The 144,179-nt window shown below is 37.1% G+C and overlaps 1 protein-coding gene and 1 long non-coding RNA gene across 2 annotated transcripts; both read right to left on the reverse strand.

Moving 5' to 3' along the window:
- Nucleotides 1–24,632: 24,632 nt before the first annotated feature.
- LOC115917877 lies at nucleotides 24,633–98,049 on the reverse strand. Its single transcript, XM_030992623.1, has 46 exons — nucleotides 97,871–98,049; nucleotides 90,419–90,500; nucleotides 89,383–89,560; nucleotides 86,992–87,156; nucleotides 85,461–85,607; nucleotides 84,805–84,870; nucleotides 84,413–84,527; nucleotides 83,807–83,938; nucleotides 83,266–83,363; nucleotides 80,580–80,606; nucleotides 78,929–79,091; nucleotides 77,636–77,761; nucleotides 76,834–77,009; nucleotides 76,116–76,258; nucleotides 69,137–69,199; nucleotides 65,626–65,877; nucleotides 64,827–64,943; nucleotides 60,886–60,985; nucleotides 59,921–60,067; nucleotides 59,057–59,241; nucleotides 58,080–58,165; nucleotides 57,421–57,532; nucleotides 56,634–56,708; nucleotides 55,720–55,887; nucleotides 55,203–55,286; nucleotides 54,399–54,475; nucleotides 53,903–53,964; nucleotides 53,740–53,795; nucleotides 53,132–53,316; nucleotides 52,701–52,804; nucleotides 51,186–51,329; nucleotides 50,186–50,347; nucleotides 49,584–49,700; nucleotides 48,905–49,038; nucleotides 48,340–48,493; nucleotides 47,610–47,991; nucleotides 47,052–47,281; nucleotides 46,440–46,511; nucleotides 45,955–46,217; nucleotides 44,715–44,845; nucleotides 31,861–31,980; nucleotides 31,140–31,267; nucleotides 30,779–30,861; nucleotides 30,312–30,402; nucleotides 29,739–29,879; nucleotides 24,633–29,110 (listed from the first exon to the last, which is right to left on the reverse strand). The coding sequence occupies exons 1-46, from the start codon at nucleotides 97,980–97,982 to the stop codon at nucleotides 28,823–28,825; spliced, it is 6,243 nt and encodes a 2,080-aa protein (XP_030848483.1). The 5' UTR covers nucleotides 97,983–98,049; the 3' UTR covers nucleotides 24,633–28,822.
- Nucleotides 37,057–38,519, reverse strand: LOC105438059. The gene is made up of 2 exons (XR_004065459.1): nucleotides 38,120–38,519; nucleotides 37,057–37,760 (listed from the first exon to the last, which is right to left on the reverse strand). It is a non-coding gene; the product is annotated as an uncharacterized LOC105438059 (long non-coding RNA).
- Nucleotides 98,050–144,179: the final 46,130 nt, after the last annotated feature.

Here is a 144,179-nt window from a genome sequence, read left to right on the forward strand (position 1 = left end):
ATTTACATCATGAAGAACACATTTTGACGATTTTATCTTATTCAAAGAAATGAAAATGTAATTGATAAATGATTATCATCATTATGATAATGATGATCATGATAATCATGATGAAGATCATGATCATGAGCGGGATCCTGACATCTTATTGAAAAAATGAGGGGTGATTTAGATAGCATACTCAAAAATCAACAAAATCCAAGCCGAAATAACGGCGATATTGCTCGCAAAAGACAGGAATGTAGAATCCAGATTTGAGAAAAAATTATCTCCCACAGGGATTACACGCAAAAAGTAATGGATTAAGTGAAAATAGGGAAACACTAAAGTAAATAGGGTTGTTTATTACATTATTTGCGATTCTACGTGTTTAAATAATCAAAGGAGATGGTACAGTGAAGGTCAAAAGGAAAAAAAAGTGAAAAAAAAATTGTTGGAGATACCCGGACTCGAACCCGGGATCTCAAGGTCGGAAGTCAAGTGCGTTACCGATATACCAAAACATCTCCCATAGCGATTACACGTAAACGAAAATGGAATTCTAAAATCCCACTTTGCAAGTAAAATATGAGCATGATCCCGGCATATGATCGAAAAATAAAGTACACATTGGAGATAGCTCATTGTCTCAGCTACAACATATCCGAAGCTCACGGAAAACAAAGTAAAAAAAACGGAGATGTTGCTCGCGAAAGACGGAATTGTAGAATGCAGTTTTGAGAAATAGTCATGTCCCATAGACAATACACGCAAAATGTGAAAAATTTACATGCCTCCTTTAATCGCAAAAATACGCCATGATACCTTTGTCAAACTGGACAATTATGTAAACTGCATTTGTAGAAAATTGTCTCAGCTAAAACATATCAAAATTTGGAAGAAAAAAAATCAATATTTACAGAGATACAATCAATTTTCCAAAAATATGCATCCGTCATAATATGCAAATTTAAATTTCGAGTTCGGAGGCCATTATGATGACATTATGAGTTAATTGAGAGTCAAATGAGACATGAAATCATATTTCCATTTCATAATCTATCCACATATGAAAGAATATTGGGAGTTTCTATCTATTCTGAAGAGTTACAAAGAATTTTGTATAGGCATGTTTTTGCTCATGTATTGTGGATAAAGATAACGCAGGTCCGCGCGCGCTGTCAACTTTGACGGACGCTCATTGCGTTATTAAAAGGTGAACAAATTATCAAAATGCTTGGAAAAATGTACAAAATACGATGACGGAGAAAATACGGCGATTCTATGTTGCAAAATGCTAGTACGCGCAAAAAACGCGCGCGCATGCGCGTGAGCGCGATTTTTTGTCAAATTCTCTATATGGCCTGAAACGTATGCAAAAAAATTTTGGGATGATTTGGAGCATTTTTAATTTTTGAGCGCGCGTAAACGCGCGCACCTACGCGTACGCGCATTTTTACGCGCATATATTGACCTCAAATTGACCGGACGGATATTGACCTTGATCATGACATATATGAATGAGAAATGGCTTTCCGTTATGAAGATATGATCATAAGTTGATTTTAACAAAATGGCGTCTAGATGACGTCACGATAATTTTGAGTCTTTGAAAAGTCACGCAGTTCTAAGTTAGACTAAGATCTATCATCATTGAAAGTTTCATGACAATGGCTTTATTCAGTCTTGAGATATCCTGCGAACAAAATCGAGGAAGAATAATAATAAATAAATAAATAAATAATAATAAAAATCTTGACGAAATCAAAAGGTGATACGTAGACTTCGTTACGTATCACCTAACTAGACTTTAATTCGTCACTTAGACGAATTAGGTGATACGTATGATATTGGTTTACCTAACAAAGAATGCATTACACGATATCATATTATTTTATGGAATGCTCTTCCCATAATGATCTATCCATATGTCAAGTTTAAATTGTGTCGATCCCTTGATCATTATGGATATAGGGAAGATAGATTGAGACAATATATGACCATTGACTCTGTGCAGTAACCAGTTACACCTTTGACTCTAATTTACATCATGAAGAACGCATTTTGACGATTTTTATCTTATTCAAAGAAATGAAAATATAATTGATAAATAAGAGCTTATGCCTGAATAATTAAAAATGTATAGTGTATGACGTCACGATGTCCCGGCGTAAATGAAAAGTGTGAGAATACATTAGCGATCATTTTGAGTTGTCGACGTGAGATTCACTAGTTGCTTGAAAATAAAATCTTTAAATATCGGATGGATATATACTGTCACTGTATAAGGAATGTGGATTAGAGGGATATTGATCCGTCAGTCTTTCTTGAAGGCTTGTCAATTAAAGGAATACAAAGATTTGAATGTATTTCGCTCAAGAAATTACATACAGCATTGCCAGTAAATTTCACGGGATCAATGTTAAAATCTCCCATTATATAAACCTGTTTATGTTCAGTATGTGTTTTTTGTAAAACATTTTCAAAGACAGGGATGAAATCATTGATATTTGATTGGGGTTTCCTATATATGACACCTACAATAATATTCTTATGTCTCGGCAAATTGCTTTCAATAAACAGTGATTCATAGTTGTATGATGGGTATAATATAAATATATCATTGCGTATTTCATATTCAAAATTGTCAGCGACCAATAGACCAACACCTCCACTCTTTTGTACTTGGCGATTAAATTGTATAAATGAATGACCGGATACATTGAATAATAGTGGCGTACTATCATTAACCCAAGTTTCTATACATAAGTACAGATGAAATTGGATAAAGCATTACAATGTATGTTTAAACTACGCGAATTAAAATGTAAAATACTAAAAATGATAGTTAATGTTACTGAATTCAGTCGTAAAATCCTCATCAATATAATATTTACAGTTCAGAAACCTACTGAAATGAAACTCATATTCTTTTTCGGATAAATAGTTTAAATCATTGATATCAGTATAAGTATCTGTAGTATTACTACCAAATATTGAATGAAGTTCGTCATTATTCAAGTCTTGAATAGGAAATGAACAATGAGAACAGAGTGGGTTATTAATGTAGCCGAATGCTCATGTTCTCTATAACGCTCATTTTATGTATTTTATTACCAGAGAAAAAAAGATGTCAGTCAGTCACTCAATAGTGTCTGAGAGTAAAGTCTAGAAAGTAAAAGGGTTTCCTTACATAATTTCAATACGAGGACACTGCTAACGTTTAAGTTTCACAAATAGGACATACGTGACATATTCATCATTTCAACATTCAACTGAAAATTGTGATATGATCTCATCATCTGATCAAAAAACTAAAAAGCACCGTTTTTATAGCCCATGGTCTCAGCTATAACATACCCCAATTTGGGAGAAAACAGAGCACACATAAGATAGATAGTGCTCATAGATGAATGCCATGTAGATTCACGATGTGAACGAAATTCACCTTCCATAGACATAACACGCAAATGACGAAAATTCTGACATGTGGCCTTTAATTGAATTTTGTACTATGATGACCTCATTAAAATGAAATTTAGTGAAAATTGACCTTGTAGAGAATTGCCTTATCTACAACATATCGACATTTCAAAGAGAATCGATGAATATTGAGAGAAATACACTACATTTTCCACAAATACAATGACGTCATAATATGCAATTTTGTATTTTTGACTTCCAAGGCCATTATGATGCCGTTAACATGTACTTAATGGCCAAATGAGATATGAAATCATACCTCCGACTCATACTCTATCTAAATATGAAAAAAAAAATTGGCAATCCCTATTCATCCCAATGGACTTTTTATAGGCATGTTTTTGCCCATATATGCAATGTATTACAAAAATCGCGCGTACGGACGGTTATCTTGAACGGACGCTCATTCCGTTTTTAATAGTGATAAAGAGCTAAACATGGTATCAAATTTTCCGGAAAAATATTCGGAATATTCGGTCAAAAGCTTTTGCGGAGAAATTATTTTTCGTTCGGCCGTGACGAACGAAAACGTGCAAAAGTGCGTGTTTTGCGTGATTTTTTATGAAATGCTTATAATGGCCTGAAACGTATGCAAAAAAAATTTAAGACGATTTTGAGCAATTTAAAATTTTACGCGCGCATTAACGCGCGCGCCTACGCGTACGCGCATTTTTGCGCGCATTTATTGACCTCATATTGACCCTACGGATATTGATCTTAATCTTGATAAATATGAATGTAAAATTACTTTCCGTTATGAAGATATGATCATAAGTTGATTTTTACAAAATGGCGCCTGGATGACGTCACGATGACTTTGAGTCTTTGAAAAGTCACGCAGTTCTAAGTTAGACTAAGATCTATCATCAGTGAAAGATTTATAACAATGGCTTTATTGAGTCTTGAGATATCCTGCGAACAATTTCGAGGAAGAATAATAATAAAAAAAAAAAAGAAAATCTTGACGAAATCAATAGGTGATACGTAGACTTCGTTACGTATCACCTAATAAATAATAAATAATAATAAATAAATAAATAATAAAAATCTTGACGAAATCAAAAGGTGATACGTATATTTCATACGTATCACCTAATAATAATAATAAAAATCTTGACGAAATCAAAAGGTGATACGTAGACTTCGTTACGTATCACCTAAATACTAGCGGGGATATGTTGATGGCTTCTTTCTCAAGCAAAAAAAGATTATCGTAGAAGCCGTCAAATATAAACTTAAAAACCCTCTTATAATAGCTTTACCCATTGTAGAGATTTGTTTCTATGTGTCTCACTTTACAACGTCGATTTCCTGTAGAACGTAAATATGAAATACATAATATATATGTTTTGGTTTAACCACACAATGCTCTGCTGACAATCTTTTCTCTATATCTTGCACTTTCCCAATTCATAAGTTCTGGTGCGATTAAAACAAAACCTAAATTACCTTTACGTTAAAGGTAAGCATTAACCAAAATCACTTCTGTTTTTATACACTAAAAAAAGAATGGAAAAAAAAAAGAATAACATAGGACACTACTAATTGTAAATTGTTTAAAATGATAAATATATATCAAAGTAAAGGATTCTTAATACTCTACCAACATCAATTAAGATCAAGACCTGAACTTTCACGCTTGAATGAGAAAGTTCCATTTACCTGTAAAAGATGTGATTAAAGAAAATTTAAAAAAAGAGCAAGTAGCCATTCAATTACTTTGAGACTTCCGGCACATGAACTTTCGTGAAATCACATCCCCTTATTCTCGAAAGGTTTGGCTAATTGTGCACAAGAACTTTTTTCTTCTTGTTTTGTTGCAATGTATCTACGCGGGGTTATAGATCTATATCCCTTAACAGGCGCGCCGGAAGCAGTTGGGGATGGGGGGGGGGGGGACATGCCAGGGGGCTCACCTTCCAGGGGCAGTAGCGTAATGAGCAAAAACGTTTTTTTCAAAGTGGAGTATCAGCGATCAGGAAGAGCGGAGCGAGTGTAAATTTGCGTGGGGTCTAGGTCCTGAGCCCCTGGAAGCTCAAGGTTTTTAGGCATTAAATTACGGTCAGATGAGCATATTTTGATACCTTATTTGTGACACTGACAGGTCCATATTTGGTGGGGATCCAGGGGGCAGAGCAGAGCCCCCCGAAGCTCAGTTTTTTTTTTTAAAGGTTTTTAGGTATCTAATAACGGTCAGATGAGCATCAATTGGGCCCTGGGGTCCAGGGGGAACAAGCTAAGAGGTTTTAGATATTTAATTACGGTCAGATGAGAATCCAGGGGCCCCACTTAGAGCACTTGTCGGGGTCGAGGGGGCGGAGCCCCCGCAAGCTCAGGGGTTTTAGGCATTTAATTACGGTCAGATGGGCATCCATTGGGCCCTCTCTAGGGCCCTTGAAAGGGTTCAGGGGGTAGAGGTTTTAAATATTTAATTATGGTCAGATGAGCATCCATGGGGCCGTCTATAGAGCCGTTGGTTGGGTCCAGGGGGAAGAAGCTAAGAGGTTTTAGATATTTAATTACGGTCAGATGAGAATCCAGGGGCCCCACTTAGAGCCCTTGTTGGGGTCGAGGGGGCGGAGCCCCCGCAAGCTCAGGGGTTTTAGGCATTTAATTACAGTCAGATGAGCATCCATGGGCCCTCTCTAGGGCCCTTGAAAGGGTCCAGGGGGCAGAGCCCTCGGAAGCTCAGAGGTTTTAAATATTTAATTATGGTCAGATGAGCATCCAGGGGCCCCACTTAGAGCCCTTGGTGGGGTCCCCGGGACAGAGCCCCCGGAAGCTCATAGGTTTTAGATATTTAATTACGGTCAGATGAGCATCAAGGGGCCCCACTTAGAGCCCTTGTTGGGGTCGAGGGGGCGCACAGTGGGCTAGGGAGGAACCAAAGTGCGCCAAAACTCATTTTGGGGGGATTTATCTTTTATAAATCAAGAGGAAATGTTTGGATTTCCAGGGATTTCCGCTTTAATTTTATTACCAACATTTTCTCTGATGTCTAAGCTTTAAATTGATACCAGATTTGGCTGCCCGATTCTGCCCGTTATTATGTTAGAGCCGTTTTCCTTGCAACATTGCACCGAAAAATGTGTTTATTTTGGTCCGCGGTTTCAGAACGTGTGTCACGCGCCCCCACGCGCGCTGATATATGACCGCGAATCCCTAATGATTCAGCCGCGGACCTAAAAAAAAACACATTTTTCGGGGCAATGTGGCAAGGGAAATCGGCTCTAACATAACAACGGGCAAGATCGGGCAGCCAAATTTGGTATCAACTTAAAGCTTAGACATCAGAAAAAATAGTGGTATTAAAATTGAAGCAGTACCCTGAGGAGATCTAAACATTTTCTTTGCATTTATACAAAAAAACATGGATAATTAGTCCATTTTTTTTAGTCCATGAAGGCTTCTAAATAAGCATATTTTTCGCCCGACTGTAAATTTGGGAATTTCTAATTTTCCAACAAACGCATACAAAAGTATGACTTACAATAAAATTGAGAAAAAATATCTGAAAATCATGTCATCTCAGCAACATTTGTGAATCACTGGTATCGAATTAGAAACACCCCCCCCCCCCATCACTACGCCAGCGTCCAGGGGCTCATGTCTTCTCACCCCTATAATAAAAACACACACACTTTCCCCTCTCACAATATTTCCACGATATGCGCGTATCGCTATTATAAAAAACTTCATTGATAAATATAGGTGGCATGCGGAATGTTTAAGAAATTCAATTCCTGCTAATTTTCCTTTTCTTTTAATGGAATATAACTTCAATGTGATTCTATTCAGGTTTTTATTATTTTTTTGTTCTTTTTGTTTAAAAATAAAAACCATATTTACTCCTTTACTGCTTTTCTTTTTTTTTGGAGGGGGGGGGGCGTTGTCCCTTAAGCAAAAGGCAAAAATAGTAATACAAGGGTTAAAAAAAGGAGACGACGGATCCCCTCCGCACCTTCAATTTGTTAGAAGTCTGTAGCATCTAGTATGGTGGAGATAGGTAGGCCGAAGGGAAGGCTTCAAATAAAAAGCCTGACAAAAAATGGCGCCTGGACGGTCACGCAAGAGGAATTTCGGAAAAAGAAGATTTCATTGACCTTGATGTGAGGCTAGAGACTATGACTACGAAATTTGGAAGGAATCGGGATCAAGGAAGGGACCTACATAGGATGTGGTTTTCACCAGTGGGTAAAACTTGTTTGGGAGGGGTATTTGTTTTTATTTTTTTTATTTTTTTATTTTTTTTTTTTTGGGGGGGGGGGGGGGGGGAATGTGCAGACAATATCATTCTGCCTGTACCCCCCCCCCCTCCCCCCTCTCCCCTGGCGTGTGAGTATTATTGTTTTCAGTTCTTCCTGTCGTTTTGTAGTGGCTTATTATAAATTTTACATTAATGATAATGCAATTTCATGAAAATATAAATTTGTTGAAAGGATTTTTCCTTACACTTTACAATTTGGATAAAGTGACTGCCAATATTTCAGTTTTCCATCATTAAACATGCGCCGATAATGATATGACCTGAACTTAACTTGAACTTTATTGGAATAGCTATGGCCCTGTGGGACAAAAACAGGCTTAAAAGAGCAATCAAACAAATTATGAATAGAAATTGTACATTTATCACATATTTACAAGGTATAAACAATTGTCACTAATTTTGTGAACACTTTTTCTTGTTTAGTTACAGCAATGGGGGAACAACAGTTAACATATACTAAATAAGAAGGTGACGTATCCTTTAAACATAGAAATAAATAAGTAATCCGAACTATCTGATTGGTAGCCTTGGGAGCTTTCCATCTGAAATATTAGACTATTAATTATAGCTGCAATGTTATTATCATTTTTGTTATACCAGTTTAGCCAAAAGAATACAAAAGATAATGTGTCTGAAACGTCTAAGTTCACCTATCCAATATCCAATATCCAATATCCAATATCTAGTTGCCTAATCAAAGGCGCTGATGAGACTGAACAAAACTACCAAAAATGTCTGTTCATGATTCTCACCGGGAAAGACAAAAAAAGCAGTGACTAACTGTAAGCAATCTGAAATAGCTATGTGTTTAGTTGAGTTCTGAAAGTGGATAACGGGTGACAAGAGCGTAGGAGTCGACAATCTAGAAGGAAGTGCTAATTTACACAATTCCAAACGGAGCTTTTGTGCAAGAAGGCACTCAGAGCAAGCCCAAATTTTGCACCAATAAGTTACTATAGTTAATACTAGGCTATCAAATAAGCTTAGTTGAATATCCATCGGGAGAGCAAGCCTCTACACTTGGCTATCGAGGAGTACATAGCTTTGCTAGCTTGCTTATATTTTTTGTTGGACTGTAGCAGAATGTCCTTTAAAATTGAAAGTTATGCCTACATAAACTTAGTCATCAAAAACATCAACGTCTGTATTTCCTACATAAAAAGAGAGATATTCATAACTCGCATCTTGATAATATAGAAGCTTTTGTGTTTGATGCATTGATATAAAGACATCTGTCATAACAATAAGTATATAGGGTATTTAGTGAATTGTGCATGTCTTCCTTTAACTATGCAAGAATTATATTATCATCAGCATACAATAATCCCTCCCCCATCAGTACGCCAGCGTTCAGGGGCTCATGTCTTCTCACCCCTATAACCAAAAAACAGACACGCTTTCCCATTCTCGCACAATATTTCCACGATATGCGCGTATCGCTATTATAAAGACCTCCATTGATAAATACCGTATAGGTGGCATGCGCAATGTTTATGAAATTTAATTCATGTGAACTTTCCTTTTCTTTGAATGGAATTGTGTATATGATTTAATTCAGGTTTTTATTATTGTTATGTTCTTTTGGGTTAAACATACAAACCATGTTTACTCCTTAACTGCCTTTTTTTTTGGAGGGGGGGGGGGGGCAAAATGCGTTTTGCCCCCCCCCCCCCCACTTCCGGCGCCTATGTACTCATACATATACTGTATACATACTCTTTTGAAAGCAGGCCATTGAACTTCAATGCAATTCAATGTATTTCTCCACAAATGCCAAACTACTAGGAAAATACATAAAATCAAATACATACATGCAATAAAACGACTCCAATTTATGTTTGAAATAGAAACAAATCAGCAAAGGTAGAAAGGGTAGTCGGGACTACCCCCCCCCCCCCAATAATAATAACAAATTATACAATCAAAATTAAATATAAAGTCAAATGATGAGGTGGTACCAATAACGAGAAAGAAGAGGGAGAAAATATCAAAGACGGGGGGGGGGGGGGGGGGCCGGGGGGTGCTTCCATAAGGTTTAAACAAATTAATGATGGATTACTTGAGTATCAGGAATAACCTTAACTTAGCCTAAATGAATACAATGAAGGACAATTTATATCAGGTGGAACAAGACTCCATAACATATAGGCCAATTGAAGGCTTTCCGTTTTTGTAAGAAAGTCTTACCTATATGAGTATATGAAAACTACTTACATTTCTTGCCATAGAAGAGTTCATGTATAAAAAGGTCATCATAGACAGGTGGCAAGTTGTTATGTTTGTACTGGAACATGAATTGACCGTTTTAATAGGGGTGCAGTATGTGCACACCCCCCCCCCCCCACAAAAGTAGGTCTGTAGATTAAATAACCAGTGTGTCACTTTAACACCCGCACGTGCGTCTTATATACACATGTGCATGTAGAGCTGTTGACTGTATATAGAAACTAGAAATAATAAAACATTTCTTTTTTAATATCACTTTATTGTTCAAACTTGCACAACAAAGGAGAAGATACAAAAGCCCAGGACAATTCCATTTTACTGGAAAATGCAGGGCATTAAAAGTAAATACAGTGTATAATGTTATATAACATCAACAAAGCAAAAGTATAAGATAAATTGATGGCCTGCCTGAGCCAGCTATAGCCCAGCTAGCTAAGTAGCTGCGCTGCATGCCTAGACTACCTACATGCCGGTGCGTGAGTCCGACCAGAGGCTATAGGCCTTCCTAGTCTTCGTACCGTAAACGCGCCTGTTGTGTAGTTTGCAGGCACAAACCCTGGTCAGTCTTAAAAGAGAGTCTGCACTATAAGATTACCATAGGCCATGTACTATCGCTGCTCCTGACACAACCAGTAGGTAGCTGGGCTAGGCTTCTCTCAAGGCACAATTATTTTTAATAAAGTGTTAAATTAGGGTCTGTGCTTGCAGACTACCTGTTGCGCGCGCGTGTACTACTGCACGGTTCAGGTGGTTGTGTAAAGTATCGCATGTATTCTGGTTGAATAAAATTTGTGTCGAATAAAATTTGTGTCGAATGAAATTTTTAAGACGAATACTTGTTCGTGGCATGCATTATGTATGGAACGCCGAATAGCTCCTTTGTTGAATACATCTTTTGCATTGAATACCTTTATTGTCGAATAAAAAGTAAAAAAATTCCTTGGAATAATATTTTTGTAGAACAAAACAAAATGTGCCAAATAAGATTTTGTCGAACTAAATTTTTGTCGAATAAAATTTGTGTCGAATGAAATTTTTGTCGAATGAAATTTTTGTCGAATGAAATTTTGTCGAATAAAATTTTTGTCGAATAAATTTGTTGACATATACAATTTTTGACGAACAATGTGTCGAATGAAATTTATGTCGAATAAAATTCTTGTCAAATAAAACTTGTCAAATATTTTCTGAAAGTGTCGCATATATTTATTTGTTTCCCTAAAGGCGTGCCATAGGCGAGTGATTGCCCTAAACATTTGAAAGCTAGAGACGCGCGCCGTTGATCTGGTTGAAGAAAAACTAAACAGGTCATCTCAGTCCTGGAGCTATGGGCACTGACGCCCATTTATCGATTAGCAGCATGCAGATACCACGTGTGGTGACCTAGCCAGTGGCGGATCTAGGCGCCCCCCCCCCCCCCCTGGGAAAAAAACATGTAAAAACACGTGATTTTTAGCTTTTTGGGGGGATGCCCCCCCCCCCCCACTGGCGCTCAAGGGGGGGGGGGTGCAAATTTTCAAATGTTCGAGGGCCTAAAAAATGTGCTCACTACCCCCCCCCCCCCCCCCCCTCTTCCCCTCCCCCCCACTGAGCGACTTTTCGGCCGGCGCGATTTTCAAATTTTCGGGAGCAAAAAAAAAAAAAAAAAAATGGGCCCCCTCCCCTAAGAAGTCCTGGATCCGCGCCTGGACCTAGCTGCCAGTCAATCACCTTGAATGAATTTGAAACACCTGACTTTGTCCTATAGGCCTACGTAGGCCGTGGTTGACCGGCGTCTACAATAAGAAAAGATCGAAATCTCAACGGCATACATGAAGGTCCTAAAATTAACACGAAAACGCAAAATACAACTTGTATTACATTGACTTTCTAACATTAGCATAAATGTCTATATTTTAAAGAACTCAGCCAAACAAAAAATACATATCATTCGGTAATAAAACAGCTTCTTAACTATCCTCTTTAAATGTCCATATTTTAAAGGACTCAGCCAGACGAGAAGTACATATCATTCGGTAATAAAAACAACTTCATATTATCCTCCTTAAATGACCATAACAATGACTGTTTAAGCATATAAAAATGACATACGTTTACAATGATATATAAAAATGTACTTTACTTAAAATTCGGCACTGAGAAGAGGGGAAACAGTCTCAGCATGCACTGGGTTGTCACCACACCACGGCCGGTTCCTTTCTTTGGAAACACCTCCAAAACTGAAACAGACCTCTCTCTTCAGGATCAAATATCAAAGTGAGCTGTCTGCATGTGCATTTTGACTAGCACACCCAAATGAAAATGTGTCATACAAAGAGTCTGCAATTCTATACACCTGACAGAACCTAGCTATTGTTTACACCTGAATATTCTTGACTATTCATCTAGTGAAGTGGAAATCTACATTAAGCACCTGTACATAACTGGGCTCACAAAAGAACATCTAATTTGAATAAGATCATCATAAATCGAATCATTTCTTATGAACATATCATTAAAAGGCGAAGGTAATTGTTTAATGTTGAGCTTGTACATTAACTGAAAGCTGAAAAATAAACCAGTCTTTAATTTTCAAAATTGTATTATTTAGAAAAAGATTATTTGTGTGTGCCCGGAAATCTGCATAATTAATAATACGAATAGCTCTTTTTTGTAATATAAAGAGTCTATTAATTTGGGAAGTTGCTGCACTGCCCCAGGCAATAAGTTCGTAATTAAAGTAAGGAATAATAAGCGTAGAATACAAGGATAACATAAAATAATGGGGTTGGAAGTGTCTTAATTTGCTAAGGATACCAGTGTTGCGAGCAATAATTTTGCAGATATTGTCAGCGTGCGCTTTCCAAGTTAGTTTTTAAGATAATTCTTGAACCACGTCAACGGTTTTCCCCTAATTCCATAGTGCGAAAGTTTGTAAAGAAGGACATCATGATCAACAGTATCAAATATGCTTTAGAAAAATCTATGAACAAACCAGCCGTATTAGAATACTGATCGATAGCTTTGGTAACTGTTTGAACTAAAGAAAGTATTGCATGGGTAGTGCTACTCTTTTCTCGGAAGCCAAATTGAGTATCAGAGAGGATGTTGTGATTTTTAAAGAAACCCATGTTCCGTATGTGGACCAAATTTTCAAGGATTTAAGACAAGGTTGTACGCAAAGATATGGGTCTATAATTACTTGTTAATGTTCTGTCACCTTTTTTGAAAATTGGGATTATTTTCGAAAATGTTCATTGATTCTGGAATATGTCCAGATAATAATGACAAATTAAATATATAAACGAGAGGATCAACAATATAATTCATAGTTTTCTGTAAAAGGTTGTTATCAATTTCATCAAATCCTGCACTCTTATTTATTTTTAGGCAAGATATAATCTTAATTATCTCTTGTGGGTACGTAGGAGAGAAAAATATAGAACTTTCATTTCTCTCCCCCAAATAGTGGTGAAATAAACGGTATTTGGAGGGTATGTGCCTAGCGAGGTTAAAACCAACTTGAGAAAAATAATTGTTAAAAATATCTGCCAACTTAACTTCATCCTCAACTATTGCACCATTATGTCTAAGCTTAGTAATCTTAGAATGCTTAGATCCATTATTGATGGTAGAATTGATGATCTTCCATGTTCTTTTAAGATCATTTTTGCAACGATTGAATTGATCATGATAATACGCTTTTTTTAGCAGTACGTATCACTCCTGTAAGTTTATTCTTATACTTAGTATACTGGATCCGTGTTTGATCCAAGGTAGTCTGGATGACTTCTTATAATTTTTAGACTTGGGTTTAGAAAAAGGAATGTTTCGATTTACACGAGACATAAACATTCAAATAAAAACTTTATACGACTGATTAACATCTTCTGTATTAAACACGTCATCCCAAGATTCTTCTTCTCGACTTAGTTTCAATCCACATAGATTTTCGTCATTATATACACGTCTTTTAGATGCATCACTAGGATAGTTATTTGCCTGAAATCGTTCGGAATAATACATGAAAACCGGGAAATGATCAGAAATAGCTGACAGGACTATGCCAGCTTTAAATTCAGAACGTACATTTGAACAAAAGTTGTCAATAAGAGTTACCGAAGTATTGGTTATTCTAGTGGGTCTAGAAATAAGTGGCAAGAAAGAGGCAGAGAGGAATGGATCTAAAAAATCATGTGCTTGAATATTAGCATCACTTGTTAAGAGATCATAGTTGAAATCTCCCATAATGATACACTTTTTGTTTTGAACGGAGTGATAGTGTATTCAAAGTGGCATGATTGCTCTGAGGTGGCTTATAAACAACTCCCAAGATATTTTTTCTTCTATTGCGATCAGTAATTTCAATAAACAAAGTTCCTGCAATTTCATTAATCACTTTCATGTCTTCGATTATAACATATTCAAATTGAATTGGCACAAATAATGCAACACACCACCTAGGTATTTTGTTTATACGATTATTTGTAAGTATATCATATCCAGGGAGAGAAAACAGTGTTTTATTTTGATCTGAAAGCAACGTCTCAGTTAAGCCTAATACTGTATTTTTAGGAACTCCTGTGTTATCAAGAAACAAACGAAATTGTTCACAATTCTTGTTGAGACTTCTAATATTAAGATGTAATATAGACAAGCAATAATCTGGTATACTTTTTAAAAACATTTTTGGCCGAGGACTCAGTATAATAGTTTGAGGAAATTAGACCCGAAGCATTATCATTTGGATCCAATCCACATTTCAATTCATCATTATTAGCACATAATATATCCTTTACTTCTTAAGCAAGATTTTGTTCTTCATTTCTTAAATGTATAATTTATATTTTGTTGTTATTGCTTTGCTTTGCTTTAGGACCGTGAACATCCATGACATATTTACATGAAAGTTGCTTTGTCATAAACTGTATTAATTCCTCTAGCCAAATATGAACATCTGTGATGTATCGTTGTATTCAAAAGGTGTGAAAGAAGTAATGGACGCTATATATACAGTAATGGACGTTATGGATGAGGTGAGGAAAACTACGGAGAAGGAGCTGGATGCTATGGAGGAAAGCAAGACAGCTATGGGGAAAACAATGAAGGAACTGGAAGATATGGAGAAAGAAAGGAAAACATTGAGGGCAAAACTGAAAGGTATGAAGGAAGGAAAGAAAAGTATGGAGAAGGTAAAGAAAGATATGGAGAAGGTAAAGAAAGATATGGAGAAGGGACTATGAGCTATGGAGAAAGGGAATGGAGCTGTCAAGATAATAAAGGGAGCTTTCGGGATGTAAAAAGACGTTATAGATAATGAAAAACAAACGAAAAGAAACGGTGACGGCCTAGAAGGGTATTCATTGTAATGGGAAGGAGACCAACATATCTCAAAAACGAAGCCATGCATGCACTAGATATAGAACGTTAGTACCTTTTCATGGCAAAACCTGAATAGTGAGAGCGGGATTAAGAGATAGAAATTATTCCTATAGATGTATTTGAGTTTTTGGAACCAATAATGTTTTTCCATGCAGTCTGAGGTTATAGTATATAAACATAGTTAGTATGTAGAGAAGACTTGATAAACATGTGTGTACAAACTGCTTTCGATGCCAAGTAAGTATATATAAAGGTAATATTCGTCAATGTGCCAAGTACCAACACTTACGTAGCAATTCCATATGATATTTTCATTGTATTTGTCTTCAATGTATGTTTATCCCTTTTGTTTAAATGTATGATTATGTTTATATAATATTTTTCCCGTCTTGTACTGCCCTGTGTATGCAGGCAGTAGCCTAGGCTGGAATGTTTCTTTGTAAATGCTTCATGTTGCTACATTCAATAGTTAATGTATGTGATAAATAGTATATATATATATATATATATATATACACTGTCGCTCATATAGTTGGAATATTTTTGTTTTACCCCAATTTATGAAATTATTTTAAATTAATTAAGTTGGGAACCGGGGTAAAATGCAATAAATTATTAAAAATGTATTGCATTTTTTTTTAATGGAAACTGCCCCCTACCCTAACCCCCGCTGCGTACAGTCATGGTTCAGAGACAAAGCAATGGCCTCGTAACCTGTGAGGCCCCAGGATCAAAACCGTGTCGATGTGCTATATTAGTGCCCTTTTTGGGGGGCATTAATCCTCATTACTGTCATTTATTACTTAAGGGCGTAGGTCCCCTAGTCGATAAGCATATAGCTTACACATGCTTTAGCAGTCACGCAAAACACACATTGTCAAATTATTATTCAATAAAATCTGAGAATGTATACTATTATCTAGATCTATTATTTTTAAATTATTTTTAAAATAAATCCCTAAATTGGCGCAAAACTAACATATTCCAACTATTTGAGCGACAGTGTACATAATTATAAAAGAACCTATGCCGTAATAAGAGGAAGGAAATGTTATTGAAAAGAATATAGGCAAAATTATTGGAATGAGGTGCCAAATCATTGATAAAGCCTTTACAACAGAATAATCATCGTCTTGTATCATTAACATGTAGTATACTGTATTTGAATTGCATTTTTTCTTCTTCTTGAAACACCTTCAGTTTTAGGATATGTACACTAATTTATGTAAAGAGAACAGACAAAAAATATTTCTTTATAGTCTTTCTTTTTTGCCCTGTTAACGCTTTGATTGAATGATTATTTTCAATGAAAACAAACAATACTCCAAAGTTTACGATTTTACTTACATGGATTACAAACATTGTAGACCCTTCTATAATTTTATGTGAAATAAGCGTTCGTTTTAAAGAAATTTTCCTTCAGATTATTTCTATAACTTTGCATTACAAGTCTCCAATGTTTAATAGGTCTGTGAACAAAGTGGACACATTCTTCTTCCATCAACAATATATCAATATTCATATTTGTATCATAATTTTCAATCTAAGATCTCAGTTGAATCAAATAAAGTGATGAAATTGATGGTTGCTTTGTCATTGAAGATGATGAATCAATGTTAAGATTGGTCTACACGGGAATTTATATATGCAAATAATGTTCATTTTCCGGTGCACATTTATGTGTAAATTAGTTTAGACAGAACATTTTTCCTCAATAAATATTTTATTAAATAACCGAATACACTGGAAGTGTGTCATCTTGTTAACCACCCAAAAAGCACAAATACGTTTAAGCTTAGTAAAATTATGTCAACAAATAATGTTCCGTTTTCATTAATTTAGTTATATGCACATACAATGTTATGAGTTCAATGTTATGTTTCTTTTTCTCTTTCTGTCTTATATCAAATTCTTAAATTGAAATCAAGATTAATTTCATTAAATCATTAATGCAAATAACAATTTTTGTTGTTGGTGCCAGTAACATTCTTTTTCAATTACTTCCATTAATTTTGTCATTAGTTATATTTATAAGTTGTATTATCAGTATTTGTATTATTATCATTAGGCCTACTATTATTATTAATGTTGGTATTATTATAATCATTATTATTATTATCATCATAATTGTTCTCACTAGCGTCGATATTTATATTTCTGTTTAATTATTAATTCGATTTGAATTGTATATTGTACAGTGTATAATTGACAAAATCAAACTGATTGTCAACTTCTCCAATACCCTAATGTGGGTGAAATAAGAATAAATTGTCATCGTCATTTTCATCATTGTCAAATTGTCATTGTCATTGCCTTACTTTTGACCACGCGCTGGGTAAGGAAATATAAGAGGAAAGTTCTAGTAACAGAAAAGTTACTAAATGTCAATATTTTCATTAGGTTTCCCGAATACGGCCCGTAGCCTCTTAGGAGAGCCAGTCGGGTCCTGACATAAACAAAACTTCCAACTACTATTAAAATCAATACGTAGATTATTAAAGTCAGTGATTTTGTTCTCGCCTAAGTAATATGTATTGAAACGTATTCAGATTCCTTCTTCAGGAGCTTCTTACTTATTTAGCCGACTTTTAAGTAAAATACCAGCTGATGATAATTGTGACGTCATATTGTCAATCCAAAATAACGTGCAATTAACGCGTCGTTAATTGCGTAGTCAAATCCTCTAAATAATCTGTTTAAGCCTGCTCGGCAGCTGTATTAAATGTTAGGACAAAATGCTTCGCCAAAATATTGAACTAAATACCAAAGTTAGCCAAGTGTGTTATTTAAGCCCACAACTAAGTAAAATTCGCATATTTCTGACGTAATAGAATTCAATACCGGTCCGCGCTCAGCACATGCACTATTCCATATACCAGACACACATACTCTTTCTGTCCCTCCCGCTTCGAATAGAGATAACGCCCTCATTATTCATTGTGTTATTCATGCCAGTCTTTCATTCTAAGCATTATAGAGTTTGATTAATAAAGAGAGGGGTAAAGGGAGATACAGAGGGAGATAAATAGAGGGAGTTTTACATAGAGATTGCAAAACGTTGAAGAGAAAGATAATATATGATAGAGAAAGAGGTGGTGCAAGAGAGAAAAAAAGAGAGAGAGAGTGAGGGGGAGGGGGGGGGGGGAGAGAACGAGAAATAGAGTAACAGAGCAAGAAATTGCAGCATGCGACTTCATTTGAGACAGTAGATCTGAAATAAGGAGACCAGTCGGAGAGACATCAAACATTCGTAAAACACACTGGAAACTTTTATTGCAGTGTGAAAATACATTGTCCAATATTAGAAACCATAATGGTACTGGGCAAAACAGAATATATCAACAGCATTTTCCGGCTAAATAACCGACGAAAGAATAGGCGAAAAGAAAGATTCATGAAATAGATAGTTCTCAAACAACTATAGAACAAAAAGGGAAATATATTAAACGGTTTAAAACAATTCTGATCCCAAATGTACAATAACCTGTAAGAGCTATGTTAAATATGCAAAACATCTTCATTATAATAATAATAATTATCATTCAGTTCATTCAAAACCGACTAGGAGGATAACAAACACATTTGGTTTCTAAAATAAACATATTTTTTTTATAAATCTATGCGAGAATGCTTTGTACGAGACGATCGAGTTTTGTTGCAAGAAATTGGCAGCAAATCTTTTCTCAGCCTCTCTTCAAGGGGTTCCGATTCATTACCCATGTGAAAGCTAAAACTCCAATGTCACCGCGCGTGGTTTCTACAGCGGAACAGAATTGTGCAATATTAAGAAAATGGACGCAACCGTGAATCTGGATGAAAGGCTAAACTAGTATAGGCAATTTAAATACAACTTATACTCTTTAGTCAAGCCTGAAGCCCTATGCATGTCCATTTTATACATATTTGCTATCACACATGCCAGATAGATCGATATCGATGGCATCTTTTAAAGAAAGCAAATAGAGACAGTTTTATAACGTCGCCGTCAGGTTTTATATGGGGACAATTTTATGGATATAATTAATATTACTTTAGTGAAATTTCTTTGGCATTCTAAAAGTTCTACTATACAGCTTGAGAAGCAGTGCACGCCAATTAATCTAATGAATTCAAAGTGATTCAATGGAAACACTTTAAAGAGGTTTTTTATAAATGAAATTCAGTATACGCTGCACACGTTTCCTGTGCATTTTTCATTAAAGGCCGCCAATACTACTGGACCAGAAGGGATTAGACCACACAGCGGGGTCACTGACAGGTGGCTATCTCATTAACTCAGCTCTCAACTAACATAAGAAAAAGAGGATCATTGGGGAACAACAGGCACCGATTGGGGAAGTTTTCTATATAGAGGGAGCAAGTAGCTACAAGTAGGACAGTGGGGCTTTAAGTTCAAATTTATTATCATCATTTAATATGAGAAACCATGAGAGACACTTGCATATATTAGATTGGCAACATAAATTGGATATGATGAAAACAATTTATTTCAAACTACTTGTTTTTTTAAGTCGGTAACTTATCACATTTGATATATAATAGCAAACTGGTTTTCTTTATACACTATATATATACAAGGTAAAAACTCTATGAACAATCGATATAGACAACAGCTTTAAAGAGAGAGAAGATTATAGGGCTACAGAGCAATAAACAAAACAAAACAAGAAAGAAAATATAATGAGTTTGATACAAGATACACTAAACACACAGTTAGGAGGTAAGGACACCCTGTTTTAACATCTTTGCTGATAAAATCTACAACTTGTATCCAAGACAAATATGCCCAACTTTGACAAAAGGAAGCAAACCGGAATAAACAGACAATTAGCTTTCAGATTTCCCCCGTTAAAACAGAGGAATCTTTCCAACACTACAGCTTTCTTCCATTATAAAACATGAAATGATGCTCAATACATTCTAATTGTCCTCAATTCCAAAATTTTGGGGCATCTTCCCATTATCTTTTGACAAATGTACATGTGTAAGATGATTGCATCCTTTTCTCAACGTAGGGCAGAGATTATTTAATTAATATCAATAGTAATAATAATAATAATGTAACTTATATCGCGCCAAATCCACTCTGTGGAGTGCTCAAGGCGCGTGTAAACAGGAAAAAAGATCAAGACTTGAAAAGAAATGTTTTGAGATGAGTTTTGAAAGAATCAGAGGATAAACATTTTTTGATGTCTTCAGGAAGGCCATTCCATAATTTAGGACTAGAGTATGCAAAAGATCTTTCCCCCCACGTTTTGGTAATTTTGGGGGTTACAAGAAAATTGGAAGTGGATGAGCGTAGAGGTCTTGCAGGAGTGTAGTTTTGGATTAGAGAGATAAGGTATTGAGGAGCAGAGCCGTGAACGCAATGAAAGGTGAGCAACAAAATTTTGAAAACAATGCGATCTTTTACTGGGAGCCAGTGTAGCGACTGCAAAACTGGGGGAATGTGGGTACGCTTGGTGGTCAGAGAAACAATACGAGCTGCAGCGTTTTGAAGCTTCTGAAGCTTGGACACTAGATTCTGGGGTAGATTGATTAGGAGGGCATTGGCAAAATCAAGACGGGAGGAAATCAGAGCATGAACTAATTTTTCGGTGGCAGACTTGGACAAATATTTACGAATAAAACCGATATTACGCAAGTGGTACCTTACAGATCTACAAATATTAAGAACTTGGTTAGACATTGTCATATGTGAGTCAAACATAACACCGAGATTGCGACACGTTTGTGACAAGTGAATTATGTGGCCAGAAAATGAAATGCAATTGATATTAACTTTACTAAGCTGTACTTTGGAACCAAATATAAGGAATTCACATTTGTCTAAATTTAATTTCAAGGAATGTGCGAGCAACCAATCAACATCAGCCATGCAAGATTCAAGGCGATGAACGGCTCGTTCTGCAGCGGCTTGATCTGAATTGAAGGAAATCATAAGTTGAATATCGTCTGCATAAATATGATAATCTATGCCATGTTGTAACAAAACTTGTCGCAATCCAATTAAATAAATTGAGAAAAGAGTGGGCCCGCCCACAGAACCTTGTGGTACTCCACAAGAGAGAGGCAAAGCAACTGATTTGCAACCATTAATACAAACGATCTGAGAGTGGTATGACAGATAAGACTCGAACCATTTGTATGCCTCACCCTTGACACCAAGTGAACTAAGTGTGTTCAAAAGGATAGTGTGATTAACGGTGTCGAAGGCGGAGGACAAGTCTAGCAGCAGGAGAGCAGTTGAGTTACCCCTATCCATCCCTTGCAGGATATAGTTGGACACATTCACAAGCAGTGTTTCCACACTATGATGGGTTCTGTAACCTGACTGGAAAGGGTCGAACAAATCATTGTCCAGAAAATAATCCGAAAGACGAGAAAACACAACCCTTTCAAGAATTTTGAACAAAAACGGTAGGTTTGAAACTGGTCGATAATTTTGGAGGGAATTTCGGTCCAGAGAAGGTTTCTTCAACAACGGAGTAACATGAGCTATTTTCAATGAGGAAGGAACATGTGCCTGCTCTAAACTCAAGTTAATCAAGTAAGAAAGGATGGGAGCGAATGTGGAGGAACAGTCCATTAATAATTTAGTGGGAACAGGGTCTAACTGACATGATTTGGGGGGTAGTTTACGTAAGAGTGACATAATCTCATTGGGGGTAGTAGGTTGTATTACTTCAAAGGAAGAGGAAGTAAGGGGATGGTGTGGTGTTTCGTCAGGTGATAAACTGTCGCAGATGGTCTTGACTTTCGTCTGGAAGAAGTGGATGAATGTAGAGGCCATTTGCTGGCTATCCGTGTGGGCTGGAAGTGATGGTAACTGTCGACGATTCAGAAGTCGGTTTGCTACTGAGAAGAGCTTTCTTGAATCATTCCGACAGTCTTCAATAAGATCTACAAAGTATGAGCGCTTCGCCTTTTTCACAAGTGAATTTACGAGGTCACGCTGGGCACAGTACAGTTCTTTGTCAGTCTGAAGTCGGCCATTGGCCCTCCATTTCCTCTCCAGTTGTCTACGTAACCTCTTCTGAGTACGAATGTCATTGGTATACCACGGACAGTCTGCATGATTCCTCACTTTCCGTGATCTCTGAGGGGCATGAGCATCTAGAACCCTCCCGAGTTCTAACTTGTATTGATGAACAGCTTCTTCAACACTACATGTAGCAGGAGCAGTGATGTTGCAGTCAGTAATGCTGTTCGCGAAGGTCTCTCTGTCAATATCTCTGATGTTGCGACTGACATATGTAGAGTGGGTCCGACTAGTCTTAGCGAAGTTTAGCTTCCATAAGATCGCAGAATGGTCGGAGATGCCAGGTATGACCTGAGGTTTCGAACACAGGATTTGATCATCAGCGTTCCGCACCATGACAACGTCCAGGATGTGACCCTTGTCATGGGTAGGAGATTTGACTAGCTGGGAGATGCCGTGACTAGTGAGAAGATCATTAAACTTTTGTGTGTTCGGTGCAGAGTTATTGTCGAAGTGAATGTTCAAGTCGCCGGTGATGACAAAAGGTGGAGTTCTGTACATTCTACCATCAAGAAAGTCAGAGAATTCTTCCAGTACACTTCTAGTACACTGCTACTACAAGAGAGAGACACAGTGCCATGATTGTATATAAGGAGTATATGAAAGCACACACTGTCTAAAGCATAATCGATCCATATACAATCTCATCTCTAAGATCCAAATTTTTGTCAAATTATATCACAAAAGAATCATAAAAATGTGTTATGATCCTATAGTTTGTGAAATGTTACATTCAGGTTTCATGTGAGCAGAAATAAATTTTATATTTCAGTTAGCTATTGTATTTAAACCTTGTTTATATTTATTATCAACATGTTGATAACCCGAAATGTTGTCATATATTTAGTGCAAGATCTCTAATTTTCTCTGACTTTTTTGTCTCTCTCTCTCTCTTCATCTCTCTTTCCCCATCTTTATCACACACACAATCAAAAATATCTCTCTCCTTCAATCTCTCTCTCACCCTCTCTCATACACAAACTACACACACAGACAGATCCCCTCTCTTTCAGTTTCAAAGAGAGAGAGAGAGAGAGAGAGAAAAGAATAAAAAGTAGGAGAGTAATAGATACTCCTAAAGGGAACATGTTGATACATGTACATACATTGGAGACAATACATCTGTAATAAGGATACGAGTCGGAGAGACATCAAACATTCGTAAAACACACTGGAAACTTTTATTGCAGTGTGAAAATACATTGTCCAATATTAGAAACCATAATGGTACTGGGCAAAACAGAATATATCAACAGCATTTTCCGGTTAAATAACCGACGAAAGAATAGGCGAAAAGAAATATTCATGAAATAGATAGTTCTCAACCAACTATAGAACAAAAAGAGAATTATATTAAACGGTTTAAAAAAATTCTGATCCAAAATTTACGATAAACTGTAAAAGCTATGATGAATATGCAAATCATCTTTATAATGACAATACTAATAATCAATCATTTCATTCAAAACCGACCAGGAGGATAACAAAACACATTTGGTTTCTAAAATATGCATGCTATTGAATTGTATATATATAGCACGGCCATTTTACAAATCTATGCGATAATACTTTGTAAGCTACGACAGAGTTTTGTTGCAAGGAATTGGCAGCAAATCTTTTCTCATCCTTTCAAGAGGCTCCGGTTCATACAAGGTTTTCTACAGCGGAACAGAATTGTGTAATATTTAAGTAAATGGACGCAACAGTGAATCTTGATGAAAGGCTGAAGTAGTATAGGAAATTTAAATAGTACACCATATACTCTTTAGTCAAGCCTGAGGCCCTATGCATGTCCATTTAAATATTAGATACTACACAAGCCACAGGATTTTACTCTTAAATTAAGAGGTTTTAGATAAATATTGGTGGCACCACGAGACAGTTTGATAACTCCACAGGTTTTCTATAGGGACAGTTCTTTGGATATAATTGTGGCATTGGCATTCTAATAGTTCTACTATATAGCCTGAGAAGCAGTATACCAGGGGTGATAGTGAGCACTAAAAAAAAAATAGGATTTTAGTTCCCCCCTCAACCACGCCCCCCTTGAGTAAAAAAAAAAAAAAAAGACGATTCGTGGGGAAAAAAATGGCATCTAACAACATTCCACCCTTTCGAGTAAGAAAATTGAGACAAAATTGGGAAAATTGGGGAAAAAATCGGGAAGAATAGAGATAATAAGAGGAAAATCGGGAAAATCAGGATAAAATAGGGAAGGGAAAAAAATAATTAATTTTTTTTTTTTTTTTTTTTAAATCGGGAAAAAAAAGTAATAATCGGGAAACCGATTTAAATCGGGTTTTTATCAGGCCTGGTAAACGCAAATTAATCTAGTGACTTCAAAGTGCTTCAATGTAATCAGTTTAAGCAGGTTTGAGCAGGTTTCTATAAATTCAATTCAGTATACACTGCACACGTTTCCAGTGCATTTTTCATTAAGTTCAATTGGATTATCATTTAATATGAGAAACCATGAGAGACACTTGCATATATTAGATTGGCAACATAAATTGGATATGATGAAAACACTTTATTTCAAACTACTTGTTTTTTTAAGTCGGTAACTTATCACATTTGATATATGATAGCAAATTGGTCTTCTTTATACACTATATAATATATACAAGGTAAAAACTCTATGAACAATCGATATAGACAACAGCATTAAAGAGAGGGAAGATAAAGAGGGGTTACAAAGCAAGAAAGAAATTAATCCAAGAAAGAAAATATAATGGGTTTGATACTAGATACACTGAACATACATATAGGAGGTAAGGACACCCTGTTTTAACATCTTTGCTGATAAAATCTACAACTTGTATCCAAGACAAATCTGCCCAACTTTGACAAAAGGAAGCAAACGGGGAAAAAAAAGACATTTAGCTCTCATATTTCCCCTGTCAAAACATAGGAGTCTTTCCAACACTAGGGCTTTCTTCCGTTTAAAACATGAAATCATGTTAAATACACTCTGATTGTCCACAATTTCAAAGTTTTAGAGCATCTTCCCAATATCTTTTGACAAATGTACATGTGTAAGATGATTGCATCCTTTTCTCAACATAGGGCAGATATTATGTAATGTTAATAATATCAATAGTACACTGCTACTACAAGAAAGAGACACAGTGCCATGATTGTATATAAGGAGTATATGAAAACACACACTTTTAAAAGCATAAACGATCCATATACAATGCCATCCTGTCAAATTTCTGTCAAATTATATCACAAAAGAATCATGAAAATGTGTTATGATCCTACAGTTCCTGTAATGTTACATTCATTCAAATTGTACTTCAAATAAATCAAGCTCCATTCCATGAATACATCTGTATATGCCTGTTAACACCTATTGAATGATATTTTTAAAACGGTTGTACTCTTTAGCAAATTAAATATTAAAGCATTGTTGTTTGCATGTACAATTGCATTATAATGAAATTAGTTACAGCTTCAAACAGTTCCTATCAAAAAGACAAATATCTACAGTGATAACTATCAGTGTCCTACTTCGGGGGTAGGCAACAAAATCTATATCTATGATATGCTCTGGGTAAAATATCTGACAGGATAGGAGAAATAAACTCTCTATATACATCCAAAGTAGCAATACTGGATCCATAATTATGCAGAAGAAAATATAACAAAGAAATCAAATTTGAACATACAGAAAGAAAACATACTCTTATTGCTCGTATTAACATTTGAATAGAGAAAACAAGACTTTCACAAGAAGCAATTTCGGTTTTGAAATATAGATTAAGGAAGATATAAGTATAGACATTTGCAGGCAGAAAGAATAAATTGATTTCAAAACAAAATACTTGAGGGGCATTCTTTATAATGCTCCCTCCTTGCACTTAAAGTCTTTTTTCAACTATTTTACAAAATGTACTTTTACTCTTTTTTTTTCTCCCAATACAAGTATATACGGATATTCTTTTATCTCTATTTCTAAAAGACGAATTACTTTTGAATTTCTTCTGAACATTTAATTTGAAAAATATCCAATGGAAAACAGATTTTAACAAGAACATGAGCTGAGGATTCTCATAAAAACCTATGTTTCTCACAAACTAATGACACATGAGGAACATTGGGTCAACTCTTTGTGTGTAGCCGCCATTATCTGCACTGTTCTTTGATGTTTGCTGTGACAATTCATTTGAATTGGGCTAATTATTGGGACATTGGGATGATGCACCATTTTAAAGGGCCAAAGTCACAGACTGTTTATTGGAAAAGATAAATACCTTATGGATGGTGCAGCAAAACACATTACAGATTGAGATACGAAATTCCTTCATAGCATAGCAGAACTTTACATGAAGATGACTGCAAATAATTTGATCCATAAAGAAGCTAATAATTACATGTATGAGGTTCATTTAGGAAGAAATTAAATACAAAGAGCAATGGATAGAAATGTAGAGTACAATATACTGATCTTCCACAATAATCCATGACTCAAAGATTAAATAAAACTTGAAACATCAGAACAAGAAACAGCTGAATAGAATCAAAATTAAAAAGCAAAAACTCTGAAAAACAGTATGAAAAAAGTTATATACAGGTTTGAAATATTCATTTATATATATATACACACGCAACCGTCTCCCAGCTTTAGCATTCAAATATATCAGATAAAAGGGAGATATTAGAAGCTAAATTCATACGCTTGGTTCAATTATTATATCTTTCTCTCATAAAAAGAAATTTAGAAAGTATAACATTTCAGCAGTAAACTTTCATATTTCCAATGATAAACAAAATCATTTATTATCTGATCATATGCTGAAATATTCAGGATAAATAGGTTACCAATCTATTAAACGTATGTTAATAAATAACCTTTACAATTTCAGCCAAAATACATTATACTGTATACTTCAGACACTTTAAGATAATGAATACCAAACTTGCACAATTTTTGCCTTTATCCACTTTGCAAAAGATGATGCTGAACATTGTAAGCGCATCAAGTTGCCGTAAACTGTTGCCAAATCCATAGTGTAAACCGAAAAGACAATATTTAATTTCTTCAAATAAGTTCACCATTGAATAAGGTCATGAGATTTTTAAATTCAATCTTTGCCACATACAACCAAATGTTATAAAAGGAGAAAGAGAAAGAAACAAATTTGGCTTAACTATATGATTTTACCATTAGATATATTGTTGCAAAGAAATTTTGGGGTAAAATAGATGTAGTAAAATTGATATAGTTGTTTCTACATATTTAATATACTAGAAAGGACCCTGTTACATCACATAAATAACTCATTTACAATTATTTCATGGCAGCTTTTACAACTTGCCTCATTTCGCTATATATATGAACATTTCATTACATCATATACAAGTTTTAACTCATATCCTGCCATAAGGCCACATGCACGCTACCGTTATAGTGTTTTGTACACGTGAGTGCGCTATCGATTGGCTGCTTAATTCACACAGCGAGCCACAGCTTAGCTGCTTTATGCATGCATGCTCGCATTCATAATAGCAGTTATTGTCCTGGATCAGTGTACTGAGCTGAGTGCTTCGCACGATATTATTGATCGTACCATCGCATGCATCAGATTATCTCAAAATAAACTTGGCACAGGGGGGATTTGTGGCTTGGCACAATGGGGATTAGCCCTGTGGCACTGGACTGTATTTATTATGGCAGGATAAGGGTTAAGGAGCAAACATTTATGTGCTGCCACTATCTCTCTGAATGTATCATCTGGGCAACATAAAAAACACCGTCGTAAATAACCTCAATTTGTTTGGCACAGGTATAGTATATAATGCAAACAGATACATCAACATCAACATCTCTTGAGTCTGAAACTCTACCACTGCATTTTTGTAAGCTACAGGAATATACATTTCATAGAATGTTACTGTCAAACTGATAGCTCTCTCTCAATTTTCACACTAAGCATCACTGAAGCATCACTAGAACATACGCAAGGAGTTGGCCTGCTTGATTGAATACATCTTCCTCTTGTTTTCAGTCCGTCCTGTTGACATTGCATAGATATATGCAAATGTTTGCTCTTGTTTTATGATTCATGAAATTCGCTATGCCATGAAAAAATGTCTGCCTTTAGGGTAAACGAGCACTTAATTGTAATATATATTTTATACATTTTCACTCCAGTCAGGGATATAGAATAATCCTTAGTACTCTTATCTATCTATTCACTGTGAACTACAGAACTATTGGGAATACACACCATCATACAATGCACACAATTGCATAATATATGTCTACAAGAAACATTGTATTTAGGCCACAATTGGCTATAAATATGCAAGTATTTCTTTCTTTATTATCTCTTTCCCTCACATCTCTCGCATGTCACCCACCATTCAACAGCTCATAACTTGTCACCATCGTTTAATACTTTGGGTGAAACAGACGCTCTGCCGTCTCCAGCCTGGCAGAGCTGGTAGCTTGTTTTTGTTTAGACTTCAGTTTGCTTGGCAGGGAAGTTCTCTTGGGCGTTCACACTACTGGCATAGTCGCCGTAGAGCTCTTTCCCGATCCGACGGATCTGCGCTTCCACCTGCGGATACTGCTCCAGCACCGACTTCAGATCATGCACCGACAGTGAAAGGACGTCCACGTGGGTTCGAGCCCGGTACGAGGTTCGCCGTGGGACGTCGTAGAGGAGGTTGATGTCGTCTAGGAATTCGCCGGTCTCTAGAACCCTGGCAACACGAGAATGGCTGTTCACTTCCAGCTCTTCAACCTATAAAAAAAAATCATAAAATAAATATAAAAGTACACTTTAAAAATGCCACTAGCATAGAGTGTACATTAAAAATCCTATCAAAAGTATGACTGATATATCACAAATATATCACAAATGTGTGTAAGTGCAGTCTGTCATACATATTGATTGATAGGGGTTTAAGAATAATTGCTTTCACAAGAAGCTTGGATAACCCTACATATACATATTACAACAAGGAATAAGTCACTAGAATTTCTTTTGATTGTTTATTTTTTCGCAAAAAAAAAAAAGACTTTACAGCTTTAATATAATATGTACTCCAATCTACTACAGAAAAGAACCCATTTCGATAGAAAACTGGCCCTCCCCTTAAAAAATCACATCAGAGTCGTTCATTTTCAAAGCAGTGACTACAGCATATTTTTTAATAACGTGTAAATGAATGCCAACTGCACGCAACAAAGGTCCTATGCATATTCATTGAGCTCTGTGTTTAACAGATACAAAACTGTGAAGCGTGTAACAAAAGACGCCAGGTTTTCTCCCCACGGCACATCTGAACGAGTATTAACCTCCCATCTGTATTGAGTACATATTCATCCTAAAAAGTACTAGGAAAATAAAAATAAATGAGTATTCATACCACTCCTCTACAGATGAAGTACATTTCATCTCCTACGTCTCCCTGTCTGACAATCAGATCATTAGGCATGAAGAGAACAGGTTTGAGCATCAGGGAAAGAGCACGAAGGAATGCTTCATCAGCCTCTCGGAATAGAGCCACCTGTATATCAAACCATTGTAGCATAGTGTAGCACAGTATACAAACTTTATAATAGCAATGCAAATAATTATAATAGTCAGATTAATGCTGTTTGCTTTAGCAGAGCTACGATCATAAAGACCTTAAGTATTACAGCATTTGCCGCACATGTGTGGAGAGCAGCAATGTGGATTAATGTCTTGCCAAACAAGGTGGCACATGGAGACAATTTTGAGTGACACAGAGTTTAACTATTGAGTAGTAGGTCCATTATTTAACAAACTCTTTCCCTCAAACTCTGGATGTTATTATAATAATAATAACAATAATAATACTCAGTTTTATATAGCGCTTATTACAATCACTAAAGCGTATCCAAATTTGGAGATTATTACCCCGGCTTTAGCTGTGCTGCCATTACGGCGCTCTAGCTTTCCAAAAAAGTATACCAACCTTCTGTAGATGATCGCCTGCGACATCGAGACTTAGATCAGTCTGGAGACAGAATGGGGCATCTCTGAATAGGATACTCTGATCTATACCCCTGCAAATACAAAGACAATAAAACAATATAAACAAATAACATTCCAAAATATACAAAAGATGCATGCTCATGAACTTCACTTTCAATTCCAGTGCGGTTCTCAACTGACCAAATATGAGTATTCAAGAATACCAGTTGGTTTCATCCAGGTTCCCAGTTACGGGTTTACCACAGGACTCTTCATCGTAGTATCATTATTTTTTACATTATTTGTACACAGAAAAAAGACAATGCCAGCCAAAGTGCCCAAAGTATATTTCAAGACAATAGCAGTAGAAAGGAAGGCTGTATCCAGGCCCTAATATCTCAAAAAGCACATCAAATTTGCAAAACATATTATAAGACTTTTATTGACTCGCACTATACATCGACTTACTTGTTGCGTGCCCATAAGTAGTCAAAGTAGCTGATGACTCGATTCCTCAGCTTACTGTTTAATCTCATGTCCTTCATTTGGTCCTGTGATGGAATGGTATGAAATAATCAAGATAATAGTTAGATCAATCAATATAGCGCAGTTCCTATATGAATATAATCTACTGCGCTGTGATGAAAACAAAAATCCCAAACAATGCTACTTTACGACAAACAATGAAACAAATATTATCATGGATACAGTAATGATATATAACTATGAAATACATTGTATACATCTGTTATACATGACAGTAATTAATTAGGGAAGATTAGAAGCAGACTAAGAGATGAATAATAGAAATGTATGTTTGTCTCTGTACCTTGACCGCTGCAAGTCTCTCCTCATAGCTGACTCGTCCCGACTCTTCGTTTGCGAGGGTGGAGGCGATGTTTCCGAGCACCCAACCAAAGAGTAGCTTTCCAAACACCATCACCATACTTGCAAATACTAGAACCAGAAGAAAAGGAGAAACATATTAAGCAATCACATGTTTTCATTACAGCTAGGCTTCACTTCTAATAATGGAATTCCATTATGAGAAAAAAACTGAGCCCAATGTTTGTGTGACTTAATTCATCTTGCAGTAGGTGGATTGTTTAGACCAGAAAAATGTTATAAGCTGACAGACATTTATTTATGAGAATATTTCCCATAGACCAAAATATGATGACACGTGTCAGGAAACTAAATATAGGCCTTATACATGTATTTTATATCTTTCATCATACATACACATACTATCAACTTTGTTCACCACATTTCACTTTAATTGTAGTAAAGTTTGATTTTGTAAAGTCCCCATTTTCTGTCGTTACCTGAACTCATTACTTCTAATTAAGTCCAGAAATGTTTGTGAGTTTCTGATTCTTTTACTGCCCACGTGGACAAATCACAATAGAAAAAGATTAGTCTTAAAATGCTCCCAAACCGTGAATACAACTATGAATAATACACAACTTCTGAAGCCTCCTACCCAAGTTGTTTCATTTACAGATATCCTGCAATTACCACAAACTACATCTTGCAACACAAAGACTTACCTAGCTCAGGAACACTGTATGCATGGATATCACCGTATCCTGTTGATGTCAACGTAGCCACAGCCCAGTAGATAGTATCACAGTAACGGTAGAAGATGTACGGTTCATTTTCTGTGTAACCTGTCAATGTTCAGATCAAATGGAACTCTTGATTATCAATGGAAACTCAGTGGGTGACTCCTATCCCAGAGATGCCAACCCTATAGGATGGCTGTCAGTAACATTTACCATATTTGGGGTTCTTTGGGGGTCTTTCCGTAACGCAAGACACCGCAGCATAATTTTCGCGCAAAACGTACACAAACACCCAATCACTCTTATAGGCTAGGAATATTGTGTCTTTTTTTAGGTAAACGTCAAACAAATTGCAATAAAATATTTTTCACTGCAATGCATTTTTGTAAGGTCCCCAAAATGACATACTAAAAGTCCAAAAAAATCCAAGTAGTGGAAGTGCCCCTAATTTGCATAAATCCAATTTGGCCGCTATTTCAAGGATTTTCACATATATTTTCACATATTTGTCAGCTTGTATAGGCTGTTGTGGCACTGAAGGAGTAGGAAAAGTGATCTGCTGTACATTTTTTATCAACTAAAATACCCATATACTACAGGTACATCACATATCTGAAAAAAATCCCCCACACATCCACACCCACACAATCCAATATGTAATTTATGCTCAATTTATCACCTCAGCAGATGATGTTATTTCATTATGCACTAGACAAATATCATGTCATTTTAATGATATTGAAAAAAACTAAAATAAAATATTCAGAAAAACTGGCCCTTATGAGTATTCGTACAAACACAAGAGCTGTTGGTAAGGCTATTAGGGGTACAACCTGTACCTTACATTATCCTCATGGTCATTGGAAGTTGTTCTCAGTGTAACAGTTTACTTAAGTTTAGAGATCTGACAAATAGTACATTGCATGCTAATGGCTCATCACAGTACAATTATCCATATTACTGCGGTATTTGTGCTCTCTAGTCACTATTTTTGTCAAATATCCAACTAAGTTAGACCCGTAAGCTTTTATTATGTGATATCCATGATGCCTAATTCATAGTCATTCACTGCAAAACTTTAAAGTAGAACACCCAATAATAGTTTCATTATAATATCGATGGAAAGCTTATAATGTGCAGAATACAATACATTTTTTTAATTAAGACATCAGAATCAACTAAGGCACAATAACCAATCAAAGTTTGTTACTACACCCCCCCTCCTCCTTCATCTAAGGTCATTCAGAGGTCAAATTAAGCCTGTAATTCATGACGCCACAGAATGTACACCTTTCTTGATCGCTGATCTATGTAGTGCTACAAAAGGCAAGCCTACACATGAATAGGAAGGGGGCTTTAGTTGTTGCTGTGGTACTGATTGTGCTACTCTAGTTGTAGTAGAGATATGCATTAAAAGAAATGATACTTGGTCGCAAAATGTGTCTGGAAGACTTGCGTCTGTCGATGATCTTCCCGCAGTTGATGCAGTTTACCATAAACTATGCATGGTGAACTTTAAAACTAAAAAAAACAAATACCAATGGTATACTCTGTGAGCACAAGCACTTCCAAAAAGGCTAAAACTGGCCGAACTAAATATGAGGTGAAATTGACTGCATTCTTAAAAATAGTTAAGTCCCTTGAGGAAAATGATGAGGAACAAACAACAGTAGTTGATTTTGTTACTAAGATGCAAGAGTATTTTCTGGATACAGATCATGATGCCGACAGTGGGGTAGACCTATAGTATACATGAAAAAGAAAATAAGTGGCACTTAGGTGAGAGGATTGTATAACTGAACTGAAAGGAAACCATGATGTAGTTACATTTCGTAGCACAGCTAGTGCTATTTTGTATGATTTCCACAAGCAGCCAAAGAACAACACACCAAAGCAGGAGAAAATGAGGATCATCAAGACTGCTGCCTCACCGTATAAAGAATGACGTCAAGTTATTAAAAGAAAATTACAAGTGACGTGTTTACCTGCATTTCTCACAGATTCCCTGCAACTGCTATTGAGGAACATGTTTGTTGGCCAAAAGGTAGATTGTGATGCTGGCATCTATTGGGCAAGCCATAATGCACGCAATGGCCCGAATTCACAAAGGAGGTTTAGATTTAACCCAGGCTAAATCTAACCCTGGGTTATTTAGCCCAGGCTAAATCTAACCCACGGTTTAAACCTCGCTCGGTATTCACAAAGCGTGGGTTAGATAACCCATGGTCTAAATCTAACCCACGGTTTAACCCACGGTTTAAGCATGCCTAAGAGAGCAAAAAAATAAACTGAGCATGCGCAGAATTGAAGCACTGAACTGAGCATGCGCGCTCAGAACACTTGGTTACTCCACCTAGTACACCGTCGTCTGCTAAGTCCAGATTCAGTTGTATTCAGTCAGACCGCAGCCGGTGCGAAAACCCTCTATTTTATTCAGCACGTATGCAAGAATTTACGTGTCTTGCATACGTAATGAGTAGTGCAGACGGTCTTCCCGATCGGCAGTTTTTGCCTTTATAATTGTTCATTTCTCATGAAATGGGTCTTATTTCAAAGATAAGAAGTTGCACTCTCCATATACTTATATGACGATCATGTTTGATATATTTTGGAAACAGATATTTCGCCTTGAAAATGGGGTTTTTCGACGATAAATCTATCTAAAGAGTAGGGCTGATTTTCACATAGAAATCATTCTTGCGTCAAGAAGATGTTATAATCAGCATAAAGCATAAATATTTTTCTTTACAATGATATCAAAATTATTATATTTTACGCTGTACCAAAGTCAGGAACCAAGAAAAATCACGCGAATGTTCATGAATAATTAAAAAAAGTAGTCAACTTTGCCGATGTGATAATAGAGCGTTCTGATTGGCCAAATACGTCAACTACGTCACATATGTTCCGCTTTGGTTTATTAACATTCTAAATACCAAATTTGAGTAAGCATTCCTTGTGGCGTGCGCCTGTAATGCACGTGCGCGCAAGCAGTCATGACAACAATCTGAGGACCCTGGATCAATTACGTCACCTGCCTTTCAAATAATATTTTTCTACATTATTTCTTTTTTAATCATTTTTCTTAATTTTTTTTCGGCCAGTCGGTGGCGCGGCGGAGCTCCCTGGAGTTTAATAATCAGTTATGCATTGCCATTGCTCAAACGGCGAGCGTGCACGAGTATGAAATCACACAATTTCGTGCCATCATATAGAAAGAACAAATTGGTAATTTCCGGGTTTTTAGGGTCTTAATTACTATGATTATAAAGAGAACAAGATTTTGCGTCAATTAGGTTTTGACATTATTTTGATCAGTGACTTTTCATCTTTCCAACGAATCTCAAAGTAAACAAATTAATTATGTACCAAAGTCAGGAACCAAAAGCGAAATTTCGGGTACAAAATAGCTGTTGAAATGTTACAAAAATAACGACAATAAAAGTGATGAAAAAGGATCGTTTCAAAATTGTGAAATATGGCAAGTTTCGTATCAAACTGAAGCTGAGAATCTCGAGAGTAATTACCGTTGCGTGCTGCCATGTTGACAGAAGTTATCGACCACAAAAGCAGCTGCATGTACACCCTTACAAATCTCACGGAAAATCTCGTGAATTTCAGCACACGTGAATGTACGAGATAACCAAAGAGACGCTGAATAAAAATCAGCGTATAGCCTCATTATCGCGCACGCTGCGGTCTGACTGTATTTGGGCTATTACTCTTCGCCTACAAGTAGAGACTGAAAACCGACCGATTCTAAGTTGAGATAAGACTTTAAACCACTATTCACATACTAAAACAGTTCTCTGACAGATGTCCTCAAAATATTATAGAATTTCGTATAAATTACCTCAATAATTCCTCACTATCGTTGTTAATTTATGGCCTATAATCGTCCGACATAATTATGATCAGCTGATGGGCATCACAACACACTAAACATCGACAGTTTTCGTGGAAGAGTCCACAAAAAACTTCTGTAAACGACCCTTATACCAGAGTGAAAATTTTCTATGATGTAGTGTTCATTTTAGAGCTATATGATCACATTTTCGTTGATTGTTATGATGATTTTAGAGCGTAGGTCACACTTTAGTTTAGCAATTAATCAATCCGAAGTAAGAGTAGACTCGTGTTATATATAGCGTAGACTCCGTAGAGGCAGCGAAAGCGATCGATGACGTTTAGTCCAGAATGTGTTGATGATGTAGAAAGAAAGGGCTGAAAGGTTACGATAAATACTATCTGATAGAAAATACTGGCATTAATGCATAAAATGCATAGATGTATTGAGAAAAAAAACGGGCTTACTGGTCACATAAAATAGGAGGACAGCAAAAACAAGGCAGTCTTGACATGTGATAAAGAATTATTAGGCCTAATTCGGGGGGGGGGGGGGGGGAGGGGACATTAATTGTTTTCTTAGGGGATGGGTTTTTTTTGTTGAGGGGGGGAGGGGGGGTTAATTTTGTTCTTAATTTTTCATAGGGGGAAGGGGGCATTAATTGTTTTCTTAGGGGGGGGCTTTACTGGGGGTGGGGGTAATTTTGTTTTTAATTTTTCTTAGGGGGGAGGGGGCATTAATTGTTTTCTTAGGGGGGGGGGGCATTTATTTTTTCTGAATTTGTTTATTTGCTGTATTAATTCTTTTCTTAGGGGGGCGTTCATTTTTTTTCCTTAATTTTTCTGCTTTATTGAATTTCTCAAGGGAATAGTGATTTAAACAAAAAGAAAAGAACTTTTTTGTAAATTTCGTCTCTATTTCTCACTCTTTCACCTTCCTTGTATTTGTTTGTTGTCTCTCTTTTTCACCACCTCTCCACCCCAACTCTCTCAAATATCTTTTTATTTCGTTAGCACTCCATTTTTTTAAATCCCTCTCGTACCCCTTTTCTTTCTCTTTTTTCTCCACCTCTCTCTCTCACACATACCCTTTCTCCTTCTTTCTTCATCTCTCTCTTTATCTTTTGCTCTCTCTGTGTGGGTGTTTGGATTTAGCGAAACATACCGAATCCATTTTAATTCATGGTGTGTACTGGGTAATTATAAGTAATAGATAACAGCAAATGGTATATTAATAATTGAACAAGATAAACAAAGTAGGTCATTCACTTGTAAAACGTTTACCTCCTAACTTAATGATTTCACGAGAAAAACCACACCATCAACCAAGAGAAATTTATATTTAAATATTGACGATTTAATATGGATAATCAAAACAAGTATTCAAGGTTATTGACGAAGACAATGTTGAAGTCGATAATGATGTCAGTGATGATAATGATGACAGCAATGTTGTCGGTGGCGATGGTGATGAAGCAGTCAAATAACGATTTCAGTGACGATGTTGATAATGATGAAGATGATGACGATTTCCCTTTCAAAGTGGTTGGTACCTTTTGCAAAAATGTTTTTGGGAGGAACTATATCAACCATTAGATTTCAAATCATACGGTCTAATTGTTTCAGACCACAGTACTGCATGGGTGTACGTTTCGTTCAGAGAAACTAAAGGGTGAACCAATTCCATATCGGTCATTTAATTAATTGCATTAAAAGTAAATGGGGAGCATCTCCAAAAAAAGGGAAAATTTTCATTTCATTCATAGAGTATCTGTTCTTCCTATTAATAAAATACAGGGCTTGATCTCCACCAGGACTCCTGATGTAGACACGAGTCCTATCAATTGCACCTAGAAAACCTGGCAACCTGCAGTATTGGTAGAACTGCTGCTGTGTTGCTTCTACTTCTTCTCTTGATGTTGGGAACTTCATGAATTGTTTCCTTCTTCTTGCAAACGCTTCTGACACGTCTTTGATGACTCTGCATACAGAAGACTGTGAAAGTTGTGCCTCATCACCATGCATCTTTTGGAATGACCCTGTAAAAAAAAAAAATCCTTTTAGTGAAATATCAACTAGTACAATTTCTTACAAGTTAAATGGCCAGATCAAATTCTCAAACTGAGAAATGTTTAAAGTCCTTAAAATTGTAGAATAGATTTTTTATTAAATCAGGGCTGTCAACCCTCTTGCATTTAGAGGGAGTCTCACGCCACCACACCCTTCCTCCCGCTTTGATGTAGAATCTCCCGGTTTATGAAAAAACCTCCCGCAAAACATGGTACCCGCAATTTTACCCTTTTACTTTTTCGCTCAGCCCAGATTAAATAGAAATTTACTAAATACTAAATAAGGTAAATTACTCACCAATAGCATAGAATCGAAGTGCTGTTACTACCTGTATAGGTATTGGGTCGTTTCTGTCTGTCGTCCTCCTCAGCTCTTCATCCACCAAGTTGATGAGGTAGAGCGCTGTCTCTTTGGAAAACCAGTACCTGGTCCGAAATGACTCATCATCATACACTTCAAAAGGGTTCATGGGTCACGAAGGCCTCTCTGAGGTCTGCCTATCAACTCTCTGTTCCGATCAAGCTGGCGGAGATGGTGAATATATTCAGCCATGCTGTCTCTGTCACAACAAAATAGAAAAAAGTGAATTAAAATTAGAACATGAAATGAAAAAATATCATTCATTGTTTATCAAATAAATCCTATGATATTACATGTTTTGCATTCTTTGTATTGTAGACAATCTGATTTTGAATAGCTTTTGCAAACTCTAAAAAAAATATTAACGATACTTTCGATTGCATTAAAGAAATGAGTGCTATTGATTCATACTATTGGGTAATTAGGAAAGATGATGTCACTGAACCTCCATAAGAACGTAGGGGCCAATTCCTGTCATGTTTTGTTAAAAATCTACTCATGCTTGATAAAATGTGAAATTAGATACATGATGTACATGTAAATTAGCATTAGATATCCCATGTGAAAGGTTGAATTTGACTAAGATTACATGTAGATTAGGAAGAACACACATTGATTTATTGGCTATTTGCTTGCACAGATTTTAAACTTGCTTCAAAATTCAAGTACAACAATGTATTGATGTAGACTCTAGGCCTAGACATGATCATGATGTAGTATAAATTTGTAGGAGTCGAGTGTAGAGACATTCGACAGTCAGTACTAGAGTAGAGTCTAGTCTAGATCTAGATCTAGATGGGCCTAAAGACAAAGTACCTCTCATTCAGCTCAGACTTGTGCTCGAACTCAGTGACGGTGAGACACACAAACACTCAACTTCTCAAGACACAACAAACCATTGGGGCGGGCTTGGCATGAATTTATGAAAAGTAGGTTTAGAAAGGTCTAGACCACATAGACTAGATTCTAGATCTAGAGCCTGAGGTCTATACCGGTAGACCCTACGGCCTAGGTCTACTAGTTCTAGTTCTAGAAAGTCTAGAGTACTAGACTAGACCTAGACTAGACCTAGACTAGATCTAGGTCTAGACCCTAGGTCTATTTTGAAAAATATTTTTATTTTTTTCCATTTCAATTTCTAAATCTAGAATAGACTAGATCTAGACCTAGGTCTAGATTCTAGACCTTTAGATCTAGATCTGCATCTTTTACAATAATTTACAAAATACTTTTAATAAATTCATGCCATGGTTTGGCGTGCTTTGACTAATTTCTTGAGACTGAGGACTAACGTTAGATCTAGATAGATCTAACTTAGTCTAGATCTAGGCCTAGATCTATCATCTAGCCTAGGCCCACGTCGTGTTTGCTTGTCTCACTGCCACTGACTTCGAGCTCAAGCTCAGGTCTTATTCAGTCAGTACTGAGTGTCAGTGTAGGCCTAGTAGTACTAGAGACTAGTCTAGATCTAGGTCTAGACCAGGCCTCTGTATATAGTAGGCCTAGAATAGACTAGGCCTAGTAAAATCCATCAGCGTGGAAGAATTTTCATTATCATTTTTCGTTCTCCTCCGTTAGGCGTTAGCGTTAGTCAGATGAGAAGCAGCATCAGCAAAGCAGAAAATACAAATGGAACTGTCGCTACCCCCCCCCCCCCCCCCCCCCCCCCCCCCCGAGGCCAGGAATGTCTCAAATGTCATGATTAACATATTTTTCTTCCCGAATCACACAATTGTGTGATGTTATAACTAATTTCGTATTGTTAGCTGGCACATTCGCAGTTATTGCGAAATTGCCTTGCCTCGCAGGATTACATAAACAACACAACACAAATACACACGCATGGGTCCGAGCTGCGTTAGGTTCTGCGACAATGTTCGCAAAGGCTGTGCAACTTACGATGAAGATTATTATTCATGCACTTTTTACGTACATAAATCATGTTCAATTGGGCTTCCATTGTAGCAGAACTGAGAATATGGTACACATATGTTGTGAATAACTAAAAATACTTACAATGTAGACTATCAAAGTTGAAAAAACAGCAACTTTGTGAAGGTCTCTTCACTTCGTTTCACCACAAATTTGTCAACAAAATTTGTACGGTCGTCTGCGCTAAAAAGCCAAAGCTCGCTGGTATGACGTCATATGACGCGTTAAACCGTGGGTTAAACCGTGGGTTAGATTTAGCCCGCTGTTTAAACCACCCTTCTGAGCAGGCTAAAAATATGACGTAATATGACGCGATTTAGCCTGGGTTAAATCTAAACTTCCTTTGTGAATACCAAAATAATGACCCATGGTCTAAAGCTCGGGGTTATGACGTATTATGACGCGATTTAGCCTGGGTTAAATCTAAACCTCCTTTGTGAATTCGGGCCAATATGTCCAAGGGTTCTCCTTTCTCCTCTTCAGCTTGGACTACTAATGCATCATCAATTCTCATCTCGCTTTCTGATCGACACAACGCATGGGCAATGCTTCTAATGCTCTTATCCGGTGGTTAAGAAATATGAAAGAAGTGCGGCAATTTCTCAAGAGTTCATTCAGGTTATAGCAAATAATATCGACACTCCTGATGGATCAGGTACTTTCCACAGATGGGCACATTGCTACCCAAACCCTAGGGATAAAGTACTGTAAGTCTGTACTAAACGGTATCCGCTGAGGACTTTGCTACTGTTGGACGTATCAACATTGAATACTTAAAGGCATCTACAACTGTACAACCTCTGGTTTACCAGCCGATTGTGAAACGGGGACCAGAAGATCCAACATTTGATCTTGATGTGTTGTTGAAGACATCTTTACTACTGCGGTCCCCAAGGCCTTCGAAGGTCCGGAACGATACAGATAATAAAAACAACGGCAAGTACCATGATCAGTCATCTTCTATGTTTCTCCCCATGATTGACATGAATCCTAGTGATCCATCCTGCACGTGTTTACTAAACTCTGCGTTTTGCTTGTACCCATGCTAAACGGTATAATACTATACACCTGTTTGGACGTTTGATAAGCTGCTCTGGTGGAAGGCACTCACAATAACCAGGAGCCAGCCAAGTGACAGTGACTTGAAGCAGATCGTTCTGCAGGGCATTTGATGACGGCCTCAGGACCCCATGAACTTCCTGAAGTATAGTGTATGCCATATATCCTTGGTGGAAAGGCTATTTCTAGAGCTGCATGTGCGGAGCCATTTACTCTTTGATGCTGCTCTAAATACCATGCTGATACCAGACTTGTATAGTGTACATCTGCAACGAGTACAAACAACCTCTGGAAGCTCCTATAGTGATCAATATAGGAATTTCCAGAGGTTGTTCAGCACCCAGGTGTTTCATGTGGAGTAGCTAATTTCGCGGAGCAGCCCACTTAAGTTCTCTCTTGAACAACTACTAACGGACAGCATCTTCTTGATCTTCATTGTGATGTAGCAATTGAGGAAGAGCAGATCCTGGAATTAATTGTGATGCAACAGAAGTTTAAAGCAACAGTTATTGTCGATGATGACACAAACCTTCTCATCGTGCTGATCTTCTACGCTGATCTGAATTCAAAGGACTTCTTTTTTTTTGCACCTGAGCCCAATTAAGGCAACTCCAAGAAAAACCGAACATGGAATATCAAACAGCTGAAGGAAACTCTAGGAAGTAGTGTGTGTGACTACTTTCTCTGTGTCGTGTGCTTCTGGACTGCGACACAACATCTCGCATATTTGGCCTAGGGAAATGCGTAGCACTGAAGAAAATCATGAAGAATGTCGACTTCTGTGAGCTTGCCATGGTATTTAGTCAGCCGGCATCATACCTGAAGGAGGCCATTATTCCAACTGAAGAGAAGGCACTTGTATGCCTGTATGGTGGTGACTCAATAGAAGATTGCATAAGCAAAGACTTTCCAACCAACTTCAGCAGCAGGAAAGTTCCAGTCTGCGTGTGTACTATCAGATATTAGAATGGAAAGGAATGGCAGACAGCCTGACATCGGGAAACTGAGTTGGCAGGTCATGGATGGAATATAAAAACTGATAAAAAACCAGCTTCCGCATAACACCTTAAGATCATCAGATGTGGATGCAAGAAAGATTGTGCAGCCAAGAAATGCACGTGCTGGAAGTATGGCCTCCAATGTCCAACAGCCTGCACTGATTGTCATGGCACTAGTTGTAGCAACTCACCACCATTATAGGCCTACCTAGAACTTGATGATACTACTGATCAGCATGCCACATAAATGTTTGTTTGTTGGAGACTACAAACTCTAATCAAATTAGAATATGTATACTTAATTGTAGGCCTCATGACCTGCATCCTGTAATAACAATTGCACTGGGATTGTAAACTAACATAGACATAGCTGCTCTGAAATGCATTGTAAGGTGAGAATCAACACAAAATTGATTAACCCACTTTTAACAAAATGTATGTGTATATATGCAAATTAAAAAACCTAATTATGAAACAACTGAAATATAAATATATTTGTACAACATTATATACATGTAAGTGTTGTCGCAATTAGTCTGAATGTATTCAATGTAACATAAGACAAAAAATATCATTATAATAAATTCTCTACAAAAGTGTTTAATTTAGCAGCCATTTTGAATTTAAGCAAATTAAAACACTCAACCGGGCATATGAAACCTTATGCAAACAAAAAAATTATTGGAAATAACATTTTAGACTTTAAAAGTACACTAAAAGTGTGCTTAAAGGTATGTATGGTGAATATTTTGACCAAATCTAGGAGAAAACCCTAGAATTGGCGGCCATTGTGGATTTATGGAAATTAGACACAATTAGTCCACTACACGGATAGTGTAAGGTACGGGCTGTACCCCTACATAACCCTGTAACAGCTCTTGTGTTTGTACGAATACTCACAACGGCCAGTTTTTCTGAACTTATATTTTTGTTTTAGTTGTTTCAATATAAAATGACATGATATTTGTCTAGTGCATAATGAAAAAACATCATCTGCTAAGGTAATAAATTGAGCATAAATTACATGTCGGATTGTGTGGGTGTGGGTGTGGGTGTGGGTGTGCGGGGGATTTGTTTCAGGTGTGTGATGTACCTGTAGAATATGGGTATTTTATTTGATGCAAAATGTACAGCAGATCACTTTTCCTACTCCTTCAGTGCCACAATAGCCTATACAAGCTGACAAATATGTGAAAATATATGTGAAAATCCTCGAAATAGCGGTCATATTGGATTTATGCAAATTAGGGGCACTTCCACTACTTGGATTTTTTTGGACTTTTAGTATGTCATTTTGGGGACCTTACTAAAATGCATTGCAGTGAAAAATATTTTATTGCAATTTGTTTGACCTCAAAACACAATATTCCTAGCCTATTACTGCATTTCGAACCTACCATTTTTAAGTCCAAAATAAAGATGTGCATAAAAACGTTTTTAAAAATCTGTTTCACATCAAAGGATCTCCTCCTCGGGTATTCGCTCTTTTGAGTGAATCCATGATAGTATTCAGGAAGAAAACACCTCGTTCAAGCGTCGAATGGCAAATTCAAATCCAAAGTCAAATGGCAGAACTCGTATCCTACACACGCACACATACACTCACCAGCCCAGGCCGCTAGGCCCGGCGTTCATGAACAACAACACACCGTATACCGCACTTGCAATACGCCCGCTAAATCACCGAAGTCTTCGCTACTATACTATGAATGGGTATTGCGGGCGCCGCGCGCACGATCATCTACTTGTACCACCATGCTCCCCCAAAAAGGCACGACCTCACGTAGCATACTAGTATCAAAACAGTAATAACGGCGGCCGTGTTGTTTTGGAATTAAACAATATGGCGGCAGACGGACCATGTGCGCGAAAGTGCCTATCCAGTGTAGTCAAATTCAGTGAACTTATGAGTAAATGCGTGCGACATGCAACACTGTGTACAGAAGCTATGTGATAAGACGGCATTCACTATAATGTACTTTTATTTATTGTTTCCCCGTAACGCCGTAACAAGAGCATTAAAACCGTAACAAATGCGGCGAAACCGTAACGGTTGGCATCTCTGCTATCCCCATTATGCTCAATTTAAAAGGACTACGGGTATCAGTTCTCATGCATCTTTATTTCAATAAGATAAGGTACCCTATACAATGCATATATTTTGTAGTCAATAAACAACGCTGCCATAAGTATTTAACATATTCAATACAATGAACAACAACAAATTTCCCCCAAATGTTAAGCCCAATTTCTACTTTTCCAAACACTCTGGGTAATTATCAACAGAAAGAGAGCCTTTGATAGATTGAGTGAGAAGGGGGAGAGAACAAGAGAGAAAAGAGAGAGAGAGAGAGTAGGAAAGGGAAAGAGAGAGATAGCAGGAGAGGAGGTATACATAGAGGAAGGAATTGAAAGGAAAGAAGAGGAGAGAGAGAAAATGAGAAAGGGGTAGAGAGACAGAGAGGGTGAGAGGGAGAAAGAGAGAGAGGAAGGGGAAGAAAGAAAGTGAGGGAGATAGAATAATGAAAAATAGCAAAAGAGACGGGGAGAGGAAGAGAAGAGGCAAAAGCTTACCCATCATAGTAGCCCATGAGCCGTTTTTGCAATTACTCAGAGGACATGCTATGGTGTACCAGATGCTAGCAAACAGATGAATGATGATCAGTAGTAACACCAGGAACTTGGTCAATCTCACTTTCAAGATGCTGCAATAAAAATATATATAGTACAAAGAAGTTAGATTCAGATTTGAGTTTCACTCAATCTATTTGTATGAACATTATAATACAAAGTTGCAGATATAAATGTGTGTAAGTGCTTTGGAAAATTATTATATATTAAACTTTCCTATAGGCTCCAGATTTTTACTAGAATCATGAATAACTATGAAAATATATGTGTGTACAATACGTCAACGCCAATCACCAAAACAACAGATTGCATCTATATATAGCAGACCTGCCAACCTCTGGAGTTCAACAAACTGTATTCTTTAATCCCCAAAGTTGTATTTTACTGACAAAAATTGTATTTAAAAAAAACACAGACTGAAACATGGATCAATGCCTCTTAAATTCAGCCAGAGCTGCCAACCCCAACTGAACAAAAATCCTATTCTTCTCCCTTTTTTTTTTGATCGATAAGCACTTTCTCACAGTGAACATGCGTTTTTTGTTGTTGTTGTTTTATGTTTGAGGGGGAGGGGGGTTGCCAATATCAATATGTTCCTATAAACAGGAAGACATTTCTGTATGGATCATTGGTTTAATATGCATGATTTCGTCATGACTGGTGTGTCCGATGAACCAATGGACATCCCCAAATTGCTGATGCAAGATGCTTGTAGGCTACTTTACAGGACATATTAGGCATTGAAAATGGCACACACACAACAAAAAAACGAATCAAAAAAATTTATTAATCATATTTTATTGAGAACAAAATTGTACCGTCGTATTTACTTTGACATTTTTTACGAGATACATGTACGTTGGCAGCTCTGATATAGGGGTCATACTTCAAATTTTCGGTTCAGTGTTTAAACAAAATAATAAATTCTCATGCTTGATAGCATATGTCAGTTTTTTCTACATGGCTGTCGAAGGCAATCTAAAATCAAATATATAGAAGTTTTAGTAATATACTTTTAAGGAAAAAATTTTTTTGATTTTGAAGGTAAGAGAAGATGGGGTAGTGAAATTAGTCTCATAAACTAATCTCATATTTGTGTACAAATATGTACACAAAAAATGAAACATGAAACTGACGATGCAGGAATTAAACAAACCCTTCAGAAACCTCTAACCATACTCACTTGATATTGAGTTCCTGTTCCCATCTGTCAAAGAACTGAGAGACACGCATCAGACGTATAACTTGACGGAACCGCAAGAACGACAGCACTGCAAATTGTTTGTCCCCCTGGGCAAGGAACGCAAAGAGCTCTATGGGAAGCGTGGGTATCAAGTCCTGGGCAAAACCGCTCCACTTGCGTAAGTAGCTCTTGTATATCTTGCCGAAGTCTTTCTCGAGCGCACCATACTCGTCCGCATTGCTGACATGAAACTTGATGTAGATCTAAAGGAAAAGGGCATCGTAGAAATTACTTGAGTTTCTAATATACTAACCCCTAATAGAACACCTGATGTAGATTCATCTACATACATGTTCAATTGTTGGACCTTTTGTAAACAAAGCAGGCATGCACTAGAAGAAAAAAAAGGAAGAATAATAGTTGATTGGACAGATAACATCCTGAATTGAAGGCTCTAGGAGCCTGTGAAAGGTGGAAGAACTCACCTCAAAGATGAAGACACATTCACAGACGTAGCTGAAGATGAGGAAAGGCATGCTTTGAACCTGGTAGAATGCCTACATAGAAAAAAAAGGAAACAGAATACAATATCATTTTAGGGAATATTGCATTGAGATTTGATGCAAATCACAGTTTAATTATTGGTAATCATAGTGATGTAAAAAAAAATCAAGAAATGATCTGAATTGATAAAGGTACTATTCACAATTGGAGGCCTTGAAGAAATATCTGTCAAAATAAAGACTGGGTGAATTAAATTCATTATTCCAAACTGTCCTCACCAGCAATGTGTTTAAATGATACTCCTATGAGAAGGAACATGTACAAAGAATCTGCCTAGGTATACATCAAGATGGGCCCCGTTTTATCAAACTTCTTCCTGTTAACTAGTTACAATAATTGCTATAAGCTAGTGCATTTGATTGGCCAAGAGCAAATCTGTCATAAAAAACAGGGCCCTCGACCATGTCTTAAGAGGCAATGTGGATAAATCATAACTCTTGATCTCACCGGGCCCACAATCTTTAGTTAAAGACCATAGAACAGGGCCCAGATACGTTAACTACCCAGGTTACCATAAGGAAAATAGAGATTACCTGATACATGATGGTCCACGAAGTAGCTACAGCCAGAACGCACGTCAGTCTGGCCAAGTTCCGCACCACTGGGCTGTCAGGGTTCAGAACGAAGCGGTTGGCATGGAGAAGTGCCTCTAGGTAGTTCTTGTCCCGTCTGATGCAGCAGAAGGGCATCGGGTAGCGAGTGGGTACGTGGGTCGTGGAGGAGGAACTATCAGGGGCTGACGGGTCAGACTGCGTGTTTGAGGCTGTGAAGATGATTTGAACTTCTAGAATCAATAGATTACATTACCAATCCGTATTTTTCTTAGTTGTTAACATAATCGTACAAAGAGGTATGAAGCAAAGCACCATCATAAATACACTGTGAAACTTGAAGCATGAATTCTCCATTTTATTGAAAAGTTAAGGCTTTAATTGACTTTTATCACACAAATATCACACTGTAAAAAACATATTCTCTTTCGAAAAATAAAATTAAAGGTATTTATAAGCTCAACTACTAATTAAACATCCACATTCTTATTCAGAATTGCTGCAAAATGGGTTGAGTAATAACAGACTAGAAAATCTCACCATTATTTCCTCCTTGGTTGTTGTTGTTACCACTGCCTTCTCCAGTGCTGGCATTGTTGTTGGCATTAGGCTGAGGGATCTGCCGGGCCGGCTTCATGGGGGCAGCACTGGGAGGTGGTGGTTCAGTAGACGTTGGCGTCGTGGCTGCTGTGCTGCTGACGCTGGGGCTTTCAGGCTCGCTCCTGTTATCGCTGGCGGCTGCAGCGGTACCGGTGGAATGTCCATCTTCCGGTTTGGTCTGGCTGCTGGCGTTGTCGGCTGTGGAGGAGCATGATGGGTGACCGCTGCTGCTTGCGCTTGCTGTGGAGTTCTCAGACTTCTCGATGCTGTTGAAGCTACTACCCTTGATGCTGTTGTTATTGCTGTTGTTTGGGGTATTGCTCTGAGACAAACAAGACACACATTCAACATCAATCAAAAATACATTTGGTACAGCACTATACAACATTATTATATTTCATAGTGACAAATGTTTCGAAGGGCTACATCATCAAAAAATGGTACTTATGGTAAAAAGAGGAAGACTGCCGAACCCCCGATGGCGTATGGTACTATCTTATTTCCTGATTCAATAGAAATGGGAATCAGAATTGACTTACAATGCATTGGCATCTCTTCAGTAAAGAATCACAATTAATTTTCTGTTGCGATCGATATAAATCAATTGAAGACAAGGATTGAGGATTGCCTTTCAAATCCGTTTCTGAGAAAGAGAAGTTCAAGGACTCACTGCCTGGTCAACCTTGGCCTCACTTCTCTTGCGTACAGCAGTGATCCTATCTTCTGCAACCTTATTGATCTGGTCCTTGATGGATGGGTAGTGGGTCAGTACTTCGTCTAAATCTTCCTTGTTCAGCACAAACATGTCCACATTGTTCTGGGCCCTGATGGGTAAAAGCAAAAACAAAATACATAACTGCTGACAGGACACGCCTCTCTCCCCATCTTTGCAACATTTTACATTTCACATTTTGTAGGTCAGATTATTTTGGGTTTCCAAGGGAAATTCAACATAATTTAGGTATTTAAACAAACGGCATTTCAATATTGCAACTGATAGGTATTACATGAAGAGTATGCCATTCACAACATTCAGAAAAACAGCTGCTGCAAGGCAAGCTTACCAAAATAGATTCTTCTCTGAAACCAAACTCAACAGTTTCCCATCTATCTTAAATATGCTCCGGCCAGTCCCAAATGAATATGACTTATAAGCTAAATAAATTGAGACTATAAACGATTATGAGGAATGCGTTACGATTAACACAAGTTTGTGCCTGGATAGTTCACCATACCTAATGGAGGCTGTTCTTGGACAACTGAAGACCAGACTTATTTCACCAAAGAATCTACCAGCTTGCATCGTATCAAAGACGATTGACCCGTCTTCAGAGACCACCTCAACGAGACCACGATGTATAAAGAACATCTGGAAGGATGGAAAACGAGTGTGATTATTACATATTATGCTTCTATAATAATTTAGACAGGCCTGCTGTACCAGTGAACAGTATTTGAAGATAGTACACTTCATCCCACATTCAGGAACTTAAGCTCACTTTAAATGTTAAACTTAGTTCCTACACATGGCCTTGCCCTGCATCTACCCTGGGCTATTATGTCTCCATCGTTGTGCAAGTTTAATTTTTGTAATTTAAACAAAAATAAAGTAGAGTAGATAAATTACTTTTATTGACTATTAGCCTTATAATAACCACATTGCCCTCAACCCCAACAAGGGGTTGAAATTATTGTTAAATTCTTTTTCCATCCCCCCCCCCCTACTTCCACCCTGAAGTTTCAGCTTCAATTATTTTGATATTTTTGTTATATATCTCATCTTTCAAATGCTTAATCTCAGGAAAAACAAGATGAAACAAATGAGCCTTCTAATGGAAATATGCAAACATAGAAAATCAGAAAAAAAGGAATTGAATAATCTCAAGACGAAGATGAGCTGGAAATTCTACTTACTTCTTTTCCAAAGTCATGCTTGCGTACTATGTATTCCCTGTTGAGGTAGTAGACTGGCTTGATACACATGGCCAACATCTTTTGAAAGCCTATCTCTGTGTTCGTGAACAACGGTACCTATCATATCGCAGATGCAGAAAGAAAACAAAGTTATACAACATCTAACACACAATGACATCAGTGTTCTCACCTACATCATTACGCAAGATACACTTATGATACCAGATAGTATTTCAAAATTAAGCCATGCATTTTTAACTTCATATAGTGCAACTTCAATTCTATTTTTTAGAAAATTACTAATCACTAATGAATCACCTATTTAGCCGCTATAGATAAACAAAAAGAATAGCTAGATGCAATAAATGCCTTACCTGTACTCACTTATCCATGTGTTATTAGATAAGAATTTGGGACGTACAGAACGCTTTTGTTTTTAAATGTGGTAAACGACAAAGCTTTTCCACAAATATGGACAAGCCTCTATCATACATGCTTTTGTGTTAGCTCACAAAGGTACAATTTCTGTTAAAATCCAATCGAGGCAGGATGTTATTGCGGCGAGAACTTTGCAGCACTCAAAGTGTTGAGTAATCTAATACCTTGTTGATGATCCCTTGATAGAGGTTGAGGGAGACATCGGCTTTGAGAGCTAGAGGAAGTCCATCAAAGAGAGAGTCTGGTTCTACACCCTTGGTCCTTAACCACATGTAGTTGTAGTAGACGTCAACGTGCTGGGCCAAGGATTTCTCTACACGCTGATCCTGTATGTGGGCAGAATGGACAAATGGGAAGTTTTAAGAATCATACTCTGATACTCGAAGATAAATTATTAGTAACAATGATGAATACTATATAACAAATAACATTTTGAGTTCATATATTCCACAAATTACTCAAGTTTATATTGATTTAAGAAAAATATACAAAGCATAATGAACAGATTGAGATCTAGAATAACAACAAAAATGGAAAAATGTGGAGGGGTCTACTGAGAAAGTATGTGTAAAATGCCATTACCAGTACCATTTTGAATACCATTATCAGTATCATTACCAATTCCTTTTAACAATACTATTACCATTAACAATCCTAGTACCAATACCATTACCAATTCCTTTACCAATAATATTACCAATACCATTACTACTAATACCATTACCAATTCCTTTTACCGATACCACTACCAATACCATTACTAATACCATTCTCAGTACCAATACCATTACCAATTCCTTCTACCGATATCACTACCAAATACCATTACTAATACCATTCTCAGTACCAATACCATTACCAATTCCTTCTACCGATATCACTACCAAATACCATTACTAATACCATTCTCAGTACCAATACCATTACCAATTCCTTTAACCGATACCACTACCGATTCCTTTACCAATTCCTTTTACCAATACCATTAGCAAAAACTATAATAAAAACCATTACCATGTATTACCAAACCCATTACCAATTCCTTTATCAATACCATTACCAATATTGTTACATATACTATTACCGATACCATTAGCAAGACTATTACCAATACCATTACCATGACCAATACCATTACTATGTAATTTAACACCCTTTCTTTACCTTGAGGTATCTTGCAATAGCAGTAAGCTTCTCCTGGTATCGTGCTCTCTGGGCGTCTGCGTTGGCCAAACTGGCTGCTACGCTAGCTATGATGTACCCGAAAAAGACAATACCAACGATCATGGAGAAGAGAGCCAAGATCATCTGAGAAGAAAAATCATTGGCAGATACCATGAGAATGATAGAAATTCAAAATGTAAGTTTTAAGAAAAATTTGCCTTTGTCATCCTTTAAATTAAACAATCTTCAATATACTCTTTGTTACTTGCCACATTATTCTCATATCATAAAAACGACACCTATATCTGATTTATTTACATGTAATTAATATTTTTGAAATGTGTATCACCTCATACATATCATCTCATTGAACTATGAGCCATATCGGTACAAATTTATGTTTTATGTTTAAATGATATGCCCTTCCCTGGCAAATCCATTGTCCTGGTCCATGTATACTATATTGTGATATATGTCTGTATGAGAATGATCCATTTGTACCAGTCTATTCTAATTATGAAAAAAATATTATATATATTTATTTAGACCATGTTTAAAGTGACTCGGTAACATTGTTGAAGGTTGATGAAAAAAATTGCTTAATTTTGTATAAAATGTTACTTACTATATTCCTTCTACTATACTAACCCTCTGACATGCAAAAAATCCTGAACAAATTCTCAAACCACAAAGATATCTATGGTTTTCTTTGAAGGCGTCGATGTGAGGCACCCTCTACCAGTGATTAATAGTAAATTCTCCCAACCATTTTTGAATTTTCCCAACCGTTTTTCCATGAGAAAAATACATAAAACAGGCTATACAAATCTGTCAACACTTAACTGTCTGGAATGGAATGTAGAGCCATTTTATTGCTTTGTGACGATTTACATTCACCTAAAATGTAATTCAATTGTCCTTGTCTTGATGCTGAACAGGCTTTGACAAGAAGCAGAATAGAAGTAGAATAATATAGTTGGGAGAATTAAGGAATCGATCAGATCAGTTTTTCCCAATTTGTACCACGAATAATGATCCGTTTTCACTCAAATTTTCAGATTATCTTTGATTGTACATCTAGCATTGAAGTCACTACCTAAGCACCACTATCTCTCATCTGAACAATGTTAGAAGTCCCTTTAAAGTATGATTATATTGCATTAATGGTTTTGTGCTCACATGTAATGACATAAGTAAATACTCATTATAATTTTTTTTTTTAAAGCAAGAAAAAAGCAAAATTAAAAATAATTTGAATGTTAAGAGTTGAAAAAGGTTTTGTTGCATGCTCTTTGCTCTATTTAATGACAATGATTATAAAAAAGCAGACAAGAAATCCCTAACAAACTGACCCCCTCCCCTTTCCCCTAAGAAATATACAGAGATATCATGTGCAGCTGAATGATGCACATTGGCTATCTCTTGTAAAGAATCTACCTGAATTAAAATTGCTTAATAATACAGGTATTTTCTCATTAACTTTGAGCACAAGAGCACCAAATTAGGTAAGCATACCTCGGAGACACTGTTGGCATGGATATCTCCGTATCCTACCGAGGCTCCGGTGGCTGAGGCCCAGTACATACTAGTCACATATTGGGCAGCAATTGGTTGGTCATCTATTATGGTAAAAGAAAACAAAAATAAAAACAACATATAAAATGAGTACACTACCTGTGACTTGACATATTTATAGAGATAATTGCTTTTCTAGAAAGCCATAAAATTTGAGTTTTTCCAGATAATTCTTAATGTCTTATATATAAAGCCATTTATGTGTTTTTCATGATCATCCCACTTCAGATATCTTATCTAATATGTTCCTGTTTTGAAGATTACATACTATCATTGTTATGTTCACATATAAATAAATTAATGAATGAATGATTTAAATCAATTATCTTAAGTATTACTGTGCTTCTGCTATAAATGGCATTGAAACTCACAGAAACTTGTGTCCGTTTTGGACGTCCAGGAGTTGTTCTTGCAGCGGTGGAAGTTGGTGGTGATGAAGCCGTTGAAAGTCTCGCCGGTAATCGGATACTTGAAGACCGGTGGACAAGCATTCATGTACCACATACACGCCAGCATGTGAATGAATAGGACCATGTAGAAGAAGAACTTCATCATTCTGTGACAAAAGGGAAAGAACAAACGGAAGGCAATGAAGGGAATTGTTAAGTTCTGATTATGATCAAATTTTCAGTCAATCCGGTCTTCTCTATAAAGGGTACCTCTCTGCAGTGGTCGATTTTGTTTCCAATGTGTGGCCTTTATAAACAGGATTAAGTGACCACTCAAATGAACAAGGAAAACTGTCTTTATTGGCAGGTAGATTTGTTATAGCGACAGGTTCTTTTAGTACTGGTTTGCCAATGGAAAAATGATGCTCAAAAAGTGTTTTTTCAAAAATTATTGATAGATAAAATGTGTAGTCTTGACCATTCCGTGACAATTTTGTATAATTCTTTGAAAATTCTTTTTCTTGTCAAGCTTATCTATCATGGGAGATAATAAACCATGTTGAAATCAAGTGTTTCTGGCTTTTTCTTACCTGATGTTTCCTGTCAAATTCTGGACATCGGACTCCAAGTAGTTGAAAGCAAGTGGCTGAAAGATAGATACAAGAAGTACATGGTATTCAACAAAAATTACTACATCTCTTCATAATATCTACATACAAAATGGTGGTCGTACATCATTAGCAAAGTACTTACCACTCTGTATAGCTGCAGAAGCCTGTTGATTCTCACCAAGGCATAGACATGAATAGCTTCCTCTGCGATACAAGAACATAACGACAGGACAATGAAATAAGAAATGTGCCATGAGAGCTTTTTTTAGAGAGTTTTTCACACTAAACAACTGAAACAGATAGCATTTAAATATACATTAATTTTGTCTGATGTTGTTCTCAAGCTAATAATGATGAATTCAAACATATCACTTAAAAATGACAATGAAACTTACTTCATGAACTCATGTACTTATGGTGATTCATTGTGAGCATTCCACTATGATTTATAGTTTATTGATCCTATTTCATTTTTGTAATGATGACATAAAATTGAACTTTACAGTAGAGGGAAGAATGAAACGTGAACATGGTAAATTTGTTGTGTATTTAAAAGAGAAAACTACAATCCATAATGACATTTAAATCAACTTCAGGGAAAAATAGAAAGTGAACAAGGTTACTTTTCTTATACTTACGAGAGAAATTTCCAATCAATGCGTAAGCTATCAGCTCGGTTGGGAAGCAAGCAAGGACGTCAATCAGGAAATTGGTTCTTTGAGAAAATGAGAGAAATATCATGAGTTATTATCATATTAAATCGATTGCATAAAAGAATTGGCTGTTCACAAGCTGGAAATGTGTAATAAGTCCACCAAAAAAGGTTCAACATACCTACCGTCTGTTCGGAGCCAGAAGGTGTGATGTTTTGTGTACAAATCTATGAATCTATGCCCTTCTGGATCAAAACAGATGATGTAATTCATGATACAGACATGTTGTAAATTTCTTAGCGACTTTTTACAATAAACTGTATTTTTTCTCATTCATGATCAGGAGATTTCATCCTCCCTTCCATCAATACTGCCATTCGGTATAAAAGACATTGAAAATTCCTGCAGATTTGATGAGAGCAAGAATCACTCCTATTCATAAAGGGGGGAAATTGGAAATCTTTGACCAATATCAATTTTCCCACGGTTGTCTAAAATATTAGAAAAGGCAGTGCATAGGCAATTATTTATATGCTGTCATATCAACAATCAGGTTTAATGGTTATTATACTCAACAACAACTTGTGTCACAGAGAGAATATGGTAGAATATTTATTAGATGACATGAATACAGGTCAAATAACTGGTGGTGTTTTCTGAGATTCAAAAAAGACTTTTGATGTTATTCCCCTTCATTGTATTCTTTCTAAGATGCTGTATGATGATACAAATGATAAAGAATATGCTTGATAATGATGTTAGCACACGACATGACATGGTACTGCTTACCTCAGATAGTGCTTAGCAGTTGACAATGGATGAGTGACTAGCACGTTGCTCTCATTGTAGAATGCAGTGTGGAACTTCAGGTACCTGTTCAATGAAACAAAGAAGTTGTCATACCAAGCTCGAATCAGTTTAGGTAAGTGTAAGTTATAGAACAAATTATATCTCACAAAGCAAAAATCTAGCAACATGATTGGTCTAAATAACTTCAAAATGAAAAATGATAGATTGCATAACTTGACAGTCATAGTGATAGTAAAACAACCACATATGTGATAGTATATTTTTGCTGATGCTGAATAGGCTAATGGACAATGGTTTTGCAAAATATGCGTATGCTAATGTAAAATAGGTCAAAGCTGAGCGGAGTCTGCTGAGGGCTCACAATCTGTCAATGGAGCAGATTGATGAAGGAAAAGTTTATTTCTTGGAATAGAAGTTAGTAATTAATTCTAGTCAACATAATTTGAAACTAATTAGGTTTTACTAGTATTGGTAACAAATTATTTGCAGTTCTTACATGTCAACGAAGCAGATGAAATCTAGGCCGTAGGTGACGACCCAAAGTCCGATGTTCATGTGAAGGAAAGCCGCTTGAAGGGTTACCGTGAAGGCAGCCAGGATTGCCACAGCAACACGGATCGCTTCCCAACGCTTGAAGCATGTTCCATTCGGGATGAAAGCACGACTAGTTAGGTTGATGAGAAAAAATAATAGAAATACAAATCTAGAGCTTATATCTATATATTATATAACATTGAACTAAACGAGGCATACAAGTACATTGTGATAACGATTCATATACCCAGTAAGCTATAAATGCAATGACAAAATAAAGAAACACAGATATAGAGTATCAACAGTTCCTTAATTGAATTTAATATTGACATCTTTATTATTCTCCTTATTTCATTATTATTATTTTTATTAAATTATTATTATTATCATTATTAGTAGTAGTAGGAGTACTATTATCAGCATTATTATCAATTTATTAACATTATCAATATCATTATTATAATTAATATAATTATTATCATCTTTGGTATATTGTTTGTTAGATTGACACAAACAATTGTTTTGTTTTGTTTCAAATCAAGAACTCTTGTGCTTCTGTGACACCATCCCCTGTCCTTTCATTACTAAATGCTAAACAATATAAATAACATTATTTACAATCTTAATGGTTAGTACTTAGATCACCGATGCTTGCCATGAATATATATATATGTTTACAACCATTAGGGCATTAACTCATATACTTTAACACAGAGTTAATGCCCTTCTAGCTCCAGACAGGAGACATAATGAAAATCTTGAATATAATCATTATAATAATCCCAAGAGTATAAATAGTATGAGTATTTTGATGACTGGGCATAACATGGGGTATCCGTTCCTTCCATTGATGAAAGGAGCAGGGTATTTTTATACCTCATGAGAAGTTTGGCAAAGAGACGACTCAGCAGACTTATTTCCTGGAATGGCTCCTGGAAATCCTCACTTTTCCTGCACAGAAGAGACGCATATAGATATCAGTACATTATTAAACATCAGAAATCATGATTATAACGATAAACGTATTTGTGAGAGAAGTTTTCAATTACGATACCATCTCTTGTCATTCATTTATCCATATGAAAGGACTTCTTCGACACCAGATGTTAAGGTCATTGAACCATTTCGGAATGTTAAAGCCTGTCTGCACTAGATTGGCCAGGATCATTGACAGGTGGTTAATTCATCAAATCAGCTCTCAACTAACATACGAAAAGGGGGATCATGGGGAACCAACAAGTACCGCTTAGGCATTGTTTGGTATATAGAGGGCACAAGTAGCTACAAGTAGTGCAGTCCCGCTTAAGAGCTGTATAAGACTAAATATTCAGGCTGGTTACAACTCTGCCCATGGTAACCATACAGCTTACAATACAGAGAGATGCCACCAACGGTAAAGAGTGCATTCAAGGAGTGATTAGGAAGAGTTATTAGTTTTTTAGGTTAGGTACTTCATTTCTTATCTTTCTTGGTGATCCTTTTTTATGTGTTTTTATGTTACATATTGTATCATATTGTATCTTGTTTTCTTAACGGGTTATCCTCTTACAAGGTGTGTTTCTTTTTCAGCCACTGCCTTCCTCACTTTGTATAATTCATGTTATGTGATGTCATACATTTGTCTGCTTATGTATTTAAATGAAAATTGACACTTGAGACTTACTTGTCAAAGATCTTGATGGAGATATCTACGGGTCTGAGAGAGGTGGCTGCAGGGTAGAGAGACATGTCCTCGGAATCCTCATCATCCTCTGGCTCCAACACAGTACCAGGAGCTGTCAACAACAACATCACAATAGTTATGATCTGGGCCCTGCCTTACAAAGAGTTAGGATTGATCCAATTCAATTGGAAGTCCTCCAATCAATCGCAAGTTTGCAGTCTCCTATCTCTTATATAAGTAGATTGATATCAATTGCAAATAAGTTGAGATTGATATCAACTCTTTGTAACACATGTCCAGATTTATAAATCCTATGACATTGGCTGGCCTTTTGTCGCAAATGATTTATTCTTGCTTTGCCATGAAATTTTTCTTGTTTCAGTTTTCCGAAAAAGTAAATGGAGCTTTCCTATCAAAATTTGTAAGCCCTCAAACTAAGGTTTGAAAACAAAGTTGTGTAAACAACTTTAACAAATATTCATTATAAGTTAGTAAACTATTAGCTAAAAACATTGTTACAAACGATGAGGCTACGTAGTACATACACTTGAACGCTCTCCCGCAGTAACCATGTTTTTAACGGCATTTTGATATGTGATTAATGTTTGTGAGTCTAGCTTCTAAAAATTGCTTGAACGCACCCCTAGATGTTGACTTACTGAATTCAACTGGTTTCTTGTCTACTTTGGATGCATCTCTCAGCTCTCTCAGATGGCCTTGGTTCCTTGCTGCATCTGAGAATTGCCTGTAAACACACAAAGAATAGACACAAAATAGACAAATGAGTGATCCAGGATTTGTTTAGACTAGCATTAATTATCACAAGGAGGAAAATATAATATCAAGGTATAGCCAAGACTTATATACAATGGTGCTTTGCACCCAGGTGAGGTAAATGGGTACCCGGTAGGAAGAAATTCCTTGAATGCTTGAGCACCTTTTCATGGTAGCTCGGGTAGAGCCGGGGTAATGATGTGATTGCCAAGCCCTCAGAACAGTAGAACAGTAGGAATAGTGGCAAGGCTATCCTTGGTAAACAGGACATATTTATAACAATATATTATTATTATTGTGGGTTGTATAACAGATACTAATGAGACGATTGCTCCAGTTATTTCTTTCACTCAAAAAAATCCAAACTTCACCCCTGGATCTAGCACTATACCTGAAGCAAACATGAAACCAAATCATAACCGTAAGCCAAACTTTCTATTTTTTGACAATTTAAAGCCTGGAGTAATCATCTCTAGAAAAATGATACCAGACAGAAACCCTTACATTTACTCAGTAACATTGCCTCAGATTCTGAAACAAAGCCTTAATCATAATTATAAACATTTAGGTCAGTCGGGAATCCCAAGACTTTTACAACTTGCCAATAGCCTGTCTGATTATCAAGATATTTATGATTGGAAATCAAAATTTCATTGGTATAACACTACAGTGTATTAGGGAAAATGAGTATGGGAAAACCAATCACTCAAAGATTTTTTACTTCATGAGGCACTTCATCATCATTTTGAAGAGCAATTTGTTTGGGGCTCCGATATTACACCATATCACAGACACTGATTACATGTAGAGCCATGCATCTCATATTTAACATTATATTGTTAAACGATGCCTTTAAACTTACTTCTCAATCAGAGGGAAGAACTTGAGCACCCGGTCGAGATCCACTCGCTTCAGCATCAACAATTCACAGTATGATGCTGCACGCACGGTGGCCGTGCGGTAATCCCCAAAGATTAGGCCAACCTCGCCAAAGTACTGGCCAGGTCCAATGTTGCTCATCACATGATTGCCGTCTTTGGACAAAACCTGGGCGGAAAATGTGACAAGAAAGCATGTATTCGGTTAAAGAGAAGTTTGTATAACCTAGTTAAAGTGCTAGAAAGATTTAATGTTGCTCATCAAGAGGTTGCCATCTTTTGACAAAACCTGGGTAGGAAGAGCAGGGAAATGGAACAAGGCAACACGGATAAATAGTAACAATATTGGAAATGAAGGTTTTTACAACTTTTCACATGTAATGGCAAGATTCATGTTGCTCATATATTGGAAATATCCATGGCATGAGTATGGACAGAAACAAGAACTAATTTATCAAACAGCATATTACGTTAGGGCTCAGGGCGCATTGTAGTAGTTACACCAAAACACTGCTGAAGAGCAAGGGAACTGACATGGTTAAACGAAAATTGAGTTCTAGGTAGGCTCACCTCAGATCTTCTGATAAGCTGCATGTACATCCTGCATGTAGCTTCAAGTTCTAAACATGATTTCTGTTTTTACAGGAGCTCTTTCAAGATTTGTTGCAGTCAGTGAGATTTCATCACAGTGATTTGGATACGTCTCATTTCATTTACAGTTGTCCATCAGAGCCCCCTTTAAAGTTTGTCTAATGATTTTGCTTACTAGAGCAAAATCAGTCATCATTTAGGTGTTTATTGTTACTTAAATTATGATAAATTCTAAATTGAGTTCTTGGTTGGCTTACCTCACAGGTACCTCTTCTGATGAAGTACATCTCGCGACCCATATCCCCCTGATATACGATAACATCACCAGGCATGAAGATGAACACATGGAGCTTCAGTGCAAGCATGCGCAAGAAGTTAGAGTCACACTCCTTGAACAGTGGCACCTACAACAAAAAAAAGCGAACATTAAGCACGTCATGATCATTGGATTGCTTTACGTACTGTGTTAAATCCACCCCTCAAGTTGTCTCGTCTTATGTTTGGAGCCAAAAGGGAGTCAACTCAAAGAAGACAAACATCATTGGTAAATATTGGTACATAGACCCTCAGAGCACCATCAAATATCCAAACATATATCAGAACTATTAAAGACATGTAGCTTCAGACCAAAGACATGTGCAGGAATTAAGAAACGATGACACCTGTGAAACAACACACACAAGACAAATATCAACCCCGTTTTTATTTTCCCCTTTTCTGTTTCTTTTTTAGCTTAAGAAAAAAAAAAAAAATCTCTAGTCACAAAGTGTGAAAACAAGAATTAGAATTTCAGAGGTTCACATATCATCTGCAGCATTGTAAAGGGGGCTATTATCTAGTCCATTGCCTGGACAATTTCTGTGTCGCGCGCCCATTCAGCTGAGGAAATAACACACCCTCAACGCTAAAATAGAGACAGTCCTTGCCTTTCATTCTTACCCTCGCTAGTGGCAGGGATATTTTGGGGAAAAGCGCAATCTGTGTGGGTTTTGTGATGTGTATAAAGGACAACATAGATGAGTGAAGGACAAAAAATATTTTAAAAACGGGACAGAATCTGGGTCCTGTTTCATAAAACTTGTTACCATTAACCAATTACAGGGAATGTTATAAGCTACTGAAATTGTGGGATTTGATTGGCTGAGAGCAAATTTGTCATAGAATTTCAGCATTTGTTAATGATAATGAGTTTTATGAAACAAGGCCCTGGACTAGCTATTACCTTGCTGAGTGTCTCATGTACATCCTGGTAGGCGATGTCCTGCTGGAGCTGAATGGGCATGTCATGCATGACACGCTCTCCACCAGGGATAGCTTCTCCTCTGTCAAGGAAATAACAAGTATGCAGGCCGGGGTAAGAAATGGTTTTACTCAATAATCATGAAAAGAGCAATGATCAATTTGTACCAAAATTAGGGCCAAAGAAAAAAATCTATAGTGGAGGGCTGGCAGGGCGTCAAATAAGATCAATTCTTGAATACCTTCCATACAAAAAGTAAGGATTTTTTTTTCCATTTTGGTAGAATGAAATATACCTTGTCAAAACAGGCATGCACAAGACATTTGATGCAGCTTTTGATTTCCAATGCTACATAATATTGTTAAACTTGAAATGGCTCGAATGGAATTACTATTGATGAATTGATTACATGTCAACACATAGTAGCTAGGGGGCTCAGGGCCCGTATTCAATAAACTTCTAAAGCTTGAAATCTAAGTACTTTTTCTTAAATTTTGGCTAAGAAAAAATCTTAGCCAAAAATCGTATTCTATAACAGCAATGGGGACTTAAGAAATTTGCCTTAAGATTAAGAAGGATTCTTAGATTTTATCTAAGAAAAAGGACTTAAGTAGCATGTCGTATTCTAATACAATCGAGATATCTAAGATAAGTAAGAAATCTACCCTATATTTAAGCATACTACGAGGATGCTTAAATGGGGCTTTGGCACCGGCAGCTCAGTGATGCTGCAAGCAACCGCTTCGGGTTTCGATCAAATGGAATAAAAACAATGCATGCAGCGCGAGCGCAGGTTATCAGTTGACCTATATAACAACGTAAGCTTCGCGTAATACAGCGTCGACGGCGCAGCGCGCAGGAGCGCATAGGCTCTGTGTACTTGTACTAATTATGTATGTTTGTTAACTAAACGAGTAGTAGCATACATGCATAACACTAAATCATGACATGGCTGTCGTATATAAAGAAACCATCTCTTACTTTATTAGTCTTTGGCGCTAAAGTATGGAAACAGGGAATAATGTGCAATCGGCATAATATTAGGTGAGAATTTGTTATAGTATGAGTCTGATAAAGGTTACATCTAGCCATTTGATTAATTTTAGGCCATCACTATTCAACTATTTAAACTATTCAACCAGATATTGGAAAAGCAACAGATTCCAACCACTTGGAAAGAGGCAAAAATAATTCTTTTATACAAGAAAGGTGACAAAGCTGATGTCAAAAACTATCACCTATCAGCCTTCTATCTCATCTGTACAAGATCTTCACCAAAGTAATCCAAAATAGAATCAAAGATAGATTGGACTCAAATCAACCCAGAGAACAAGCAGGGTTTAGAGCTGGATTCTCAACAACAGACCACCTACAAGCTATAAATCAACTAATTGAGAAAGCAAATGAGTACCAACTTCAACTATGCCTCGGATTCGTAGACTACCAGAAGGCATTTGATTCCATCGAACACACAGACATGTTTGATGCCCTACGAAAGATTAACATTGAAGAAGGGTATGTGCGCATCCTGGAAGATATTTACACCAACGCAGTAGCCAGAATTCACATTGATAATGATGTATCAAAGGAGGTCAAGATCCAGAGGGGAGTCCGACAGGGAGACACATTATCTCCAAAGATATTCACAGCCACTATAGAGGAAGTATTTAAAAAGTCGCATTTAAATGGAGGAATAAACATTGATGGGGAAACGCTTACTGATCTAAGATTTGCTGATGATGTGGCCTTGATCTCAACATCAACCAAAGACTTGGAAGACCAGCTGACAGGTCTCAATAGGGAGAGCAAACGTATTGGCCTAACTATGCACAAAGAGAAAACTAAATATATGACTAATTATGACACAGATGAAAACATCGAGATAGAAGGTCGAACGTTAGAGAGAGTGAGCAGTTACAAGTATCTGGGACAAACTTTGAAAATGGAGGACACCACAAAAGAAGAAGTTATGATGAGAGTAAAAGCAGGATGGATGAACTTTGGAAGATACAAAGACATGTTGACCGATAAAAACATACCCATGTCACTAAGGCGAGGCGTCAAAAATATCGATACCAGCAGGCTGCCGCCTCACGTATTGGCGCATCGAGGCTGCAATTACGGCCGAAGCCTGGCTGGGGCAATTATTTTTCACTTATTAGCCCAGCCGGCTTGCGCCAGGCTGGGATCTGAGGCTCGGTTTCCATTCGAAAGGCGGCAGCCGGCGCATGCTTTTGTTCGGAGACCATTATGGTGACATCATGAGTTAATTGAGGGTCCTACCGCCAGCGGTAGCCGGCTGAGCTAATTTAAAAAATGCAGCCAGGACGCACAAGTGCAGTTAGCTGCCGCTGGCTGGTATATTTATTTTTGACGCCTCGCCTAAGAAGAAGAATGTTCAACCAATGCATTCTAACAACTATGACATATGGATCAGAAACATGGTCATTGACAAAGGATCTAGAACAGAAGCTTGTGACTACTCAAAGAGCTATGGAGAGAAAGATGTCGCATTTATCTCTGCGAGACAAAATCAACCACAAAGTCATACGCCAGAAAACAAAGGTTAAAGACATCATGAAGAAAGTAAGAGAATCAAAGTGGAGATGGGCTGGGCATGTAGCAAGGCTGCAGGACAATAGATGGACAAATCGTTTAACAGAATGGCAACCAAGGGTGGGAAAGAGAAGATGAGGAAGGCAGAAGAGAAGATGGAGAGATGACCTAACATCATACATAGGAACGGCCGCTTGGACCAGGACAGCTAGAGACAGAAGAGAATGGAAATTTCATGAGGAGGGCTTTGTCCAACGTCTGGATGAACTATAGCCTGATAGATAGATAGATAGGCCATCATAACAGTAGACGATGTAAAACAATGAAAGGGTACGTAGGTCTAGCTCCAAATCCAATGCTAGCGCTGGTCGGCCGGCTAGCGACGGCGCTCCCTTCATACTCACAGACCCTGCGGCTGCGACATAATAAGTAAGCCCGGTTGGGCTCCTCGGAGTTGTTTGACAGAAAAGTATAAAAAGCCTACAGTGGATGTTAGATCTAGCCTCAGGTGGTCTTGACTAGACCGTTAGTGTCAGTTGGTCAATCCCGAAATAATTATGTGAGCATCGTTCCTCCCTTACGCTCTCCCATACATGTTAGTGTATAATTTTCGTGCGGTGCGATTTTTATTTTAACACGCAAATTACATAGGCAAATCGAGTTGCAATTAATTCGCTCGAGTCGACCACATCAACTTTCCCACATGACGTCATCGGGTCTAAGAATTTGTCTTATCTTTCGTCTTAGCTAAGACAAACTGCTTTACGTGTTTAGAATACGGCTAAGGCAACTTTCTTAACCTAGACAAATTCTTAGACATTTTCTTAGACTTAAGAAAAATGTCTTAGAAGTTTATTGAATACGGGCCCAGGTGTTTACCCAATAACACTTATTAACAGGTGTTGTCAATCACCACGACTAACCTTCGGTTTTTCAATATGACTAACAGGCCTTATCATGTATGTAATGGTCTACATTTTCCACCAATCCCCAAGATGGAAAAAAAAACATTGCTTACATTTTTGTCACCCGAAGACTCTCTGAGAAACTGGGGCTATGGGTTAGCTGTGTGCAAGACTTGTAAAATCATTAATGGTATGGCCACCAAGTCTGGTGTCAGCAAATGATGATCTTTTACTCTTGGAAACTGATGACCTTCTCTCTTTTAAAGTGATTTATGCATGGGTAAAAAGAGGGCAGCACACTGAGCCAATGGGTATTACGCTCCCGTGCATGCACATACTAGTATCCCTTTGTGCGTACGTCCGTACAGGAGCATAATACCTTTTGGCTCAGTGTTCGCCAAGTTGCCTACTTCACGAAGGACTATATATACCCACGCATGAGCATTTTTTAAGCAAACATACCTGTGTCTTCTGAAGACCAGACTGAGATAGTTGACCACCCTCTGTTGAAGATCTGGAGTCAGGTTGTGTTTCTTCATGAAATCCTGAGCGGCAAACAGCTTCTCCTGGAAACCCACTCTGTAGAAAGCAATTAAAAAACGATGGAAGGATCTAGACAGGTATTCTTCCAGTTCTTCTATATATATCTTTATAGTTTATCAGGTTTAAATGAATTTGTCACAAATGATTCTTTTTAATCAGTTATTGACCAAATCACACCTTCACAATTTACATTCACATTTTGAATTTCAGGAACAAATTGAGCTCTTTCTAATTTAGTCAAATAATTTAACTCTTGCTTTTAGAACCAGTAGTAGTACAGCATGGAAATGTTAATCCATTGCCTGTCAGATGCTTTGATTGCACTGCATTTTTTCCTTTTAGAACGATAGAACCTAAAAGTACTTGACAATTAAATCAATCAAAGCAACATATACAAAATAAAGAAACATATAAAAATAGAATTGATTAAAAATGTTACCCTAGGGGTCTATACTACAATTATTAACAACAACAGGTTGAAATAAAAAATATTTTTATTTGCTTGTTTCTGTAGTTCAAACTAAGCTCAGGAATTTTTGTCTCTTTTAATGTTTGGATTATCTTTTTTTTCTCCTGAAAGTATTCAATATTGAAATGTATTTTGTCCGATTTGTTTACAAAAATGAAAAAGATCATGATTATAAATCCTCGCCTGTACACCATAGTTAAAGAATACATGAAAAAAAGTCATCACCATTTAATGCTACTCATCACTAACCTTGGGGCATCAGAGTTTGCCAGCGTAGCAGCGATGGAGGACAGGCAGTAGCCGTAGAGGAGGAGTCCCACGAGCATCGCAGCCAGGGCGATGGCGCGGCCGATGGTCGAATGCGCGCTGATGTCTCCGTAGCCCGTAGATGTCATCGTTGCCGCAGCCCAGTATAACGATTGAATGTACTCGTGTGACGGGAGCGTGAACACCTCGTCCACCGGCATGTCCACGGCAGGAGCGGCTTGCGCACCGTCGTCGCTGCTCGAACATCGCGAGGGAAGGAAAGAAGATTAGTCGGATTAAAATCACAAACTGACTCGAAATTACCAAATGAGAAGAGTAACAACTGAGTCAGAACGAACCCAGGTAATTCTACGGATTCGACAATCAACCGAACCCATAGTCCAATGACCCTCATAATAAAAAAAAATCTGCATTTCGTCAGAAATTGATGAAAAATTTACACACTGCGGTATGAAAATGAACGTAGTCTCCACAAATGCCAAAATGTATACCTAATACCATTTATTTACAAGTCATAAAGCGGTATTACTGCACACACTGACATTTTTAGTCCGTTGGACCACATTTTAATACGATACATCGTTCATTAATACTTTAAGGATTTCAACTCCCATAAGATATATTAACTCATAAAAAAAGTATAATTATATACAGCCTTATATTAAGACTTATTATCTCTGAAACTTTAATCCAATAGGAAGTGCCAACAATTAATAATCGATTTAGGCTTTCGTCTTTGAGTTTGACACAACTCCTCTTACAAAAATGCTCAATGAAAGTTATTTATTCTTCTTTTTCTTGGCGTTGTTATTGTCCGGGTTTTATTTTTTTAGGGGGGGGGGGTAGACATCGGAAATATTCGTAAGGATGTTCAATATGATGTTTAGATGATAGAAGATGAATTTAAAATAAATTTAAAAGCTTAAAAGAGCCTCATGACCAGGAACATTAGAATTTCATGTCTATCTTTGGAAATATCGACTTTAATCTAATTATACTTTACAGGCAATTTCTGGGAAGTTTTTCCAGTTGTACGTATATACATATTTTGGTTATGACATAGAATACCGTGAGAGGAACTGAAATCAAATAAATTTACTCACCTGTAACGTACATTTCAATAATAATCAATATCTACGAAAAGTATATGGATTATGATAGTTGTAAGCATAATATCGGCCTATGCTAAGAAAATTAAATAATCTAAGAAGCGCAAGTTAGTTGAAAGTCTATTTGATACTGTCGTATTCTAAATGAGAGTTTGCCCGCAACCTAGGTATTAGTTAAGCGGCTACTGAATAGGCCTGTCTAGAAGCTTGCAGAGTAGATAGCCAAATTGATATGATATGCGATAGAAGAAGCATAATATGAAGGCAATAATGAGCATGATAAATAAAAATGATAACAAACACAAATGGTAGCCACAACCGATGTAAAAATAAGTAGATAAATAAATAAATCAATAGATCAATGAGAATAATAACAAAGCAAGATCATACTTTGGCTATTTAAAACGAAGCAGAGACAAAAAAATAATAATAATAATTACAATACATTTGATTTTGACTGTATGGACTAATGAAGCTAATGATGAAAATACGATTTTTTTTTAATTTTTTTTTTTGTGGGGGGGGGGCGGCTAAAGAATATAGATCTGATCAAAAACCGTTATCTTCTTCCTAATTAAGAATCATCAGAGACTTTCATTTCAATGATTGGAGCAATTACTTTTTCCTATTTACAATAGATTTATGATATTGTATCTCCATAGTAAAATCAGATCCGTATACAAACTATCTTTTGTTTTAATAGGACAGAATGGGAAAGAATTATCCACAAGATATCTAGGTTGAATATTTCCTTATCTTATGAGAGTCATGACTAGCCAAATATGAAAAATAATTACATACTATACTGTCGGTTGAAAAGGAAAAACGCAAAAAGATGATTTATGACGAAAATCTGAAGAGCAAACATTCATATGGGCTGTTTCTTCGAGTCAAATGAAAACTGCTTTTCAACTTTGATTTGACCATGCACAAAAGCATGAACACAATGCTTCAAGAGTTTACAACAAAGATCAATTTATGCCACAGTACCTTTCATTTCCAATGATCTTTATTTGTACACATGTCTGTATCCAAATGTTGGGAAAATGGTATATATCGACAATGTACGATGGATGTCATATATTCGTATAGTAGTCCATTGAGGTTGTGCATGATGATGATTTTGAATTTGCAGTAAATGTCATTCTCATTTACAACATGTTGATTTTCGGAACGTGTTAATAGAATGGAACGGCATTGGGAGAAATACTTCTACTGAACATTTACCTTGACGTAGATTCATTGTAATGTAAACAAATAATATCTATAGCTGTAGCTGTTAAGATTGATGTATATTCACCTAGTCATAGTGATACCTTAGCAAAAGTATTACAAAAATACCATTTTGTGTAGAGGGAAATAAAGAACTTAAATTATAGAATGTCTCATTATTTCACATGAGTTGATATTTAATAGTGTATACTTCAGCTCCCCTGCAACGAATTTCAAAAACATTTTAAGTACATTGAATGATGAATAAATATTTACTACTAAGTCTACTGATTATCTATCTACAGAGAATGAACTAAGTTACGGAAACTTTTCCATAGAAGAGAATAAAAGGTCATGACAAGCAGTTATGCAGCAAGATTGTAAACAAGTTGCCAAAGAAGCTCATGCTCCGAAAAGAAAAGTCATTATGAAGTATAGCAAACTACCAGAAGAATAAACTAATATGTGTGATGATGTCTTCCAGTAAGATTAGAAAGCGCTTCGTATGGTAGCCATCAGCTTAATTACAATCAATCACCATTATGTGCATGCAATGAAACTTGCCTCTAAACTGAGTCGTTTCTAAACTGAGTCGTTTATCTAAAGTTCTTGATAAAAAATATCGAATTGTTTATTTTTAAATCGAGGAAATGGTTTTAAAAACAAGGAACTGAAGCTTTGATGCTCTTAAGTAAAATTGATAATTTATAATTAGTTTAGTAGTTCATCTGCATTCTAATTGTAGGTCAGTACCAAAAGAGCTTAAAGGTTGCATACTTAAGTTTGCTGACCCCGTTTTTTGTTTACATTTTTGTTTTTAATATTTGTTGAATTAAGACCAACGTTTTTAATGAACTTCATTAAATATCAACGTCCCTTCTTAAACAATGTGTACATCGTTGGTGTAACGCATCTTCTTGAATTGTACATTAGTTACAATTTTGAGTTGTGTAGCCTTAGAACCGATGCTTGTCTGCAATGTATTCTGTAACTTAACTTCTTAAATAGTTACCGTCAGAATTAGAGGCAAGTTGTAGGAAGAAAAATTAAAGCAGCAATGATATACAGAAACCCGAAGCCAGAAAGAGAAAGCGAAATATGGAAGAAAAAAATTCATTCTTCACACATAAATGGATGAGAAAAAAAATAGGAAACCATTCTTTAATGCTAACCTCGTCGACCCCTTACTGTTGAACACGAAATGTGCATCGCTTTTGAACATGTCCACTTGACAGCTTCGTGTTGTAATCCAAGTTGGAAAAGGGGGAGGGACACAAACCAAAGGAGGAGGGGCAAGACATACACAGGGAGGTGGTTACCATAGTCATTTGACAAGGAGGGCGTGATGTGTACAAGAAGGGCGGGGTTTAGTGATGTAAAGGGTTGGGGGAGAATGTTAGATAAACGTATAATAGAAGGAAAGTTGTAAGTGGGGTTAAGATAGAAACAAACAAACAAAGGATGGGAGGAAACATTTATCATCGGGTAAGCATTGAAGAAACAAAAGGGAGAGAGCGGGGAAAAACAAGTTGTATTATAAAGATTAACAAGACGGGAAAAAAACGAACGTTATTGTCAAAAGTAAAAATTTCAAGTGTTATTTGTACTGACTGATCAATTAACGAAACACCGAAGACATCCACTTAACAGCTAAACACCACTGTGTTGAGGGGTAAGGGTGGGTTGCATGTGCGGGTTGCCAAAATGGTTTTAATGCATTGGTGTTCATGAAGGGTGGTTTTACACGATCACAATATCACATGGACAACATGTATCTAGTTCGTGGGGAGTGGGAGAGGGGAAGGGGAAAGGGAAGGGGTGATGCTCTAAAATCATGCAAAACATAGTACAATTATACCATACAGATGTGGGATGAGGGCAAGATTTGAGGGGTGGGGTGGCGATCTATACCATCAAATGAATTCATAACGTTAATAGAACGTTATTGCTATACTTTTCTACCTAAAATATAAGCTACGCAACTATGTAGAATATTTGTTTTAGCTCTCTAATTCCACGAGTTTAAACATATTGATATTGTAGATATGGCTATAATCTGCATCGTAAATGTAATATGTGTGTGTAATACCGTGGTTACTGTGCGCAAATAAATGTAGTGCTCATAGAATTAAACTGTTTCTTTTAGAAATAATACTGAATATATGAATAGTATCTACAAACGAACAGATCTAAACAAACGACTTGTTCTATAAATATAAACATGTCGATGAGCTAAACATAAACTGAGATTGAAATAAAAATGTTCGTGAAAGAACAAGAAAATATATGAAGAAAAGCCTGAGGGCGAGGACACAAATGCCAAAATGATATATATTGGTTGGTACAGCGTAACTACTAGGACCAAAATAAGGAGAAAGTAGAAAGGGCGACTCTAACTAAGAAAGTAAAGTGATATTGTCTATTAAAAAGTACATGAATTCCACAGTGATCGACAATCTGTTGTTTCGGCGAACATGATACAAGAGAAATGGCAGCGTTGAACGAATAGCATTTAAACTACAACATTACAATATCAAGATCATGAGATTGGCAATTGCGTTAAAATGTAACAGCAATACGAATATATTCGTTGAAAAAACAACAGAACCAGAGAACAGAGAACGTTAACCAAAGAACAATCTTTACACGTAAGTTTTTGTTTTAATTCACGATTTTAAGTTCTGTGTGTTTATCTTTTTGTAGAAGAAGCGCAAAATGAACTGGTTTTGTGAATACACGCATAAAACAAGATATTTTTCATTTTGCTTAAATCAACGAAATCAGCACGTTTATGAAAAGTTGAAAAAAAATTCATGTGGTTCTAGTTGATTTTGCATTTAAAAAACAGGTAACTATTTACATATCCAAATATCACCTTTTGTATCATAATGATATGAAATTAGTTTTCACTTTAAAGCGAAGGTTGAGTTCTGGGATGAGGTGAAAAATAATTTGTGAGTGTTAGGGTTAGGTTTACCCTACGCCAACTATACCAAAGCAGTATTTAAATTTTAGATTTTCTTTACTTTTTTCATAAATGAAACAAAACCTTTAATAATACACTAAGCTTTAGGCCCCAAAACATCTAATAAATTGAATGACAAAATCAAAACATATATGGCTCTCGATAGAATTCCGAATTAAAGGTCAAAATGAGATCACACTTAGCGATTCTATTAACACAATTATTCCAAGAATCTAGTAAAAAAAAACACCTAAATGAACACAGACTTTATAATAGGAGCCGCAAGGCACATGACAACGCTGACTACATGATTACAAATTACTATCTCAGTCACACCGCCCTACCAACTCCACCCGCAAATTAAAGTGAATGCGTCGAGGTAGGATCGAGAACGATTCGCTCTGTAGGGTTCCTTACATCGCGCACGTTGCGTGTGGTCCCTGCAAAATAGGGAGCTTTCGCAAGCTCAACTCGGACGGAGAATATGCGGTTCGTGTGCAAAACCGAGAAGCTACTATAGTAATAGCCGAGTGGCCGCTGAGGTACTGAAATCAAGAACGGTTGTTGGCAAAATCTACGGGCGATCTCAATGACGCCCAAAGTGAGTCAACAGCCAATCCGCGCGCTTGTACCAAAGCTGATAGGGGAACGTACGCGAAGAAACATGATGAATTTCAACGCGAACGGCTCTTCGGTGATTTTTTTTCTTTCGATTAATGTTTCTTAAATATAACAACTTGAATATAGCATATGAATTGATTTAAAGGTGGATTATGATTTGTTGAAATATGATTAAAAGCCGTTTTGTGGCTTGGTCGATCAAGACAATTTAAGCTGGCTAGTCGTGTAGTCCCGTCGGTACTGTATTGCGTGGCAGGGCATTGTCATTGCATTGCGATACCTCCGTACTATACGTACGCGTTCACCGGAAAGCGAAACCGCTCATTGCAACCAAGCGCGTAGCCAGGATTTCATTTTAGGGGGGGGGGCGGTAGTGAGCACGCGAAGCGTGCGAATCACTTAAAGAGCGCGCGAAGCGCGCTCCCTAGGGGGGTGGGTGCAGGGAGGGGGGAGTTTCCCCCCTCCCGCGCGAAGCGCGGAAGCTTTGAAAGAAGACGATTCGTTGTACCTTTCTCGACTCATAATCCTTGTCTGAATTCAGTCCCTCCCCTCTCTCGCGCGAAGCTTTGACGTTTCATTAAATTATTAGAGAAAGAAGACGATTCGTTGTACCTTTCTCAACTCTTAATCCTTGTCTGAATTCTGTTCCCCCCCCCCCCCCCTCTCGCGCGAAGCTTTGACGTTTCATTAAATTATTAGAGAAAGAAGACGATTCGTTGTACCTTTCCCGACTCATATTTCTTAATTTGAACTCAGTTTCCCCCTTCCCGCGCGAAGCGCGGAAGCTTTGACGATTCATTGTACCGTTCTCGACTCCTTTTCCCTTTTTCTTCCTACGCCCTCTTTCTTTTTTTTTCTTCTCTTTCTCTCTCTTTTTTTTTTTTGGCCGGCGTTTTGGGGGGGGGGGGGGCGACCGCCCCCACCGCCCCCCTCTGGCTACGCGCCTGATTGCAACGAGGGCGGTCCGTTTACGACGGTCCTAACCCTGAGTGCTGCCGAGTCGTAGAAGGTTATTCCGTCGCTGAGCGAAAACTCGCTACTATCCGGTTGTTTCAATGTTATCGGATAAGAGTGTTGCGCGCGAAGCAGGCTGGTTATTAATACACGAACTGTTGGCGAAAGCTGTGAGGTTTGGACGAAAGTATCAAATAACGGTCTCTGCACTTCGGTCTTTTTAGTGGCGAACACGTACATGCATAATAATCATATATACATACAAACAATGCCCATTGCTTTATCAATTTGCAAATAACACGTGTAGAACAGCAACATCGCGCAACTTAAGCACGAAAAGTGACCGCTCCGGGTTTGCCCGAAAATCTTCGGCGAGGCCTCGTTGCTGGCATGGCACTGCCACTGGTGTGGCTTGTCAAAGTCATTGAGCGTTGCGAGAAGCGCCCTCTAAACTCGATGACCGACTAACTTTAAAACCGACTGGTAGTAATACTAACGTGGCCAATGGGTATAACGTAATGGTTTTATTAGTCTGATGTAGCCGTCGGGTGTCGGTCTCGTTTGGGTGACTGTGGTATGTCTCGGGCTCTCGATGAAAGCAAAACAAAAGCATGTGACTGTGTTTCACTCGAAGTGAATCGACAAGAAAAGGAAAAGTACTCAGCAATGAACCAAATTGAAAAGACCAATGCCGAAAACATAAGATCCAATAGAAACAAAAATACAGAAACAAACTAGATTTGCAAGGACAATACCCAACAAACATGACAAAATGAACGTCGCTGGCGGCCTATAACATTACTAGTCCTTAAGAGTTCAAGAGACAGAGAGTTCAAGTACCCATCTGATTATGACGTAAAATATCAAAGTATCTACAGCTCTGATTTTCGATATATATATAGCTGAAAGCAAAGCTAGTAATAAATTAAATCTAAATTTTGAATTGATATACTGTATCCCCAAAATTTATCAGGGCTTGCATTAATCCAAGGCCACGGCCGTGGATGCCCCTTTGATTGGCCTCAATGCCCCTCTCACTGGCCTTGGAGATTTGTTGTGCCCTTTCCAATTCTTCCTATTTGTGCTGTAATATAGGAATGTGCCTTACAGAAAAGTGGCCTTACCCTAAAAATATTGAAATTTAAGGCCTGATTGATATTATGCAGATATCACTACAACAAACTCAATTCTTTCTAACTGGTAGATACCGTGATGGCTGCCCCCGCTAATAGGCCTATATCTCAATTGTGCAATGTGTAATAACCGAATCTATGTGAACGGCGAGAGGACAAATCAAGCAAAGACTTTTGTCTAAAAAGTGTATTCTTAACTAATACCACGATGTGTAGGAGGGTGGGGATTTCTACAATGCACTACTTGTATGTGGAGGCGGCACCAAGAAGCAGGAGCATTTCGAATGTCGACGCTTTTCAAACGTATACTGCTTTATCTAAATCTTATTTTCTTCTCAAAATTTTTTTTTTTTTTAGCTATATTTCCAATTAGGATCATCCAGCAAGTTTGTGAAGGATTGGACAATGACTTTATTTACGGTTCTGCATCCAAGGAGCGGAGACTCATTTTCCAATATCGTATTTGCCTTCAGTCGACCCCTCCCCCTTTAGAAAACAAGTACCTAGTGCCGCCCCAATACTTTACGTCTATAACTATCGGGAATATTCTTACAATTTGGAGGAGGGTACTAGTTAACATTTACATTCCAAGGTAAACTACTTTGGGATTATATTCAAGTGTCTAATGTATATAGTTTTGTGGATATACTGATTTGGTCGATCTGTGACGTGAGCAATGAAATAGGGTATCTAGAATGTGTCTTGATGGAACCTAAATGCGACAAGCAACACGGACGACGTATACAATGCAATAGACAGCGAAGCAGCAACTAATTTGGACGTCAAATGCATACTACACGAGCGTGATACCACGAATATGCTACATGAAATACAAATTGTACACAAATGTGACGAATAAAAACATTTAGAAAATTACTGATAAATTATTTAGTTCAATTAACAATTTTCATTGATAACGATTAAGTCTATGACAAATTTAGAATGAATTTAAAACAATATAATAATACTAATCATTAATCCGACTTCTTCTCATGGGTCTTCAATAATAAACTAATAAGAAACTCATCTTTCAAAGAATATTTCCTTGATGACTTGAAATCTCCTTTTACATAAATTGGTTTAATACAGAGAAGTCTTTAAGACTCAAAAGGCATGCAGAAAAACATCATTATTCAAAACAAGAATAAGTTGCGTAGTAATTATGTATAATAAATAAAACACTGCATTAGAATATGATCAAAGGCAGAAGTATGAGATATCATAACGCGACGAAGAGTATTTATGGAAAACACGTTGTCGAAGTCCATGCAGATAAAAAAAAAGTGGACAGTGTTATATAATTTTCTCACACGTGTTTTGGGATCTTACTTGAGGAAGCGAAATTTCAGAAGAATATTCTCGGCACAGTTGTTCCCGAACGAAAGTATTGATACACGTAATACAAACTGATTCTTTTGTACAACAAAGTTATCAATTATTTTTGTTCTTGTAGCTTTAACATCGTCGTTTTCCATTTTATAAGGATGAATGCAACATTGTTAACTTAAATAATACATTCAACTTGAATGAGTTACAGTAAACTAAGCATTAGAATATACATTAATACATACTGCATTTTCTTTCTTTTTTCTTAACCAAACAGTGCAACTTTCGTTTGATAACAGAATAACAAAATCTTTTCTTTACTTTAGTTCACTATTATAATAATAAAAAAAACACAATGCTAAGCTGTTTCCAACAATCTAATTTGCTGAACTACTTTAGGCGAATTATGATAAGGAATTGATGACATTACATATATTTTCCGTTGCAAAAGTAAATGCATTTAGAAAGCACAATAGCGATTGAGCAGTTTGTGATAACTTATTTGATAGCAGCAAGAAGAAAGAAATTAATTAAGAGTGTTATTTTTTTTTGATAATTTCATTCATAATTACAAGAATATTTGACTCTTTGTAGTCTTTAAACAGAAATTTAAAAATATATTATAGGCTATCCACAGGAAGGGTATTCTCTCTTGGTACCAGGGGTTTACGGTACTGGGGGTGTACATGTATGGTACTAGATGTATATGCTACCAAGGGCTTGTGGTACCGGGTTGAAGTATACCAGAAGTTTATGATCATGGGATGTAAGGTACTAAGGTTGTATAGTACCAGAGGTTCAGGATATCGAGTGTGTGGTACAAGGGGCGTGGGGTACCGGGGGTGGAGTGTACCTCGAGTATATGGTACGAATGTTTTAGGGCACCATAGATATTTGGTACCAAGGATGTAGGGTACAAGGTTGTAGGGTATCAGGAGTACATGTACGTGGTACTCGGGGCATGTGACACCAGGGTTCGAGTGTAGTTGGTGTAAAGGTACTGAAGGGTATACATAGGTATTTAGAGGTGTATGGTTCCAGTTTTGTATGGTACCAGTGGTGTAGGGTCCATGAGAGTATGGTACTGGGATGTACGGTACTGGGGTAGTGGGGTACCTGGAGTGTACGTTACCGTTGTGACAGGGTACTTACTTGCCCGATGGGCATGCGAAGAGGTACCATAGACAGGCGCTCCAGTGGGAGAGAAGAGCAATGTAGATGACAAACTTGAAGAATCGGATGGTCCCGATGTTGACGTCAAGGTTCTGCTCCAAGTTTTGCAGGTAGTTTGGAACCTATTTGTCGGGAAGATTTCAAAAGATGTACATGATTATTTACGTGGTAAGTATAGGAACTTTACGGTTTTAAGAGGAAACTAAAAGACATCTTTTGTTATATATTGTTATATTTTGTTAAACATTTTTTTTTAATGTATATTTTCTTTCTAGCCCTGTCAAAAAAGCAGTTATTTGTTTCATATTATTGAAACAAATTTTTCTAAAGCCTGATTTGATACGCTAAGAATAACAGATTACTATCACAAAGTTATGACAAAACAATTTTCCAATAAATTTAAGTAACGTCGGAATCATTCAAAGATATTCACTAATAATAAAGAAACTGTGGACATTTCTTGGCAGGAATCCGAATTGGTATTAACTGTTAACAAAGGAGTTTTATTTGCAGTTTTCCCAATTTATTTCTATTGCTGATTAACTGTGTATAATTCCGGTATATTTCAAGAAATATTTCCATTTTGTGTGTGTTCTCTGTTTCCTCTATTGTATTAATTGTGTATCTTATGTGTTTTTTTATGGATTTGAATTGGTATCAACTGTTAACAAAGATGTTTTTTTTTTTTAAAGCCTACCCGCCAGCACTTGATAAGCCTGTTGAGAGCCAGTAGATAGAGAGCATGGGTCCGTTGGATGCCTACAGGTAGCAGGAGACAGAACAGATCCAGGGGTAGGATCGCAACCACATCGGCCACGAAACCCCAGCTCCGAACGTAGTGGTCCCGGATGTAATGAAAGTCCTTGAATGTACCTACAAAACAATAGTAATCTCATAGAAATAATCATATCCCTCACAATTTTTTTTTTCACGGACAAGAACACTGACCATTGTCATAATATATGCTTTTTTCTTTTTTTAAATAATGTGTATTCATTGCAACCAAAAGGTTTGGATATCATAAGACAATAATGCATCTGGCTACTTTGTGGCGGATGCATAACTACACATCTACTAGAAACCCACCACATTTAAATCATTTTTATCTTTGACGTCAGAGCCAGATAGTTCTTATATTCCCTGTTTACACTCTCTTATTCAAGGATTGAGTAAGTGTACTTCACGTAATCACACCTCTTGCTGACGGAAAATGAACACCTACACTATTTTGTTATCGCATCGATGATATCACAGTAAAATAGCTTTGACTATTTTCCCAACTTGTACTCGGAGATAATTTTCTTAAAGTCTTTTAATTTTAATTTTTGTTTTCGTCGTTTTTTTCTTTGATTTTCTTAATTTCTGTAGCTTTGTCTTCTTTGCTTGATTGTTTGTCTTTTTCTATTTTTATTATTTCACCCTGTAAAATCCAACAATCAACATATTGGAGGACGGAATCCTTTCAACTCGTTAAAAAAAATATCCTATTATCATCTTACCGTTGGGCGTGGTGACGGCCGTTCGAAGTCGTACTACGATGTCGATGACGAGCACGAAGTCCATGAGATACATGTGTGTGAGGAGAATCAGGTTCTCGGTTCCTTCGTCGTTACGATTCTGGTTGGCTGTGACGGAAAATTGCAAAGTTACGCATTTCACCTTTTTTCATGATCCTTGGTGCATTTCAAAAGACCATCACATAACAAAGACCGCAAATTATATTTCTAAAATAAATCAATCATCAGCATTTTTTAAATTCAACTCTCTTCATTAATATCCTGTTCCTCCTTTAACCCTATTTTAACTAGGTTATTTCAGACACCCCCCCCCCCCCCAAATTATCGGCCGTTTCACTGCCGATCGCCGCGAAAATGTGCATACATGCCAAGTGAAGTGTATAGAATACTATGGTAATTTCATTTTTTTTTGAAAAATTCACTAATTTGCATATTTATGGTAATTTATGCATATAAGGTCATACAATTCACATTTTTGCACATAAATCAGACATTATTCATATTCAAGCATTCTTTTTCACTACATATATATTTGTTCGACCATTTGGAACAATAATACGACACAACAAATTGGAAGAGCCGGGTTATTCCTTTTGTTATCTATGGTTTTGATAATTTCTTATGTATTTTTTATTGTTTTTTTAACTTATGTATTGTATTGTTTTGTTGTTTTATTTCATTTATAACTACAATTCAACTATTTTGACCCCAAAACAAACACCTAAACTTTTTAAACAAGACTAAATAACCAATGTTTTATCTCTTTTTAGGAAAAATGACATTTCCTTATGTTTTGTACACAAATCACAACAATGAGTAATTTTCGGGCTGACATGCAAAGACAAAAGAACACGTGACTTTTTTTTTTACTTAACATCCGATTTTCGAAAAAATCGTTTTAAAAGATGCGTAAGGGTCGAAAGAAAAAAGTCATGAAAGAAAAATGTTATATCTGCCGCGGTTTCGGAGTAGTCGCGAAATTTCTACAGGGGGGGGGGGGAGGTCAAATTGACCCCCCCCCCCCCCATTTAACATAGGGTTAAAACAAATTACATATTCAGCCTTATGTTCTTTTCCACGTGTTACGGTCTAGTTTCTTGTGTCTAAGCAAGAATTAATTGGAGGATTATTGCATGCACTAATGCAAACAAACTCAGATCATCGTATCTCACATATACACAAATAAAGATAATTTGGATTTATCCTACTCTGAACGTCAAAAAAACAAAAATTAATGAAAATCCCTCAAATTGTAATAGCTCTGTAGGAGCGTACCGATGAAGCTAGCGCAGTACGGGTATAGGAAGGCGATGACGAGGGTGACGAGTAGGACGAGGAGCTCCCAGAGCCTAGCGAATCGTGAGTTGGGTAGGACGACTGTGTCTGTGATGAGGGATTGAATGTCATCCCATAAGATACGTAGATGACGTCCAGTTCGCTGTGAGGATATAAACAAAATAGTTGTATCTGGTTGTGTAACCATGTAATATTTTATTTTTTTATCTTTTCTCTTCTTCTTCATGGAGGAATATTAGTTACAAATTGTTTAACATCTTTAGTCGCTCATTTACTAAAACAAATTGCTTTCATTATATTTACAATTAATCCATAACGAGAAAAAAAAAGCATCAGGGTAAGAATAAAAGAGATTGTAATGTCCAGTAAAATGTATTTCATAGATAAATAGATTTATAATGGAACAGCTTGCCTTTTCAGTATTCAATCTAAACTTAGGCATCTGTAATTAAAAGTGTCATCAATTTCAATGAAGCTAGTTAGATGTTATAATAACATCTAATATCTTGGTTACCTGAAGGCTCGGGCTGTGAAGATGATTTCAACTTGTTGATTTATTTACTTAAGTAGAATTTTATGGTGGATTTTGTTTTTTAAGTGATAGATAATTCAACGTGCTTCAGCCACAATAATTTGTTTGGGTAAATTTGATGCAAGATGTATTATAACTGATCATGGGGAAACAAAGTGGCCTGCCTTCCATTAAAGGTGATGTTTTTTCACTTTAGACTGACAGAACAATAACGACACTGGATATGATTAACAAATACAAAAAACCAGGATTAAAAAAGATATAAGACAGAACTAGCATCTAACAGCATGCAAGAGTACTTCTTTTCTTTACAAAAACACCGAAAGCTAAATGGGAGACGAAGTTAACGTTAGTGAACAGCATACCGATTTAGAGTAAATCTGCAAAAGCTATATTCAATAGATTTGTTGAGTTGAAGAATAAAATAAAACCACGCATATTGAAAATGTATAAAAGGGAACCCAGTAGGACAACGCATTATAAGGGAAGGTTCTTCTGGTATACGGTAAAAAACATGTTTTATGAACATATACATCAATGTTCATCATCATCTCTTGTTTTGCTAAAATATAGCTAGAATTATTTCTACATAAGCAGGAATTTACGGTGTTAATATTGTGACAATATGAAAGAAGCATTTGGAGGGGCGTGATAATACTAAATAAGCACTTGAAAGGGCGTGGCCTCAAAACATGATCATGACGTCAAGTTTCAATTAAATGTGCAAAGGAGAAAAAAGTGGTGACTTGTGCACAAGAGAAGATGACGTCGTGCTGGAGGGGGAGTGCACAGTGAAGGAGCGACGGTGATTGGATGAATAAGAGAAAGTGGGTTGGAGCTAAAGCGGTGGAAAGTGCGCATACAAAGACAAGACACAACTCTGATTGGATGAACGAGAAAAGTGGGTGGGGCTGAAGCGATGAAATGTGCGCATACACAGACAAAACACTCTCTTTACAGGTCTACAAGGGCGACTATGGATACTACACATCTAAAGTCAGGACAAAGAATGAAAATTTGTGAAAGGGGTGACGTGACAGGCTTTTTTGCGAGATTAAAGGAGCTAAATCTCGACTTTTGAAGCAAGATGGTTCTTACCGATGGTGTCATCCTTGCCGGGCTGTGCTGATTAAGGCAATGTGATAAAATGTCGTACGATGTCAATAAAAATGAACAACTTAAATTAAAGAAAGTGTACCTACATAATTATACAGTTACGTCGGAAGAATTCCAGATACCTAGTTATAGGCAAGCAATCCCCTTTACCTGTTAACACAGTTCTCTCATTTAGACATCCTCTTCTTAACATTATGGTTTTGTGCCATAGGAATAAGAGTAAATCCGGAAAGAAAAAATGTATATTTAAAAAGGCATAAGATAAAATTGATTAGTAGGCCTACACTTATCTAGGTTTTTCTTTATTTTTTTCTTATAGGGTTAGAAGCAAAATATTCTTTGAACAAAATAAAATGTGGTCCCTTAAACTCAACTATTAATGAACGTTCATGTTGACTCCTAATTAAAAAGGAAGACCATTGTTTAAAATCTCCCCGTTTTCCCCCTTTACCTAACAACTGAAATATATGAAACCAAGTATTATCAAAGCATTGTTAGTTGACTACCGACACCTTTTCAAGTCATTACTGCACACAGTTTGTTATATATAATTAATTTGCTTTCAAACATTTACAAAAGTTATTTTCTACCAATTTACAATTTACATTCTTCTTAATTCACGAATTGCAACCTTTTGTCCTATACCGCGAGTACGACTTCTGTGAGAAAACAAAATTTAGTGTGACAGGAACGATGCAATGGGTCTAATAAATTGCCAACTTGCGTTGTTCAAAAAGAAAAATGATTAGTTAATGTTAGAAATGTCTAGGGGTCGATTATGGAGGTATTCAAATTCATTCTTGTCAGTAACTGGAGCAGCCTGTAAGCAATGCATGATGTTAATCATGAAGGTTATTAATTAATTGCAGTAAGTGAGACCAGTGGCGTAGCTCAGAAGCGGGACATGAGCCCCAGTAGCGATGGAAAACAGGAGGAAAGAGAAAGACAGAGAGACAGAGAGAGAGACAGAGAGAGAGAGAGACAGAGAGAGAGAGATAGAGTGAAAAGAAGTGAGAAGGGAAATAGAACATGAAAATAAACTGGAATGTAATCTCGTAATCTCCCCCCCCCCCCTTACCACTCTCTCTCTCTATCTCTCTCTCTCTCTCTCTCTCACGAAAAAATACACGGACGCACCCGCACACTCACTTACCTACTCTTATTTATGTGCATTATTATTGTTATAGTTGCATGTTCAAATTATTGATATTTCACTAAATTGAACTGCATTGAATTTCCTGCAACTCTGAAACAATTTCCCATTCACTCAACTCACAATAAGAGTACCCTTTAATACATGTACCTGCTGCGCCACTGAGTTAGAAAGTACATGTTAGTAAGTGTATGGGAAGAACTTCATGTTATTCTATTTAAGGGAGAGGATTTAATGTCGTTTCCATAGTTTCATGAGGTTTGTGCCATAAAAAGCTGAAATATGGCATTAAAAATGAAAGAATGGGGGGAAATTGTTAATATATTCATAGTCATGCTGTTACATAGCTCACACTTCTAGGTTGTTCTTTCGTTAGATATAAAAACGCAAATTAGACAATACTGCAACGCTAAAGGTAAATAGTAGATTAAGAAATACAACAAAAACAATTTTGTATTTTGTTTTCTTTTGTTTAGCACATAATAATATTATATATATGCATTACAAGGAGATGTATGCCGATTAAATCTGGGAAAATATACAGCAAATGAGTGATATTAGATATTCTCCTATTTCTTGTATTGTTATTCGACGGAATATTAGCACAATGAATCTGCAAACTGGTCTAATAATGATTTTAAACAAAACAAGACAGTGTTATTAATATCACTAAATGATTGACTTATTAAAATCAATGTGAATTCTACTTCTCATCCTGAATGTTCTGCATGATATGAAGCAAAGATTAAGCAAATGTTATCTTTTTTCTACTGTATGGTTCTATGTTAGTAGTATTTTAATAAGACTCATGCATAAATAATAATGTGAGTAGGAACTAAAAGTATAGAACATTTTCAAAATGAGTTTTGAATAATAGACCTTACGAAACATAGTAGGTAAAATATCAATTTAAATGATGAATTAACAAAACCCATTAAATATCAACCATTTGCATAGATTATGGGCAAATATATATTCAAATGACAACTTTTGCCAAAGTCTTATTTGTGTAGTATCTTAAGAAAAATCAATGATCTTATCAATGCCGGGAAGGGTTCCTGATTTTTCATTCATCTTTTTGTTTAAACAGTATACATGTAAGTTATTGGTTGTTATCACTGTTCTCTTTGTAATAAAAAGTTGCACCGGTGAATGGTGTACTATGATATTTCACACTTGCCAATTTGTTATGCCAATGGCTGACACTTATGAAGAAAAACAATCCCAAAACGCCATATAACTTTTCATTATCTTTTTTTTTCTGTCACAATTTGGAAAATATAATTCTCTTTTGCTCCATCGGAATTTGAAAATTAAAAAATTTAGGCTACATTCAAAGTAGATTGCAGAATATCACACCTTTTAAAAATATTTCAAACTCTTTTAATGCAGCTTTTATTGCCATTAAATTAAATATGTTGAATGTTTGTAAAGGCCCAATCTGATTGGTTTAAAGTATTGTGCTCTATCATAAGGTCGATGAAAGGAACGATGCCATTGGCTATTTATACTTACCATCACGACGGATCCCCTGTGTACAGTTACCCATTCCGATTCTACGTCTTCCATGTCAAATGCTTCGTACGAGTTGAGTGGATAGGCCGAGTCATGTTCTGATAAAATAGAAAAGGATTTACATCTTGAGAACTATATCTACAACTTCATATTTCAGTATGATCTCGTTACCATTTGTAAAACATCGTCATCTCCTGGGCCCTGTCTTCCAAAAAGTTGCAATTGTTCCTCATCAATATACAACCCGCCCCTCAATCACTGATTTCCAATTTCCTATCTGTTGGGTATATGATTACAATTAACATCAACTTGCAATCGATTTGAAACAATCATATCGCTTTAAAATACTAGGCTCAGCGCCATATTTTATTAAACTTGTTACCAATAATAAATGCTATATGTCTATGACAAATTTGCTCTCAGCCAATACAATGTCAAGCTTATAACAGTCATTGATAAAAACTTTCTAAAAACAGGGCCTTATACCCTCTTTGTATGATATCAGCATCCAAGCTAAAGACTTCCACGTTATCCTACTTACTGTTTTGTGGGTTTCCATGTCTTGAGAGGCTTTTTGAGGCAGGAATGATGCCTTCACCGGCTCGGACGCGCTCCTCTAGAAGACCCGCTGCATCGCAACGTTGATCCGCGATATCCTGCAACTTCTTGGCGACTAAAGATATTAAAGGAGAAAAAACATTAGTCCAAGGAAAATATAATAAATACTTGGGTAATTCATTAAATATTTCACTTGATTTGTGATTATGTTGATGAAGTTCAATTGGAATTGGAGGGCTGTACATTTTGAAATGCACATCATTCATTAGTAGTTTGTCTAGTTACATGTAGCTCTAATTTGTTATCATATCCCGGGCAAGACAACTATTTGAATGTGGATTCTTTAAACTAAACAAATGTATAAGATTAACCAACTAATAGGGCTCGTTCACATAAGCCACAGTAAAAAAAAAAAACCCTCCACGGAATAAGTGTGAACGACTCAGTAAACGATTGGCGAGTGGGGATGAACAATAAAGCTTCGCGCCTATATCTCAGTTATAAGATACACAAATGTGAAGTGCAGTATGGTCAAGTACGCACATGTAAAAGTGGTTTACCCTGGCATGTGTGAATAAGCCCTACTTACCTTCAGGGTAGTGAAGGAGGACATTTTGTAAGTCACCCTTGTCCAAGACTAGCAGGTCGCAGTGAGCAGCGGCTCTGATGGTGTTTGTTCGGGGCATGCTGAAGATAAGACTAACCTGTACAACGAAGTAAGTGAAAATAAAGTAGTCATTAACACAGCATAAGGAAGAGGCTAGACTCAAAACATAAACAACTTTTAACTTATGTATATTTTTAAAGCTTTGTTTTAACATTACAAAAAAGAATATATCAACATATATACATGTTTAAAAGTTGTGTGGAAGTTTTAGTAGCTATCTAAAACAAAACAAAACAAAACAAAACAAGAAAGAACATCCAAGGTAAAATATAATCATATAGACTTAATGAATACAAATGAAAGACATGACTTACTTCTCCAAATAGTTTCCCATGGTTGAGCCTTGCAATGGGTGTGTCGTCATCATCAGCTGATAGGACCTGCAGGGGGAAAATGAAATATCATGTAATTACAAGAACCCTTGTGAAATGTTATGAATTGTTTGTCTCTCTTCACATCTCTGTATCCCAGCACTACCTACCTTTCTCTCTCTCTCTCTCTCTCTTTCTATTTTACTCTGTCTGGCTCTCTCTCTTTCTCTCTCTCTCCTGTCTATCTATCACTCACACACTATGTCTCTCCCTGTTTCTTTCTATCTCTGTCTCTTCCTCTCTCTCTCTCTTTCTCTATATATTTTTTGTTTGTATGCTGTCTCTGAATCAATCAAACATTTTAAGATTATAATTTGTCATGTTCCAAAATCAACCAAAGTACTGTAATGTCTTTAGAGTCATCTAAGAAGTACCATTTTGACATAACCATCAATTTAGTAAACGTTTCACTATTTTTACCACACCCTTTCCGTTTTCTTAAATTATTCTTTTTTCTTCAATCCACTATCATTTGTAGAGCACACGCATGCCTCCATTTCATTTTCTCTAAATTCTATTTCTCTTCCATTCCTCCCCTTTGCTATTTTTCTACCCCCATTCCAATTCCTAATGTGCATAAGTAAGTAAGTCTGCTTTACCTCAATCTCTCCTCTCTGTATGAAGTACATGTCGTGGCAAATCTCGTTCCTTCCAGCTATTTTTTGCCGTGGCAGATACAGCGATGGTTTGATCTCCAGAGAGAGCATGCGCAGAAACCCGTCACTCAGCCCTTGGAACATGGGCGCCTAAAACCATTCAAAAATAAAACACATTTACAACTATGAAATTATAAGAATATGTTTTCTTTACTCAGGCTATTCCCATTATTATTAATATTTTGTTTTCAGAGGACCTTACTATTCATTTCACGGTTCCATGGCAAATGAATATTAATTTCTTGCCAGAGGACATTACAGCCGTGACAGGGAATTGAACCCTGTACCTTCTGCTTCATAGTCCGGTTACATGCCCATCATGCCACGGCACATATATGACGATGAAGCAAAATGCAGTCGCAAAGACAACATTTGAGTTGTTTGTATATTTAGAAGGACAAATTTTCTTCTTTTCTAAATAATTAAAAAAATATCATTTTCCTTTGGTTAAGATTATCTATCCAACACTTTCTTCTATTGCATATAAGGGAAATGAGAAACCATTAAGTTACAAAAATAAGGCAAAATAGTATACATGTACATGTATACAAACACATAATCTCAATAAACGACCTAAATCAGTAATTTACTGAGCGTTCAGGTATTAATTGCCCTGAGACACTATTGATGCAGGCGGAATGTCGAGAATAAACCCGCCCAAAAATGTGCCAAACAAGCCACCTGCACCCCTGCAGGTGTTTGCATTTCGTCAGGCCGAACTCAGTTCTAAATAGCAACTGTTTGTTCACTGTTCTATCATTAAACAAGCTAAATAATATAGGCTGGATTTTTTTTTGACATATGAGGAGGAGTTTTGCCTGCATTTATAATAGCAGGAGTGACCAACATTGAGAGGGGTGAAAACATGGATACGGGAATTTCTTAAGACTGTAGCATATACTAAACAAATGCGCACAGTATATATCATCCCAGTTTATTAAAAATCTAAATTCTACCTGCAAATGACAGAATTGTTTACAATATCATAACTCCTTGCAGGTTATTTTTAGATCAGAAAGGACAGGCCTTTGGATCAAGAATTATGTGAAAGAGGGGAAAGGAGGGGGAAAGAAGCAACAAAAAAAGGAAGTCATCTTATTTTTTTCCACAAGGCTGTTGGACAATATTTGATCTTGATGGACACAAAAACACAAGGACGAGTACATAATATATTGTGCACTTACGGTATGCCACCTTGGTTTTAAAACGAGACATGAGCTGGTTGTACCCCTTCTTAATTTTCCATTGCCATAGGATGAACACTCATTAATTTTGACCCTGAAATGACCCCTGACATGACCTTACCTTGTCTAGAATTTACTTACTTCTAATAAAAAGGAAATTAGCATGAAAGGTCGGGGGTAGAGCATTGATAAGGTCAAGCATCATTGATCAGAAATGGCGAATACACTTTCAAAAGCAACACATGGTGACCCTGACTTGACCTTTGACATGACCCCTGACATGACCTTACCTTGTCTAGAATGTACTTGTTTCCACTGAGAGAGACTTCAGCATGGAAGGTGAGAGGCAGAGCATTGATAAGACTGTCGTCGGTCACACCTTTCTTCCTGACCCACAGGTACTCGTAGTAACCTATCACTTGTTTCTGAAGGTCCTCGGGAACGCTTTGGTCCTTCTGTAAGGTCAACATGAAGAGGTGCAAAGGTGATAGGGAAGTGACAGGTGAATTTCTGTTGTTCTTGTGGTCGTGTATGATCATTACATTGTGATTGAAATCAGCAATCCTTTTGCGAGGCTCAACATAACAAGAGAGGATGATTCTTTGAAAAATATTATTACGAATAGCTGGCTATGTCTGCTACACCTTCCTTTTTAAGCAGACTTGATACATGAATTACCTTTATTTGTATTTTATCAAGTTTTTGTATCTCTATATTATAAATGGATGTTCATTAAATGTATTGTTTTGAGAAGTATTCTTAATTATAAAAACCTTTAGTCCCTTACATTGCTTTACTACTATATAATGAAGATGTCCAAGCTTGTTTTACTTTGATGTATCATACTTTAGACATGAGTTTAGGTTTGGTGATAAGTTGTTATACAACGATTTGTGGACCATAAATCATTATTCTGTCGAGACTAAATGTCACGATCTTTAACTTTTACAGAAAATGTTCCTTATTTGCCCTGATTTATGTGTAGATGTTTAATGTGTATTGCTTTCCCATTTTCAAAATGGCGACTAGGGAGACCTAACTTCCTTTGCGTGGTAATTTTCCACTCCGCCTGTTTGGTTTTGCAGACATGTTCGAACCGGTTTTGTCTAGTTCGTTAATATATTCTTTTGTGATGTAGATTTTCCATTGTTACGTACAGCGCGTATGGTCGCATGTCAATTGTATACACGCGTATTTTACACTACTTTCAACCAATCGCACTGCGGTGGTGATTGCATTGGGGCATTGGGCTCTTCTCACCGCGTGAGCATGAGAGCGTGAGTCGGATTTTGGTACACACATCTTTAACTGTGCGATTGTACATCGTGCCGGTTTAATTTTTGTCCGAAAAGGACTGAACGACTTTGTCCCCGCACCTCTGCCGGAGAATTTGCTTACTGATCATCTTCAACAACAACATCATCGTCATCATCGTCTTTCTCACCGACAGCACCGCCCTCATCGTCGCCCTCGTCAGGATCATCATTCCTGACCTCGATGCTGATTTGGTTTGAGCTATTTATTTTGTAACGCTTTGCTGAATGATTTGATGATCCTTTTACTGTTCGGTCTATGTTGATGTATGATTGTATATTCGCATATATCATTTAATCGTGCAGGTGATTAAAATAGAGGCAAGTTTCGTACTCCCTTTTGACGATCCCATTTATTATTGTGTTGCTTTTGTTTTATTATACAGAAGATTAATTGCTCCTGTTTTTCAAGCGATCACTGTAATTTGTACGTTGATTATTACCACTTAGGAGAGTTGTCCACTCCCTTTGACATTTGTATGTTGTGTGTATTTTGTGTGTGCCAAAACAATTATAGGCCAATGATTATTTGTGTTGGTTATCTAGTACAGGCCTTCTCAACTGGCGGCGCGCGCGCCACTTGTGGCGCTTGCGGTCAGTCGGAGTGGCGCGCGAATGTTGCAACAACAAAACAAAAAACAGAAAGAAAGAAAGAAAATAAATATTTTAGAAATAAATGCTCAGCTAAATCAAGAAGTTGCAGTCAAATTTGAGCCCGAAATGCCTGCTTAACAAACAGGAAGAAACGGGAATTTATCGGGTTTTTACCATTTTATACGAATCTAAACCTAAGATCTGAACAACAATTAGCTTACGATTGGATACCAATTTTAACATTGCCAATCTCTGGAAACATCTTGTTTTTGTTTGTTTGATTTTCACTTTATTTTGACATTTCCAGTGTTTATTGCACGCAAAAAACTACATATAAATATACCTCCAGCGTAATTGTACCCAGGAATTGTACTAATTTTTTCACATCAATATGAAATTATGATTGATTATATTGTGGAATGAAATGGTGTTAAAATGCCCCATTTGGGCCTTTAGAAAGCCCTAAATCTGCCCCCTGCTACCCCCGTTAGGGCTTCGCCCCTGGACCCCACCCATTTTCGGCTCGGTCGCTACGCTCCCTCGCAGCACAGTCAACCATACAGGGTGGCACTTCAACTACAAATTCTTTTCGTTTTGGTACTTCTAATAAACTGGTTGAGAAGGCCTGATCTAGTATATGAAATCGCCGATATTTGAGTGTACAACCTTATTCTTTGATGGTGAGGTATTTCTCGTGAGATCGTAAAAGTTAAGAGGTAAAACCCCTTGGGGGAGTTCTACAAATCTTTTATGAATCAAAAAATGTTTTCTTACAAGTGAATCCTTAATAACGTTGAAGCGATGTGTGTAGCGCGCCCTCTGTGCGTCAAAGTTGGTCAACATGGATGCCATACCGCCAAGGATCATGCCGAAGAAGACGACGATACCGAGCAACATGGCGAAGATTGAAAACCATTTCTCCTTCTCATTCACAGCGCTTATATCACCATATCTGAGCGGGTGAGGGAACAAGAGAAAGGGAGAGAACTTAGTACAGGTACACACAATATTAGGGAGATTGAACAAAATTCACCTTGAATAAGAAAATGCAAATGCTTGTACAAGATACCAAGCAAAATGGCAAAGATCGATATTAACCACTTCTGCTCCTGATTCACAGCGCTTATATCCCCATATTTGAACAGATGAGAGAAGAAGAGAAATGGGGGAAATAACTGTTTAACAAGATACCGAGCAACATGGCGATAACTGAAAAACACTTCTCCTTCTCATTCGCAGCACTTACATCACCAAATTAGAACGGGTCACAGACAAGGAATTAACTTCTAAAAAGTGATGATAATTGCACTCAACAACATGTGTTAATCATTATCATTACGACTTTTTTGCGCAACTGATGGAACAATCTGCAAGATAGAAAGGGCTCAAGACCAAATTCTAGAATATTTCACTCAATAAAGAGATAATCTTCAAATGAAATTGAGTTAACCTTTTTTGATAATGAATCAATCATGATATATTTTACCCTAATTGTGTTGTACTAATTAGTTTCAAAAAATTGTAAATGATCATGACAAGTTAGATTTTGCAGAAGGTCGATTTAGTTTATTGCGTCTTGTGCGATTTGTTGTCCCCATTTTTCCCCATATATATAACCATTTGAAATAAAGTTTTTCCTACAAGACAGTAGGCATTTTTTATTTAAAGAGATAAATGGAGAAATTTCATATTTCGTACGGGACACATTTCGCTCTTTTGCAGACATGTCTTTCATTACCGAAGATGTGTAAAAATAAAGGCAATTTCTAACTTTATATTTAGGATAGGAGAGACACATATAAATACTTACCCAGTAGATGTAGCAGTCGCGACAGACCAGTACAGTGAAATGACGTATGAATCTCCAGTTGATGCTTCGTCCAAGTCTTGGCCTGCAAAAATATATCGAGGAATATTATAGTATTAATGATTGCTTTGAGAGAAATAGTTGTTTTTATACGCTCAAGGGAAGGTTACAATTGTGCTATTTCCCATTAGTATATAAAATTTACATGGAAATAGTATAATATGTTGAGAAAATGATTTAAAAAATCAAATGTTTGGTAAAAAGATGTACATGTATAAAGGTAACTAAATTCTTCCTACCGTAGCTAAGTTTTGTAATTATTTAAGTATGTAGAAATACGATTTGTCCCGATCTTTGTTCCTGGGGAATGTGATCTAACAATATTTAACTAGTCCATCTTTCATTCTTGAGTTACGAAATACAAAGAAAAAAAAACAGCAAATTTACTAGGGGTGTGAATAATTTAGTTGTTAACTGTGTGCATTTATGGGGGTTATAATTTGTCAGAATATCAGTTCGGCAATCATACTTCCATTTCGGATTTTGGTAATCATAAATTGGCAAACTGTATCCATGATGGGTATGACATTGCCGAAAGATGCTTGATTTTTCCCAAACACCTTTGTAGAGTACAACTTACTGTATGTTATATGTTTAGTTTTGTTTGATCTTACTGAAGAAGGTTAACATGGCTTTAACCTGTTTTTGTATTGAAAAAAAGCTGTCGTGATAATGAAACGAAATTTACATTGTTTACTCAAGACCAAACATTTAAAAGAAAATAAATGAAAATGAACACTTAATGAACAGCTTTCATCGTTGGAAAAAATATAGCTGTGCCGTCTTGAAATAGGGAAGACAACCATTCGAAAGCCCATTCTTTGATACTCGTTGGGACTTTCTTTTTTATTTAAAGTATGTATGAATGCTTCAAAATGTATCACACGAACGGAAAATAAATAACAGAAATAAACAGACATATTTATGCAAGTAAAAATGGGGTAATGAAGAACCAAATTGAATTTCATACATCGGGGGAAAACGTGATCGAATTCTTGTAAATTTGATAAGATGGGCCAGTTTCTGTTTTATTCTTCATTATCTTCCTTTTAACACTTTTTAAAGATTGTACTGTAATGAGTTACACCTCGTGTTCACTCCCTACCAGGCCAACACCATGATGCAAAGGGTATTAACATGGAATATATTCCACATTATCCAGTATACATGTTAGAAGGTAATATAATTTGCACGCAAGGCTGCTTGATCGAGCATATACTTCAGGATAGCATATTTTGGACATGACCATTTTTCCAGATGCGACTTTATGGCAAGGAGAAAGAAATCCCCCTCTCCTAATGACGTCATCACCGTTGCCATGCCAACTCACCCCCGGAGCAAAAAGTGTAATCACCAGGATGCCCGTTTGAAATGCAGGGGAGGAAATATTATGTATGAGTGGATACTTTTCGCGCGGGATAGAGGAAAAAACGCAGAATTTAAGACGAAGGAAAAATGTCAATTTATTTTCTGTGCTGTCCTTCAGACGAACACTTTGGGTGAAATTTGAGAGCAAAATGGAACGATGCAATTGTTACCTTGGCAACGGGTTGAAATTCACATCTAGAGCGTAGGAGAGGGTTTCTACATTTTAATTATCAATTCCCAGAATCCACTACTCGCGATATTGTCATAGGCCTACACGATGTCAAAATGAAATTAATCAGGCTTTTTACTTCCCAGATATACAAATGTTATGACAAGGCCATAGATGACAAGTTTATAATTCATTACTCAGATCTCATGGGGGAAATAAGTTCGTTGAGTTTGTGTTTATGCAATGAATTGACTAATATTTTCATAACATGGGAGTCTGGTATACCTTTGACAAATTTCCCTTCATAATGTATGCTTATTTCATTGGCTGTTTTTTCGTGCTGTTTTGTTTTTGTTTGATTTTGGGGGTGTGTTTGCTTGTGTGTGTCTGTTTAAAATACCTTTTTAAGGGTTCAGCATATTTTTGAGGAGGAAAAGGATATGTTATCATGTGATTTGTTAATCATGTAATGTTCTTTTTTCACCCTTTGAAATGACAGCTATGGATATGAACGTCATTAAGGGAGATTAAGACGGATGTGCTTTGCCCAGGACAGAGTAGCCTGGAGACGGTACGTCCATGGGCTCACCAGGAGTCTGGAACGACTTGACACCTATTGAACAACAACAATAATCACATTTATGTATGAATGTTAATTGCCCGATTTGACCACAAATATATGTACAGAGAAATTCTAAATTGTGTCAAAGTCGTTCCCTTATTTTGTTTCGCTATTTCGTGGGAAGCGTAATACGGAAAAAGAGAAATAGAAATGTTGTTTAGCTACAGAAGTGAAAGTAATGGAACAAGAAACCATTATTAACTCCAAAGCTTTGCCTTCCTGGAAAAAACAAATGCGAAACACAAAAACTTGATTAGCACTTTATCCTGGTCCTCATTTCATTTCGGCGAAGTAAACAGGACCACTGTTCTTTTCTCATCCATGTGATTTATCATTTTCAGATGCAAATGTACTCCAATTGTGCCTGATAAATGTCATCAACATTCGTCCATTTTGAGGACAGAGTGCGGTGTCCTGGGAATTCATCTTTGACGTTTTAGCAGACGACACCGAGAGAGAGAACGGGGTCGACCTAATATCGAATGCACTTTTGTTCCCTAAATTGACCGCCAAAATAACGAATGTGCCCGCAGATGCTCGTAGACACTCGATATGTTGTCCCATGTGCTGGAGTTAATTCGAAAGAGGCGATGGCAGTTTTGCACGATGCAATCACTTATTTAAGAAAAGACAAGTGGAATTCTATGATTTGCACGACTTCTTTTCAATCAGATGTAGACCACATTCAATCAAAGGACCCCTGTGGCATATTTGGATCAGCTTATTAGGCAGCTTTCCATTTTTGGGGGAGTAAATCCTTCTTATTCCTATTCTTTCTTTTCTTCTTCTCCTATTACTTCTAATTCTTCTTATTCGTCGTCTTCCTTTTCTTCTTCTTTTTCTTGTTATTAAAATCATTATTATTATTATTATTATCCTCCTTCGTCTTCTTCCTCGATCAATATTATAAATATAGTTTGAATGTACATATTTGTTCAACTTGAGTCACAACTTGCACTTGCAAATTATTAGCTTCGAATTCTCGGTACTGTCAAGCAATCTTGGTACACAGTTAAAAATTTTGTGAACAAGTTGTTTAAAAGTTTAAACAACTCTTGATTAACGGGTGACCTGATCTGAAAGTTGTTTAAAATGTTAAGCATCTCGAGTTGTTTAAAGTTTAAACACTTAGTTGATCAACATTTTGAACAACTTGTTTAAAATCTCAATTTAAACAACTGGTGTTGTTTAAAGACGGTTGTTTAAAATGGAGCTGTTGTTCAATGGGGGTTGTTTACACCAACTGGGTTGTTTAAAGAAAGTTGTTTAAAAAGGAGCTGTTGTTCAGTGGGGGTTGTTTACACCAACTGGGTTGTTTAAAGAAAGTTGTTTAAAAAGGAGCTGTTGTTCAATGGGGGTTGTTTACACCAACTGGGTTGTTTAAAGAAAGTTGTTTAAAAAGGAGCTGTTGTTCAGTGGGGGTTGTTTACACCAACTGGGTTGTTTAAAGAAAGTTGTTTAAAAAGGAGCTGTTGTTCAGTGGGGGTTGTTTACACCAACTGGGTTGTTTAAAGAAAGTTGTTTAAAAAGGAGCTGTTGTTCAGTGGGGGTTGTTTACAACAAAAGGGTTGTATAATGGCGTATAATTTGGGTTTGATACTCTGAATAAGTGCACCACTACTTCTGGGTCTCTATATTATAGGTATATGAAGACTAACAATATGGTAGGGTAATTCTGCAATTCATGAATTAGTGCCAAAACAGTGCCCATTTTGCATGAGCGCGCATGCACGCACGTATAAACTGCATTATATAGGGATGCATGCAATCTCTATGGCAAGGAATTTAGCACACGTTATAACCGAGTGCGCGATCAGTGCCGCACAGCATGACGCGACGATTTTAAGTCTACCTATATTCTGACATTTGCGTAAAGATACTGAAAATTTTAACAGTGAACTTACGCTATAATTTAAAAACTTCAAATTGGTTAATAGAAAAGTGATTTCAATTAAGCCATTGAATCCCCAGTCACTTAGAAGCGCGTCGGTAGCTTGGTCGGCAATGATGTGTGTTGTGTTGTGGGTTGGAAAGTAATAACTATTAAGGTAAATAAATGTAAGTATAGAGACAAACAAAATGGAGCCTGTAGAAACACGTGTGGTTGCTTTGGTAGTTTAATCCAGACCCAATATCCATGTGCTTTTACATATGTATCAATCTGTGTAGTCAACAGAAGACCCTTGCATACACTTGCATTGTGTGTATGCATCTAATATGAATAACAATGAGCTGTGCCTAATCAGCTGCACTGCATTTCTAAGTGGCATGTTAATTTCAATTGCATGTTAGTTTCAAGGAACCTGTTTCTAAACATAACAATGTGAAATAAAGCTTTTAGCCAACGCGCACTTTACTGGCACGAAACACATGACGTCATATGTAAACAACACTGTCTAAAAGCTCTCGTATAGTAAATATAGCAGTCATTAAATTTTAAACAGCGAATGTTTAACAGAATTACTTTCGTTTCGAGCAACATTGTTTACAATTTGTTCAACTGTTGTTTAAGATGGTGTACAACTGTAAGTGAACATCACTTTTTTAAGCAGCGTTTTTACTGTGTAGCCTACAGGACAGATGATGAATATCGTGATGCATCACACATTGAGCTCGATTGCTTACAGTGAAGGATGCTACCCTCGATTTATCACCCGGCGTTCTCCGAAGAAATTAATGGGCATGTTAATTCTAGGAAACTGCTGATGACTACAACGATTTATGGCTTGTTTTTCACCTCTACATCATGTAACGGCTGGGTGCAAGCTCCGTGTACTGTAGATGGTAACATCTTGAAACACAACTATCTTCCGAACATTATATCGGTAATAATATTATTGTAACCTCTTCACACTTTTTGCGGGTTGAAAATTATTTTTACACGACAGAGATTCCTGACGTTTTCTTAAATCATCGTACATAAAAAGCAGGTCACCTAAAATGTGAGCTTGTATATAGGTGAAAAGTTTATATATATTTCCATTAAGAGCCAAACATCCTCAATTTTGTTGCAGTAAAATTACAGGCACAAAATAATATGAGAAAAAAAAAGTGGACATGAACGAGAGAAGAGAAAGGGCTGGGGCAGTGTCGAAATATATCACATTATATAAACTATACTTTTTTCGATTATCTAATTAGTTATGGTGCTTTTCATTCCAAGCGTGTTCCATTGTCTTAACATATATACGGAGAACAGAACACTCTTTTACCATGTGATTTATTTATTAAGACGGCAGTCAAATGTCTAAATCACATTAAGCTTTCCAGTACAAGTATACTATACGTATATTTTCTCAGAAAGCTGTTTTGTTCCCTCTTCTCTCCCAAAACCAATAACCGTGTTTAGCAGAGTCAAATGAGTTAAATCGTCCAGTAAATGTCGGGATTTATTGCCAAAACAGACGCGGCGTCCAACGGGTATTTCTGTAGTAAGTACTGGCGGAGGAAGATCCCAATTATGTAGTATTGGTTGTTGCTGTGTAATTTGAAGGTTCAGGTGTTTTATTCTTACCAATTAGTAGACATGGTTTATGCTGTTATTTAGTACGTGTGACCCTACATCATCATCAGTAGATGTAGAACTATTAGCATGGACAATAGTCGTAGTAGTGGTGTAGTAGTAGTAGAGTGGTAGTAGTTGTTATTGTAGGACATTAGTAGAATTATAGCAGTAGTAGGAGTTATAGCAGTGATAGTTTAGCAACAGCAGCAGCAGTAATATAATAATAATAATTATTAGTAGTAGTACTTTTGTAGTACTGTTTGCTGCTGTAGTGTTGCCAATGGCTTTGTTGTGCTGTATTACTTTAATAGCAGGATGAGCTGTAGTAGTTAAAGAAGTTATAGACGGGATCGCAAGGGGCAAAGTAAAATAGACTTTAAAGCTCCTCCACATCGTAACAGGTTGTGGTTTTCTAAACATTTCTCTTCCTTTCATGACTTTACCATAGACTGCTACGCCATCCTCACGAAAGTCAGTCATGAATAATTAGCCCAATAACAACGTACTTACAATTTTGTCTAACCTTTCCCTATTCGGAAGGCACCTTCACCCCTGCCCTTTATTTGTATGTCTGTTTCTCTCTCTCTCTCTGTTTCTCTCTTTCTCTCTCCATCTATCTAGCTCCCCTCCTATTTTCATCCCTATCTGTTCTGAACAGCAAATAAACATTCCCCAGAGCAATACATCACCGGTCCGCATAGTGCGAGAAGATATTGCGACAGAGAGCGATGGGAGTAAATAAATACTTGGGGGATTTTCTCCGCCATTTCTGAATGACAGTATGTGACACATGACATTTCGTAGAGTGGATTGGGAGGGTTAGCTCGAAAAACGAGATACAGAGAGAGAGAGGGAGAGAGCACTCTCTTTTTTTCTCTCTCTCTTTCTCTCTCTCAATAGCATACAAATAAAGTGAAGTGATTACTGTCTATCATCTTTTTAATAGTAACCATTTTATGAGGCCAATTTGGTTCATGACTTTTCCCAGAAATCGTTTTAAGACCCCTTTATGACTGTTATCTGCTCTAATAATGTCTTCGTTCAAACCGATCACTTCCACTTGGAACAATCATTTAGATATTGCCCCCCCCCCCTGAATAAAAGGGTATTTAATGTATCATATCGCAGGTACATGTAGGACGAAAGAGGTTTGGATATGAAAACTCCCCCCCCCCCCCCCCCCCCCCACTAAATTTTTCTTTCCACGATTTCAAGGAATGAGTATATGACAATTAAATGTCTGAAAAAGGGCACGTTGAACCATTTGCACAGGTACACAAGTATACGTGCACCCTAATCCTATGCTCACACGAAAGTCTTTAAAAAATGAAATGAAAGCGAGAACAGAAAGAAAAGAGGAAAGAGAGAAGGCGAGAAAACAGGACAAGTTGTCCTACTTATTACAACATTACTATGTAATAGCAATGGTATAGATTACCACAAAAAATAAGGAAAGGTCCGTCACTAGAAAACTTTAAATTAAGACCTAAACCTCACTTGTTCATGTAGTATGTATACCCGTTCTAGACCGAGAACTAGATAGTTTATTCCTCAGCACTACATCCTGACTTATGGATCCTGCTGAGTATCGTCGTAGAAGTAGAAGTATAACACAGCCTTTACGAGCTCTTGCAGCGCAGTAGAATATATTCACATATTTATTGAGCTTTACAAATGAATATATTATCATTATTATTATTATTATTATTACTCTTTCAAATCCAATCTTACCAAAGTTGAAGGATAACGCCCAGGAGTCGTTCTGACAGACAGGTGTCTCATTACCATGCCATCCTGTACAAGCTAAGTAATACCATCCACAGGCCGTTAAATGGATCACCATTGCTGCTACAATCGTGTACTTGAGTGTTCTCAGTAGGGCCGTGTTGGATCCCAATTTTGATTCGCGGCTGTCTGTTGAGGAAAGGAAAACGGAACGCATCATTAAAAGAAACGGAATTAGGGTTAGGGTTGAGTGGTAAATCGTTAAGGCCATTAATTATTGTATATAGAGATTTTAAATAATGCCATTATTCCATGTGCTGTTATCGTTTAATTGATACTTTCATCTCGCTCTCTTACGAATTTAATGCAAGTTTAGTAATAATAAGATTATCCTTAAAAAACGTTAAAATATAAGATAATATAATGTATTACGAAGGCTCTAACGATAGATTTAAGTTAGTGAGAAAAAATATCTACAAATATGTAAACAATAATTATGATTATGATTTAAAAAAGTGAATGTATTAACTATATATGAAAGAATAAAGCTATTTCATCCTGCAGCCTATACTTTGAACGTTTTTGTTATACCCCTCAAACTTCATACTCTTTTAAACATTTTAGCACAAATCACCATAATCTTCTTTTCCACGCGCGCTCTTTCTCTCTCTCTCTCTCACTCTCTCTCTTTCTCACACTTCTCACACTCTAGCACCGTCAGTCACTCTTCCCTATCAGTTTTTGTCATCCAATTCCGAGTCTCTCGTGGCGGGCGAGAAAAGAAGGATGTTTCAGCGTCGGATTAATGTCACTTTTATATCGTCAGGGCCACAAGTGCTCCACAGCTCAGGATGTATAATCAATTCTCTCGCCTCAAGAACGCCATTCTGTTCTAACGGCCCGGATACGCACTCATTGCACCCCCGCTATGGATGGGGGAAAGTCACCCTGCATACAACATTCAGCTTTGACGAATGTAGTGAGACTCATACTACGATGAGTAGATATAGGTGTTGAGAGCCAGAAGGATTTTAACTCTGTGTAGAAGTAAATATGCCTTTATATTTCTCAACAGATTAAAACGGTTAAGTGGTATAACCCCACCACAGTGTATACGATGTTACTGCGATCTTATTTTTCAAGACCTTGTAATAGCATGTGCTTAATACAATAATGTTACAAGGTTTGTCTTATTTTGTTGGAGTTTCTTCTTCTAAATAGCGCCCCACACACACACGCACACACGCACACACCAATGCCCCATTGTGAAATATTAGTAACGCTATCGCCTTGACTCTCCCTCTCTCTCTCTCCCTCCGTTTCCCTCTCTCTCTTCCTCTCTCTTCCTCTCTTTATCACTGTCATCTTACATTTTTCCTGACCGGGTGGTAAGTCATGATAGCGATGTCTTTATTTGCTGTTTAATGTTACCAGGTTTCTTCCGACGATAACCCTTTTTTCTTCTTCTAAATAGCGCCCCCCCCCCTCTACACACACTCACACACACACCCACACACACACACACACACACACCGATGTCACATTGTGCATATTAGTAACGCCATCGCCTCGACTCTCCCTCCCTACCTCTCCCTCCGTTTCCCTCTCCCTCTCACTCTCTCACTCTCTCTCTCTCTCTCTCTCTTTTCACTCTCATCCTACATTTTTCCTTAACGGGTGGTAAGTCATGATAGCGATTCTTGTATCAGATGTCCTTCCCTCTATCTTACCCGACATCCTCCCATCCCTTCTCTTACTCTGTCTCTTTCTCTCCCTGACTTGCTTTCTCTCTCATCGGGTGGCAAGTCACATGACGATGTCTGTTATCTTCCCTTCATACAAAAGACAGTGGGACGTCTGGCTTTTACTGGGTCTTAAGGTCAGGGTACTATCTCCCAGACGAGGCTTCAAAAGTTAATTTATTCATGAAGATGGTTGACGCCCGCTTATGCACCCGATGCTAAATCACCAGCTCAGTGCTAATAAAGCGATACAAAATAAATGATAATCAATTCAATGTGTAAGAGTTATAATTCAACACACAGTTGATATCTTTATAATACATATTGAACGTCCTTATTTTTTTCTTCCAGCTTTTCTTTCTTTTGATAAGGAATAAAGGAGGATTTCAATCAAAAATTAACTGACAAGTCGTTTAAATATTCCCTTTTTCGTGTATTTTATGGTATTGTTTATGTATTAAGTAACGACGTCAACATTGAGTTGGTGCTATAGTTTATGGCCGGTATTCCATTTCAACGTTAAAGCCCAGGGGCAAATTTGCTGGCAGTTTAGGAATATCATACCAGCAAAACTTAGAACACCAATATCAGATTATTATTATTTTACACTTATCTGTCCTTTGATAGCGCAGAAGATACTTGAAGCAACGTCATTTTGATAAGTGATCATTGCAACTACTATATTAAATACCACTTACATGTAGAAGCCATATATACAGGTGTTATTTGTAAGTGTGATCATGATGATGGTCACAACGTTGATATTATTCAGATTCAATATTAGACAAAGAGGCATTATGGAAAAGGTTGTATTCATTAACAATAATATGCATGTAAGATAATAGTAGCCTTCAAAAACCGATAAAATTGTTAAAACCGATAATATAATATAGTGATGATAACAAGGGAGCCAGTGATGATGTCACTCAGGGCATAACCATAATGCAGGTAGCTATATTATGATCATGATTATTTAATAAAGATAATGATTGACAGATGATCACTTTGAGGTTGTGGACTCAGGAGGGGGATAATGATGATGATGAATATGATGACAATGATGACAATAATGATTGTGGTGGTGATAAAGTTGGCTGCAATATTATAACTGGTATAGTTGTCCCTTTTGAAAGTCTTCAGCCTAAATACATCGCCACATACAAGATATAATATTGTTTATCATCATCGTCAATCATCACTTTTACTACATGGTGGCAATTAATACCCGTACACCTAAACATCTTCATAATTCAGACCAGATATACATTTAACTTCCATAATGGTGACAAGTGAATGTCCAAAATATATCTCCTAAAATAGCCCTACGCTACGAGCCTCTTCCCCTATTTATAACTCCCCTCCATATACAGCACAATGTGATTGTGGTGTGTTGCATGGTTTTGACATATTCTAGTCACTAGAACGATATCCTCTTCAGTTTCCTACCCAGCTCTCGCCTAGGGAAAGAGCGAGTGTCCTTCAATAATGCATGCACTGAATACAATCTTGCCACAGCTAGCCTTTTTACTGTGACGATGAAGGCGAGCGAGTGTGTGAATTCCATTTGTGATTATAATCCTACGCTGTATTACCAAGTATAAGCGGTGGTTATGGCCATGTATTTCATTTAGATACATGTACGTAGCATAATGCACGGGACGGCATCTTCAAATTATATTTCTGGATGGATATCCATGGAAAGAAATATTGTCCAGGGAATTTGTTTGCTTATCATAATCGTATATCCTTTCTATATTTAGTTAGATATTACGCCAAAAAAAGAAATTAATATAAGAACGATTAGATTGCCATGGAAGGATTTTCCTTAGATATTTTAGGATTATTATAAATGGGACTTATTATTATTATATGCAGGACAACCTGATCATTTCCAGACCCTACAATAGTTATTGCTTTCGAAACCCGTTATCTATTTCCTTCACAACGTAGTTCTCTCTCTCTCTCTCAGTCTCTCTCTCTTTATCACTCGCTCTCTCTCTCTCTTCCCTCCCCCACATTTCTCTTCCCCTCTCTCCCTCTCTTTTAAATTCCCTTTTTACTAGCATGCCTATAAGGATAACATTGACGAGTTTTTGGTTTCCCATTCTTTGAGGGTAGAGTACTAACCAACAATCATTCACATGTTTGTTTTTACAAAAATTAGTAGGTGCTTATTTTCAATTACATTTTTTCTAACATTTTTGTCCTTGGTATATACGCTATGTTACCCATTGTAGATTCGTGATAACTAATCCCTCGAGACGTTTCTGCATAGGCTATAACTCATGAAAACAACAAATATTTATTCCTTTCCTCAAGCCTTTTCTAGGCTTAGTCTTAATTATATTTTATTTCCTTTTCTGTTTAGATACTGTCTCAAAGGTTCTATGGTATCGCATTACAGATTCATTGCATAGAGGGCCAAATGTTAAAAAGTATCACCTCTGAAAATGTATTATATTATTTTAAGTATATAATTATAATTAATTTTGTGATATAAGTACATTTCATGTGTTTTTCTTTGTAAATATGTGTTTCTTATGTACGTATTTTTAAATTAATAAATGATGGGGGATTCGTTTCATACACTATCTCTCTCTCGAGCTTTCTCCCTTCACTCAGACACTATAAGGGATTTGATTACTTCTCTCTCTTTTACGTCCACCCCTTGACTATGGAGTACGGGCCATCAATCTTTCACAGCTTGCAGTCCTCTCACTGTTTTCAATTAGCTAATGCTTGCTACTGTAATGTCTCTTTTCACTTTAATCATTCAGCACGTCCGTTTATGTCAAGGTCCATTAATAGTCTTTAAATCATGACATGTACACCATGAGTTTGTTTCTTTGTGTTTTCCTGTGATGACAAGGCAAAGGAAAAATAATTAGATCGTAATAACACAAGCAAATATAAGAATAATGGTCAAATAAGAAAAAATGATAGTACTTTACTAACGATGACGGTATAAAGAAAATAATTAAAGACGAAGGAAAAGAAAAACAGCGATGCAAAAAGGAAGGATGAGCGATTAAATACTCTATCGGTATATTTTTCGCAATTATAACAGTAAACACGTGTACACACACTCATACCTGTTTAAAAATGCGGAAATATATTAATATTGCCCTTCTTTTTAAATTTACAGTCGCATTGCAAAAGAGACTTAGAGTGTATCACACGTTTATTAGAGCATGAAAAGCATTTGATTCAGCAAATACGATTACCAGGATGACATTAAAACTATTTACAAAATCAACTCATCCGACATTAGAAGTAATTGCCTGGGATGCGATCATTTAAAAAAACTGCTGTCTCTACATTCAATTAATCTAATTTCAACGTACTTTTCAATGAACGAAAATCGTTATATTTGACAAAAACCACAAACAATGTGTATCTAGGCCAGGCCATCAGGTCAACAAAGGCACACGAGACTGCAGGATGGGAGTAGAAAGTAGAGCATAGTTTATGCTTCCCCAGGGCTCTATTATCATTTCACCATCTCTCAGATGGAGATGAAGATGACAGAGGGATGAAATGTTAATGGAGCTGGGCAGTCTATACCCGTGTCGTATTGGACGATAGGGGATGGAAATGAGGGATTAGCATGATGATGCAGTGAATATATCATTTATTATTATATTGTTCATATTCTTTGGCGACGGGGAGTTCTACAATAACTCCGAAAGTATTGTTTTGTGCGCGTGTGTGAGCTTAAAACGCACGGCTTGTGAACGTGACCGTTTGAAACGATACAAAAGACCATTCAATATTTATTTAAAAAACGATTGGACTTCCGTGATCGAAATTATTTAAAAACTGGCCACAGCGAAATCTGTTATTAACAAATGTTCACGTGTTTTGTTTTGTTTTTTTTGTTGGGGGAGGAGGCTGGTGTATGTGTCCCTAACATTTTGCCTTAAACAAATTTGATATCCTTTATAATGTACTTTAATACACAAAAATGCACCATCTTCCCTCTTTCGCCTACAGGAGCACCACAGGTCAATTACTGGGCTTTCATTTAAATGTCATACCCAACGCTTTTGAATTGGGTATAACGGGTTTGGGATAAGAATTTGTAGGAAAACAATTAATGAAAGGAATTATACCATTAAAAATATCGATTTTATAATTGGCTGAAGAATTTGTCACGATAATGCATGTATCTTCTTATATTCAGGAATAGTTGTAACCGGTATGTTAATATCTTCATTAGATTCATTCAAGATGATTAGTTTCAACTCTCTGTTTAAGAGCTCTAACTTCAGTTCATTCCCAGAACTAGATAGCATGTGCCATGGGACTAAATTACATTCCATTACATAATTCACTATAATTGGGCTGAACACTGTGTCATTTCCCAATGATGCATGAAATCCATCTTATGTCATGTATTTCTAACACCAACCCCTCCTTCACGAGACATCGCTCAGTACGACCCCTCCCGTTATCATCACCCCTGAACCCTCCCGGGGGGCGTTTGCACCTGTGGGTATACAAGGAGGAAAGGGAGATCGCTCCTAGCGTGACTGCAATACCAATCGGAGTCTAATCAGGAGAGCGTTGAAATCGCCTGTTCTTATTTCTTCGTTTCACCAGTGTGTGAGGCTGGCGTACATCGCCTCGGGAAACAGCAGGCCACCATGTTCTCGACGCCTTGCGATGGCTAGTCTCTCTGACAGTCGTTTTACCAAAGCAGATACGAGACTTCAAGACATACATGCATAGAACGTGCTCATGCAAGCAGTCGATCTAAAACATCCACATAACCTTTGTTTTAATGTCATAGTACACCATAGGAAGTGAAATGAATTCTTCAAATACATTTGTGTACGTGTATTCATGTACCACGCGGTTGAGCAGTAATCTAAATAATGGAATGTAAGAAGATAAACCAATTACATCTGTATCCCTTCTGCCATGTATGTATTGCACAGGTGCACATTGAGCATTTCATCTTTAAATTGATTTAAAGCCCTATAAGTCATAATATATCATATTACATTAACGAACATAAATGGCATCGGTAGTCAATTTGTAGATGTTTTTGTTTTCATATAAATATGGCGCAGCGTCAAAACCCTGAGGCAATATAATTATTGGATGAAATGAGATGAAATCGCATTAAAATTGTTAAGGTGAAACTATTAAAGTGCCTTCTAACATCGGATTCAGCAGTATCATATACCTTTCAATGCTAGAATTTGTTGTGTTCCAATGCTTACGCAGCCCATAGATTATCTGTTCTATATTATGTCTAATTGCAATCTTTTAAGAGCATTGATCTCGATAGAAATAGGTAGAACAATGTTTTGACTAAATATTTAAGAAGGCATTTGACATTTATCATTATAGATCAATATCAATTTCATCTCCTTGCTCGTGTTTGAAATTATTGTAATTGATACTTTACATGCAGGTTTACAAGGTTAATTCAACATGTGAATACAATATTAATTAGGAGGTTGATTCGACATAATGGTTGTCTGTTTGTTGAATTTGTGATATGTAATGTCAAACAGATTAACTACTGTAAGTTGTAATTAAAGGTGAATTGGTTTACTTTCCCATAATATTTGTTTGTCATTTGCCTATCTGCTTTGTTATTTATTATGTTCATAATATATTCAAATTTGTCATGATTGTTACAGAGAAATTTTCAATTCATTATGCGCTTCATAAATATTATTATTATTATTATCATTATATATTCAAGACCCTCATAGACATACCCGAAGAGAACAAGAAGAGAGAAGCATGATCTTGAAATGGAAGAAGAGTGAAGCCTCGTTGGCGATAATTAACATGTCTCGGCACCTCGTATAAATGATCCGAATCAGGATATTGGTTTTTGTTATCTGAGCTGCTTCAAAGACAGATAGAGTAGTATGCGTGGAATACCGACCTGACAGACAGTGTTACCCATTTACATTCCGTCTTGGTGTGTGGTTTGTTCGGAGTAATTCAGGGATGGTATATCATTTGGTAACTTCCATTATTTCATCAGTGTTTTCTATATTTTAAAGAAACGTCTCAAAACCCCCTTTTTTATTTAAATGATCAACAAGAATATCATTCATGTTAAATATATTACTCATTTCGGATGTAGGTTCAAAAACAATAATATCGCTAGTGACATTCGTTTGTCTCGCAATTTGTATGGTCAACAAGGGATCTAAAAGATCGCGACGAAGTGTTGCAGCGGCGCACGAAACGTCGTGATCTTTTAGATCCCTAATTTTACCATAAATAGTAATTTCGAAATATCTGAGTATATCGAGAGCTTTCCACTTCGTGATTATCAAAATTGGGAGATATTTACTTAAACTTGATTGCTTTCGAAATTAAGTGCTATGCATATATACACGCCAATATTCCGAAGCTAAAATTAATGAGGCAATATAGGAATATTATAGTTTACTTTGCATTCTTTTTACACAATTGGATGTATATTCAGAAAAGAAACGAAAGGTTTAAAATATTAGGTTCGAGGTCAAAATATAGGTTCGTACACACATACTGACTTGGTGTGCGGTATTATTATGTTCTGTTCTGATAGCTTCAGGGATGGTTTACTATACTAGTACATAATCACATGCTACATAGATAACATATCAGCAGACGTCTTTAAATAGAAGTCATCAGACAGTCGCATACTTTCAATTATCTTATCTTAATTCTTTAAATGGTTACACGAGCATTGCGTGTTTCATCGCACACCTTGTACAGTCAAACCTGTCTTCATTGAGGTCCCTTCAGGTGAAACAGAGAAGGGGACTATTGTAGACAGGTGGCCTTTCTAGAAAGTTTCTACAACACACATTTCTTTCTTGTGGGAGCCAAACCTGTCTATTAAGGCCCCTACAGGTGAAACACAGAAAGTGGCCACTGTAGACAAATGGCCTTCTAGAAAGTTTCTACAACACACATTTCTTTCTTGTGAGAGTTAGACCTGTCTAGTGAGGCCCCTACAGGTGAAACAGAGAAAGTAGCCACTGTAGGCAGGTGGCCTTCTAGACAGGCTCTGCAACACACATTATTTCTTTATTGTGGGAGTCAGACCTATCTATTAAGGCCCCTTCGGGTGAAACAAAGAAAGTGGCTACTGTAGACAGGTGGCCTTTCTAGACAGGTTCCTACAACACACTTCTTTCTTGCGGAAGAAAAAATACATGGCCACTATACATGTAGAGGCGGCCCTTATAGAGAAGTTGCCAGTTAGATAGAATTTGACTGTGTATCATTCTGTCCATCGAGCCTTCTTGAAGATGATCATTGTCAAATTATGGACATGGGCGCTCGTTACACTCACTCAAGCAGTCCTCGTTATACTTACTCCAAGGTATAGGTCATGTTCAGGTTATTCAAGACTGTGGACCCCAACCGTTGGTTGTAATGTCAAAATCGATGGAATGTAATTTTAGTACAAGCAAAAGTTCAGGCCAGACTAGAAATGTGTACATGTATGTGCATGAAAGTAGATGTTATGTCTTGCACTTTTTGTTTCCGTCTCGTATGATCAGTAGCACGTTCCCACTATCTCCTAAAGTACTGGTTTGTCGCTATTGTGTTACATGTATTACGGTCGAATCATTAGAGACGGATATATGCACACCCTCATACACGCCTTCTCTACTTATCATCCCATTACGTATTGTGAATAAAATCTATAGAACATCTTATGCCTCTCTACAGCAATAATACCTCCAACTGCAAAAAATAAGGAAAATAAACGAGTGTCTTTGGAGCATGTTAACATAATATTAAGATTTCATGGATGGCCGCTGAAACAGACTATTCTGCGCAGGCTAAAAAGAAACGTACATGAAAAATTATTGAAAAACCACCAGAAAATGTCCTCTCTCTCCTCGCTGACACGTAAGAAGCCAGCGATAATTGCCTCACTCGGCCAGGCCATGTATCGATCTGATTGTGTACCATTATCATAATCGATACCGTTGTCTGTCGTAACAGCACCACATTGCATTGAAGTGAGAGAGGGGCGCTCAGTGAAATGATGAGGGAAAGAACCAAAGGATGCAAGTAATGTTTTAGGTTTTTAGGTGTTGTGCTGAAAGTGGGCTGAACTTCTTGATTTCAACAATGGCGTTTCATTTAATGGAATCCATTTGATGACTTTTTATCATTCTTTTGGAGGGGGAAATATTTGTATAATGAAATATGTAGTAAAAGTGTTAGGACTACAATGCGCTCCATGAACTTTAGCATGTTACCCTTATTTTCTTTAACGTGTTTATTACATTGGGAAATACATCTCAACAAATTGATATCATAGTTTTGATTTTGAGTTTTATTGAGAAAATTCCTTAATTTGCAGTACTGCGAGTCATAACATGGATAACAGAATATCACAGAAGTGTTGTAAACACATAAATGGCGGACTGCAAACAAATCAGAAAATGGGAAGAGAAGGCTAAAAAGGGAGTATAAACGATAAAGATTATTGGGATTAAGGAATAAAGAAACAAACACAATTATAGAGAGAGAAAGGGAGAGTGATCCAGGGAAGTATAAACGAAGAAACAAATTTTGTGAAAACAGGTATGATTTTAAATCCGTAAATCCATGACCCTCGTTGCAAATAACACCCAACAACAATTTGATTGATAACATTTTCCTATAATTGTGTTTCTCACTTTGCCTGCAGCCAAAAGGAAAATTTTGATTTTGTTGTTGTTGATGTTTGTTCCCCCTGATACAATATTCATTTTAAGGGCACCCCTGAAAACTAAAGGAGAACAAGAAAGAGAGAGAGAGAGCAAGAGGTGGTATGGTAATCATGAAGGTTAAACGGAAAACATGAGAGTTCCAAAGGGATATGGAGAGAGCAGAAAGACCAAGACATGACGAGGATAAGAGGTTGAATCTAGGGAGCCAAGGAGATGTTTTATGCATCTCCGTGAAGCGCTATCAAGGGGAACTCAAGTGGAAGACTTTGAGCTTGTTTCAATCACTGCGTACAGCTAGAGACCGGTCCTTGTATGATATCCAAACATTGCCCGGTGCAGTGGTCGGTTAGGAGAAGCCAATTCACGCCGATTAGATAGCAATTTCATTGACCTTTTTGTGTTATTCACAGGACGCGAATGAAATTAGAACTATTCAGAGTAAAGGGTCAATCGCCGGGTCGAAGTCAATGAAACGGGATGGAGGAGGGGTTGAGAGTATGAACAAGGAATGTAATGGGAGATCAACAAATTCTACTTTTTATGGCTTTTAAGATAGATTTTTAGTCTTAGCGATTTGTGTGAATCTGAAATGAGTGTATCACGCGCAGGAAAAAAGCAAACATTCGCGCGATTTCATATACAGTAGTTCAATAGACAAGGAGGGTGTTTTACAAAGCCTTTTTTTCAATGACAAATGACAAAAATCAGTGACAAATCTGCTGATTACCAATCAGAAGCAAGAATTACAGTAGCTTATAACAACAGCCGTCATTTGTCACTGATGACAAGTTTTGTGAAACGGGTCCCAGTCTAATTTTGTCTGATTGAAGTGCTAGTGAATTTTAGCTCTTTCTGAACGTGATTTGCACATCAATATAACTTTGGTATAATTTTCTAGTAATACTAAAATGTACCTTTATTATTTCTTAGAGGTCAACGAGGGAATGTAGATTGTAACAGATTACATTTTTTTTGGTCGTAATATCAGTCCCGTTTTTATCTTATTGCGCAGTAATACATATTTTTTTCATTCCTTATTTCAGAAAATAATGAAAATGTGTATACTTGCAATAATGATAATATATATCATTCAATGTTTCTTACAACCCTAAATTGTATAAACCAACAGGTTTGAATTGCTAGCTGATATCTTGCTCAAGTTATTTTCTCGTATTTGTTATCAATCTTTTCTTTCTCTCTTCTTAACGGTGTTATGCAAATCTTAAACCTGCTTCCCTCAGAGGAGGGATGAGTCATCGGGTGCAGATTTTAGTATAGATCGAATCCATCACGGGCAAACACTTTCTAATCTACGCTACGATTGTTCGTGAACCGAATCATCAATGACTAAGAGTGAATTGATCCGCTACCATGGCAGATAATCATGCATCCTACTTCTGTATAAGGGAAACCAATCAGCTCTCCCTCAAAGTCTAAATAAACGCGCAGTAAATAATGAAATACAACATTATATGATAAAGCTTTTCCACCGACTAAAAATATAAGGCTATTTGAGTACTTGTACAATCGGACCACGTTACAAAGAACCCATATATTAGTTTTTCTTTTCTTTCTTTCTAACGTGTATATAATTATAGTACATGAAAGGTGGAACCATCAGTTTATTGTTTAATGTGTGCATGATTACGTTCTTTCAACGTAAATTGGCCTATCAAAAGGATGGGGCAGATCACATGCTGTTAAGGCATGAAGAAGAAAAAGAAAATTAATGGTCTTTTTTCCCATTGCTCGAATATGCAAAATGTTATCTTCGAGAAGGCACCGATAATAAAGCATCGAAGAGTCTGTGATTAAGGCTATGTAATGAAGGGGGACTTAATGTTGGGATTGGTAACACGTTGTCCTAATTTAAAGTTATTACAGACCGACCGGGTGTTTACCCGTAGACTTCAATTATTTGGTAAATTGGTTTCTGAACACCCATTATTGCACGGGAGTAGAGTAGGAAAGAAAGGGTTCTTTCATACATGCGCCTTGTTCACACATAACATGGTAAACTGCCTTGAGCACTGCAGCAAAATGAATCAGTGTAAACATACCACATTTTACATTTCAGCATCAGAAAAAATACAGACACAGGCACGTTCCCCCACCGCTTTCTTTCATAAGCAATTATGTGCCTTATCTCCGTGGTGCTAGTGCCCCTAAATGGTTGGGCTCACGCTACCTTACTAAGTACGCTTTGCCCATTGCTACTTGTGTTCCACCTCTTTATTTTGCTACACCATTACTACTAACTAATATGATATTACAATGTCTACTACTACTAGTACAATGTAGGCTACAACTAATTCCACCACTACTTCTACTTCTTCTTCTTTCTTCTTCATTATCGTATCATTACTTTTATCAATATTTTCATTATGAGTAGGAGTAGTAGAATTATCATATTCATCATAATCATAATCATCATTTACCATCACTTTAAAGTATCGATTGTAATAGTAAATTCATTTTTTTTTTTTTTTTCGTTTTCTTAACGGATTTGTACCAAAATACTTTGTTTAGCAAGGGGTTAGGCTCGACTAGCACATATGCTATTATCTGGCCCCTTTTACCAACCTATAGTTTATCTTCTTGTATATGTTAATTATTGTATGAAGTTTATTGTTGTTGGTCAATAAATCAAATCAAATCAAATCAAAACAAGTTATCATTATTATTGTTTCAATATTTTATTTAATCATTATTATCTTTGTTATTAAAAACCTCTTTCTTCAACCCTATACTCGCCGTTCATTCACTTAAAAACTTTCCATTTCGCCATCACTTTACCATGTTATATGTGAACCAGGCAGGCTTAACTGGCCAAACGCTGCGCGAGACAAGACCCCATTAGAATAAGGTTATGGGGAGAAAGTATGGGGCTGCCTGGACAAATATTTGAGAATCCAAATTGGACGGCTGAAGAGGGATAAGCGTAGAGCCGACTGCCAACGGAGGCTGATGGTTGCCATGGTTATGCTTTTTTCTATTGTGACGTCATTAAAAGTTCGAATAAGCTTGATGTTAAAGTTACTTCGTTTCCATCACATGCTTTTAAGAGAGTACACTCCGGTTCCATCAAAGGATCATTACATATTTAAAAGTAACCTTTCATTCCCGCTGTCACCTTTCCATCACATTTTGGGAGATCATTTTCTACTCAAGTCGGAATTTTGAAGCCACTCATGAATATTTCACTTTATCACATTCTTAATATCTGTAAAATGTTATCTTTGAAGGGATTTCAATGTAAACATTTTTCTCACAGCTTCTTTTCTATCTAATATTGTAGGTCACATTTTGAACACGGAAGTAAAATGTTTCATCTCATCAAATCACTAGAACAGATTCGGAGAGTTTAAACGGATACATTTAATGACCTTTCACTATCCAAATGATCAAACTACAGTTTGAAAATGTCTCGAGATTATTTCTAGGGTCCCCCAACGGGCCTCTGCGATTAAATTAAGAGAACTTGAATGCGTGCAATAGGAAGAATTCCCGGTAAAGAGGAACATTCCAATCCAATATCCACATCAATCGTTCACCTGATTGGATTCAGGGGGGATTATGTTGTAGATAGAATTGCAGTTTTAGCAGCAGGGAGTACCCAATTTGAAAGTGAAATTGTGGAATGTCTCTCTTGAGGTTTATTCTAAAGAGAACAACAAGGAAATAAAAGGGGGAAGCTTATCCTCATGATGGCCCAGAGTCATTTTAATCAGGAGTAGTGTTTAGTTAAAATTCAGAATTGGGAGTAGACATCAAAAAGTCTTCTAAACATTCACGTTAAGGCCAATCTTATGTTTATTATTTCCTGTTCTTCTCAATTTTCTAATCATTGTTCGATGTATATATTTTTAATATTGTATTATGTCGATTTTAGTCCTTTTGTTGTGTTTTTTAAATTGCAAACAAATAAATCTAATCTAATCAAATGCTCCTGGGGTGCTTAACCTTTGATTAGTTAGCATCTTAATAGAAGGGATTCATTCAATAACATCAACAAGTACATTAGATTGATGAGAAGGAGTAATATTTCATTCTTAAAAAGCAGGTAGCACAGCTCGTGGCATATTCAAACAAATCAAAATCCAGGAAAACATGTGTAAATGTATTTACAATACACCTGTCTACCAGGCGCGGATCCAGGATTTCTTAGGGGGGGGGGCCCAAATTTGAAATTATGCGAACCAAATATTGGTACGTAATGGCGACCCGACCAACAGTGACGTAATGCGGGGGGGGGGGGGGGGTCGGTGCAAGGGGGGGGGGCGAGTTTCCCCCTCCCAGGCTTTGAAGTTTCATAATATTATTAGAGAAAGAAGACGATTCGTTGTACCGTTCTCGAAAATAATTCTCGTCTGAATTTAGTTTTTTCCCTCCCGCGCGAAGCGCGGAAAATTTTACGATTTATTAAATTATTAGAGATAGAAGACGATCGTTGTAGAGTTCTCGACTCTTAATAATTGTCTAAATTCAGTCCCCCCCCCCCCCTCCTGCGCGAAGCGCGGAAGCTTTGACGTTTAAACATTTAAAGAAAGAAGACGATTCGTTGTACCGTTCTCGACCCTTTATTCTCGTCTGATTTCAGTTTTCCCCCTCCCGCGCGAAGGGCGGAAGCTTTTACGTTTCATTAAATCATTAGAGAAAGAAAACGATTCGTTGTACAGTTTTCGACTCTTAATCCTCGTCTAAATTCAGTTCCTCCCCCTCCCCCTCCTGCTCGAAGCGCGGAAGCTTTGACGTTTTATTAAACTATTAAAGAAAGAAGACGATTCGTTGTACCGTTCTCGACCCTTATTCTCGTCTGATTTCAGTTCCCCCCCCCCCCTTTTCTGCGCGAAGCGCGGTAGCTTTTACGTCTCATTAAATCATTAGAGAAAGAAAACGATTCGTTGTACAGTTTTCGACTCTTAATCCTTGTCTAAATTCAGCCCCCCCCCCCCCTCCTGCGCGAAGCGCGGAAGCTTTGGCGTTTTATTAAACTATTAAAGAAAGAAAACGATTCGTTGTACCGTTCTCGACCCTTTATCCTCGTCTGATATCAGTTCCCCACTTCCCGCGCCAAGCGCGGAAGCTTTGACGTTTCATTATATCATTAGAGAAAGAAAACGATTCGTTGTACAGTTCTCGACTCTTAATCCTTGTCTAAAATCAGTCCCCCCCCCCTCCCCCTCCTGCGCGAAGCGCGGAAGCTTCTACGTTGCATTAAATCATTAGAGAAAGAAGACGATTCGTTGTACCGTTCTCGACTCTTAGTCCTCGTCTGAATTCAGTCCCCCCACCCCTCCCGCGCGAAGTGCGGAAGCTCTTACGTTTCATTTAATCATTAGAGGAAGAAAACGATTCGTTGTACAGTTCTCGACTCTTAATCCTTGTCTAAAATTAGTCCCCATCCCCCTCCCACTCCTGCGCGAAGCGCGGAAGCTTCTACGTTTCATTAAATCATTAGAGAAAGAAGGCGATTCGTTGTACAGTTCTTGACTCTTAATCCTCGTCTGAATTCAGGTTCCCCCCTCCCGCGCAAAGTGCGGAAGCTTTTAATCTTCATTTAATCGTTAGAGAAGAAGACGATTCATTGTACCGTTCTCGAAAATAAACCTCATCGGAATTTAGTTCCCCCTCCATCCCGCGCGAAGCGCAGAAGCTATTGCGTTTCATTAAATCATTAAAGATTCGTATTACCATTCTCGCCTCTGAATCCTTGTCTGAATTCAGTCCCCCCCCCCCCCCCCCCTCCCCTCCTGCGCGAGGCTTTGACGATTTATTATTAGAGAAAGAAAACGATGTGTTGTACCGTTCTCTATACTCTTAATCCTTGTCTGAATTTCAAAGATGTTCTTTGTCTGCTCCTTTTTCTTCCTACGTCCTCTTCCGATTGGAGGGGGACCCCCCCCCCCCCCCCCCCCTGGCTACGCGCCTGCGGTCAGATAAACACATCTTGAAACCTTGTCCGACCCCGCAAGCTCAGGGGTTTAAGGCAATAAATTACGATCAGATAAGCATTCAGGGGCCCGCCTTAGGGCCCCTGGTGGGGTCGAGGCGGCGGAGCCGGCCCTGGAAGCTCGGGGGTTTTAGGTGTTTAATAAAGTTCAGATGAGCACATTTTTGTGTATACCTTATTATTTTGTGACACTGGCAAGTCACTATTTGGCGTGGGGTACAGGGGACGGAGCCCCAAAAAATCAGGGGTTTTAGGCATTAAATTACCGTCAGATGATCATCTAAGGGCCCGCAGTAGGGCCCTTGATGGAATCCAGGGGGCAAAGCCCCCGGAAGCTTAAGGGTTTTAGGCATTTAATCACGGTCAGATGAGCATATTTTGATGCCTCATTATTTTGTTAACACTGGCAGTTAACTATTCTCACCTTCTTGCTCTCATTCTATTTTATTTCTCTTCAATATACTTTGTCAAGAAAAGTGGGGGGGGGGGAGCTCGAGGTTCTCGATCCCCGCCGTACCTCGGGCCCTGACATGTACGAATCTCAAGAATCATATTTTTTGCCTGGTTGTAAATTTAGGAATTTGTCATTTTTCAACAAACACATACAAACGTATAATTTACTAAAAAGTAAGGAAAAATTTCGGAAATTATGTCATTTCAGCATTATTTGTAATCCACCGTTGTGGAATTAGAAATAAACCACGTTTGAATTTTATTTCCCCCAAGCCCCCCCCCCCCCCCCCTCTATCAGTACGCCAGTATCTCCTCTTTTCCTTTTTTCTTTCCCTTTCCTTCCTTCTCTCTTATTTTGTTTTGATGGGGGGGGGGGGGGGTAAACAGCCTGGGAGGCAAGGCCCTTTCGGCCCCGATCTCCTTCTTCCCCCTTTTCTTTTCTTCTTCCTCTTCTTTCTTTCCCCTTTTCTCCTTTTTCCCTTTCCCTTCTTTTCCTTTCTTCTCTCTTTTTTTTTTTTTTTTTGCGGGGGGGGGGGCCCAAGGCCCGCTCGGCCCCCCCCCCCTGGATCCGCGCCTGCTGTCTACTATGTATAGACTACATAAGGATCCGCTACGATTTGCCGTCAACTCGAGCGTGCCCGTGTATACAAATATCGGTTTGCACGAAACTGAATATTGCAAACGCCTCCCGGGAATGCAGTTTAAAATGCAAATGAAGAGGAATGGGCAACACTGTGTGCGCGTGTGAGGGTGAGAGTACACATTATAGGGTGCGTGTGTGTGTGTGTGTGTGCCCGATAATTCAACGGAAACATACGCAAAACAGAAAACATGCTTTCTACTTTGGTACACCGATGTATACTCTCGCAATTACAGTATTAGTTTAAGATAACTCTATATTGTCTTTTAATTCGGGATTGTTGTTATACTGCAATTTAGATTTACATATGTATATCTATTGGCAATTGATGATAGTAATATAATCTTAATGTGTTAAAGAATTAAAGACAAAGTTATATCTAACATAATAGTATATACAACTCTACATCAAAGTAGTTACAGTCACATATTTATATTTATAAAAAGGCCTAAGATGCATTGAGTGCGTGGAGTGAGATCGACAACACTTTCACCAAAACCTTTTTTCCTATCGGGTTTTCAATCAAGAATTCTCAATTTTGACACTTTTTTAATTTTACTAAAGCAATTTTACTGAACAAGTTTAAATTTGCTGGTTGCTAATACGTGATATTTTATAGCCGCACAGTGTAATCAGTAAATGATTTTCATAACACAATACGTGACTACATGTAACATTCATCCTTTCCTCCATAACCCATTCCCAAATCGGCTTTACTGTGAGCGCATGTGTGTGTGCATAGAGAGAGAGAGAGAGAGCAGGGGTCAAAAATGAATTTGCGGAATAATTTAGCATACTCTGGGTAGATGTTGGTCTAAATGCATGCATGTCACGGCTGGCTTCGTTTGCTCCAGAATCAAAACAGCGCTCTCCAAGTAATCCTCCTGTGAGTAGGTAGGGGAAGTATTCCACCGAGCAAGCCGTCATGATGATGCCACTCACTCGTATACACCATTGCCATCAAAGCGAGGACCTCAACATGCATATCCCATTGCAATGAATCATGCATGCTTGCAGTGACAACTTTTCCTCCTTTCATTTATGGATGGAACATGTGAAATCCTTCTGTGACATGTTTATCTTATTATATCCCATTGCAAGGAATCATGCATGTTTTACAATCAAGTTGGCCACTGACAATTTTTCCTCCTTTCATTTTTTGGCTTGAACATGTGAAATCCTTCTGTGACATGTGTCTATTACTGTAGCATGTAATGCTAATCCACCATTATTTTCTTTGTTATGACCTTCCGGTCTTTTTGTGTTCCCCATTTTGACAACCCTGGAATTATACAGCGTCATCCTAACATGAGGAATGCATGTTTTACAATCACGTTGGCCCCTGATAGTTTTGCTCCTTTGATTTTTAGCTTGAAAATGTTGAATGATTCGGTGGCATGACAGATTCCTAAAGATTACACGACTTTCTTATCTCGACATAAGGCTCATCGACCATGTTCATCTCATTACCCCATATATCTACTTCTTCTTCTTCTAATCTTCCAATCTCCTCATGTTCCCCATTTCCACAACCCTGGGTAAAATCATGTCCCCTGATCTGGCTTATGCTGAGCGTATTTTTGTTCTACTAGATACAAAGTTCATCCACTCCACTTTCTAGTTCCTACCTCATTTCACTAGTTTCCCTACTTCCATTACCATTAGTCACCTTGTATTCTCACCGCACGTGTCACATGCTTTTATTTTTCTTACATCCTGGGCAGGCGTACGTTGAAATATTCCATATATTCCTCATTATTAGTCTCTCTTTTTTTATTTGCCCAACGATCTCTCTCTTTCTCTCTAAACCTCAATTTGTACGTCATTCACATTCTCGTCAACAATGTTTTTCCTTGTAGGTTTTGTTGTTGTCAAGCCTATATCCCGCCTACATGTATTTCTTTACCGTAGCTTTTCTCAACTTAAACAAAATATATGTTTATTGGTGACTCAAACCCCAAAACGGAATTTTTTACTACCGCTTGTCGAAGCTCCCTCAAAATCGTGATTCAAATACGTCTTTTTTACTTTCTTTTTAAATAGCAGAGTCGATATTAATCTTATATTATTATTTCTTTCCGACTGCAAAAATTAATTTTTCACATTATGAATATAGATTATAACCATATAATTTCTTACCTGTATGATGGATGCAGAAAAGAATAAGTGTTCCATACGTCAATGATAGCATGAGGAAAAAAGAGGAGAAAGTAAAAAGTTATTAGTAATCTTTTCTTACAACAGATAATAACTATCACATATTTATAATAATAATAATAATAATAATAATCTTTTAAAATCCACTCCAAATGTTATTAAGTTAAACCGAAAATGGATACATTCAGGTATTGCAAGAGAAAGAAAACTGAGAGCAGTTTTCACTTACGACTTTTTACAACCAACAAACCTTTTCCAGTAAATCATGATTCATAAATTGCAACGTTTATAGTATACTTACAACGTCTTTCACATGTGAATGATTATCCAAATCTTGATGATATCAAATAAAGGATTATTTAGTTGTCGATGATATTGACTAAGTAAAAATAACACGCATCATGTAGTAAGTGTTTTTTCAAATGGGAAGAAAATGTCTGACATTATATTGCATTGTAAGATATTTTTTAATATAAATTAAATTAGATAATATCATCTATGTGAAGGAGTCAAGTTATTGACAGATTCCATTACCAATTTGATGATTAATAGCTTGAACGCCACTTTCACATTAAATGCATATGGTTTCAAAGAATTTGTCGTTCGGTTAACAAATTATCTCCCAGTAATGGTTTTATCAAATTTAAAAGCCATCATCAGCCTAATGAGTAATGTACATTAGGTTGCTTCTCTTCAATTGAGCTAGTGTGAGTAATGACACTGACAAATGACCGTGTATGTAAAGAATGCGTAATAATGATTGATAACATTGTTCAGAGATGAGGGCAACATGGCGGAGTAGAAATAAAGGGACTGCTTTTCTCACTTCTTAATAGATTCGTTATTACTGAGATGAAATGTCATGATGTGATTGATTATGACGTAATGCGCTTGTGCATACTAGTCATTTCGAGTTGGTATATTCTACTCTGTATTATTATTACTAATTTTGCTATTATAGTTATCATTATTACCATATTGTCATTATGATTATCATTTTATTATCATATTCACCTCTATTATTACATGTATTTTCATTATCGTGTCAGTGTGTGGGGCGGGTAGGTGAGTGTGTGAAGTTGCTTGTGCTTGAGCATGTGAGGTGGGTATTTTACGACAAGCACAGAACGTTCGAGTGAGGAAAAGGCTGCCTTCATTTGAATGTGCATTGTTGAATATTGTGCTGGTGAGTGTTTTAATATCTACTTTAGACGAACATATAGAGTGAAAATTGCACAATCTCACGACTCTCCTCCATTAAACTCTTCCTCTATTTCAGTGCGGCCGTCAGATGGTAAAACGGTCTAACTCGAAAATCGCTGTTCTGAGAAAAATGACTTTGAAGTTTAGAAGTTTCAGCTTTTTTAGGAGATGGGTATAATCCATTTTTAGCAAAGGGCCAAGAAGAAGCATATTAAACACTGATAACTGAAGAATTTTGTGCTTATTTGGGGTTTTAATTATAAAATAAATGAGATTTTTGTGCAGATAGACTGTTTAACCACAGCACATGCATACACTCCCACTACACATCATAATATGGTAAAATGGTCTATCTTCTAGAAAGACCATAAACACTATTGCCATACTACTAACTCGAAGATAGACCATTTTACCATCTGACAGCGATGATTAAAAAATCTCAATTCAGAAGGTTAAAAGGTTTATGTAAAAGATAGCTCGTTTTACCCCCAAACGATATTACCGGCAATGGGCTAACTCAGAGATAGACCGTTTTACCATCAAATCTGAAGGAAAAATACAAAAAAGTACCAAGATAGCGGAAATTATCTCTAAAAGAAGACATGATGGGATTTTCTCGATAGCACCATTGGAAATAGCTCCCTCACATTACCCAGAAAGTGAATTTACCTCAAAAAGTCAAAATTTCGAGTTAGACCGTTTTACCATCTGACGGCCGAGTGAATACATGATCTGATTAGGACAGTAGTTTATGTCTACATGTATGTTCATAGTGGCATAGTGTAAGATAGATAATTCACGTCTAATGTACACTGTGACCGTTTCGGAGTTACATAGCATGAATAGTGGAAGAAATATGAGTGGTGAATTAGTAGTTATAGTAGAACAGGTAAATTAGTAGTAATAGTAGTAGTGGTAAACCTGTAGTAGTGACAGTAACGGTAATCAGTAGTAATAGTAGAAGTAAAGGTAGAGGTAAAGGTAGAAGTGTAGAAGTAGTAGTAGTAGTAGTAGAAATAGACGCAGTAGAAGTAGACGTATCATTAGCAACCGCCTTGCAGCAGTAGTGGTATTGTTTGTGGAGTCAGTGGTAGAAGGCTCATAATAATCTATATAATTCAGGAATACCACTTGGTTTCACCCACTGGGGTCTGCAAACTGACTCCACTTGGTTGAAGTCCCATATGTGATGTACATTATAAAGCCTGAAAAGGCGACAGGGTCTGAAATCAGGCTATGCATGGCACCAAAATTAGCATTCCATCATATTTGTTATAGGCCTACAGATAATATTCATACAATGTCGTGTCCTTCACATCCAACTATATTTGTCAATGGTAATGAACATACCAAGAACTTTTACAACATTAAAAGACCAAATTAGCGAGCACCGAAGGTACAGTACATGCGATGTTGTGCATGTATACACGCATTGACATGGGTAGCTAGCTTCGAACAGCAGTGCATACACAGCAGTGTAGACGAAGTAGAATCGTCTCCCATGCCTCGATTACTCTGCAGGATTAATGTCGACACGTGACCTATGCTTTGAAAATTCAATTTCGCTTCGCACACGATGCTCATGGTCAACTGATTGCCCACCCACCGCAGCGAAATTAGGAGACTCGTGTATTGGAATGGGGGGATAAGGAGGGATGCTGAGGAATGCCTTTCCCCCAGAGACGTGGGAGCATTAGGGAGGTGGATCGCATCAAATCGAGTGTGCGGTAAAAAATCTACCGGACGGGGATGGCGGTCGGTCTAGGGAGGCAGAAAATAGGGTCCTCTACTTATTTTAGAAGTGATTACATGTACCATTAAAGCCACTCTTAAATTGTTGGGAGCCCCACAAAATATATGATGGCATAATTACATTTAAATTGTATCATAATGTGAAAGAGGATCAGTTAAGACATATTGCTGCAAGGGTTTTCAAAACGAATGTGTTTGAAGTCGATATTGATAAAAACAAATTCAAAATTCAAGTTTTCTGCGTACAACAGAAAATCCAAATTATGTATTATTTTATCAATATTTGCCTTCAAACACATTAGGGTGAGGGGGGTCTTTGCAGAAGTGTATCTTAGATGGCGTCCATTATTACAATATGATACAATTTAAGTGAAATTTCGCCATGAGATTTTTGGCGAATTTAGGGCCCCCAACATTTGAAGAGGGGCTTTAAAGGATCGTAAACACCATCATCGATAATTTGTTATTTTAGGCAAAGGTTTAGATCTAGCAAATAAAGTCATAAAAGGTAGTGAGTATTTTTCTTTTTGCTATTTTAAATGATAACATTTTTTTTTAATGTTCCTTCTTTGTGGAAGAATTTCATGGTACCGATATCACATGAAAAGGATTGGCCTGTAAATACCATCATTCTCAAAATATAACTAACAATATTTGTGCAAGTTAAGAACAAATGTTGAGCCCACATATTTTGCATTGTCCCATCTACATATATATGTGTGTGTGTGTTCAGCGCTGTTTCACTTTATATGGTTCTCAACACGACTTAATTCATTTGTTGGTGTTTTGATGATTCGCAAACCTCTCAATGAACAAATGTTCTTACGTATTACACAATCAACATTCATTTCTTAGTAACTTATTTCAGTATCCTATCGGCTGACCTAAAAAAGCTGACCTTACCCCCCCCCCCCCCCAACGGAGCAAAATGTCAAATTTTCAAATTTCGAGACAAAAAAAAAAAAAAAGTGTCCTCTTCCCCCCTCCCCCCCCCCCCCCCCGCTTATTCAGCGGCTGGCTGAGTCGTTGCGAAATTTTCGGCCCGATTTATAAATGTTAACCCCCCCCCCCCCCCTTGAAAAAAATCCTGCGTACGCGCCTGGTTATAATTATCATCTTACCCTGTCATCATGCAGCTGTGCATTAATTAACACAATCACATTAGCGTCCACTTAAATTAAAATCATATGGATTGGTCAACCATTAAGGCGCACATTATCTATTACTCGTTGTACATTAATATGTTGCAGACACTATACGCTGCAAAGTCGTTGTGTAACAACTTTACACAACATTTGATGGTTCACTCTCAATACACGGGGGTTGTGGTTTAAAAAAAAAAAAACTTTACACTACAAATTCAGTGTGTAAAGTTGTGTAATCTGTGTTACGCAACTTAACACAACCCCTGTGTAAGGAGTGAATGTTGCGTAAAAGTCGTTACAAAACGAATTTGCAATGTATGTTAACATACAAAGGTATATTTCACTTCTTACAAGTCACAGCTTAAACAATTTGTTATACGAAGACATTTCACACAAGTGTATGAACTGAAATCAGCATGCCAGCTATTCTTTATATAATGGCTTAAAGGTGACCATATTTATTTCAACGAGTTATATTTCCAGATGTTATTCAGTGATGTGTGACATGAACTAATATATCAATAATGTTATATATTGTGTACGTTTCATGTACCTGTATATAACACAAAAGAAATATTCCGAAAAACCACAAAGGATCGATTTGGTGTCGGCTTAACGATGTGACCGAGGTATTAAAGACCAATGTTTATATTTCCGCAGAGTATTATCTTTCCTGAATAGTATACGCTAACAAAAAAATATGGAACCCTTTCCTTTTTTCCTGAGCACCCTTGAACTTCCCTTTAAGAGCGCTCATGTATTCGTATTTGATTGGGAAGCACGCTGTTGGTTATATGTCAAGGCCATAGTAGTTTATTGGATGCCTACTTCCATACTACGGTCCGTTCCATTGGCTGTCATATCATAATCAATAGGGCTATATCCTGTACATGGCACTGCTTTTTTACACTGGACCATATCGTATGTCAATTATATTTTTTGTTGGGGGGGGGATTGATATGGTGCTTGTTCTTGTTCTTGTGTTGTTGTTGTTGTGTGTTTGTTTGGTTTAGTTTTGTTTGTTTGTATTTTGTTTGTTTTTATTTGTTCTGGGCTTGGTTTATCTAAACGTGGTATTTTTTTTCTTGACTAACTTTGTTTAGAAGATTCACAGAATTGCTAATGGATATATAATATCAAAATGAAATTAGTAGTTGTGTGCAAATTCTGAAAGGTTTCACGACTTGGTATGATTCTTTTTTTTCCTTTTTTGTTGTTGCAAATCATGAATCTCGTCTACACTGGAAGGCGTAATTGTCTTTTTTTCGATGACTAGCTATCGACTGATATTTCTCTTTTACTACAACATGTAGGCCTACATTGATGAATTCAGAGTTCGCTCCGGGGTCCGCATGATATACACTCTTCGTCCACATTACTATTGCTCTTCGATCAATTGTTTACATTAACAGAGTTCATCACCTCAACGATGGACGTAACACTTTACTTTCTCACCCTAAACTTAACCTGAAATTCAATTGCAAACCAAACCCTAACCCTTTTATCAAGACGAACTAAGGCCTGGAGCAAGTGCCACAGGATGTAAAGTCAGAGGCGGTATTTTATGATTCATGTTATATCAGAATACCACACCACGGGCCCTATTTCACAAAACTTGTCATCAGTGACACATAACAGTTTATAAGCTAGTGAAATCTTCGCTTCGGACTGGTTATCAACAGATTTGGCACTGATTTTTATCATTTGTCATTGAAAAAAAGGCTTTGTGAAACGGGTCCCTGGTCATTTTCTTTCTCGATGAGTTGTCTTTTGATGACGTCCACGTCAGACAACCTTTAGGATATCAATCGTCGAACTAGCAATCAGTATGAACATAGAGTTTATATTAAGGATCTAGACTTGAGCCTCAATGTACGCAATATGGTAAACTGAGCGTGTATGGGGCTTATATAAGGCTTACATGTGGTATCAATAGAGTGACATCTGTTCATAACTCGTCGTTTAGCTTGCAGGAGGGCGTTAGCGCGCACGTGCACGTATGCTATGAAACAAATTTCGAGTAAATGGCTGCTATAAGGTTTTGTTTGCTTAGAACATGTTATAAAACAAGGATTTCTGTCTTTATAGACTCATGAAAAAGTGAAAACGGATGGTAATTTAATACTTTCAGTAGTTTTGTATCAATTTTGTATTATTTTTCAAATAATTATTACTTGCATTTAAGTGCGAACGATCTTCATTTCTGCTAAACGCGATAAAGCGAGTCCGTCTTTAGGAGAATGTCGCAACGCGCTCAAAAGGTATTTCTGCCTGTCTCAAGACTAACTATACTCACCCCCCCCCCCTTCTATCTCGCTCTCTCTCTTTCTCTTTCTCTCTCTTTCTCTCTCTTTCTCTCTACATGGGAGCCTGTCAGGATGATGCAAGGAAAGGTAAGTCAAGGAGACGAACCGCTACCAGAACAAATCAATAAGATGCAATTTCCCGCTTAAGGTGAAGTTTTTACGTAATTTAATTTGACTTTAAGAGTAACCTTGCCATTAAATGCAATGAGTTATATCACTGCTTGGTAATACTCGTAGGTCCATGGTTGGTTTTCTTTGTTCAGTGCACAACATATTATGTTGTTATAATGAGTAATAACTTACTACTGTATATAATTCTATCATATTTCTGTGATAATTAGTAACTAAACGTGGATAATATTTGTTATGCATTTGTAATAGTTTGAGGTGTAAAAATGGAAAGTTGCGATTTGGTATTATATATTTCATTGATGTTAAAGCAATTTAACTCCAATATCTTATAATATTATGACAAATTATGTATATTTTATCATTCTCTTATTATTTCTTGTGCATTCAATGAACAATGAAATAACTTTCAAAACAAAAAAAGAAATAACACATACGAAAATATTTCAGCTTTGTCAAGTACATGTACCTGTATTTATCGTGCAATATTTTTGTTTATAGTCTTTTTCTCCTTGTTTCTCTTTATTTTTGTTTCTTTCTTCTTTTTTGTATTTTTACCGTTTCGTATTTCAAAACCATGTACAAAATGTACGTTCCTAAAAACATGTTGCCTTATCAAAATAGATTTTAACAGATTTAAAAAAAAATAATAGTAATTTATCTTCATCGTTACATCTATGATTAAATCTGGTATAAATACTGCATCTCTGACAACTAAACAGCTAAATATAAAAGTAAGACATAGAAGACGCAAGAAAAAGACTGATATAGTTCAATTTCTCGGATAAAAACAAAGTTGTTTTGGTCATTTCTACAAACCATGACGTATATTTAGAAAGATACGCCCCCACACCGACCTGTAATACAGTTTGTAGGGTACTAAAATCAGGCACAGGAGAGGAAAAGTCCTATTTTCCTTGATTGAAAAATGAACTTTTCAGGGATCCAGGGCAGAAAAACGATTCGATCCATCACAGCGGCAAGAATAAACTCATGGAGGAAGGCAGATAGGTGATAGTAATGGCTGTGATGGTATAGCTACCCGTAGGTCACCTAAGGCTCTCTGGGCGATTCATTATGTAGGATGTATTGTGCTTCGGTTTCTCGTCCGGTCAGTAAGGATAGAGTTATGGAGCTGGGTGCACGAAGGGGCGAAGTATTGATTGGTTTCTGCTCGCAAAAATGTTGGCAAAATACTGACTGCTTGATGACAAACTTGATCACAAAGTGCCAAAATAAAAGACAAAGTGAAACGAAGAAGCCACATTTTGCTTTTTCATCAAGGTTGTTTTCTTGCTCCGATTATTTTTATTTTTGTCATCCTGAGTACATTGCGATTATAAACAATATTAACATATCGCATCCCACACTGTTTTAAGTTTAAATTATCGCTAAAGTATCAAATTATTTCAGTGCAGCATATACGGAATAAACACATTGTTTATTATGATTATTTTTATTACCATTATTATTTATATCTTTATCGTCATTATAATTATTATATCATTATCATCATTATCATCATCCTTCTTATTATCAATAATGATATTGTTATTATAATTTTTCATATTTTTATTATCACGATTATAGTTTATGTCTACTTTACCTAACAAATTTCTGATATTTTCATGATTGCATTTTCAAACATGCACTCCTGTATTCTGTATCTGAAGCCATTATCTTCATTTGCAAAACAAAACAACAAAAACATGAACGGCCGGAGAGTGAAGACCCGGTGAAAGTGCCCATCTACGGAGTATTGACGTGATGTAAAATTAAACCAAGCTGCACTGCGATCGTGTGGACTTGCCAATCATTGGGTTTGTACAGCAGGCAATATTGAATTGGATCAAATCTCCCAGCGTAGGTACGAGGAACACACGATGGACGTTTGTGGTTCGTGATTAAAAAGAGGCAATTGTGGGAGAACGAAACAGCGGGTGGAAAAGAAAACGATGCTATGCAAGTAAGAAATGTGAACGACTTAACTACATGTAATTTCTATTCGGAGAAAGGGCCCTATCAATGAATCGCAACGACGTCGGAACTTGTCACAAGATTATTAGTTTATTACCATTTCTTAATAATATTCCTTGTTTTATATCAACATTGGAACTGACTCATAATTATCAAACAATGTGTCTGATGTAAAGTTATAATCATATTTACAATAATGACATGGAATTACCATTACACCATCAAACCACAACAACGAAAGTTCAGTGGGTTTATAAGCATTTTAAGTGCTGCATTCGGTGTCGCCACGATCAAAATAATTGGAAAAAAGCATCCAGAAATCGGAGTTAGCGCTTCAACGTTCAAATACAAAATGGCGTATATTGGCGTTTGATGGACACCAAATTTTCTTAAAGGTCAATGCGTAGTCATTATTAACAAATGTCAATTAGGATGTACGGCAGACCACAGTGTTTATCTCATTACCTGCATGTATGCATACTACTACTGCTACATTATGATAAATAATTATAAGTGTTCCGTCTGATGCAAAATGCGTGTTGAGCTATCTGTGTGCCTGTGTGTGCCTACATTAGGTGTAACTTTAGCTTAGAAGTTAGAAGTGATTTCGATTTAATAATTTTTGAAAGATAGTCAATCTGTTCACCATCTCCGGCAGAATAATCGACATTCATCATTTCATAGATGAATGTTGATAACAGGGGGAAGGGGTACGATAGGTGATATTCACTCTGGCTACCGTTTTTACTAAGCGATTTTAGGGGGTCGATAGGATTTATATATTGGGTTATATTTCGGGCTTTATATTATGTACAGGGACAATAAGATATTGGACGAGAATTGACCTTCCATCATTACATATGTATTTATTTGATAATCATCTGTTCATATTCATTAGGGGGTTTATAATTAGAAATAATTGACTAAATGTAATTTAGGTCATTCTTACTAGTTTAACTAAACGATGCCAGCAATAGACCTTTGTAACGTTTGCGCAAACTCATTCAACTATTCTTTGCATTTTTGTAAAAGGGAACATTATACATCCAGTGCTAAATGAGAAGACAAGAAAATGAAATCCAAAATACAATTTTACGTCGTATACCAGTGCAAATGACACACAAAAATGACCTGCGGTGTTGTTGCTAAATTTGCTATTCCATATTCCATAGCCTGAACGTTTTCTAAACTTAAACAAATATACAAATTCTATTTTCATGACTGTATTCTTCAAAATGGCAACAAACGCCCCCTTTCACTAAAGTTTAGTTTAAAAAAAAACATACCTAAATTTCATGGCAGGGATCTTCAAATTGGCAATGTGTGCTCGGGTTTCAGTAAAGTCAATAGTTATTCATATCATGCAGGCGTGCTACTAAGGGATTTCCCAGATGTCATCCTGCCGTGCTGAGATGCACCGGTAATTTATTCCCGGTGCATATTTATTCGGTATTGTAGCCATGTAGCCGCATACAAAATGAGAGGGCATCATCTCATTCTATCTCTCTTCTTGTCTTTCTCATTCTCTCTTAAAGTACCTACACACCACACCCATCAGCCTCTGTCGCTGCATTTCTCTAGCTCGTCTTCATCATCTCTATCATGATACTATATTACCTTCTATCTCTCTATCTATCTCTATCTCTTTCTTTATTCCCCATCTCTCATAGGAGTGTAACATCTTATTCCATCTCTCACTCTCATTCCTGCTTTTCCCTTTCCAAATTTCCATACACCCTTCACCTCTTTCACTCCCTCTCTATTTATCTCTCTATCTATCTACATGTATCCCTATAATTTCACCCCCCCCCCCCGAAAAACTCTTTCTCTCTCTCTCCCTCTTGTCCCATTGTATTGGAAATTGCAAGAAAAATTCGGTAGGTATAGATGACGAGCTAGATACCTAGATCCCGGATGCATTGCCTGCAGCAACTCGCCTAGACATCAATAAATGATATATTTAAGATATATGTTCTACTTCTGAATTATACAAAACATTCACTGCATTATCTTCTGACGAGATTCGGACTGTTTTTTCAGGGGCTCATTGCAATTTTTATGAAGTTAATTTGTTGGGTTAATACATGTAATAATACGTAGACAATAAACAAAAATTGTATTTTTTTTAAATACATGTGCACGTGATTTGGTTTCTTTTTATACTTATTGCACTTGTGACTCATGTCATTTTTTGTAATAATCACTTCTATTTGTATTACTTATGCTACAAAGAGCCTAGAAAACATTCTTTTTTCAGCTATGAAGAGAGAAAGTGTAATAGCCTACATGTACTTTCGAAACAGCATCCTTAATGTTCGGTTATTTGAATCTTACGTTAAAATACAAGCCCTCACAAACTTTTAAATAAAGGAAAAATGTTTCACAATTTTTCACTTATAAACCTATTCAATTTTGTTTCAACCTCAGTTTTTATTTCCTGACTCAATTTCTTTAATTTCTTTCATCTCTCTCTTTCTCTCTCCTTCCCTCTCATCTATTCTTTCTCATTTTCTATGATATTATGTCCTAAGTCTTTTTCTCATTTTATCTCTGTAAGAAAAAAAAGTAATGAGTACACACTTCTATCACGCACGAAACCAATTAATATCAAATCAGCACTGTACAAACAGATAAAACTCGTACGAGTGAAAACAAGTCATGAAGCAGAACAAACGACCACGAAAGGTCGCGTAGCCATGTTTTACTCTCACCCAAATTAATTAGCTCCCCGCTGTAATGTGATCTAGCCATTAAGACAACAGAGTTTGGATTGGAGCTCGTAATATCTCATATTACATGTAAATGTAGCATGGTAAGGTCGAATCGAACCGGGAAGAACGCAAATCACTGGGAATAGGTCTACACAGCTATCTGGACGAAGTGGGAACGTTTTATACTTCCTAAGTAATTGGCGTTGGCTATGTCCAACTAATATTATTCATTCCCCTTATACCGAGCTAATTTTTAAACAAGAAAGAAGTAAAAGGGGATTCAAGGACTGACAATAAATATTTCAGACGTGTATTATTCCAATCTTAAATGCAAATGTCTAGATTACCACGAATGAGGTACGTCACAAGTCAATTAAGACTGAATCGGCCAAATATTTCAATCGATTATAATTGATTAATGATATGTAGCCTACATGTATATTTCAAAATGGTGTATTATACAAGGATAAATGTTGTCTTTATTTCTCTTAGTTTATCGAATTTAGAATTAATAATGAAAGCAAAATAGAAATACAAACAAGCAAAGAAACAAAGAAGAACACTAAATATATCATTGTGTGTGTGTGCTAATGTGAACGTGCTGCAGTATTGCTTATTTATGATACTTGCATTGTATGTTAAGCCTTACATGAAATGTAAAAGTAATATTTTAAAATTATTTCAGAATGCAACAATATATGTATACAACTTATCACTTGTGCTTTCTTTTTCTTTTTTGATTAAAATATACCTAGCCCATTTGCTTTTAACATAATACACATTAATGCTGGAAATAGAATATATTCAACCCGGACGTGTCATACAGGTTGAAACCCGAGCTAGACGAATAGCTGAGAGGCATGCAATTCAGACACGTGTAGCAAAGCGGTGGTGTGGTGGTTTGTCGGGTGTTTAGGTGACGATAATGAATTGGCCGTCTTAAGGAGCCCCAGGAGGGTACCTAGGGTGCGTCTATCACTGTCTCTCACTTCATGTTATACGCTCTAGATCAGACGGAGGAGAGTTGTTAATCGTCCGTCACGTTATTAACTACTTTTTCTTTCTTTCTGTCTTTCTTTAAGGGTTTTAGTTCTTCTTCTTTATGCGTATGTCGAGGACAAATACAATCAAACCTGCTTTAGTGACCACCTGTCTACAACAAGCACATTTTGTTGTATCCCTTGAAAATGTTTTCTCATGGAAACATGTACTAAAGGAACCTGTCTACAAAGACCACCTGTCTAAAAAATACCACGTTTTGTGTTTTCCTTAGGCGGTCACTGTAGACAGGTTTGACTGTACTTTTAAATTTATAATTAGTGTGAAGCAGCCACTCCCATGTGGTCTCATCCACTTCCATCGGCCCAGGGATGCCGCTTGATGGTTTAAAATGGAAGCAGCTTGTGATGTGGTCTGCTGTTATTAGTATATATTGTAACTATCATTTTCACTCTATTAAACGCTAACAATTTATATATATTTTTGTCTTATGTGTATGCTTGCAGGAAAGCAACCAGGGGACAAACGGCTTTCATTCCTCTCCAAGGGACTTAGTATTGAGGATTAATGCCTCACCAAAGGCCACTAGCGCATCGACTTTGTATTGAACCTGGGACCTTCCGGTTACAGGACCACTGCTCTACCATTGAGCCATAGCGCCTACTTTTGTTTCCAGTGTACATGTGTGGGCATTATTATGTGTGTGCGTTTGGGTATGTATTCAGACAACAAATCTGTTTATATCCCGATTATGTGCAACAATATACAATATTCTTTTTTCTTTTCTTTTCCTTTTCGTTTCTTTCTATTTTTCTTTATTGAATCTTGAACATGCATTTATACTCTAATTTCTTCCTGCTCATAATTTTTTTTAACAATGCTCTTTTTTTCTTCTTTTAATCAGTCCATGGTCAATAACGTATTGAAACAATGTCTTAGCAATTTTGTACGCTAACAAGTAGGCCTACATACATGTATACACTATTAGCCATCAATTACTCTACCCTATAGTATATATACAAAAGGCACCGGAATGCTTTTCTTGAATTTACAGGTATCTAACCCTTTTTAATCTCCCTTACTACACGCCACCCCCCCCCCCCCCCTTTCCCCTTCCTCTCACTCACTCTCCATCTCTCTCTCCCTCTCATTCTTTCTCTCTAGGGAAGAAGTAATCAATCAGAAATAATCGCATTTGGATGCAGATAGCATCCCTTCTCCGAGTGCACGGGAGAAAATTAGCGCAATGGTGACTGACGAAGGAGACTTGAGCAAGCAGGAATTCCGCCATTAAAGCATTCGATTTCTCTTCGCATTTTCTTTTTTCCTTTAATTTGTTGGTACTTTCTCTTTTTGTGCATGACAAGAATCACATTCATGACTCAGCATGCACTTGTCTAATACAATTTTGAAATCACAAATAGTTTTGATTCTAAGCCAAAGCAATTCCAGTGAAACCGTTAATCCGTCTGATTTGTTGTTGTTGATTCGTTTAATGTCAGCAGTTGCCTGTGGGATATACGTGTAATTAGATTGCTCGTCCAACAACTTTTTTTCTTGACGGAGCCGTCTTGTGCTTTTTAATTGTTTCGTGGATTTAATTTCGTATGATTTGTAATCAAATATGAATTAAGGTTATATCCTATTTGAAAATTAAACTAAAAATGGATTACAAATGTATGCGTGTTTGAATTGAAATAATGAAAGCTATCATCTGTGTTTTGTTTGTTTCTTTCTTCTGTCAAAGATAATTATGCAATGCAGGGTAAGAAATAGAGTTGTTCGCAACAACGGAGTTTGATAATGTAACTTGAAATCATACAAGTACATGTACATGCAGGATACTGAATATTCATGGATTCCAATTTGTCTGGGACATATTTGGATAGGGATGAGGAGAAACGGTTAACCCGTAGGAGCAAGCGTAAGGACGAGTCGAATACACAGACGTGACAGGTATTACGTTACACGGTCTACAGAACTTGGACGTACTGCGTGACTGCCTTCGTATTTTGGCGCACGCACGTCATAATGCAGGCGACATAAGGGGTTTAGCCTAGGTAGAAATAAATCAGATTACTTATGGGATTATCATATCTACTGCTTCATGGGTGGGTCCTATATAATGCAGTCTACCCTGTGTATATGTCTTAGCAAAGGCTCTTCGTTTAATAGCACTCCTCAAAATCATGAATTACATCGAAAGAAATCATCAGCAACCTTTTTCCTCGTTTGGTGAGGCACTCCCCCCCCCCCCCCCCCCCCCGAAAAAAAAATCCTTATAAGCATAGGCTTTTATTTAGACTAAATTTACCACAAAATTCACCATGGCTTGTGGCTTCCTTCGGTAGTACAAAGGATTCCAGAAATCATTGACTTCACCAACAATCAGCATACTTTTCACATTCAGCAAACTTATACTGCAAAAACTCTCGGCCAAAATATTGAATCGTGTGAGGGACGAAGATTTATTTCATACCATGAACACACCTGTACCATTATTTACATCCTACATTATATTTCAGTATAATAATAAATATAGTAATATGAAAATCGTAATTAATAACATTATTATATTTTAACTGCAAATCAAGAACTTCCCTGGCGCCCTTGTACCATTCTAATTCAACGTCGTTCTGCGGCCTTGATGGAATATGACATCTCTCAGAAATTGTTTTTGGTTAGTTCATACATTTTATTACATTGAATTCTGCACATAAATCGATTTTAATGTTGAGTCAATTAAAAAAGGGAATAAGTAAATAACGGTCACTTGATTTATTAAGATCATGTGTTTTGATGTTCCAATGGTTTACCAGTATATCATATAAATTCTTACTTACGATTTACTACCTCCCTTACCACGCTAACAGCTACACAATATAATTGCTACAAACCTACGTGTATAGTTGAATCTGTCATACATGATCATCCGATATGGGATAGCGGGAAAGAAGTACGAGTATAAGGGGATGGTTTTCTTTTAATCAAGTGCTCTCATTCAACTCTATCAACGCATTTGCCGATCCAATTTACCAGACAATGGGGAAACCATAGAGCTTATTAGCGTTGGGCCTTCGCTTTATTTGTATTTCCATTCAGGGCTAACAAAAGTACTTTGGACATGTCCATGTACAGCTCACTCTCTCTTTCCCTCCCTCTCTCTCTCTCTCTCTCTATTTTCCCTCACTCATTTTAACTTTCCTCCGTCTCTTATGTATTCACACAGAGATGTGCTGTTCCGATGATAAACACCAGTCGGTCAGACGAGTTACAAATGTTATATTGGGACCCTTGTCGTTTACAAAGCTCTATATTTAAGCTCACCGTCTCTCACCAACAGACATTCATCGTAACGCCCCCCCCCCAACCCATCTTTTTTTCTCTCCATGCAGTGCCCCCCCCCCCCCCCTCTCTCTCTCTCTCTCTTCCCAAATTGCTGGAAAAGTATTAAAACTACGTAGCCCAAATGCCTTCTGGATAATATATTCTTCTTTGCTTTATACCTTATTCTCATTACAAAATATCTCATCATTTAAATCCCCTATTTCGTCCCTCACCCCGCCCCCAACTATCTTTCCTCGACGGTAACAAAAATACTGCCCTCGACGGTAAAAATACTGCCCTCTTGCTTATCTTTGTGTGCCTCCACTTGATTACAGGTAACCCCATTCGTTTTTTATTTTATCTTCCTTGCTCTAATTCCGCTCGCTCGATCTAGCACATAGTACACAACCTATTCTTGTTCCATCCATTTCTCTCTACTCGAACCCCAATTAGATCACTATGCGTATATCTCTCTCCCTCTCCCTCCTTTCTTTCTCTCCGTCTCCATTTTTGTCACCGCCTCATTCTTATCTTATCTCTCTATCTCCCTCATTCTCTAATTTTCTCTTTGTTATCTGACTTCCTATTGAAAACACAAATCTTTTGTTAGTTTATACATTGTTTATACATTTTTTTTTTCTCCTAAAAAAACCCATAGGAAAATGAATACTGTGACTCTTTTCCCCGTCTCTCTCTCTCTCTCTCTCTTCCACCCTCCCCCTTCTTCTTCTTCTCTCTCTCTCCCCTTCTTATTCTTCTTCTCTCTCTCTCTCTCTCTTTCTTTCTTTCTCTCTCTTCCTCCCTTTTCCTACCCCTTCTATCTCTCTCTTTCTCTCCACTATTTTTCTCTCGCCATCACTTTGTCTCTCATTCTTGCCATCTCCTATGTCTCTTTCTCACTTAGTTGTTAACCTTCTATGGCGAAAAGGGTTCTGCATCTTGTTCCCGTATAACCTCTATAATGCATGGCGCTTTGGCATTACCCTCCGTATGAGGCCCTCCTTCACGCTGTAACTCAAATTTCCTTCTCTGGTTTCTTATCTTTCTCGCAATCTTGATGGAAGTCTCCTAAAGCCTGATTTAACTGTACATCTACATATCTTACTTCTGCACCCCACCCCTCCCCCTTCTCTCTCTCTCTCTTTCTCTCTCTGTATAATGTTTGTCTGTGTCTCTCACATACACACACACACGCACTGACGCAATGTCTGCCACATCCCTTTCTTATTTCTCCCCTCTCTCTCCCGCCCTCACAAACATACAAAACTTTTCATTTTCTTCCTGTCGAAATTCCTTCTTTTGATTCAACTCTCTCTCTCTCTCTTTCTCTATTTTGCATTTTGTTAATTTCCCCATGTAATTTGTAAAATATTTGTATTAACTCTTCACAATTGAAGATCATACATGGCACTTTCAAACTTGGGATCGTGCAATCAATACCATTAATTTCGGAAACTTGCCCGTTATCATTCCGGACAACTTCCTTTATTTGTCATAGTTTCCTCCACGGCGCCACTTGGGTCCTATCAAGTACACCCTATCCCTTCGCGGTACTTGCAAGTTTTATCTGACCAAAACAACCCTTTCCCCCTCCGGCCACGCAAAGTAACCGTTATATACCTGCGCTGTACGATTGCACTTTAACCGTGGAATTTTGCAAGATAAATCACATCAGAATCCTTCTACCTAGTGCAATATCGATCGCATCCTCCAACTGGTGATGTGTTTTGATGCTCAGCAGAAACATCCATTAGGTTTCTCCTGAAAGAAGATGACAGATATCAAGAAAAAAAAATACCTCCAGATGTTGTCTTTATATTATTTGTATAAGTATTATTATTTTCAATACTGTGTTTTGGGTTTGTTGTTGTTGTTGTTGTAATTATCATTATTTATTTTTAATGGTTTTAATTTAATATTCTCAACATTATTATAAGTATTAGTATTATCATTATCGTCAATATTGTGTTTTGGGTTTGCTGTTGTTGTTATTATCATTATTTATCTGTAATGATTTTAATTTTCATATTATCATGTAAATGTCATGATTGGTCAGTTATTTTAAGGTCTTGGATTGGTACAGATATTTTGAGATCATAATTTTCGAGTGAACATGTATATCCACAATTAGTCGCCTTAACGTGTATCGAATGTTGCCGTGTTCTAGGACGGGAAAGTAAAATCTACATGAATCGGGATATTAATTATTAGATGAGTTTTTTAATCAATAAGTTTGCAAATTTCTTTTTGCATTATGAACAGGGGCAAAAAAAGGAGGAAAATCTTAATAAATAAATACGAGAAAAGGAGTATCAGATATTGGCCCACTGTTGTTTTGTACAGAGGCTCGTCTAGTCCGGTAATATTAGGACCGCCATCTCTGCCATTCCAAATATACTACAGACATGTCAAACGAAAAGAAATACAAATCAATAACATAAAGGGTGAATGATATCTTGCATTGTTTCTCTCCCTTTCTAACATGTTCCCAGTGACGTCAAAAGCATCGTAATGCCCTTCTGTTAAAGCGATCAACAGTAATCCACTCGCCAAGATGAGAGCGGCAAATTGAAGAATCGTCAGCCTTAAAAGCCAACTGAAGCGCCAACACTTAAGACTTCCACTACTTTACAATTTACCTTAATTTACCCAAATGCATTTCAGTTTGCCGATGCATGGTTTTCTTGAGCGGTGTTTTGTCCGCGCTCCGCTCCGTCATGGCCGTTCAGTAGCCAATACATTACAGATACATCGCTGTATCGGGGAGAAATCAACGTTCAACTGCGGTACGCTGACGAGAGCTCGCATACTCGTTGGTGCTTAAATAAATTCTCCTCAAAGAAAAGAGAAGACAAGCTTTGAATAAACACATTTTGTTTTTGTCTCTGCTGGGAGTTTTTGATTAGCAAACCCACAAAGAGATAAAACTGTATAAATGCATTGTGGTCCAGTAACCGCACTGATGCGGAAAAATACTGGTAGGGCCTACATGTATTTATGTATATTAATTGCATGTATGGTTTAAGCAACATGCACGATACTGACGTGAACATGTTTTGAGAGTTGACAGAAGGTTATACCATTAATCACAATGGCACACATTAGCATTTTTTGTGATCAGAGGCTTATAAATGTGAAAGTTGAAAACGAATGGAAAATCGCCATGGTTTTGTTTAAGCCTATCTAAAAATATATGTGACTTCCTTTTTTATAATGTTTAAAATTTGTGGTGCGAATCGTTATCCTTTTTTTAAAGAACATTTGCTATCCTACTAATTATGAGTGTAAAAAAGTTGCATGGCTGTATAACAGTACTTGCTTGAGTGGGTGTGTGGGCGAGTGCGTGTGTGTGTGTGTGTACTTGGGGTTATCAAGCGGGTAGGTGTAATGAGACATGTATGCATGTGTTTGTTTTGTTAATGACAAAAAATTGCGAAAATTACAGATTATAAAGTGTTACAATGGTGAGGGTTGTGTGTTTTTTTGGGGGGGGGGGTGGGGGTAGGGCTTCGTTATTTTGCAATTATGATTTGGCGTCTCCCGGATTGATACGAAATGCCGAGCTTTATCATTGATCTGTTTTCTTGCATCTCACTTTCCTCTTCTTCTCATTCCTTTCCCTCTCCCTTTCCCCTCTCATTCCTCTCTTCTCTATATTTACAAGTTCTCTCTGTGGCATTCGATAGATACTTTGTTTTCTTGTGTGCATAAAATGAAGTCTTCTGCAACACGTAAGCACTCTTAGCTACGCCAATTGAGAAAGCCAAGTGTTTTTATATGTGCCCAATTTGTTTTGATACATTTAAATCGAGCCCGTAGAGCCGGCCTATGGTCCCATATACTCGCTTCGGTGCAACGGTAAATAGAGACGATTGGCGTTGCATTACCAATTGAAAGTAAACGCTCGTTTTGCTGCCAAGAGAGCTCCTCGACTAGTTTCCGGCAAAACGGCAGCACTTAAACTGGGGTTCAATACATGGAGAAAAGGGCTACGTCATACACTGAAATCAACGTAGAAACATTTCGAATGCTCTTCAATTGAGATTGAAGAAAATGTGGAGTCTTCTACATCACTCACTCTCTTTTTCTCTCTTTTCTTCAATTGGATAGTGAAATTGCGTTAAATAAAAGCCAGCACCGCATTCTGAGAATGAATTAACAATTCGTATGTGTTATAAAATAAGTCATTTTGGTTATCACCATTTTAGGAGATTAAATACATTTTAATATTGGCAGTATGAATGTTTGTTTGTTTTATTCCATCAAAGTTGTAAATGTACCAACATCTTAATAAATCCTCTCTTTAAAAGAAAATACGAAGAAAAGGTTGTTCAGGCTTGTGTTTTTTACAGAAGAAAGTTTGAAGAGAATCGTTCCGTTTAATCAAAATTTTAAAAAAGCAGCTGGAAAAACATTGATTTCCTGTATAATGCACTGATTTAATTACATTCATTTGGCAAACTAAAAATAAGAAATTAAACCTCGAGACATCGACTGACAAAGCTCCCCAGTATTTCATAAGACCGGGGATGAACAAAATGAGATATAAGAGATTGTACTCCCTCTTCAAATGACGTCACTGTTATCTGTCATTCAATGTTAATATCAATGTAAGCCCAGGGCAATGGCGTTTTGTGAGCGAGGGGAATCGTAAAATATACACTCCGGTGATGAGCAAGAGATGAAGAGGGAGAGTGTCGGAGAGAAAGAAGGTTAAAGGGGCAGGAAAGAAAACAAGGGAAAGAGAAGAGACTGGAGTGGAAAGGGTAAGTGGAGAGGCAAATCAAGGAATAGATATTGTTCCTAGGGAAGCATTAAGAGAGATGAAAAAATGATGAAGTGATAGAAAAAAAAAACTAAGAAGAGAGAGTAAACGTGTGGCAATGTTAGAGAAGGGGGATGCTGCAATTATTGTGTGAAATATATGATAGAGATTCCTTCGGGGAAGCATTTAGGAGGATGAAGAATAAAAGTGCTGGAAAAACTAAGAAGAGAGAGAAATGTAAGCATCGTGAGAGGAGAGGAAGGGGAAGGGGTTTGAGGGCAGATTCTCTGCGGTACATGGTGGAAGGTAACTTATTAATTCCGTCTAGTCAAACGAGTTATGGCATATATTATTAGACGCTGCACGCTATAGCGTTGCCCGTCGACTGCGCTTCATTAAATATTATCATACAGGCCAGGCCAGCACTATACTGCACGCATTGCTATTTGTATGCCGAGCATTGCATATATTTTAATACACTGTTCTACCATGGACCATGGTTCTATCAAACGCTAGCTCTGCGGTTAATGCATGATTGTTGTCATTTCTAATTTCGAACACGATTGTTCATGTAGAATAAGTTTTAACAATCATCTAATTATTGCCTTGAATTTAGAAGGAGTAAAAAATTTGTATGAAATACCATGTGATCACAAAATCCCCCCTCTATTTTATGATGGTATGAAGCTACATATACAGTACATGTATAAAGAAAATAAAATGTAAGCGATTCCTGTATCATAAACATAATTACATGTAATTGGCATGGTCCTTCTTTAGACTTGTGCCTGGAGTGACTATAAAATCAAGTTGTATAATGATTATATCGGACCGGAAAATATATATCGGGGCCCTGTAACTTAAAAAGTTGCGTGACAATATCAGGGCTTAACGAGGTTCCTTCGGGGTAAGAAGTCACCTTCGTGCATATTATAATAACACAACGCTCATGATGGAGCCTATCGGTGATTATATGTGTTTTGGCATTACGAAGAATCGGGCGATTAAAACATTAAAATGAACATGACATTATTTTTGTGTTACTTGACCGAAACAAGTATTCCTATAGAATATACATTTTAGATAAGTTAAATAATGAATTCACAGAGGGACCTGGAATGAAGTATATTTGAAATGCTTGTTATATAGTATGACATCTTGATGGAACGGCATTATGTATCGACTTAGAAAATGTCCCTTGTCCTCTCCCTCCCTTACATGTACTTATTTTCTCTGTCTTTATTCATCTCATTTTGAAACCCAATTCGTATCCCCCAACAATAATAATAATAATAATAATAATAATAATAATAATAATAATAATAATAATAGCCTAATAGTCCACTCCAAATTTTATTAAACCGAAACGGAAATTCTTTTTGCCGAATTGATCGTGAGCCCGGCAGCCACTGAGCAGCGCCAGATCGAAAACAAGCAAAAACAAGAAAAATCTCCTGTACAGTGTACATCCCTATGCCATCCCGTGTCTCTGTTTTACGAGACCTCAATACGCATCCCTACCCCATCCTCTTCTAACCCCTCGGTTAATATGTATGTATCTCTGCTTATCTAATTTGAAAGCCAATTCGTCTCCCCCCCCCCCCCCCCCCAATTTCCCTTCCTGACTAATTCTGTCTGGTTATCCCATCTGGTCCTAAATCTCAACCTCGTGTGACGGAATGCATGCGATCGTCACGTTCTCATGGCGGAGAGACCCGCCATTTAGGCCAGTATTTGTCAAACCCACACCATTAGAAAGAAGATTTATGCTACGATCAGATCGAGCCCCTAGCGTACCATTCTATGGCACATTCGCCTTTAAAGATGAAGTTGAGTTCTGGTCATGCGATTGCATTGTGAAAGAAACGGTGTGGAATCGACCAGAAAAGGTTGATCATCTAGCATATAAGAATTGGTGTGTATTGCAAGGTTCCGGAATCATCAAAATGATAAGAAATTTGGCCAAGTCTTGGTAAAGTTACAAACACTGTACACAGAAAGATGTACATGTATATGGCACTACACGAACACGTGGTGCAAAAATCCTTCCCTGGAGTTTTACGATGTTACATGACATATTTAGAATATCAAGGCATTTGAAGAGCCATGTCTTATCTGATATTCTCCACACTTGCATAATAAGAATGATAACGCTCACAAATTATTTTTCACCTCTTCCTAGAACTCGACCTTCTCTTTAAGACCTATATGACATGCTTCGTGTCACAGACTACATTAAAATGACGATCATGACATTTAGCATGTGCATTGCCCCAAAAAATGATAAAGAACAAAACAAGAAAAAGATGAGAGGAACCTCAACTTTGCCTTTGTCTACATGTATTAGGCCTAGGTTTAATCTCTAAAATGTCTTGCTGAACTTCAAACATGTTCGACCAAAAGATGATCATGAGAGGATTGTTCCACGGTGCTTTTTTACTTCACGATACAACTTTGATTGAAGCATACAATATGTCTGAAAAGGAATTATTCTTTCTCAGCCTCCAGGCATATCATTTTCGCGCTGCCATTTTTTTTCTTTCCTTAATTTCCGTACATGCCATGAAGACGTGTGCATCCGTTCTCGACGACGTCTGCCATCAGTCTCTCTCTCTCTGTAGATGCCTGAAGCCAAATAGCACTTTGCTTCTACGCTAATGGTAGAGCGGAGGCGAGCCTGAGCTGCCATATTTAACCAGTTGGCCTAGCAGCTTGTACACAAGGCTTTCACCACATGACAATTTGCTCCAACTGCAATCGCAAACCGTATCCCTTTTAGATTATGACCCCTTCAGGAGACAGGAACTGCCATGTCTTTTTTTATTTCGAGTATTTGCCGCCATTTTGAACTGAGAAAGCGATAAGGCAGTTTTTTCGTCTATTATCGTCACATTACCATTTTTCAATTATTTCTTTTCCTAGAAGATTTGTTTCCATCCTGGCAAATTAAAATCTCGTTGGCTTTATTTTACCTGTGAATTTGCATGTACCTGTACATGTTTATTATACATCATTGATTGAATTATTTCGAGCTAAAACAGAATAAGAATATGCTTCTTCCTTAAAAACCTACTTGCACCGCCCCCCCCCCCCCCTCCCCCAACCCCCATCGTCTCATTTTTTGACGAAAATTTCCTTTGGTTTTAACGCGACTACATTATCAAAACCGCTATATTTGTTTCCCCTATCCAATTACACTTTCAGCTACGTTCTTGGCCCTCAAATGAGAAGGGCAGATAGTGTAAAAATTGAGCATAGCTTTTGTTATCAAAAAGCAAATTCTGTCCTTCCGCATTACGTTCCAGTGTATTAGAATGCTACAGTTTACCTTGTAGTATTATGATTAGACGAGTGAGAGGCCATCCTAATGCCAGCTTGATGAATAGGATTGCGCGATGAAGCATTCGAAAAAGCGAGACCTGTCTATACCGAGGTTGCATGTGTATTCAAGTATACGTTTACATGGACGTGTATCTTTTGTAATACTAGCATGTTATGTATTCCAAATGGACGTGACGTGAAGTCAGCTGCTCGCAAGAAAGTCGTTAGAGCAATGTATTGGCAATGGCTGTAACGACCTTCTTGCAGGGTAGCCGACGGACAAATGGTCTTAAGGTCTTTACTTGAATTCTTCCGATTATAAGTTATCTTTTTCTTTTCTTTTTCGATAGGGCTACAATATTATTTTGTATTATCTGACTCGTCGAGTTTGAATACATATATTCAATGTTTAAGAAATATAATTATGTATATAATCAAATGACAAGATATGACTTATTCTTATTGTCGTTTAAAATCAACTTGATTAGCATGATCAAAGAAAATAATTCTAAACATGTACCTTGAGGGGAACACCAAAGAAGCTGCTAAGTTACTACTTTCCAAAGGGGTCGTAATTCATGAACTTAATTTCCAAAACGGGGTAAAAACATAACATGCAGGGTGACAAACGATTAAAACCAAAAAAAATTCCACTTCAAGAAAAACGCACTTTTTGTTTTATCCTTGTTCCTTTCTTTCAAGGTTTGTCAAGCATATCCCTCTATTTCGCTTTAATGTCGATGTACGGTTTGAAACAGTCTTACATTTTCATGAAATACCCGTATAAAACTCGTTTAAAGTTGGCAGGAATTGAGAGTACATATAAAGGCAACATCTCTTTATTTTCTTCTCCAATGCATTTTAATTGCTATTGAAGATCCACTATTAAACAAACCGTCTCCCATCGTCTGTTAAAGGACCACAAATTAGTTGTTAATAACTCTTGTGTTTTTTGATAGCAGTCAACGTCCTACTGGCCCGATGCAGACGATAATATAAATTACGTTTGATTGTTTGTTTAGCTTTAACTTCCTATTCCAGTATATTTATAGTGCCCATTAAGATAATGAGAAGAACGTGCCTGGTAGTCACTTCATGGAATGTTTCCGCATAATTAGGATCATAAACATCATTAAGAGGCTTACGCTCATGTACAGTATCGAAGGCACATGTCACGCACAGATATGGCGTACAATAGCGTTCACTGTGTGCACCTATCGGTTAGAATTAAGATGGTATTTTGTGCAAGTCACTTGATGTCGGTATATACGATAACTGGAAGAGGGTAGCATAAATATATGTATATATTACAATGCAGTTATCAGTAATTTGTACGGCATATCTGTCTTAATTTACGTATTAAACGATCACCGTGACATACCACATTCTATGGCGTACAATACTGAATATGCATATACCTGTACTTGTCGGCTGAAAGATGGCAAGGGATGTACATGCATGTACATGTACAGTATATGTCACGTGATGTCGGCACTATACCATAACTGGAAGATGAAGTTATACATGTATATTACAATGTAGCTTTCAGTAACCTGCACAGCATATCCCATCTGTTATCCTATTGTACACCTAGACCAATACATGATAATGTGCAATGGCGTTTAATTCATGCACTTGTAGTTGAAAAGATTACCTCTTCAATGTACATGTTCATCTGTATGTCACGTGGTATGGGTCTTACGCTCAATACAAGACGTTGGTATATTACAGTGTAGCTATCAATTACTCGCAAATCATATTCCTTTCCCTCTTACATGTCATACCATTATCTATGTAAACATAAGCAATGGAATATACCGCGGTGTATGATGTAAACATAGAGTGACATGTCTCAAACACGGGGCATACAGCACGTAGTGCTGCAGCTAATGTCAATAAATCGAGTGAAAGTCATCTCCACCCAGTCTCATCAGCATGCAATTTTAATATTGTGTTCTACGTGCCTATAGACCTTCATTTTGCATAGACCTTGATGATGGCCCGTTAAATTATTGGTCTGTATTTGCCATCATCATGCATGTGCATGTACATGTTGAAATGTTAACAAAGTCCCATGAGTATGCAATTTTAATATTGTGATCTACGTGCCTATAAACCTTCATTTTGCATAGACCTTGCTGATGGCTCGTTAAATTATTGGTCTGTATTTGCCATCATCATGCATGTGCATGTACATGTTGAAATGTTAACAAAGTCCCATGAGTATGCAATTTTAATATTGTGTTCTACGTGCCTATAGACCTTCATCTTGCATAGACCTTGCTGATGGCCCGTTAAATTATTGGTCTGTATTTAACATGCATATACATGTTCATCTTCATATGTTGACTAAGAGTCCACTCAGCATGCAATTTTAATATTGTGTTCTACGTTCATAAAGACCGTAATCTTGCATAGACGCTGATGATGACCCTTTAAACTTATTGGTCTGTATTTACCATCATCATGCATATTATGTTGACAAAGTCTCAGGCATCAGCATGCAATTTTAATATTGTGATCTACGTGCATATACATGTAGACCGTCATCTTGCATAGACACTGATAATGACCCGTTAAATTATTAGTCTGTATTTACCATCATCATGCACACATGTAGATGTAAATGTAGAAATCATATTTAGACATAGTTCCATCAGCATGCAATTTTAATATTGTGATCTGCGTGTATAGAATGTCATCTTGCATTGACTTTGCTGATGGCCCGCTAAATTGTTGGTCAGCATTTACCATGCAAACATGTAAACGTAGATGTACATGTTCATATACACAAAACCCCATCAGTATGCAATTCTAATATTGTGATCTACGTGCACATAGAACGTTGTCTTGCAAAGACGTTGATGATGACCCGTCCTTATCAGCATTCTGTTATAAAGTATTGGATGATTGTACTTGTATTTACCATCATCATGTACAGTATACATGTAGATGTTCATGTGTTGACAAATTCCCATCAGGATGCAATTGTAATAGTGTGTTCTTCATGATTTTAAAACGAAATCTTGCACTGAAATGTTA

This window comes from Strongylocentrotus purpuratus, unplaced genomic scaffold, assembly GCF_000002235.5.
Source record: "Strongylocentrotus purpuratus isolate Spur 01 unplaced genomic scaffold, Spur_5.0 spur5_scaffold_20, whole genome shotgun sequence".
In the NCBI taxonomy this organism is placed as follows: domain Eukaryota; kingdom Metazoa; phylum Echinodermata; class Echinoidea; order Camarodonta; family Strongylocentrotidae; genus Strongylocentrotus; species Strongylocentrotus purpuratus.

Coding starts and splice junctions, on each gene's coding strand:
- LOC115917877 (XM_030992623.1), bottom strand. CDS start 97,982: ATGGTGATCCATTTAACGGCCTGTGGATGGTATTACTTAGCTTGTACA. Junction 55,287..55,719: donor TTCATCTGCTTCGTTGACAT/GTAAGAACTGCA, acceptor TTCATTGAACAG/GTACCTGAAGTTCCACACTG. Junction 46,512..47,051: donor CGTGGACCATCATGTATCAG/GTAATCTCTATT, acceptor TTTTCTATGTAG/GCATTCTACCAGGTTCAAAG.